Source organism: Anabrus simplex, chromosome 1 (genome assembly GCF_040414725.1).
Source record: "Anabrus simplex isolate iqAnaSimp1 chromosome 1, ASM4041472v1, whole genome shotgun sequence".
Classification (NCBI taxonomy): Eukaryota; Metazoa; Arthropoda; class Insecta; order Orthoptera; family Tettigoniidae; genus Anabrus; species Anabrus simplex.
In genome coordinates, this window is record NC_090265.1 from 1524530237 (window position 1) to 1524674415 (window position 144179).

At 39.1% G+C, this 144179-nt stretch overlaps 1 protein-coding gene across 1 annotated transcript; it reads left to right on the top strand.

Annotated features, from left to right (window-relative positions):
* The first annotated feature begins 38069 nt into the window (after positions 1-38069).
* On the top strand, positions 38070-99342 carry LOC136858478 (sialomucin core protein 24). The gene is made up of 3 exons (XM_067138046.2): positions 38070-38302; positions 60273-60695; positions 95265-99342. Exons 1-3 carry the CDS (start codon positions 38224-38226, stop codon positions 95357-95359), a joined length of 597 nt encoding a protein of 198 aa, XP_066994147.2. The 5' UTR covers positions 38070-38223; the 3' UTR covers positions 95360-99342.
* The last annotated feature ends 44837 nt before the right edge of the window (positions 99343-144179 follow it).

The following is a 144179-nucleotide window of genomic DNA, read 5'->3' on the forward strand; positions in this document are numbered from 1 at the left end:
CCACACCCGCATTCATCTTCTGAGACTTCCTGCCCGACGTCTATTTTCAAACTTAAGATCTTACCATCCAACGAAAGTAAATCTACGTTTCTCTTTCGCAGTAAAGAGAATAAGGTCCGCCTCTGTGGTGTAGTGGGTAGTATGATGAGGCCCGGGTTCTATTCCCGGCCTGCCGGGGTTTTTGAAAAGTGGTACGAGGTCTCGAACGGGGTTCACTCAGCCTCGGGAGGTCAACTGAGTAGAGGTGGATTCGATTCCCACCTCAACCATCCTGGAAGTGGTTTTCCGTCGTTTCCCTACTTCTCCTCCAGGCAAATGCCAGGATGGTACCTAACTTAAGGCCACGGCAGCTTCCTTCTCTCTTCCTTGTCTATCCCTTCCAATCTTCCAATCCCCACCAAGGCCACTGTTCAGCATAGCAGTTGAGGCCGCCTGGGCGAGGTATTGGTCATCCTTCCCAGTTTTATCCCCAACCCAATGTCTCACGCTCCAGGACACTGCCCTTGAGGCGGTAGAGGCGTGATCCCTCGCTGAGTCCGAGGGAAAAACCATCCCTGGAGGAAAGCAGATTAAGAAAGAAGTAAATAGAATAAAACCCGAACTTTTCTTCTTCTCACTTCTTGATTTAAATCCTTAAAATCTCTTCGTAGAATGTTCAATTGTCCGGTTGACGCCGTGTGTACAACCTTCCTTATCTTCAATGAAGTTTCCAATTCCTGCTCCATGTTGTAAACACAGGCTTCATTTCTTTCTTTCTTTCTTTCTTTCTTTCTTTCTTTCTTTCTTTCTTTCTTAATCTGCTTACCCTCCAGGGTTGGCTTTTCCCTCGGACTCAGCGACGGATCCCACCTCTACCGCCTCAAGGGCAGTGTCCTGGAGCGTGAGACATTGGGTATGTTGATACAACTGGGGAGGATGACCAGTACCTCGCCCAGGCGACCTAACCTGCTATGCTGAACAGGGGCCTTGCGGGGGGATGGTTAGGTAGGAAGGGATAGACAAGGAAGAGGGAGGGAAGCGGCCGTGGCCTTAAGTTAGGTACCATCCCGGCATTTGCCTGGAGGAGAAGTGGGAAACCACGCAAACCACTTCTAGGATGGGTGAGGTGGGAATCGAACCCACCTTTACTCAGTTGACCTCCCGAGGCTGAGTGGACCCCGTTCCGGCCCTCATACCACTTTTCAAATTTCGTGGCAGAGTCGGGAAAAGAACCCGGGCCTCCGGGGCTGGCAGCTAATCACACTAACCACTACACCACAGAGGCAGGCTTCTTTCCAGACAAAATATTTCATCAGAGCACCCGTCCTTTCAAGGTCGCCACTATGTTGCGGTATACGGTATTGCTTACGCTACTCGCGTATCTACAGTTCTAAAAGTGAATAAATTTCACCTCAGGAACGGATTACAATTTGTTAAAACGTTTAACATCATGTCCACAAACTATCAATACATAGGAAGCCATGTCTTCATTACTCTCCTGTGAAGCCTCTGTGGATCAGTGGTATAGTGTCGGCTTCCGGGTCGCAAGATAGTGGGTTCAAACTCGGCAGAGGTATTCGGTTTTTTGACTGGCGGGAAAGAGTCCATTCGACACTCCAAGTCGTACGGTGTCGGCATGTAAAAGATCTCTGGTGACACATTTTGTGTTTACCGAACAAAATTAATTAAATCTCAGCCATGGACGCCCAAGAGAGTTTCGGTTTACTTGGTATGCAATCTAGTGGGGGTAGAGTAAATCAGAATGTCGAAATGGACGATAAGACAGCCAGATGGTGTCAAATTGAAATGTCTGCACACGGTAGCTGAGGCCATACGATTATTATTATTATTATTATTATTATTATTATTATTATTATTATTATTATTATTATTATTATTATTATTATTCTGTTAAGCATCGAGTATACAAAAAAGAATATGGTTTATCGATAACCTCACAATCACCATGATGGAAATTTCGTATTTCTTAAATTATGATGATGATATTATATTATATTATATTATATTATATTATATTATATTATATTATATTATTCCTGGCCTTGTCCCAGTTATCTTTCTTTATGGGATCAGCCCAGCTTTAAGGCCGTAAGACTTTCCTGACCGTAAACCTATGTGGAGGAATGTATTTATTGTTGCGGTTTTCTATGGTGGTTCGTAGTGTGATGGGTTGTGTGTAGATGAAGATGGTTATTAAGAAAAACACAAACTCACAATCTGCGAACCAGAAGAATCAACTATAAACTATGCAATTAAAATCCCCGACCCGGTCGGGAATCGAACCCGGGGACCTATGAACCGAAGGGCAGCACGGATGATTTAGCAAAGGATCTGGATAATAATAATAATAATAATAATAATAATAATAATAATAATAATAATAATAATAATAATAATAATGCACTCACGGAAAATGAAATCCCAACATCAAGAAGACATTAGTTTAGATCAGGCCTTTCCAACTCGAGCACTTCTTCTTCTTCTTCTTCTTCTTCTTGGTTAGTTGTTGGACATCGTCATAAGACGCTACGTCCAGTCACTGGTTTACGGGTTAATTATTGACTCTGGGAGAGGTGCCAACGTTAGAAGAAATTAGTACACTACGAAAGAGTATGGTTAGCTATGTAATGAAACTAATTATAGCAGGTAATGATGAAACTTAGGAAAATACCAATTTTATTTAGGCTAATCTATCAGGGCATAACACAAAAACACTGGGACACAAGGTTCTAATTCTTCACGTCTGTGTGGTCTATCACGACGTCTTACTACAAACAAACAAGACCGGACCACAAATAAGGGTTGGGATGTGAAAATCCGTACCTAGAGGAAAGGAAAAGGTTACAACTGGATGTTACAGGTAACTAAAAATTGAGTATTAAGTCTACAACGCGAAAAGTCGGTTGGAACACTAAATACGAAACATTCAACGGCCGTTGGTAACCCGCGTTAAGAAGCTTAGCTATGAATTCGCGACGTTGATGTTCATATGTCTGACACTGAAAAAAGATGTGATTTACAGTACCGACTGCTCGTCCACATGGACATAAGTTACTTTCGAGAAGATTAAGGCGACAGAGATGTGCAGGCGTACAGACATGATTTAGACGGAGCCGTATGATTGTAGTAATATGACGCCGAGTGCAGTTACCAAAAGCGAACCACGGTTTATTAGGAATGTGAGGCATAAGCGTGAATAAATGCTTCCCTTTAATCTGTGATGTTCGGCGCCATTCTGCACTCCACTGATCGTGGGTGAACTGACGACAGTGTTCCCATAAGTCTGTGTGTGGAACTGCGATGTAGTAGTCTAATCCGGTACCCAGGGCTGCCTCTTTAGCTAGGTTATCTGCTGTAATGTTGCCTTGTATTCCAGAATGGCCCGGAATCCACGCGAATAATACATTAACATTACGGAGGGACAAGTCATAACTTAATTTGCGTAAATTTTGAATGTGCCAATTATTTGTATATTCGGGATTTGAGACAGTATTACTTATTTAATACCCCTTTCCCAAGGAACGGTTTCGAACTAGCTATTCAGCTGTGGAAATTCATATCGTTTAATTCTGTAACTGAAGTGTTTTCTCACATACTATCTGTAATTCTGGAATTATTCGTTCCTCAGTATGTGTTATTCCGACCTGTGGACAGGAAAGAACTAATTTAAAACTCCATACATTTATTTGCTACGAAAGTGAATTTATTTCTACGATTCTTGATGTGTACTGAACTCTTGCGGCCATGCGCTAAGTTGCACGCTCCTCCCACTGTTGTCTGATCCAATCAGCGTACTGCTAGGTCGAGGTAACAAAGCTGGAAGCCATTATGAGTGGAGTTCGTTGAAAGAGCTGATGGCGAGAGGACGCACTTGGAAATCGACTAACATGTTTGAACTTGGGAGCAAGTTTGACCCGGGCTAAAGCCTACTGTAGAGGGTTTTACACCCTTCTACCATCAATCTTCTATTCATTGACATCGTCCTCGTAATATTCTTATTTATTTATTTAGTTATGTGACCTGCGAGATAACTTCTGTGAGTATCTAGCTCTACTAAGCTCTTGGATGTACTCATGTATGTACTGGAAGCACCGTAAACTCCATCTTCTGTGATATTGAAAGTATTCTGCGTTTCTTAAGTTCTTCGTGCAACTGTAACCTGCTTATTGTACTTGGAAATTCACAACCTTATGACGCCTACTGTATGTTTAATCCGTTTGAATGAAACGATAATATGGACGAAAAAGTATCTCAGGAAATTCTAAAAATTGTACTTTAGTGTTGGTAAAAGCTGGGTGTAAATTTATGGAATTGTTTTCACCGGTGAAATAGACTTAATCTGTGTATCTGAAATACTACTAATCAGGGTAGGGTAGCTTTAATCTAAATGGGTTGAACATGAGCATGAAATTCTAATTCGCTTTAATCCTGTTGGGCCTTAAATTTTTCTCGGGATAATTCTTAATTTTCTGGTATTTCTTTCCTGTTTGGGTGGGTTGATTTTCTTTTGTTCTATTTGCCTAATCCTTTGTTGCAGCCGTATACCACCATTGGCTCTTTACTGTTTATTTATATTGTGGTTGCCATGGTAATGTGAAGCCCGATTATTATTATTATTATTATTATTATTATTATTATTATTATTATTATTATTATTATTATTATTATTATTATTATTATTATTATTATTATTATTATTATTATCTTCTTATCGTTATTAATATTATTATTATTATTATTATTATTATTATTATTATTATTATTATTATTATTATTATTATTATTATTATTTAATGTCATCTTCTTGAGTGTAGGCGTGGTTCGGTTGATGTAATGTTGGTCGTGTAATGAATTTTTCTCTCCTATTCTTGCTTCTGGAAAGTTTTCGTCGTGTGTTTTCACGCATATTTACTTAATTTGTGCTTATCTTGTGTTTCCTGTTCTGGGCTTTAATCTTCCGAAATTAATTTTTTGAAAAGGATTTTCATGCTGATGTGAGATCCTACTTGCACTTGACACCAACCTTATTGATGTTATCTCAAGGCTACGATTTAATTTAAATTTTGGAATCTTTGGTTCAATTAATTTTCAAAAGCGGATCCGCAATTTGTTATCATTCTCTTACTCTTATAACTTTTAACGTTTATTTTCTTGTTAATTTATTTTCTTTAAGGACGAAGTTGTTGGTTTTTCATTTAATGTCATGAATTAAATGTTAATATTTTCTTAAAGTAAGTGGTGTTCTTTCTTTCACTCTTTGTGTTCTCATGTCCAGTACAGTGGTTAATTTAATTATCCACGGTTTGTTGTGACACTACTCCACTTGTTAAGGTAAGTTTTTCTTGCTTTCTTGTTGTTTGTGTGGGGTGTATAGTGTCTGATTGTGCTTCCACTTATTTCTTATGAAATGGTGCAGTAGTGTAACTGCTAGTTCGTAATTTGGGCTGGCCGTTACGGTAGTAGTTGTGGTGTTTGATTATGTAACGGCACAGGATTGTCTAAAGCCATCAAAGTACTTAAGGAGTCAGTACAAATTAGAGCTTTTAATATTCCGGAATATTTTATGTACAATAAAGTCTGGCGTATTGCGAATATTTCGGCCGTGAAAGAAGAAGCTAGGTGTGGGAGAGTGTATTTTTTTGTTCACAGCCAGTTGGGGTGAATAAAATGCAGCACCTACACCAGTTGGAGATAGATTCTTCGAACCATCATTGTAGAAAGTGATATATTGCTCGTAGGTACCCAACGCAAATTGAAATAGACTGTTCGTGACATGACTATTTGTTCGTAGTATTGGAGGGCGATTTTCGAAGATAGTGTGAAGAATGTCGGGTTTAAATGTACTAGCACCAAAAGGTATAGAGTATTTTTGTTGGTTTAATGTTTGTACCATGCTAGTACGAAAGTGACCGAATTGGTTAAATGCCCGTAATAGAGCCGGTTGATGTTTTTCATTAACATTCCGGTTTTGATAATATTCGTGTAACAGCAGTAGTTTCGAGAGGATTGGGTGGCGATATTTATTTAATTTGTTTAGAAGATATTTGCTGGCGAGTAGTCGTCGTCGAAACTTTAATGACGGTTCCGATGCTTCAGCTAAAAGTGCGTTCGTTGGGGAGGAAGACATAGCCCCCATGATTAAGCGGAGCATTTTAAACTGAAAGGTATCAAGTTTGCGTAGGTGGCTAATAGATGCTATATCAAGAAAGTGGCAGCCATATTCGAATACTGACCGGATGATATCTTTAGATACCGTAAGAAGGACATATGGATCTGATCCCCAGGTGCGTTTAGTGAGAGATTTGATGATATGATATTTAGTTTCTAATTTGGAAAGAATATATTCTATATGTTGTTTTGTTATCAATTTGAATTCATAAATATTTGATCGAAGTTTTGATACTAATCGCATGGGAGCCAGAGGTGATTGGCGTATGATCATAATTTCGTTTCCTCGTAAAAATCATTGCAGAAGATTTTTGATATTCTATTTCTAAATTATGATGTAGAAGCCATCTATGGTGGATCGTTAATGTACGTTCAATGGTAGTACGGGATTCAATTACCGATTCTTTAATGGAATAAATAACTATATCGTCAGCATATTGTAGGATTCTAGCCTGTTGAGAAATCACCCGCTCCAAGTCAAAGGTATATAACAGATATAAGATAGGGCTCAAAATGTCACCTTGTGGGAGACCTTTGGAAGTGTACGTAGAATCGAGACTCTGGCCATTGTTCTTTATAAAAATGTGACGATTAGTGAATAATTGCCGTATGATATTAATAAAAGGAATATGAAATTGCCACGTATGTAATTTGGCAAGAAGTACTCCGATGTCCACATTATCATATGCTCCTTTTATATCGAGAAATATAGCCGTCAAAACGTCACCTCGACTTCGAGCGAGTAATAAGTCTGTGAAAAATATAATAAGAGCGTCTGCCGTACTTCGGTCTTTCAAAAACCCAAACTGATACACTGGAAGTATATTATAATATTCTAAACACCATAGAAGACGGTGCAAGAGGATTCGTTGGAAAGTTTTACGAAGGCAGGATCCCAAAGCGATCACTCTATACCCGTTTGCGTCTTGAGTATGTTTACCTTTTTTAATAGTGGTATAATTTGAAAATCGTTCTAATCGGCAGGAATTGCATGGCTATCGAGTATGGCGTTGAATTTATTTAGCAGCGTTTGCTTAGCGTGGGACGGTAGATATTTCAACATTTTATACGTTATAGAATCTCTGCCCGGACTAGTATCTTTTCGATGTTCGAGTGCCTTATTTAGTTCATGGAGGGAGATATTCTGTAATAGACTAGAAAATTTTGCGGAGGCAGGTATAAAACTATATTCATAAAAAGGTTCCACGTAATCTGGTGTTAGTTGGTGGTAAAATTGGGCAATTCCGTTAGGGTCCGATTGTGAAACAAAATTTGTGTGAGCATTACTTAAATGTTTGATGGCTGCCCATATATCTTTGATAGGAGTTTGTCGATTGAGAGATGTGACAAATACCTCCCACGCTGTTTGTCGTTTTCATTAAAAATAGTCTGTATAGAAGCGACTATTTTTTATATTGAATATAGTGATCATAGGTGCCATATGTTCTATAAGCTTTTAAGACAGCTTGTCTTCGACGAACTAAAGAAGCACATTCGGAATCCCACCAACGAATAGAATTGTTCTGCGTTTTAAAATGCTGCTTGTGTTCAATAGGGTGATAGGTATCTAAATAAGAATGAATAAAGGATAATAGTAGATCATAGTCAAGAATATGTGGATCTGGAATTGTAGAGCGTATTTTATCTGCGAGAAAGGTCGTGAATAAGGTAGAATCAAACGAGCGGAGGTTACGGGATGCAGTATAGTGAGAGACATTCCTGTGAACCTGTGGGCCTATATCTATTAGTATGGGGAAATGGTCGCTTTGATGGGTATCATAAATTACACTCCAATTTGTTTTGCGTGCCAAATCAACTGTGCAAACAGTGAAGTCTACTGCACTTTTATTAATGTTAGGAGCTGTTAGACGAGTAGGAGAGCCGTCGTTGAGGATAACCAGTTCCTGTTTTACGGTGATTTTTTCAATATTCCTCCCTTTGGGGCAGCTAGATATGCTCCCCAAAGAGGATTGTGGGCATTAAAATTACCAGCTATGAGGGTGTTTTTGTTCGAAAATTGCGAAAAAAGATGTCCCATTGGGCATAATTACCTTTGATCCACGCGGGCAGTAAATGGAAACCACGTACCAATCTTGAATTTTTACTGCAAGGGCTTGAGTTCCCGGTATAATATAGTTTAATGGGGCTTCCTGAAAGTAGATGTCTTGTTTGAGTAAAATGCATGTACCTCCAGAGATCATGCCGTAGGACAGTAAAACCTTTCATACGAAAATGAAAATGAGATTTCAACCAAGTTTCGCTCAATAAAATTACCTCAGGATCAAGAGAATTTAACAAACTCACTAATTCATGTTTCTTATTTAGAATGCTCCTACAATTCCATTGCAATAACCGCATATTTTACTTGGAAGGAGTGGAGGGTCCCAATAAAGGAAGAACCTCATCATGTAATGACTTTAACAGATGCTTCCATTGGACGTTTTGTCCCATGTGTTCCATTAAATCTTCAAATTTCTTAGAAACGTTTCGACATTTTTCATTAGAAGTAACATTTGAATTACAATGTAAAGCCGTGACAGAGGGAGATGCTGATAGTTGTGCGTGGGGATCCGAAGGTTGCCCTTGGTGACTTGACTTCCATGAGGTAGATCCAGTCCCGTTAGGAGAAGCAGGTATCAATCGCACTACTGGAGTGCCAGAATGTTCTGGAACCGTCTTCGGATTACTTATCAAATTCAGATATGCAGTCCTGTCATAACCTAGTTTAACGGGTGGGCGGGGAGGGTTACTAACCGCCATAGTAAATTTACGCTTTTGAGGAAGAGTTTCTTCCGATTGGGAAGGTCTATTGGGTAAAGGACTGAAATGTTGTGGCATCATAAGGGGGTTGGATATGGACTCTAATGGGGCAAAATAGTTTTTTATTTCTAAATAGGATTTGTTTTCAACACTCATAATTCGTTTGATTTCTTTCTGTTGTTTGTGGATTTCACAACGTTCAGCCCCCGCAGGATGATTTTCTGCACAGTTAGCGCATTTAACTAGTTGGTGAGTGCAATCTTCGGTAGTATGATTAAGGGAACATTTTCCACATCTCGGCCCCCTTGAACGACAATTAGTAGCGGTATGTCAATACCGCTGGCATCGTTTGCATAATAAGGGAGAGAATATACAGGCCTGAACCTCTAAAATGACCTTAAAAATGGACACACTTTTCGGAAGTTGTTGACTTTCAAATACAATCTTCACAGTGCCTGTAGGGATATATTCAGTTTTTACCTCTTTGGTTGATCGTCTATTTAGACGTTGTACTTTCACTACAGGATATGGGGATTCTAAATAGGTGAGAATGTCGGATTCGGAAATAGTAGTGTCTACTCCTCGTACGACCCCTACTCGATGAATATTCGAGGACGGAATAAAAACTTTCAATTTCTTTTCCTTAAGAATGGGATGAGAAAGAAAGGCATTTGCAGCCTTACTAGACATGAAAGTAATTTGGATCCTATTTCTTCCCTTCCTATGGATTGTCTTGTCTTCACCAACTTTCCTCTCATAGAAAATCCGATCCAGAGTCAGAGGGTGAATATGTCCTATTTTATTTTGAGATTCGGTCGATTCTACATATACTATGTACGGACAAAGATGAGTGTTAGAATATGTAGATACTTGAACATGCTGGCGATGATCCATGTCACGTATTGTATCTTGAGAACTGTCTCGTTGGGTATCAGTATTACTAGCGTCCATGTGTAAATCCTCACTCAGGGAATCATTGCTAATATCAGGAGGTCTTCCTAAAGGGCCACCTCCACTATGTACAGACATAGTACTCCGAAAGGTGATTACACTATACCATCATCGAAACAACTACAAGGGAAGAATTACTAGGATACAAATACAAAACACTCTACTTATCTACAGACGTGAAAAAGCCGCTGCACCAGTGACTGGAGAAAGACGTGTGGACTGCACAACAGCCGAACACCGAATGGTGAACTCGAGCACTTAGTGCTGGGGCGCACCAGAGCTGCACTCAGCAGCACCGTTCCCCTCCTTCCCCACCTAACCCAATCAGTGGTCGTGTACGTGTACGTAAGAGACAGTACATTCATTCTCATTCTTTGTGTGTCATTCTCAGTAGAATCTATTCGACAGAACAAACACCTGCGTTAAAAATGTCGTTTAATCCTTCATGGGTGGATTCATATTTTGTTCTCAATACCGGAGGGAAAGCTCAGTGTTGAATTTGTCATGTCATTTTAAGCGTAAGGTCTTCAACCGTGGGACGACACTGCCACAATAAACATGATTCCACCTATGATGACATTGTTGGCGCAGCAAGAACCGGACAAATTGCTAAGTTAAAATCGGAATGGCTAAGTTCTTCAGAGATACGTAATAACTTACTCATTAGGAATTTATTGTTTTACATGTAATTTAGGAGATTTGTTTTCGTTTGTGGTTTTGTATTATTAAGAACTGTTTAGAATTAGACTTAGATATGCTGCTAAGAAAACACACCAGGTGAGTTGGCGACGCGGTTAGGGGCGCTCAGCTGTGAGCTTGCACCCGGCAGATGGTGGGTTCGAACCCCACTGTCGGCAGCGCTGAAGATGGTTTTTCGTGGTTTCCCATTTTCAAACCAAGAAAATCCTGGAGCTGTTCCTTAATTAAGGCCACGGCCGCTTCCTTACCATTCCTAGCCTTTTCCTATCCCATCATCGCCATAAGACCTATTCCAAAAAAGAACCCACAAAGATAATTATTTTAATTATTTTATCTCCCTGTCCCATAGATACTTGAACCCAACACTTTAGAAGGTGCAGTTCAAGCACGTTATGGGCTATTATTGCTCTGACAATTGCATAAAACAAACCAGATATTCTCAATTCTGAATTTAAATAAATGGAGAACTAGGACTTCTCTGTCTGATGCGGACTTAGAGGCTGTACTTAGAATTTCTACTGCCAAATCGATTGTACCCATTATTGGTAAATTAGTTGCCGCAAAACGATGTCAGCAATCGACTTAAACGCTAAATGTAGATTAAGGCAAGTGCAAAAGTATGTACAGAATAAATAGTGTGTTTATGTGTTCACAGAACTGTCATAAATAATATTGTTTTCATAAACTGCGCGCTGACTTGGCGACCTGTGGTTCTGCCTCTGCCACTTCCCCTCCTTCCCCGCCACCACAACGGTGCTATAGCACAGCACCGGGGCTGCTGCCGGGGCCGGTCGGGCCGTGGGAGCACCTCAGTTGGAATCGCTTGGTTTAGATGAATGCAATTTAGGCTATGTAATTTTCTAGGTAACATAATTATTTATTTGATTAAAGTTTCCATGTCACAGGTTCATGTATGAGCGAGAAGATATGTGCCATGGTGGTACATGGTGACCTCTAAATTCGTCACAATTTTGAATGCAAGCATGCAATGTGTCGTACTAGTGCCGTTCGTCATTTTGTGAGATGGAGTTCCACGCCTGTTGCACTTGCTCAATGCTGCTATTGGATGATGCTGGATTTTTCGTCCCGTAATATTTCATACGTGCTTAACGGCGGAAAGGTCTGGTGCAGTCGCAGGCCAAGGCAACTGGTGGACAGTCCGTAGAGCATGTTGGATGCCAGCTGCAGTATGAAGACGAGCGTTATCCTGTTTGCAGAGCAATTCACTAGAAAAAATGCTCCTGCTGTCGAAAGAAATCGCTCCCCAGACCATAACTCCTGGTGTAGGTCCAATGTGTCGACGCTACAGACAGCTTGGTTCGAAGTGCTCACTTGGCCTCTTCACCAACGTATCGGCCAGCACTAGCACCAAGACAGAAAAGGCTCTCATATGAGAACATATCAGATCTCCACTCCGCCCTTCATTGAGTCCTAGTTTGACACCACTGAAGTCACAGATGATAGTGATTCGGAGTTAGTGGCATCAACGCTGGAGGACGTCTGAGTCATACTGCCCCCAAGTTATCGATGTGTTACAGTTCACTGTGTCACTCTGGTGGCAACTGGAGATCTAATGGCTGCTGCAGATGCCGTGCTATGCAGCACAGCCATGCGGCGAATACAGCGTTCTTCCTTCTCCGCAGTAGTCCGTGTGCAGCCGGAACTCTAGCTTCTTGAATCAGTGCCTTCCCGCGACCATAACAAATAGAAGAAGAAGTGATATCACTGGCGTAGTACGCCTGGTCCACCGTAGCCCAGCGCTGGCTCCGACTTTGGCTTCCAAGTTAGCACCAACGCGTAGGAGACTTGTTAACACTTGCGACCTGTTTTACACGTTAAAACAGCCCAAGAAATCCTCTTAGGCGCTTATAAGTTCGACTACTCCACTTACTTTATTGTGCCCAAGTATAATTTAATAAGACGTCTCCTGTAATAGTCCATTTTCGACAATGGCATCTTTGTCAGTCGCACATGGCAACATACATTCAAGATAAAATCGTCATTTAAATGTAGGCCTAAACACAAAATTTTTGGAACCGGTAAGCAAATATTACCATCCTGAAATATAATTATTACAACGTATCAACACACATATACACATAAGCAGTCACATGTATTAATTAATATAAGTTCATTAGGAAAAAATTATATCTTAATATAGTTCACTAATTCAGGAACAGCAGTAGGACAGGTCTCAACAAATAAGAGAACTGAGATGATGATGATGATGATGATGATGATGAGGATATCAACAGTTTCAAATGAATAGTAAACGATGTTCAACAAGTATCACCCTCTCGTGACCTGAAATCAAATTATCAAATCTGTAGGGTAAGTTTGTTCTTGACGCAACTGGCTACTAAGTATAAGTGCTGATGGAATTCGCTTGATAAATTAGAACAATAACACAGGCAAAAGCAACACTGTTAGAATAAGGATGATGTTTAAGCATGTAAGAAATTGCAGGAAAGTGGATGGAAATCAACAGGATACATCACGAAGTTATGTAGGCCAACTTTATCTTTAGTGCAGCATAAACTCACCATCATGCAAAAAAAGGAAAAAAATGAATAAACTTATGCGAGAATAACATGTGTAAGTCATATTCTCTCTTTTATTTCTTACCTTTAGTTCGATACTTTAGAAAATTTCCTGGTAGATTCTGACATTTTCCCTTATCCCAGTTCCTTCCGGAGTTCTTTCATCTTGAAGTAGAAACGACACATAATGCAGTGAAAAATCAGTTTTGGTAAAGTCTCCATGGCATGTTGTTCATTACAACCTCTTTACAGTCCCTATAGCCTGATCTGCATCCTGGTACAAAACAGCAAGGTATCTTCACTACTGACATGAAGCACTCAGGAAAATGTAAGGGCTAAACTTCTGTTTACTTGCATTAAATAACAAGAACATTATCACACGAAGATAACCTGATCACACGGCTAGAAATGTAATTCCTTTTCACTTAATGCTTCCTACAATATCATTTCAGGCATTAATACTCTGACGTAATAGTGTAAACACTTATATATCAATAAAAGTTTGCACAGAACACCACCAAAACATTCCAACCTATTAAAACTTCAGATATAGCACATAAACGCACGTGGACATTCTGTAACCAAAGTCGACTGAAGCACTGCGTAGCGGAGAATGCTAACCCGATCCGTGTTTAATACATGCTATTGAGGGAAAAGAGATAACACTTCTTCTTCTGTTCGTTATGCCGCGACAGTTATTGCCAATACGAATCCACTGTGGATACACATGTGTCTGGTTTGGGCAACAAATCACGAAACTTGATAAGACAGACCATCAGCAACGTTGTGTCGAAGGTGACGTTAAGAGGAGAAACCTCAGATTGCTTCATAATTTAGACTGGATTTCAGCAAGGGGATGGGTTATCATCAATGTTCTTCAACTGTGTACTGGAAAAGGTCATTAGAGAATGGGAAGAGCAACTAAGAGCCACAGGGAGAGAGAAGGAACAATTCAGGGTTGGAACACAGAATAAAGGGGCGAACCTAAATTGCCTTGCCTTTGCAGATGACCTGGCTATTTTTGCGAATATTGTCGAATCAGAAAGAATTTAAGAAGATGGGCTGCAGATCTATTTTGAAAAAAACCAACATACAACGAAACAAAATATGTAAAAAACATCAAATCACCTCCAAAAATCATGAACTCAATAAGAGAAAAGATATCCGATGTCAAGAGCTTCAAGTATCTTGATGAGATGGTCCAGTTCAAATGGCTTTGAACAGGAGGCAATCAAGGGAAGAATCAGGGAGATGGAATTAGCGTACCCGAAATCACTAAATCTGAGAACAGAACTGTAACACCTTGATCAAACCAGAAGGGTTAACTTATACGCCTTTGAGACCTTGGATTTAACAAGTAGAGGATTGCTGGCACCACTGGAGAAGAAGGAAAGGAAGATCATAAGGAAGATTCTTGGGCTTAGGTGTGTTCGTGGACAACGAATATTAAGACATGACAAAGAGTTGTACAAATAGACTAAGGGAACTACAGAGTCGATGAGGAAGTGACGAATACGAACAGTTTATGATCATTTCCTAGGTATGAATCAAAAAAGGCCAACTTGAAATTTCGTTACACATTTCGAAGGGAAATAGTTTGTTCCCAGGTAATTTGTGGAGAAAAATGAAATGGCGTATGGCTTTTTAGTACCGGGAGTGTCCGAGAACAGGTTCGGCTCGCTAGTTGTAGGTCTTTTCATTTGACTCCTGTAGACGACTTGCGGGTCGTGATGAGGATGAAATGATGACGAAGATGGCACATACACCCAGTTCCTGTGCCAGGGGAATTGACCAATTATGGTTAAAATTCCCGACCCTGACGGGAATCGAAACCAGGACCCCTGTGGCCAAACGCCAGCCAGAGCCGGACGGTTTGTGGAGATATATACCGATATGGGGAGAAAGGGAGTTCTCGGGAAGACACTCAAAACATGAACCACTTACAATAATTAGTTTCAAACTTCAGAGGCAGAAGATCAAAGCCATTGGGGGGGAAATATGATATAGGATACCGTAGTTGTTACTCCGTGGTCCATAGTGGACAAAATATATAATAATAATAATAATAATAATAATAATAATAATAATAATAATAATAATAATAATAATAATAATAATAATAATAATAATAATAATAATGAAAATGAAAATCTACAACCTGTTTTCCAGTCATTGACCGGGTCAGGGATGGAATGAATGAAGCAGATAGAGGCTATTAGTACGATGGGGTCGCCACTCCCAAAGTGATTCATTAATGAGTGATAGATGCTATGAAATGAGAATGGAGAGTGGTGCTGGAATGAAAGATGACAGGGAAAACCGGAGTACCCGGAGAAAAACCTGTCCCGCCTCCGCTTTGTCCAGCACAAATCTCATATGGAGGGACCGGGATTTGAACCACGGTATCCAGCGGTGAGAGACCGACGCGCTGCCGTCTGAGCCACGGAGGCTCTAATAATAATAATAATAATAATAATAATAATAATAATAATAATGATAATAATAATAATAATAATAGGGACAATTTGGTTCATGCCTTTAATTTTTTTTCATAGAATAATCTCTATAGAGACATAGGGAGAAGTCCCCGATATTAGTTTTATCTGCTACAGATTCAACAAAGACTAGGAAAGATTCAGAATGACGTTCCTTATAAAGGTTTACTCTGGGAGCAGTATGTTGGAGATGTAGTAGAAGCCTGGTTAGGGCTCAAGGAATCTTCCGATGGGTCATTTAGGATAATCATGTCCTCCAAAGAAACTTCTTTTAACTCTAGAATAGCATTATTCACTGTATCAGGAGGTTTCTTGGAAAACATCTCACCTCCAAACGCATCCTCCATTGTTTCCAGTAATAATGACCAATTACAGTATTATACAAACCCTCACCCTTAATAACGAAATAATACAAAGCCAGCAGGAGACCAACATTTATGCTGATTTACAAACCATTGCACTCGTATAAACTTGTCACTATGTAAAAAATAGAAGGGGGTTTCTTTAAAATACCCCATCCCGATATAGCCCACTGCCTCATATCTGACGCAGTGCATTATGCAAAATCTGAATTCGTTATAAAGAAAATAATTAGTTTAGCACAATTAAAAGACCCAATATGATTCGTTTCATAGCAAACGAAAACAGATCTCGCAAAAATCTGTAAGATATGGGTTATGAAATGCCTCGAGTAGTAGGGCAAGGCAGGTTCTAAAACAACGGGAGCTCAATCAGCATTTTCCCACAAGGTCATTAACACCTGGCAAGGCCATGCTATTGTTTACAAACAAGACCAAGTGCTCGTGATAGGTGTCAAGTTGACACCGGTCATCTTAACGGGTTCTAACCTCACTTTTTGAGCACGTGGGCGCGGCTAATCTCACTGCTGCCATCTTGACAGGTCCTAACCTCGTGCACTTATTTTGGCGCGGAATTTTGAACGACCCTGACCTCATTGCTGTCATCTTGACAGGTACAAACCACGTGCACTTGTTTGGCGAGGATTTTGAATAAGTGCGCATGGCTAACCTCACTGCTGCCATCTCGACAGGTTTCAACCACGTGCACTTCTTTGGCGCGGATTTTGAATAAGTGTGCATGGCTAACCACACTGCTCTCATCTTGACAGGTCCTAACCGCGTGCTCGTATTGGGCGCGGAATTTTGAACGACCCTAACCTCACAGCTGTTATTTTGACGGGACTTGGACATGTGCTTTTTGACAGGTATGGCCGTGGAATTTTGAAAAAGAGAACGATACTAATCTCACAACTGTCATCTTGACGGGACTTAGACACGTCGACTGGGGTTTAACTACACAGAGCCTAGTTTTACGACTAGACGTCCTTCATATCACCATCTTGCCAGTTCTCCTTCTCAAAACCAACTTGGAGGGGCGTAACCTCACAAGGTCCTAGTTTTATGGCTAGATGCCCTTCCCGACACTATCTTGGAGGGGCCTAACCTCAGAGGACTCTAGATTTAAGGCTAGCTGCCTTCTCGTTATCTCCCTTTCCGACACCATCTTAGAGGGACCTGACGTCAGAGGATCCTAGTGTTAAGGCTAGCTGCCCTTCTCCACTTGCCCCTTCATGACACCACCTTGGAGGGGCCTAACCTCAGAGGAATCTAGTTTTAAGGCTAGCTGCCCTTCTCGATGTACCCAATTCCGAAACTATCTTGGAGGGTCCCAAGGCCCCTAGTTTTAAGCCTAGCTGCCCTTCTCTACATGCCCCTTCCCGACATAACCTTGGAGGGGCCTATGTTCAGAGGACCCTAGTTTTAAGGCTAGCTGTCCTTCTCAACATACCGTTTCCCGACACCACCTTAGAGTGGCCTAACCTTACAGGACTCTAGTTTTTTGGCTAGCTGCTCTTCTCGACACTATCTTGCCGGATGCCCCTTCCCCGACACCATCTTGGTGGGACCTATCCTCGCAGGGTGGCCAGATGCCCCCTTTTCGGTTACTAACTTGCCAGTTCCCCTTCCCGACGCCTTCTTGGAGGGGTCTAACCTTACAGCGCATAGTTTTATAACGAGATGCCTTTCCCGACGCCATCTTGCGAGATGCCCCTTCCGAATGTCATCTTATTTGACTGATGTGTAAATGGAAAACCATGGAATGCTCTGTATCCGACAGCGTGACGTCACGGAGGTTAGCTCAATCCATCCTCCTCCTCTTCCTCCTCACAGTTTTACAGTTAGATGGCTATCCCTCTTTCTCCTTATCTGATACAGTTTTACGGACAGATGCCCTCCTTCTCTATCTCTTTTCTATATTGCGCTAGATGTCCTCCCTTTACTATTTTTGGAGGAAGCCTAACTACACCGTCACTAAGGTTTTACGTCACTATCCGATGCGTGACCTCCCCTCCTGAACAAGACAAAACATGTTGTTATTCTATACAGGTTTAATCCTGTTACAGAGGACCGAAAAATGCATTGTGCGCTGTGCCCTCTACCAAGAGCATCATTTTTTGTGTTTAGAACATATATAATCTGTTGTTATCTTACAGTAAAAATTTTGAAGAGTCAGCATACAGTACATTCATATCGTGTTCTGAACAGAAAAACTTACCTTGATTATAAATATATGTTAAGAAGAGGGCGCGGTATCTTGTTGATAAAACAGTAGAAATTAACACGCAGGCAGATGATGTTTGCATGGAATAATACTCAACGTGAAACTACCTCTTTCTGATTATTTCGCGAATATAAAATCAACTTTATGACGCAAACACAATAGTCACTGTAACAGAATCAAAATCATGGATTCGAACGCTGATCTCTCTCTGTTCAGGGTTAGAATAAATCCCTAATACATGCAACACATGGATTCGAACCCTGATCTCTCTTATTATTGCTAGAATATAAATACCTCACTCCTTACTTCGTACGGTGTTTACACATGATTCATGACACAAACACACGTTACCGTAAAAATTACATGCATGGAATCGATCACTGAAAATCTTTGATGTGTAACATAACAACAGACTATACATGATAACAAACGCAATACTTCTAATTTTCGCTAGTACACTTCTTTGGTGTTATATGCACACATCACTCTCTATCGTAAACCGAACATACACGCAGAATACGGAATTGACTGTTACATAGAAAAAGTAAGGCTTTACGTCTCCATCCGACGCGTGACTTTTCCTCCTGAACAAGACATAACATGTTGTTAATCTCTGCAGCTTTAATCCTGTTACAGAGGACTGGAAAAATTCATTGTGCGCTGTCCCCTCTACCAAGAGCAACAACTTTTTGTGTTTAGAATATATATATATATGTAGTCCGTTGTTACATTAAAGATTTTGAATTGTCAGCATACATTCCCACCGTGTTCTGAACAGAAAACTTACCTTGATTATAAATATATGTTAGGAGGTGGGCGCGATATCTTGTTGAAAAAAACAATAGAAATTAACACTCAGGCAGATGATGATTGCATGGAATAATACTCACCGGGAAATTACATCTCTCTCCTTATTTCACGGATGTAACATCAACTTTATGACGCAAGCACAATAGCCACCGTAACAGTATTAAAATTTATGGATTCGAAATCTGATCTCTCTCTGTTCAGCGTTCGAATAAAAAATCACTAATACAGCAGCACATGGATTCGAACCCTGATCTCTCTGATTATTTCTAGAATAAAAATACCTCACTTCTTACTTCGTATGCTGTTTACACATGATTTAAGACACAAACACACAGTTACCGTAAAAAATTACATGCATGGAATCGATCACTGAAACTCTTTGATATGTAAGATAATAACAGACTATACATGATAACAAACGCACTACTTCTCATTTTCGCTAGTACACTTCTTTGTTGTTATACGCACACAGCACTCTCTATCGTAAACCGAACACACGCACGTAAAATAAGGAACTGATGTTTATATAGAAAAAATATTTGTGGGACAAGCAAATGCTGTGAGCTCCCTTACACACGTAAATTTCATCACTACGCGCAAACACACACAAGTTTTAATTCTCTGCACACTTCATTCACAGATATAGCAATTACATATTTTAGTATTTAATTTTGAATGCCTGAGATACTTACATGTTAAAAGGGGGAAACGATTAAATCATATTTTAAGATTTTTTGAATGTGGGTGTGCTCTTCGTGAAGCCATAGAAAGAAATGAACGAGACACACTGCGAGATTCTGCCTGCATGTCGCTATAGTTCAGTTATTATGAGTTTCGACTTGACATTTGAGTGCTGCCTTTTGGCGGAGGGTAAGTGAATTAATCAACAGCCAATCATAGACAGCCGATCGCTCCGATAGAGCGCGTTAGACTCCAGTTGCGGTTAGCAGTGTTGTCGATTTTTTGTTACTGTAACCACGTGCTATCAGCTGTGTGTTGTATTGTGCTCAGTTCTTTTCGCGGTCTTTGTGTGTCTTTGTGCTAGGTTGTTGTTCGTTTATATTTCGCAGTGTAGAGTTTATAAATGTATTGTTTAGTATTTTAATAGTATAGCGCGTTATATTGTAGTAAATAGTGTGTGACAGGTGATCTATTTTATGTAGTAGCTTAGTTTAACATTTCGTTCGGTAGTTATATAGTAGGTTAATTTTAGACCCGTGTGTGAATTTGATGTTCTGTCGTGTCGACGCCTACGTTTAAGGATAAAGCTCCCAAGAGAAGAAAGCCCTTCGGACGAGATACTCCACTAAGGAGCCGGGCCCGGGAAATTGTTTGTAATGTTAGAGAGTCATTCTTGACAAAGCACCAACAATGGCGTCTAGAAAGAATGAGTTGATTAAGTGGTTGAAGGAGCACAATATTTCGGTTCGCGATGACATGGGGAAGGGGGATCTTATGCATCTCTTGAAACAAAACAAGCCCCAGTACCCAGTTTATGTGGTGGATAGCCAGAAGGAACGGGCATAAAGTAGTTCAGACGATTATGTTGAAGACTTTATTATCTCTTTAGGGTCAAGCGAGAGTGAAACCTCAACAGACGATGACAGTGCCGATAGTGACTGAGAAATGAGTGGTATATTCGCTTTGTAGGATAATTTCCTTCGTTACGGGAAACTGAATCTAACAGCAACGCGAGATCTTCTACATGGTGAGTAGAAATTTAATTTAATTTTCTCACGGTTTATCTGTTCGAGCATTGACATATTTTTATCTTGTAGCCTTATCCTAAATGTGTTGTGCATTATTGATCTTACGTGGATCATGTATGTTGCGAAAAAGAATAACCGATTATGGACATATATTCCAGTATTTACATTTCTGTTCGTGTTGTGTATCGTAAATCAGCTGTTTGTATTCGTGGCAATTTAGCACCACCGGCTGACTTCCGGCTAACTGTCAAGTCGAAACTCATAAAAACGGAACTATAGCATGACCGGATATATGACTCAGCGTACGCAGCACCTTTACTCTTACCACACAGTTCTATACAGTACTGAGAATTATAATAAAATATTTATCACATATAATATAAAAAATGATCTGACCTAGTGTAGGAGTGGAGCTAATAAAAAAATCTGAAAACCAACGATTTAGCTATAGAACTACACCCTTGAAACCTCGCCATGTTAGCATTATAAAGGTAGTTTTACGTGATTTCGCATTTTCTTAGTAGACAAATATGTTGAGACTGTACCTTAATTTAAGTCTACAGCCGCTTCCTTTCTACTCCTCGGTGTGCGTAAAGCAATTTTCTGAATAAAAATAGCATGTAGCCTCTGGAGAGGGCTGGTGCATGTCTTTTTGATTTGATGGTCGTAGGCGACCTGCGCATCGTGTTGAGGATGGCCTGGGACCTCTGTGTTTAAAGCCCACGTCGTACTCCACATTCGCAGCTGCTAATGTAAGGCTACGACTGTGCGACGTAAAGCAATTTTAAATAATACTAATAATAATAATAATAATAATAATAATAATAATAATAATAATAATAATAATAATAATAATACCATGTAGCCTCTGCAGATCGAACTCAGGATCCCTTGAACCGGTGGCCTCAACCCCGACCATTCAGCTACGAGTCGAATAATAATAATAATAATAATAATAATAATAATAATAATAATAATAATAATAATAATAATAATAATAATAATAATGGATGGCACTGACGGTGCCTTCCGTCCGCAATTTGTTTAGGTTCGATCATGGTTCAGTACCGTGGAATGTAAATGTGGTTAAATACATCAGCCTTGTTTCAATAGATTCACTGGTATATAAAAGAACTCCTGCGCGTCAACATTCTGACACCTCGGATAATAATAATAATAATAATAATAATAATAATAATAATAATAATAATAATAATAATAATAATAATAATAATAATAATAATAATAATAATATCTCAACAAGGTACTATCATCAAAACTGACAGCTAAACATCTTACCAAAGCAGTCAATACGTATGCCGTACCACTGCTCACATACTCCTTTGGTATCATAAAATGGACCCAAACAGAACTTCAGCAGTTACAAACGAAAACAGCAGTTTCACTCACCCGGTACCATATGCACCATCCTAAATCTGCAACCGAACGTCTTACACTCCCGAGATCAGAAGGTGGTAGGAGCTTTTTATCCATTGTCAATTTACATACCAATCAGATATCAAGTCTAAGAGAATATTTCCACTCGAGAGCTGATACATCGTGTCTTCATCACGCTGTTTGCAGAGCTGATATAAACTATACACCTCTCAATCTGTCGTCGCCAGAAATGCCTGTTTCTACCCCACCTACAAAAGAGATGAATATGGCCATGTGGAAGCAAAAACCTCTTCACGGGAAATACCCCCATGAACTGGATCAGCCTCATATCGACAAACCTGCGTCGCACGCTTGGCTGACCTACTCCGGTCTTTTCCCAGAAACAGAAGGATTTGTTCTGGCCATCCAAGATCAAGTAATTGCTACACGGAACTACCGTAGATTTATCATGAAGGATCCAACAATTGTCTCAGACAACTGCCGCCGCTGTTCCAGAACTACAGAGAGCATACAGCACGTCATCTCTGGTTGCCCACACTTGGCCAACACCGATTATAAGCACCGACATGATCAGGTAGCAAAAATCATTCACCTGAAACTTTCTGTAAAATGTGGTTTTCTTCAGTCATCAACTGCATATTGGAAATATACACCTCCACCCATTCTCGAAAACTCTTCATATAAACTACTATGGGACCGAGAAGTCATAACCGATGTCACGCTCAGCAACAATAGGCCAGATATTATTCTAATCGATAAATCGAAAAGATCCGCATCCCTTATAGAAATTGCTTGTCCAAATACCTCCAGTCTGCAAACAACAATAGCCACAAAGATATCAAAATACACAGAACTGGCAATAGAAATACAACGCCTGTGGAAACTAGAGTCAGTCACCACAGTTCCAATAGTAATATCATGTACCGGTGTTATTCCTAAATGCTTGCACAACTCTCTGGCAGCATTAAACCTGCATCATCACACATACGTAGAATTACAGAAAGCCACCCTCCTGAGCACTTGCCACATTGTGAGAAAGTTCCTAGGAACGACTTTTCCTCTGACTCACGCCAAACAGCATGAAGTTCCAGGCCGCAGTTCCAGTAATACTGAAGAACAGATTCCCAAAACGGGGACATAAGAAGTCTGAAGTTGTTTGTATTTATTGTATAAATGTATATGTTGTAATTATTTCTGTTGTAAATATTTGTACATATATGTACCTGTAGTTTCATAATCAAGAGGGTGACTCCTTGCTTTGGCCGAGTCAGCCCATTATGTTACCGGCACAAGCCGAGCCTTCCTAAATTGATAATAATAATAATAATAATAATAATAATAATAATAATAATAATAATAATAATAATAATAATAATAATAATAATAATAATAATAATAATAATAATAATAATAATAATAATAAATAATAAAGCCATGTAGCCTCTGCAGATCGAACGCGGGATCCTCTGAACCGGAGGCCTCAACGCCGAATTTTCTAAATAATAATAGCATGTACATCTGGAGAGGCCTGGTGCATATCTTTTTAATATGTCGGCCGTAGGCGACCTGCGCGTTGGTTTGAGGATGATCCGGGACCTCTGTGTCTAAAGGCCACGTCGTAGTCCACATTTGCTGCTGCTAATTGAAGGCTACGACGGTGCGACGTAAAGCAATTTAAAATAATAATGTGCGCCGTTCCCGCGTCCAGGTCGAGTCGCATGAGATCCAGGCTAGCTCGAATGTAACCATATTTCCTCGCTATTCAATATTTATGGCGTCCGACTCATTGACTGAATGGTCAGCGTACTAGCCTTCGGTTCAGAGAGTCCCGGGTTCGATTCCCGGCCGGGTCGGGGATTTTAACCTTCATTGGTTAATTCCAATGGCTCGAGGGCTGGGTGTTTGTGCTGTCCCCAACATCCCTGCAACTCACACACCACACATAACACTATCCTCCACCACAATAACACGCTGTTACCTACACATGGCATATGCAGCCATCCCTCACGGAGGGTCTGCCTTACAAGGGCGTAGCGAAGCACGGGTACATCAGCTAGTGGGAATAAATATCATCGTCAAAATAAACTATGACTTCACTTGCGATGAAACAAATAATCATCACCAACATTAATTACCATAACCTCTTATCATTATTATAAAACCATCACTTCACATCATTCAACTCATATAAAACTTTACGTTACAATAAATACATTATTGCATTCCAACTTGACGTATACTATACTGTCATCATTAATCATTCAACTAATTATTCCGTTGGAGTCTCAATCCTTCAATGATTCCATAAAATATCACCATTTTTACTATTAGGCCATACAAATCCTATATACGATCTCATTTCCACTTAATTTCGTGTTACAAGTTCTCACATAAGCCTAGTGTTTACCGCAACGTCTTATAGAATTCACTTAGAGAAAAAGTTAACCTCCTTACACTCAACATTGATAGCATTACGAACAGAATACCTAATTATCACTGGTTAGCTGCTTCCTATATATGGATTTGACGTTTATGTTTGATGATTACCTATCGACCTTTAACCTAACTATAGAAATTGTCTTCTCATATATCGTCACTTCACTGGTGTTAATTCAGATAGCACTTTCAAGAAAAACAAAATTTCATTTATAATAATGACTCAAAGGACTTATCTTTTCTCTGTATTCCCTCGCCGCCATCACATGTCCTGGTGGTTAGACATGCAGGCTTGGTTCACGGCATTTCCCTCATCTATTTGGGAACCTCGGGGATGGTCTCGGCCGGTTATCGGTCATCATGGGTTGGGCTCATCATCTTGTGGCCAGAATCTAGGTAGCTCCGCCTTCACTTCCTTAGTGCATGTTGACTTTGGTTTCTTGCGCACTCGGAACAGAACAATACGTCAGCATGGTTAATTTCGTCATCTTATGGATATATCCTCCTACAATCTGTATTTGATATGAGAATACTGCTCTTTAAAATTTGATCTTTGAATTACTCCAGAACTTGCAATCTGTCTATGAATATTTCAATTGAATTATGTTAGTACACGTTTCCTTCTCTTTCGTTCTGCTGATATTATTATTACGTAGCTTCTCGTAGTAAATTATATCGGCTAACACGTCGTCTTATGGAAGGTATCGTGACGTAATAGTGCGGAAGTTTTTATTCTGTACGGACAGTTTTAATTTTACGGAATGAAAGATTATTCAATATCGATATCTCACAAAATAGCTCGTGGAGGAAGGTTCTTATCCGTTTGATGACTAGAATTCAGTTTAGACGATGTTAAGTAGGTATGCGTGATGTCCTCCTTCTGAACCTTTAGTGCGAATAGAATGTTATTTTTTTAATAATAATTCTTAACAATCTTCTCGTGTCTTTCTTTACCACCGCCTTCTATGCTCCTTTCTCATCAAGTGACTGACGAAAATATTACTCCTTTAACTTATAGTAGTACTCTGAAACTTTACTGTTGACGTTCTCATGACTTAAACTCCATTTTCGTTCCAATTAGATCTCACTAGGAACAGTGAAATGGCACAAATGATAATAATACCATGTAGCCTCTGCAGATTGAACCCGAGATCCTCTGAACCGGAGGCCTCAAAACTGATGATATGCAGTAGAGGGTTAAAAATCTTCTCGCGTCTTTATTTACCACCGCCTTCTATGCTCCTTTCTTATCAAGTGACTGACGAAAATATTACTCCTTTAACTTATAATTTTATTTTGTATATGGTGGAGAGTGGTGGCTTAGGTTGGACTACGTTTATTAATTTTATTAGTTATTTATTTATTTATTTATTTATTTATTTATTTATTTATTTATTTATTTATTTATTTATTTATTTATTTATTTATTATTGTGAACATGTATTCGGGGCTGAACGCCTGTTATGTTCATTAATAAATACTAATACCTTTAACTTATAGTAGTACTCTGAAACTTTACTGTTGACGTTCTCATGACTTAAACTCCATTTTCGTTCCAATTAGATCTCACTAGGAACAGTGAAATGGCACAAATGATAATAATACCATGCAGCCTCTGCAGATTGAACCCGAGATCCTCTGAAACGGAGGCCTCAAAACTGATGATATGCAGTAGAGGGTTAACAATCTTCTCGCGTCTTTCTTTACCACCGCCTTCTATGCTCCTTTCTCATGAAGTGACTGACGAAAATATTACTCCTTTAACTTATAGTAAGTAGTACTCTGAAACTTTACTGTTGGCGTTCTCATGACTTAAACTCCATTTTCGTTCCAATTAGATCTCACTAGGAACAGTGAAATGGCACAAATGATAATAATACCATGTAGCCTCTGCAGATTGAACCCGAGATCCTCTGAACCGGAGGCCTCAAAACTGATCATTCAACTACGAGTCGAATAATAATAATAATAATAATAATAATAATAATAATAATAATAATAATAATAATAATAGCCTGACTGGATGGCACTGAAAGTACCTTCCGACCACAATTTATTAGGTTCGATCCTGGCTCAGTCCCGTGGAATGTAAATGTGGTCAAATGCATCAGCCTTGTGTCGTTAGATTAACTGGTATTTAACTTTTTCACTGCCAAGTTTTGATGACCAGCCGAGCCCTGTGAGCCGTTTTTTTTTAAGGAAGAAGCACTTTGACAGATACATATTTACTGATACTACTAATGGAATGCATATCGTCCCCTTAGCCCTGAAGCTCAATAAGATGTCGGGGATGAAGTGAGATTATATTTCATACCATATTTTATGACCGAATGCCCTTCCCGACGCAAACCTCTGTTGAGAAGGTAATTAATATGAAATTAATTATGATGATGATGATGGTGAATGAAACTGGGTACAGAAGTGGAAGGAATCGGCTGTGGCTTATGAATAGGAACTGTCCCGGCATTTACTTGGGAGTGCAAAAGGGAGACCACAAAGGAAAGAAAATAAATTCTCAAGACAGCTGACGGTGAGGTTCGAACCCACTCGCCTGTGCAGAGCTTGGCTCCATAGCCGTAGCGTGTGATTATTACGCGCGGCTATTCCGCTCGGTGATAATATTACTGAAGTATAATATAAAATTCTTTATCCAAAAACTGGTAATATCAAAATCATTTACATTTGGGGGAAAATAATGTGTCTGAGGAAGGGGTGACAATTCCGCATGAGACTCATCATTACTACTTAGTCTCGCACTTTCTTGTAGTTCAATGTCGCCACTTAGATATTTTCCACCTTCATTATCAAAATATAGCTCTCCAGAATCACCATTTATGAGGAAGCATTCCATTTCTTCGTCAACAAGAGATGAATGTACAGGTATACTTCAAGACGCGATGTTGGCTACACGTAAGCGGGAAAGATGTTCCACTCAAACGAAGCTGAAATAACAGCAGATCGTTTTCATAATACGCGAAATGGAGTGGTATATCTGCAGTACAGACCTTCTTTGAGCATTTCCACGGAATTTCAAAGCGTGACATTGGGTGGTGTGAATAAAAATGAGCACGCACTCTTTACTCGCGAATTTAGAGCAGGCACTTGCAATGAGGTGAATAAAAACCGCTATTCGGAAGCAGTCACTCACAGCAGACCTGTGACCTTGAGCACACACTCCAGTCGCTCGAGTAGCAGAGTGGGCGCTCCAGATTTCTGGTGAATAAAGATAAAGCAGGCACTCTTTCCGGTAAGCGCCTGCTCATGTTTCCTTGAGCTAACTCAGTAGGTGACTCCAAATTATAGTGTCAAGTCCAATAGCATGGCAGAGGTAATGCTGGTGGTTAATTGGAAAAGAAAATGATATAAACTTCGCAGAGAATCATCTCAACTTGATTACAGAGTGTTATAAAAGTCCAGTAAGGAGCATGCTGAAGAGCCTCCGTGGCTCAGACGGCAGAGCGCCGTCGTTTCACCTTTGGGTTCCGTGGTTCAAATTTCGGCCACTCCATGTGGGATTTGTTCTAGACAGAGAGGAGGCGGGACAGGTTTTTCTCTGGGTACTCTAGTTTTTCCTGTCATAGTTCATTCCAGCAGCACTCTCCATTATCATTCTATTTCATTTGTCAGTCATTAATCATTGCCCCAGAGGAGTGCGACAGGCTTTGGCAGCCGGCACGATTCCTATCCTCACCGCTTCATTCATTCCATTCCTAACCTGGTCAGATGACTGGAAGCAGGCTGTGGATTTTCAAGGACCATGCTGAATGGTTACCGGAGCATGTTGTGTTGGTGACGCTGGGTTTAAGAGTGGAGTTGGTGAAGACATCTCGGAGAGCTGTGTCAAAAACATTTTCGCAGATTTTGGAACAGAAATGAAAGCAGATTATTAGATAAAATTCCAACAAATGTTGCTTAGATGCAGGAAGCAAAGGGTAAGTGGCAAGAACGTTTGAGCTTCCCTTACGCTGTCGCAACTGTAGAGTGTACTAGTGTACAAATTCAGAAGCTACATGTTCATGGGAATGACTACATTTACAGAAAAGGCGTCCCTAGCGTTAACGTACAGGCCACTTGCAATGGAAAGGAAGAATTCAACCAGTGTAGATGTATCACGACCTGACTCTGTCTATGACTCCCGAATTTGGAGAAACTCCGATGTTTGCAGAGTTATGATGCCTCTGTAGGAAGTCGAAGGGATGACAACTTCTGCAGATCCGTGCTAACGTCACGCCGACACAGATAGGTCTTATGGCGACGATGGGATAGGAATGGCATAGGAGTAGGAAGGGAGCGGCCGCGGCCTTAATTAAGGTACAACCACAGCATTTGTCTAGTGTGAAAATGGGAAAGCAAGGAAAACCATCTTCAAGACTGCTGACAGTGGGGGATCAAACCCACTATCTCCCGGATGCAAGCTCACAGCTGCGCGCCCTTAACCGCACGGCCAACTCATCCGGTCCTGCAGATCTGGCTCCTTAAAAATTTCATTCAATTGTCAATATATTTTTTCAACATAATTGATGTTTGTTATTTACGTTATAGGCCTACCATTCTCCTCAATGTATTAATGTCCTAATATTCAGGCTATGATCTCCTGCCTTTCAGACGGCCGATGGTAGGGTTCTTCTCCCTTTGCATCAGATTCATCAGCCGCTTCTCCCATTATTTTAACGATATGCATTTGTTTCCCGTACGCTTTAATTCTACTTTATATTTCAGACTTGTTTTCATGTTTTGTAATTTTTTACCAACAGTTGGACGGAAAATCTTCTCCTTCTACCGCTTTTCCCACCTCTGTGGGTTCCTGGGTCGAATTGTCTCGCATATGTGGATTTGGCCCTGTTTTACGGCCGGAAGCTCTTCCTGACGCCAATCATAGATGGAGGGATGTAATCAATATTGCGTGTTTCTGTGATGGTTGGTAGCGTAGTGTGTTGTGCGAATATGAAGAGGAAAGTGTTGGTACAAACACAAACACCCAGTCTCCGGGCCAGAAGAATTAAACAGAGGCGATTAAAATCCCCGACCCAGCCCGGATCCTCTGAACCGAAGGCCTCAATGCTGACCATTCAGTCAATCAGACAGTTGTTGGACGGAAATGTTTTAGTTAAATTTAGCGAATAGTTCACACTGAACTGCATTTATTGCACTTATTTTCTTATGCTTCTTATCCGGTAACTGTGACTCTGAAAACATAATTGTGTATTCCTTTAAAATGGAGATAAAAGCGGACTGGAATTCCACACTGTCGTCGCCTGCCATGTTAAGTATTGAACTACCCGGAAGTCATCGAATTGTCATCACAGTCTAGGTGTTATATACATGGCACGTGCACGACCTTGATCGGTGACACTGAAAGGCTGCTCCATACACTCGAGTGTACGCTGTGCTTCCGCTCTATATTTTTATTCACCGCAAATGCGGAGTGGAAGGTCATCTGCAGGATGACACTCAGGCACTCAGCGATCACACGCTCACTCGCTTAAAAGGGCCGTTTTCCCCAAATGAGTTTAAACTAGGTTTATTTTAATCTGGTTTAAGCCTGAGTTTAAACTAACATTCATTTTCCTCATATTGGTTTAAACTTTATATCAAGTTTAAACTTGGTTCAAAGTTAAACCTTCTATATTGTTGGTTTAAACTGCTGTTTATATTCAACCTTCTTGACATTTTATTAACGTATCTGTGATTTTCATAATAGAAGGGTTAGTTTTGACTACCAGTACTGCAGCACTTTAATAGAAAAAGTACTAAAATTATTATCTAGTATTATCATTAGAGTCCGCCTCTGTGGTGTAGTGGTTAGCGTGATTAGCTGCCACCCCCGGAGGTCCGGGTTCGATTCCCGGCTCTGCCACGAGGGCTGGAACGGGGTCCACTCAGCCTCAGGAGGTCAACTGAGTAGAGGCGGGTTCGATTCCCACCTCAGCCATCCTGGAAGGGGTTTTCCGTGGTTTCCCACTTCTCCTCCAGGCAAATGCCGGGAAGGCCACGGCCGTTTCCTTCCCTCTTCCTTGCCTATCCCTTCCAATCTTCAATCCCTCCACAAGGCCCCTGTTCAGCATAGCAGGTGAGGCCGCCTGGGCGAGGTACTGGTCATTTTCCCCAGTTGTATCCCCCGACCAAGAGTCTGAAGCTCCGGGACACTGCCCTTGAGGCGGTAGAGATGGGATCCCTCGCTGAGTCCGAGGGAAAAACCGAACCTGGAGGGTAAACAGATGATGATGATGATGAAGCGAACAGCAAGGATTGTCTAGTATCGAAGAAGGATTCATTTAAAACGTCAATGCTATTTCGCTAGAAGCAATGATTCTGGTTGCTTGAAGACATGATGCAGCAGGCATTTTTCTTATTAACAACGGGGGCCATAGCCCTTAAATTGCAGTCTCCTTATAATATTATATACTGTAAAATACTGTTGGTGGTATGAATATTGTAATGTGAAATATAAAAGTATTCCTACATAAGTCGTGTAATACGTCCGCTCCTCGTGCGATGCGTGGTGGCTGTGGTCGCTAAAGCGTTGGGTCAGCACAAGTATCGTCCGATTCCGTGAATAGACGGTTCGAATCTGGTTTGTCGAAAATATTTTTACCATCAGAATGTTGACCGGCACGGTAGGAGAGGCGCTGGTATACAATTTCTAATCGCTAGATTATATATTTATAGGATCAGAAAAACAATACAGTGTTTCATGCTTGCTAGTAAACTTGTAATAGAATAAATTATACTTAAGAATGTTTCATCGTAACTTTTACCAGCATACCAGCAATATAAATATTAATGCTATAGGGAGAAGAGTATTATGCATACAGTACGACATATCGCGAACTTGGTTATGTTATAAACGAATAAGGAATCAAGTAATACATCTCCAAATAATACATCCTCAGTGGTCTGTCTGCAGGATCCAAGCTTTGTGAGATTGATCCCGGCCGAGGGCAATGGATTTTAATAGGAGATAGATCCCGAGCATGCTTGGAATTTGTTTACTTGAAATTCACATAAATGTTGATTTTCTGAGGAAAGGAATACCGTAGGGCTATTGCTGAAAGACCAGGATTTCAATATTTCAACGTTCCCGTGTGTTCCGTAAGACAATACGGACATCAAAAGACACGTATTAGGCCCACGGCACTTGTTTATGGTAAAGCATGACAGAAAAATAAGAAATAAAAGTGCGTTTCAAAAAATTGTAGGCAGCAATAGGTAAAATTATATGACACAACACTTCGCACAAATGTAAACAATTTATTTATCAGTAAAGCTAATATCCCGCCAAATTTGTTCTTTATTCACTACGTACGAAAGCATTCATTCGCCACAAACAGCTGTTATAATTACAAAAATGTCGGTCATTGAATTACTTGGCTCTGATTGGCCAATTCCAATCGACCATGGCCTTCGACTATTCCTTCATAATAATAATAATAATTTATTTAACGCACACAATGTGCAAAGAATTACTGTATAAAACATTAGTCTTCGTTGCAAAATTTCACCAGTGATTCTGATCGCTGTTTACAATTTAAAACATGGTACCTAGTACAGTGTGCACCACATCTTAAACATACACAGTTCAAACCTGGTTCATGATAACGCTTTATATTACACAGTTTATAATGGAACCCATGAACGGAGAACCTTGTCAGCAGGTGTCGCAGTTCATATCCACCTTGAACCCACTCGCGATTTAGCATGGCATCGGTAGAGTAGAAATCTTCCCAGATGTCAGCCTTCTTCGATCGTAGGTCTCGAAGCAGATGTATATAGGGTGTTGTTGCTGGAAGTAACAACTGTAACCTTAGCTCTTCCACATAAAATCCCTCTCTGGATAGCTCATACACGAGCCGGGAAGGAGAATATTTGGAGAGGCACAGAGCCCGTTTCAAGTAGATTGCCTTCAACTTCTCGATTTTATGTAACTGTTTCATACTCAAATGTTCCCAAATGTTTTCCAAGCCATATGTTGCTATAGGGCTGATTTTTAGATGAAAGAGTTTTATGGCCGTTTCTAAAGACAAGTTTCTCAGGTGCTTAATGTCAGATATTGCTTTCATAGATGCATTTAGACGGTCTATGAGATGGAGGGTGAAAACATTACCTTGGGTTTGAAAAATTACACCCAAGTATTTAAAATGCTTTACGGACTTAAGTTCTTGGTCTTCATAATAGAAGAGTCCATGAGGTCCCCCTCTTCTAAACGTCATGGACACTGTTTTTTCTACATTCAGTTTGAGCTCATTTTTCTTTATCCAGCCTACTATTTGGTTGAATGATTCCTGGAGTTCCTTCTCTGACGTTGATGTTAAGACCATATCATCAGCGTACATTAATAGTTTGACGCTTTCCTGGTTTACCAAATCTACTATGTCTGCTGTCGCAATGATGAATAATAATGGACTTAACGGGTCTCCCTGTAATACCCCGGTTGTTAGTTCCAAAATAATAGATTTGGTAATGCCATCATCTACTTCTATTGAATTGTTGAGCAGTAAGTTCCTAATCAGCGGTATAAGGTAGTTCGTACTACCAATAAAACTCTCCAGTTTTTCTAACAGTATGGTTCTGCTTATGGTGTCGAAAGCTTTCGAATAATCTATAAAGATGGCATGCAATTTACCCCCTGGTTTCTTTAAGGCTTCTTCTATGTCATTCTGGAGACAGCGGATAGCTAAAGTCGTTGATTTCCCTTTTCTAAATCCGAATTGCGACTCCGGTAGGTTATTTTCCACCAGTTTAATGAGACGTTTACCCACTAATGAAGTTAAAGTGTTTAGTAGAGTACACTCTAGCGCTATTCCTCTATATGAATTGGGATCTGCGGTATCATCTTTGCCTTTATATAGCATTTTAATAGTAGATTTTCTCCAGTTGTCTGGTATCCTACCTTGCCGCAAGCATTCATTCATTAGGCGAGTGATGGATTCACCCAATTTTGGGAGAGCAGCTTTAAGATGTTCATTAAAAATGTGATCTGGGCCACATGCCTTGTTATCTTTAGATGCTGTAATAGTTGATACAACCTCATTAATTGAAAATTCGTCAATTTCAGTGATTATTTGTAAAACTGGCACGAAATAATTAGAAGCACTGCACTCAAGTGCTTTTCCCAAACTTCCATTGGTATGTTCCTGGAGAACTTCGGTTGTCTAGGCTTCAGAGCCAGGTAAGGATCTAGACTGGCACGTTCTATAAGTTTCTTTTCTTCTTCCTCTCTATAATGATTTTTGGCTTCTTTTAGTAGTAGTTTGTATGCTCTCCTTTTACTGGCATATATTTCAAGGAATTCTTTTGTTTTCTCTCTTCGGTCTGTATTTAATGCTTCCAGCACATCTCTACGACATTTATAGCATTCATTGGTGAACCAGGGTTGAGATTTCCTGACCACAGGTATTGTTGGTAGAGTAGCATTCTGGAGCAGCACTTCTAGATATAATGCAGCCTCATTAAGATTACCCTTTCGTAATAGGTTAAGTATCGTTTGATTATCTTCACCACAGATAAGAGACGGATTACTTTTTCTACTTATTTTTGTACGATCTCTAACTGTATCAAGCGTACTAGGCCTATTCTCCAGCTGTAAGGAAGTTGCAACTGGTAGGTGTTTCCGTTGCGCCTCGAGAATAACCTCCTGCTTGATCGACACAAACTTAGAGTTTATAAACACCAGATCTATTGTGCTAGCACCATTATGAGACATGTAGGTATTCATGTCAGAGGCATTCACCAACCGAAGACCTTCCTCTTCTAAGAAGTCCAAAACTTCTGTTGATTTTCGATGTTCTGCATCGATGCGACAATTTAGGTCTCCGGCAAGGATAATGGCATCATCCCTAGTAGTCACAGTTAAAGCTTTACTAACTTCCTCAATAATCTCAGTTGATGAGAAATCTGGCTGGAAATATACACATACACAAACACACGGCTTGGTTCGAACTACTAAAACGTTCGTAGATCTGTATTGTACACTAAATTGTGAGAACTGATCAGTGAACAGACATGCAATGCCTCCTTTGGGCCTCCCTACTGGAGGTTTTTCTGCCATGACGAATAATGTCTACTAGTTTGCCACGCATGCGTTAAAAATGTTTCCACTAGGATTATTACATCAAATTCCTGTATCATCTCTTCTAGTGTGTTTGTCATGCTCAGCAGTCCTTCAATATTCCATAATAGTAGCTTAATCTTTGATGTAGGCAAAACGTTGTCGTCCTTATCGGGATTTGGTTGAGAGCATTGTACCCGAGTCGTTATGGGGTCGAAAATTATACCTCCTCACCAAAATCCTCCCTGGCCAGAATTCTGGGTTATTTACTTTTTCTAGGTGGTCAAATCCAATACCAATTCGGAACGCCTTCTTTGTACCTTTTGTGTCTAATTGGTCACAAATAATGTCATCAGATATATTGTTATCTCGAAGGAATTTAATAATATCCTCCCTCTCCGTGTTCTGATGAAGTTTGCCTATGTACAACCAGGCTGTTCTATTAGCCGCTCTTAGGTTGCTAGTTTCATCAGCCTTTCTCGAACCTATGATTACCTGTCTACGGTGCCGGGTTCGCTTCACAACCTCCGTCCAAGTCCCCTCTTCGGTGTTATCAGATGACGTTTCTTTGTCTTCAATTACTCGAATGGTCTGTTCGTGGCTATTTGACTCCACTTTTGGTGGTTTCGGGGCCATTCCTTTCTTGGCAGTGATTTGAGGATGCTGAACTATAACAGAAGTACTGGTTCCTTTAGAAATGTTCTTATGGTCTTCATTTTGTCTAGGCATCGCTTTATTTATCTCTTCCGCAACCGTTTGTTTGATGCTTTCCTTAAGACTTCTTATTTCTTCCCATATTGCTTTTAATTCTTCTTTTCCATGTCTTAACATAATTAAATCATCTTTGCATATCTTGCACATCCATAGCAATGTAGTGCTAGGCTTTTTGAGAGTCGCGAAGTCACCCGCATTAACTCCGGATCACTCCTTGTGAAACCACTTACGACAGTTTCCATCACAGCCCACAGCAGCACTGGTCTCTGTTATCTGTTTTCCACATTCTCCACACAGAGTGTTGTCTCCTGTGCTCTCGGTATCGTTCTTTGCTGGCATTAGGAACACACCCTCGAAGACGTTGCAGAGCAGAGCAATATGGCTACCACACTAAAATAATTTTGAAGTGCTCGTTTGGCTGATATTTACTCCACTACACAATAGACTCGAAGATAACACTTATTCAGATAGAAGTTCACTATAGAAAATAAACTTTACCGTATCTGGGTACACTGGATCAGTTTTGATATCTGGTACGCCGTGATTTCAAATAGTAAACCGTCACTATCGATATACTTGTTTAAATCAAAAACAGTAGAGACAATACACGACACTGAGCGAGATATCGAGGGACAGCTACTGGAACTCACTCTAGCGGATAGACCTGAACGGTACTGATTCTGTCATAAGAGCACGTGTATTTTTGTGTGAAGTTTTTGGTGTTATTTATGCGTTTTCAGTGAGTTGACATAATTAAATAGTAGCGTGTGTTATTCCTTGATATCTCCTCTCAACATGAGGGGAAAGGTATGTGCTGTGTTTGGCTGCAGTAATTACGAAGTAGAGAAAAATGCGCGCTCGTTCTTCAGGTTCCCTCGTGACAAGAACATGTATTAATACGTAATATTGTGTTTGCATATATATTCTTCCAGTGACAGAGATTTTTATAGTACTTCATAATCTTCTGACCTGCTCGACCCATGTTTTAACGGGCTTAAAATATAATACGCATATTTTATTGTATAGTGCAGCAGTTAACCTTCAATACCGATGTGTTGTTGTAGGTGTGATCTGTGGGTTTTGAAATGTCACAGAAGCGATTTGGATAAAGTGTACAAGAAAGAAGGGACGTTACGCTTGTATAAGAATTATAAGATCTGTTCAGATCATTTCCAGGCCAGCGACTTTAAAAATCCTCGACTATACAGCCAAGGGTATGTTACATTTTTACTCTAATTGTACGTAAATATTCCTCAAAGCATCACTATCGACAACATTTTCAAACTTTTCTTTCTTTTATCCCTCTTTTCAGATTAAAGCCAGGATTTTATAGATTTTCTTTCTGTTAGTAGGCTTCATGTTAAAAGGAAAATTGTCCAGCTTTTAAATGTTAATTCATTGCATCATATGTGTAAGGAATGTGCCGATATTTTTATTGACAAATGTCTTAATGTGATGATACATTGTTTTTAAATGAGGAAAAAAGACAAATCCAACCGCAAGATTTCAGGCAGGTATGCTAAAGCTAAAATAAGTAATGCATAAATGAAAGATCAAGCCATTTCACAGCAGTCCATTTCACACCTTGTTTATATGTCTAATTTCAGTCTTTGAATAATAACCTTTTAAATAATTCTTCATTCATTTATCCAGAATTGCTTTAGCAACTTCGAAGTTAATATCTCAATACCACTGTCTTTCTAGACGTAATTTATTTATCCATTTCCGTATATACATTTCAATTGATATTTCAATTTAGCGTGATTTGTTCAGGTCAAGTCACTAGGAGCGCCACCGTCGAATTGTCTCCCATTTTAGCAAAGCGAAATCCGTAAGTGTCGTGTATTGTCTCTACTGTATTTGTTTAAATCAACAATCGCGCTCGCTCACGCAGTCTTTAATGGAAGGATATTCGCACCAAGTCGTACACACTTATCACGAGTAAATAATATAATGCCTAAAATTAGTTTATCCTCATATCTACAAAACTGAAACACTCGAATAAGGTGTAATTCTCTTGTGGTTTCCAAATGTTCACTTTATCAGATGAAACACACACTCAGATCGATGGATAATCACAAGTCACATTAAATTTAAATTGATATAGGCCCTAGCCTATGTTTTCCAGAAAATCGAGTACGTCTCTATCACATACACCAGTCACAAATTTTACACTGCTCTTGCACAATTATATCCCCACATTATAATTAACAGACTATATACAACACTGAACACTATGATAACACGACGGGGTATTCAGTTCCAATACTTTAAGAATGAGACACTTTACGACACTATTAACTATATTTTATGATGGTTACTTAAGATGTTCGCGAAAATTTTATCTCACATTCACGACAGAACAGACAGCATTGATATTTCACACTCGCGAAGCATCCGACTATTCCTTCAGTGCAGCCAACGTTAGCGCCAACGACAGCTCGCCCGGTTAAACTAAACGAGTGTCAGAAATTGGTGGAGAAAATGGACGTAAGGTTAAACTAGGTACTAAAGTTAAACGGGTTTAATTTATACCAGGTTTAACTCAATTTGGAGAAACTGGCCGTAGACTCATTTTTATTCACACCACCCATTACCGGGCAAAATTAACAGACCCATTAAACATCGAGAAGAAGGCGAATGACTTCCAGTGGGGAGGATGAAATTTCATGTACCGTTGCAACTATGTTCTTTTACTCTTAGCGGAACGTGAGTTCGTACTCGTTGTGAATGGAACATTGTGTATGATGAGCAACGTTGGTATTGATGGCGTAATATTTCCGCCCTGTAGGGGAAATACTTTTGTATGATTTGAGACATTGAGGGGTCGTTTGGTCAGGGTAGGTGATCGTATACACATCTTGCTAAGTTGTCTTTTAAGTTGAGGAGTTGTAACGAAACTTTCTGTGATCATGGATACGCACATTATTTTGATATATTTTTCCTGCATCGTTGGAGTACTGGCGGGATCTGCGGAAATTTCATCTACAGGTTAGTAATATCCTTTTTATAATATTCGTGCTTTCGGTGGTGGTTTATTTTTCTGAATGACTATTAGTAGTAAGTTCTTGATATTATCTATAAATTCTTTACTGTCACGCTGTTTAGAATGAAGTCTGTAGTAATTCAGCCACCAGTGATACCGTACGTCAAACGGAAAATGCAGGACATGCAGGTCATATGATCAGGAACTTTAATTCAAGTGCGGTTCCTTTACGTTCTCGTGTTTTAAATTAAGTGTATATTGACACTTGAAATATTTTGATTTCTAGAGTATCTAACTCGATTTTCGATACGTACAGTTTGGTTTATCTATGAAAGTGTCTGCGGTTTTGGCACTTAAGTGAATACATTGTGTTTTTACAAATAGTTGAATTTCAGATAACTTAATGCTAATAATGCGTATCGTTCACTAACCTGGTTATGTAGAACGGTTTATTTTTCTCTCCGTAAGTTGTAAAGTAATTATTTTGACAAACTTTTCTTTCTCCTACCTGTTTATCACCGGGTGAGTTGGCCGTGCGGTTAGGGGCGCGTGGCTGTGAGCTTGCATGCGGGAGATAGTGGGTGCGAATCCCACTGTCGACAGCCCTGAAGATGGTTTTCTGTGGTTTCCCATTTTCACACCAGGCAAATGTGATACTGTACCTTAATTAAGGCCAGGGCCGCTTCCAGCTCCCAGGCCTTTCCTATCCCATCGTCGCCATAAGACTTATCTGTGTGTCGGTGCGACGTAAAGCCACTAGAAAAAAAAAGCAGTCTATCATGGCTTTGATTGTTGTGTGATTTGTTTCGACTAGTTCATCATAAATCTATAGGTACTGTGTAATATACCTATCTGTAGATGTGGTTATTTTGCAAGAAAACAAACACTATGGTCAGTTTTGTAAGAGTTTTGATGTTCTTAGAATATAACCTAAGCTGTGTGTACTTGCATTTTACTACCTGTGGAAATTTATACTAACACTTTTGTTTTTTCGATCAGTAAAACTGTCATTTGAAATTTAAAGCTTGAATGCGTATTTGATCAGTGCTGTGTACTAGTGTTGTCTCTAATAAACTCATCGTACTTGTGTTGACTCTAAAAATTTCTTTTTAATAACTCCCTGGTAATTTGTGCCACGTCAGTATTTGTGCCTGAATTAGAATAGCTGCCTTGGGAATAGATGTTTGAGTTTGGTTGATAACTGATGTTTGAAGAATTCTTACATTTGCTGGCTTCTTACACCCAATATGAAGTGAGATCTTGAGGTAGCTTTGTGCATGTGCAACATAGAAAGGTTGAGTGAAAGTTTGGTAATGAGCGGTAACATGTCAAACTGGTATCCTACCAATAAAGCCTGTTTGCTTGTTAACCCTTGGTGGAAAGATTGACACCGAATCAGTTTAAGTGATTCTTTTGAGAGAGCATTTTTGCACAAGTATTTGCTATAGTAACTGAAGTGCGAAGTGAAATTATTATGGGAGGAAGTGTGTTTTGTTGTAGAACGCTATCTGAGTCATTTCATTTTCTAGTCAAAGTTTTGGTTAGAAGGAAATATTGTTGGACAGACATTAAAAATATTTTCAATAGTAAATAGTTGTAGTTTCTGTTGTACTACTGTAAAGAGTTTTCATGTAGTGAAAAAGCAACATGAACTAACTGTAGACTATTTAGGCCTAACTGTAAAATAGCATTACACAATTTTCGAAATACAAGAATTGAAGAGACCCTGTGTGACTTTCTAAATTAATAGGGAGAAGCATGCTGATAGTTAAATCAAATGGGCGCTGTATATTATTAGCTGTCTATGTCCCAAATGTTTCTTGGCCAAGCAAGTATCTGCATTCAAGGGTAAAGAAGAAAATCCTTAAATAGGCAACATGTATTTCCAGGATGATGAGAGATTTAGGCATCATACGGAAACAGTAGAAATTCCGAAAGACATTACTTTTATATCATGATAATGATATAATATGTTGGAAATCTTAAGTGGAATACCTTGTAGCGGAGAGATGTGTTCACTGCGACAGTTAAGAACCAGCACGCGTCATAGTCCATCGCCTAACTACGTGCCAGCATTTCCATTGGGTGAGACAATGGGATATGACGTCACTCCCAGCAATGAAGTAAAATGAATTCTGTTACCAGCTTGCGCACAAGAAATACTCAACTGCACAATAAAACAAGTGAATGCAATCTGTAAAGGAAGAACTCTATTCAACTCACCTTAATGTAGGAGAGGGTACAGCACGCTTGCATCTTTAAAAAACTCATGCACCCTCGTGTCAACAGGAAAGTTCGTCTTAAACAGGAACTCTGCCAAATAGCTGACCAATAGCCTAACCAATCCAGACCAATGGAGGTGTCACGCGGAATACTAGAGGCCTAGGGCCGCTTACGCCCCCAGACCCCTTTTGCTTGATCCAGACCAATGGTCTAACCAATCCCGACCAGTGGCTTTGTCACTAACCAATCTAGACTGACGGAGGTGTCGCATGGGATACTAGAGGCCTAAGGCCGCTTTGCGGCTTGTAACTTGGGAGCTTATGCCTCCATACCCCCTTTGCTTGATCCAGACCAATGGAGGTGTTGCGTGGGATACTAGAAGCCTAGGGCCGCTTCGCAGCTTCTAACCTGGGGACGGGCAGACCCCAATTGCTTCATACAGACCAATGGCTTTGTCACGAGATTCGTAAATTCAGTAGTGCCGCTGCACTAGGACTAGTTCTTTATATGAACAGTTGGCAGCTCTGTCCACTGCACGATCAAGCCCTTTGCGAGATGCGAGTGAGAGAGAAATAAATTACAGTGCAATCGTGCCTAGATGCGTGCACTGGAAAATGTAAGTTGTTCTGAATTTTTGCCAGAAACTACTGCATTTGTTGACAGACCCCACAATGTTCAAAATTATGTATTAATCCTAGAGAAGTCATATTACGGTCTTTTTGACCAAGTTCAGAGAGAAATGTTTATAGTTCTTAACGTAGCGGTCCGCTAACTTCCATCCCCTCCGTACCTTTACATTGGACTCATCCACTACCAGTGTGCATAAACAATTTACCCCTCATGCTCCTCAGATTCAGCCTAAGTGCATTGCTTAATGGACCTGGTCTAAAACTCCTGGCGCGCCCCATGACATTTATGCTTATTTATGTGTTTAGTTTTTTTTATTTTTTCATTTAAAAAATACAAGAATGTGTCAGTTTTGTTTTATTTTCGTGTAAAATAGTGCCTCTGTATATAGTGAAGTCAAACGCATAATGGATAGAAACAGGAAAAAGAAATCAACAGACTTATTAAGAGCGTTACTTAGTTTCATGCACCAGCAATCGTTGGCCAATGATTTTGTTTTGTACTATCTTGAACACTACTCTAATTAATTCGTATATTATTTACAATCATGCAAAAGGTAACTTTAACATTCAAAGGCGTAATTATTTGAAAGAACTAAACCAACAGCTATACGTGAGATATTTGCAAGAACGGTATTCAGACTGTCCCAACGGTGCTAAAAAAATTGTTAGGATTGTCTGAACCTCAGTTGTTTAACATCCAGTTTTTGTATTGTCAGAATACCTTTGAACATTATTTACAAGTTCGTGCAAAATTATGTACTAGTTCTGTAACATTAAAAATAGTTTTTGCTTATGCGCGCCTCCTCGCGGGATTATTTTTGCATGTCCTCTCCAGGGTTAATTGATTCTGGTTATTCAGCAGTTCTGAGTATGGGTCATTTGAGCTTATTTCAGATGTTTATATCCCAAAAGTTAATGAACCTATGGTTTTATAATTGTTATACACTTTTGACCTAGACTATAGAGTGGATACGTGGGGAAACTGGGAGTGAGATTTCTAAATCCTATTGGGTGGGTAGGAGACAGGGATCTGTGCTCATATGGCCTTCACTTAAACCGCAGTGGTACATATAAGTTAGGAAACTTGTTTAGAAGGGTCATAGGCAGGTACATTCAGGGAAACGGGGTGGCCTAGGGAGTGGTGTTAAGTGAACAGGGAACTGGAAATCAAGTAGGGATGACAAAAATGTCAAAGGTATTCTGACAATACAAAACCTGGATGTTCAACAACTGATGTTCAATCAGTCCTAACATTTTTTTATAGCTGTTGGTTTAGTTCTTTCAAATAACTACGCCTTTGAATGTGTTGAATGGTTCATTGTATCCTTAATGAACAAGGGGAGTGTGTATGTGAGGATCTTCAAAAGGCAGAAGCATTCAGTCAGCAGTATGTAAAGGTTGTTGGTTACAAGGATAATCTCCAGATAGGGGAGGTGAGTAATACTAAAGAAGTATCAAAATTTACTTATGATAACATTTACAGTAAGATACAAAAGTTGAAAACTAGAAAAGCAGCTGGAATTGATCAGATTACCTATCTAAGGCATTTGATAGGGTAGATCATGGAAGACTACTGGAAAAAAATGAGAATTACCATAAGCGGTATGTTCCGAGCTGTCAGTGGAGAGATGGCGTGGGAGGACATCAGTAGATGAATAAGTTGAGTGGTGTCTTTAAAAGTAGGAAAGATCACAATATGAAGATAAAGTTGGAATTCAGGAGGACAAATTGGGGCAAATATTCGTTTGTAGGAAGGGGAGTTAGGGATTGGAATAACTTACCAAGGAAAATGTTCAATAATTGTCCATTTTCTTTGTGATCATTTAAGAAAAGGATAGGAAAACAAAAGATAGGGAATCTGCTACCTGGGCGACTGCCCTAAATGCAGATCAGTAGTGATTGATTGATTTTAGTGACATTATTCACGATTCCGATTTGAGGAGTGGAAATGGAAAACTACCTAAGTGCCAGGAGGTACGTAGTGGAGAAATACGGACAAAACGATTGCTGTCAAGAACATGGCACTTAAGTTGTTCTCCATTTCTCTCTTCTGGCACATGTGAAGTCTTCCAGGTCGTTACGCAACACAATAATGAATGACCTATCATTCTGTTTCGGAACGTATTCAGTGCATTCAGGAACATTGTATTGAGTGGTATATGTATGTGTTAATCACATTTTATCTTTCATACATTATGATGGAAGCCTACATACTAACGTGAAAAGGGTAAACAAATGACACATTTCTAGTTAAGTTTTGTGATTGTGCAAGTTTCGTAACTGAACGACACTTTCCTGTACAGCATAGAACATGTTAAAGAACTCTGTAATCATCATTATGAAACGAAACATACAATACGTGCAGGATGTATCATTAAGTGGATAATATCCGCATTTGAATGTTACACTGTACATGGTTATGAATACACGGTTTCTTCTCGACACAGCTGACGATAGTAATCTCTATACTTTACATCTAAGTAGTCACAGAGCGCCAGCAGATCCTTCTTTTCTGCACTGATGATGATTCTTCTGCACATGGGGAAGCTGTGATGGACGAAGCCCCCACATTTTCTTTGTTTTCTTAAATATCTTGTGTAATTTGTTGATGACTACTGATAAATAAAATCATAATAAAATATCATGAATAAAAATATGTAAATTAATAAAATTACTCAAAAACTTCATAAAAATAATTGAAATAAATAATCGAAATGTCTGTAGTGTAGAGTTCACCAGAATGGATCCCTCGAATTTTGATAGAGCATAATAAACTTTATATCCCAGGGCGTGTACATAATGCTGCGTACTGGTACATCTGCTGCAGGCCTTACCTAACCTTCTGAAAATGACTAGATAGGTAGGAACTGCACCTAGGTTCATCAATAACTCCACTGATTCTAAAATAGCTAACTATATTCTTAACAAAATCCGTGCATAAGCACCTCATCAGCACAAAATTATACATATAATACACACACAAAACATTGCTGGAAGACTCCATATTTACAACAATGAAAACCTTGGGAAAACTAAAGCGAGAACTAAGCTACCATTTGTAGATAGTCCGATGAACAATGTACATATATGTAGATAAATACCCTTCACTGTCTCTGTATCAATACTGCTTGCCAGTTCTCATAATCAGCACTTCTAACATCACACAGATACTGTACCTCGTAATACTGTGTTCACAGACTTTAACACTTGTTGTAAAGATATATACATTTAAGTAACACGCGTATCGATCCTGAACATAAATTATGGAAAGTCTGAGATAACTTTCACCAACATATAATGCCAGGCCGCCACAAGTACTACAATACTTAATGCGCAAGCACTCCACAATCCGTCGATCAGCCACTTTCCACGAACATAAGACTACGCTCCACGAACGTTTGAAGTCCAGTCCATTGCAGCCGTGTCACTCCAGTCAGTGTATCGGCACCACTTCCTTCCCATACAGTGTGTCAGTTGTGGTTCTCTTCCGTAGTGATTCCTTGGTTCCTATATAGACATCATCATTCCCCTTCCTCTCAGATAATACGTCTGGATTGGTCCTTGCCAGCCAATCATGAGTGATGCTCTCGTCAAGACCATGCCCTGAACTCATACTTGGTCTCAAGACATAAACAAACGCTCGGGTTTATTACATGAGTCATCGAACTTCCCTAGTACAATAACATCAACACACATCTCATCAGACACTGGGATGTCCGAATGAGTCATACGAGTTACCAGAGTCCAAGATAGCAATGTTTTCCCACTCATGCATAACAAATTACTCATGCTACATATATGGTTACCTTCCAGCTTACGATTAATGACAAAATATACAAATGAATTACTGATAATAATAATAATAATTATAATAATAATAATAAATCGAATACTGACAATGATATCTCTAACTTCTACATTTAATTTGGGGGTGTGATATATGTACTTATCACACTTGTAGGACACCCAATCACTATCGAATGACGTTCTGACATGTATTACTTTAGGGTGTTGGTTACTCACTCTGTGTGAGGCTTTACTGAGCTGCAGCTTGGTAGTATTGATGTACTCGTTGGCGAGAGCTCCAAAGTCAAACCAATCATCTTTACCTATTTTTATCTTGAATGATTTTTTGGTTTTGCGGACTTAATAACGGCCTCTAGCTCATCTGGGATCATGTCTTTAATTACTCGTTTCCATTTCTCAATGAGACCGAAGTTCCTATCACATCTCATGAAACAATGTCTGGACACTAAGAATTTTAAATCAATATTATCAAAATGGTCTTTAGCAACTAAAGAAATGAGTGTCATAAATATCCTGTTTTTGTTTTGTGATGTGCAGTTGTCACACCATATAATGTTTCGTTTGTTTGTATATCGAGACATCACTTTGAATAAACAAGATATTCCATTAGCCCCCTTGACCTCCACTCCCTTAATCCCACAAGCACGTGAAATTGTCATTGGTGCCTGAATCATGCCTATACATTGATTATAGCAAGCTAGTTGTCGTGAGTAAAACATACTGGAATGTGTGAGGGTTAGAACAAACAGAACCTGTTGCATATCCATACTCGCTGTGCAGGTACTAGCCTACTGGTGGGTAGCTGAGAATCACAGATTTTACTTTTCATAAGTGTTTGTGCTTTTCCTCTCGCTCTACATAATTACTTTTCATAAGTGTTTGTGTTTTTCCACTCGCTCTACATGTAGCTGTAGTTCACTGTTGGCCTTATGTTGTTCTGACTTCGAAGACATGACTTTCACAGTGGCCTACAGCTTGTCACAACGCTGGCAAGTGTCTGTTCTGGGTTTAGCAATGGAGAGTGTCTTAAAATCAGTCTTGAAGACACCGCAATAGTATTTGTATGTCATCTTATTGTCTGGATACTTTTCTTTGAACCCAGTAAACATCTGGTGGTAACTTAAATCCGGACCGAGATATTCTTTCTGCGATTTCCTCCTACTGTAATGACTACATTCTCGGGGAGAGGAATTTCTATGGTTTTTCACCAGATCCCTCTCATTTGTGGTGAACTTAACCTAACGAGGGAACGGTACGAAGTCGGACGGCGGATTTCGATTTGATTTTTACATATTCGTGAAGGTCTTTTTAAGCTGAAACACGTAGTGGAAGTCTAATTTTTCGCTGGTATTTTTAAGGGGGGCATTTGGAAGCTCAAAGTTGGTGGTGCGCGCCCTGAATTGTACAGTACATGCTGGCACACGTCAGCGCTCACGGCCAGCTGCTGCCCTGCCTCGCCTTCCCTCTCCACTCCTTCGCTTCTGTCCCCCAACAGATACGGCTGCCAACAGTTGTGTATATGAGACGGCGAGTCCTATTCTATTCGGTCAAGTTCTCCACGACTGATGGCTATTCCATATAGAGGAGATCGCATTGGACTCTTTACTTTGTCATGGCTGCTTGCAACATTATTTCAGCTCTTATTAATCCCTACGGTGTTAATATTCAGGAAGCTACAGAGCTTTCTGATGAAGAGCAAAGCATGTATATACAAATAAAGACAACGTTTGATGCAATTTTGGAGGGAAAATGCGAATTTATTCAGGAGGAAGAAGCCGTTTTCGTTGATTCAGAAGACGAAGATGGCGTTGAGGAGGAGACAACAACACCGAGGAAACGCAAAGATGGAGATGAGTTTAGCGAAGGTAACAGGTCTTGTGATGACTGAGGAAGACCCTGTAAGTCAGTGGAAGATTGATTCCGAATCATTGTTGGACATGTATCAAAAAATAAAGGAACGAGGACCTATGTACGCTGTACGGAAGTATAAGAAGACTTGGAGACAAATTTATGGAATCATCAACCACGTTGAACACAATGGAGAAATGAGGAAATGTGCAATGGTTTGAGCTAATGTGAAAGAAGAGTTCACCAAGGCAAGGATGCGTTATTTATATGTCACGAAAGTGGACATTGAGCGTTGGATTGGTGAGGGTAGAGAGTTGTATTGCCCGAAACACTCTCTCCAAAGCGCCTCATACATGACAAAATTAAAAGGCGTTTGAAAATTCGATTCCGAAAAGTAACCAAACTAGTCAGTAAAACGTTTAAAAACAGACGAAGAAGTACGACACGAAGTGGCTAAAAAGTTTGTAACATTCATTAATGAATTGCAAGGAAAGGAGATCCTGGATGCCAATATCTGGAATTCGGACCAGTCCCGATTTGAGTACGAAATAGCAACACAGAGAAGTTATGATTTTCGTGGTGTGAAAGACGTTCTTGCTACGCTTGTTTGCCGAAATAGTTTTACACACTCCCGCACAATGCAATATCACATTTCTAAAGCAGGAGAAATGGGACAGTTGTTCTTGATCGTTTTCCAAGAAATTAATGGAAAGTTTGGACCTAGAGTACAAGAAGGTATCAAAGCCTACATGGATGCCTTTAAATATGTCTTAATTGATTGTTCATCTTCCGGGAAAATGGGGAAAGGGCATGTACGTAACTGGTTTCAAAACGTTTTCCATCCGCAATTACAGGAAGACGGAAGAAATCTTATCATAGGTTCATTCAGTGGCCAGGGCAAAAATGCACAACTTTAATCCCTGACGAACAAACATGTACAAATTGAATACACACCGAAAGGAACTATGTATCTTTTCCAGCCGTGTGATCTTGGACTCTTCCCAACAACTAAAATGTTTAGTCCGTCGCATGGAAAACATTTACCGGTAAGGAATTTATACGGCCAATCAAAATTAAAACCCAAAACAGACTTTTCATTATAACTAGTCTAATACTAGCTCATAACCATTTACAAGCTGATTGTTTTGTACCAATGCTGAAATATGGTTGGAAAGCGGATAATTATTCCGTTAATGACAATATACTACAATTTCATATTGTCTCGCAAACGAATTTTCATGATTTGACTGATAGAAAGTGTGCTTGAAATGATTGTACCAATTTTTCGTTCATAAGGTGCGCACATTGTTGTCTTGTGTTTTGTTATTCACATTTTGTGTTAGATTTTCACTATCATGCCATGAACAATGGACCAATGCCAGACTGTGCTAGAATAAAGTTATTTCTTGAACACTTTGAATGTCATGATGATGCAGATGATATTTGATTATGTATTATTTGTATGTTAAGTAGTGATTTGTAAACAATTTTAATTGTTTATTTATTCCATAATAAATTCATCTTAGTAAATAAAATGTCCCAACTAACGTCAGTATTCACCCGCAATCTGTTGTACACAAATATAGGCAACCTTATGTGGTGGGGGACAGAGGAGAACCGAAGGAGTGGAGAGGGAAGGCGAGGCAAGACAGCCGCTGGCTGTAAGCGCCGACGTGTGCCGGCATGTAATTTCTACAATTCATTGCGCGCTCCGCCGACGTTGAGCTCCCAAATGGCCCCTTAAAAAGGACCAGCGAAAAATTAGACTTCCACTACCTGATTCAGCTTAAAAAGGCCTTCACGAATATGTAAAAATCAAGTCGAAATTCGCCGTCCGACTTCGTACCATTCCCTAGTAAGACTTACATTACTTTTATAGCATGATAAGGATGTCATGTGTTGGAAATCTTAAGTGGAATACCTTGTAGAGGAGAGATGTGTTCACTGCGACAGTTAAGAACCCACCCGCCGTCTCCCAGAAGTAATTTTGCTTTTATAACCCAATAGAATTCATCACGTGCCATAGTCCATCGCCTAACTACGTACCAGCATTTCCATTGGTTTAGGCACAATGGGATATGACATCACTTCCACCAATGAAGTAAAATGAATTCCGTTACCAACCCGCGCACAGAAATACACAACTGCCTAGACCAGTGGAGGTGTCACGCAGGATACTAGAGGCCTTCTAACCTGGGAGCCCCCAGGCCCCCTTTGCTTGATCCAGACCAATGGCTTTGTCACTAATCTACCCTAACCAATCCAGAACAATGCAGGCGTCACGCTGGATACTAGAGGCCTAGGGACGCATTGATCAAAAGCAATTACACGCTCTTAAAAAGATTATTTCTGATAATAATCTTATTGTCACTAAGGCTGACAAGGGCAATACCACTGTTATAATGAAAAGAAACGAATATATTAATAAGACTAAAGAATTCTTTTCTGACAGTTCATTCACTGTTGTTAAGAGACCCTACTCAAAAAATACAACGCTTTCTTAAACAAACTCTTAAAAATACTTAATTCCTTTTAACTGAACAAGAAAAAAACTAAATTTATTAGCATGAATCCAAATCTTCCGACCGCTAAAGCCCTTCCTAAGATACACAAACCCGGCATCCCTATCCGCCCGATCATCAATTACAGACCAAGTCCTGTTTATAATGCTTCTCAATTCATTCAGAAGTTTCTAAGAAGATATTATCATTTTTTGTCTAAAAAATCTATTAAAAATACTACAGAGTTGATCGAGAATCTTAATAAATTCCATATCCAACCTAACCATTCCCTTCACTCGTTCGACGTTGTTAATATGTATCCTAGTATTCAAACCTCTAAATTATACCCTATCATTGAAAACAATTTAGGCAAATACAGCCACCTAAGTGCTTTAGAAATACAAGACTTTATGTCTATCCTAAAATTGGTTTTAAATAATAACTATTTCACTCACGACGGTATTATCTATCAGCAGGAGGGTTTGGCCATGGGATCGCCGGCTTCGGGCATCTTTGCTGAAATCTACTTGGATTTTTTAGAACATACTAAAATTGATAATAATAATAACTTCATTAATATTCTTTTTTGGGCTAGATATGTTGATGACACTTTGGTAATCCTAGATGAAAGCACAACAGACGCAGCTTCCACTCTTATCAACCTTAATAATATTGACCCACACATAAAATTTACGCTCGAATCTGAATCTGAACGAAGAATAAATTTTTTAGACTTAACCATCATTAGGCAACTATATTCCTTAAAATTCAACATTTTCAGAAAACCTACCCAAACACCTTCCACTATTCAAGTTTCCTCTCATCCGTAAATCCATAAAAGAGCGGCTTATAATAGTATGGTTCATCGAGCCTATACGGTCCCAATGTCTGAAAGTGATCTTAAAAAAGAATTGAACAATATCCGTATGATTGCTAAACTCAATGGATACAATAGTTCTTTCATTGAAGGTATTATCAGTAAATACAAACATCGTCCTATAACCACTCTGAAAAAAGAAAAAAGAAAAATTCCTTTATTTTCTACCTTTACGTTCAATACAGATATTTATAAGGTCACTAACGTTTTTAAAAAACATGATGTTAAAATCTCCTTCAGAACCAACAATATTAACGCTAAAGTCTTACACAACTCATCATCTGTTTATAGAACTGATCGTTTTTCAAAATCTGGTATATATAGGGTCAAATGCAACAGCTGCAATTCTTCTTATATTGGACAAACAGGAAGAAGCTTTAAAATACGATACTTGGAACATGTCAATGCCCAAAAACACAATAAATTTTCTCCAGTTGGTCAACACATGAATGATTATAATCATAAATTTACTGACATTAAACAAGATATGGTAATTCTCAAAATTATGAATAAAGGACCCCTCCTTAACATAACAGAGAATTGCTTTATAAATCTAGACAAATATTTTAATCCTAATTTCAATCTTAATGACATATCCGAAACATCGAACATTCTTTTTGACCTGCTCATCCAACTTTTCAGATAATCAAAATTAATATTAAAGGTCCAATTTTTCATTCTATTTATAGCACTTTTAATCATTCTTCCATATTCCCACATCCCTCAGCCCCACCTTAAAAAAAATCTTTTTCTTCTCCTTCCTTTATTTTTCTCCCTTCACCTCCTCAAGATTTCCTTTGAACCTTACCTACCACCATTTCTCTCTTCAGCTTATCACAACACGCGTAAATTCCCTTATGACATATTTTATTTAAACATTTTCTTCCACCTGACCAAATTTATTTATTTCCTACTGTCATTTATTCAGAGTCAATTGTATGTCCGCATTGAACTGCGAATTCATATCCACCTTTATTTAACTCCATATATGTTATTCCGTCTCGTGAAACATCCATCATCCTTCAAGATTCCAGAAGCAGAAGAGCTTTCTTCTAGCATCTTACTTCGCATCGACAATTATTTCTAGTTTATAAACATCTTGAGAAGACAATGTTACGGTACTTTTAATTTCAATTGATCTCTGAATGAACAACATCATCACTTGAAAACCAACCTTTTTCGATTTCCACTTTCACAACTTGTCATTTTTATACGACGCACGGGACCTTTTTTATGGATCTCTATTTTTTAACATAATATAGCGCTTCTCTGGACTCCTTAGCCTCCACGCGCAACAATTACCGAGTTCCAAAAAACTGAAGAGCCTTTCCAACATCCATGTGTTTTGACGTCTATGAATACCTCAAATGACGTAACTTCTTCGAATATACAACAGCAAACTCAAGAAGCCAGCATTCAACTGATAATTCTTCTTTATAACATCTTTTAGTGCACACTGGACTTTTAATGCTATACAGCGCACTGAACTTTATTCATAAATAAACAACATAACTTCCGCTCAGTGCTTCGTCAATTGGAAGAGTTATTATTTTTAATATATTGCTGCTCAATATCCCACATGGTATGTACTTTTAAAAAAGACTGTACTTGTGTTTACATTGTTTATTTTTTCTTCGATATTTGCACTTTAATTTACTTCAGGCTGATGACCTATTACTAGGTTGAAACTAGTCCCTATGTAATTTAAACTATTTACATTTTGTATTGAAAAGGTGGACCCAAAATAATATATTAATTTACTCTATTGTAATCCTGAGTTTAGTCGCAGAGTTCTCCAGTCATTGTGGTTGACTGTGAAAGCTTTTTTCTCTTCCTACTCAGGAGATTTGAGTGATTGCGTGGCAACAGGAAAGTGACGATGTTCTCCTTCGACAGTTAGAAAAAACATGTATTTTCTTTTATCTTATGCTTTCTTCAGTGATAATTGAATGATAAAAATATCTGTTTTTAAACATAAAACTCCATATTGCTCTTCAATAATTTATTTAGATGAAAAAGTACCTTTAAATTTCCAAAATATGCTAATAAAGTTATTAAAAATAATGCAAAATTCTAAAAAAAAATAAATGCAAATTTCATAATAAAACAACCCCAAGTTCCACCAAAAACTAAAACTAAAAACGCAGGTCACTATATATATAGGGCTTGTGGAAGGTGCTTGGAAGTATGCACAGTTTATTCAAGAAAGTAGACAGGAGATGACTTAACACTGATGTATTGATGATGCGGTGAGCAGGTGATAGGAAGCTTGTAATGGCCAGCAATGCTTGATATTGGTGAATTGGAGCGATGTGAAGAGTCAACAAAAGGTAAATGACGTAGAATCTTGAATAAGCATTTGGAGGGAACGTTAGGCTATAGCCTCATCTCTCCAGCAAATGGGAGTTCTAGACACTATGGAGTGAATTTCAATAAACACAAGGCTCTCTTGAGGTGGCTGGCTTTGATCCTTTCCAGGTCCACCAGGTTTTTGTATTTGAGGTGTTGCCCTATGCTATCCAACCAATATGTAGTTACTGTGGTTATTTTTAACCACATGAAATGTGAATAGATATCTGAAATGGATCACAGGGGTAAGAGGTCTTATTTTATAGTATATCATTGCTGGTTTATACCCTTTCCTGAAGGGTATTCTTAAGTCTTTGCCTCTTTTATTTACAGTTCATTCTCTTCCACGCACTCTGCTACCCTGTTGGTAGCTAGTTGAAAGTCCTCTTGATCTAATGAAGCCAGTACCATGTCATCAGCATAGATGTAGATCTTTACAATCTTTGGTATGGTTCTTATGATGTCCGCTGGAGCAGTGTTGAAAAGTAATGAGCTTAGCCCCCGCTCCCCCCCCCCCTCCTTTAGGACTCCGTTTGTTTGCTGCACGATTGTCAACTTCGTTAAATTGTCACTTACTTTGGTGTGGTTAATCCTTAGCAGGTTCCTGACGAGTCTGGTCATATGGTTTCCTTCCTCTATCAGTCTTTGATCAAAATCGCTGCATTAGGGCCTACAGAAATTGCCAGGTTCTTCAAATTTCATTTCAAAAAGATTTCAGATGTTTAAAAATACATCTTTGAATCCGGTATGGCAGTTTGAATTAACGTGAATCCCTCAACAACACTTTAGCATGATGGTCACTAGGCAAACTGTTGTCTCTAAAATGTTATTTTACTTATTTGAGCTCATGGTGGTGGTAATTATTTTTGAATGACTTAGGAAAAATATGTCCCAAAATGACAGATCTTGGATGTAACACTCATTAACTCTATACCACACACATCCAGACATTGCCAGATTCTTCAGCTTTCATTTTTAAAACATTTAAAATTACACCCATTAGATATCCGCTGTTTTAGATAATTTAAATGAGAGTTGATTAGACCTAATTTATGAGAGTCCATTAGACCTACTGTACCTTGCTCCTCATATCAGCACATAATCTTCAAGAAAGAAGGGTGAGGTAATATTAAAACACTTGAATTTCTTAGTTGAGTGTATGCACCAGGGAAGTAAAAAATAGTGAAGATATCCACAGAAATATGTCTTGACTTACTGAGCTTATAAAAAACTTGAGTCTTTGAATGAGCAGCAATATCATGCACAGAAATTGTTGTAGATACCTTGACAATTGGAATGTCTGTGGTTTGAAGTTTGTAAAATAAAACCTTATTGACATCAATTTTGCTTGAAAATTCAATTATACATGCACTTGCTGTACCCTCAGAATTACTGCCTTCCATAGGAGAAACCAGCATGGCGAAGTTATTCCATTTAGTGTGAAAGATGGAGAAGTGCCATCTGGTTTTAGGCAGAATGTTGTTATACCTATTCCCAAGAAAACAGGTGTTGACAAGTGTGAAAACTACTGCACTATTAGTTTAGTATCTCATGCCTGCAAAATTTTAACATGTATCATATTACAGAAGAATGGAAAGAAAAGTTCCAACTGAAGTGGAAGAAGATTACTTTGGCTTCAGAAGAAATGTAGGAACACATGAAGCAATCCTGATATTGTTTGATCTTACAGGACTGAATTAACGACAAGCCCATGTACATGGCTTTTGTAGATCTAGAAAAGGCATTCAATAATGTTGGTCAGACAAAGCTATTTGAGATTTTGAAGGTGATCGGGATCCGGTAACCAGAAAGAATTATCTACAATCTGTACAAAAATCAGGTGTGCCATGATTAGAATTGAGGCCTTTGAAAAAGAAGCTGCAATCCAGAAAGAAGTGAGGCAAGGTTGCAGTTTGTCCTCCCTCCTTTTCAGTGTTTATATAGAATAGGCAGTAAAAGAAATCAGAGAGGAATTTGGAGAGGGAATTGCAATCCAATCAAAACCCTGAAATTGGCCAATGATAATATTTTATCTGAGTCTGCAGAAATTGCTTAATGGTATGGGCAGAGTCTTGGGGAAGGAGTACAAGATGAATGTAAATAAGTTCAAAACAAAACTAATAGCATGCAGTTGAACCAAGTGAGGTGATGCAGGAAATATTAGGAAATAAAGTCTTAAAAGGTAGTAGATGAATGTTGTTACTTGGGTAATAACTAATGATGGCAGAAGTAAGGAGAACATAAAAATGTAGACTAGCACAACCAAGGAAGGGCCTTTCTTAAGAAAAGAAATTTGCTTCAGACATTAATATAGGAATTGGAAGGATGATTTTGAAGACTTTGGCCTGGAGTATGACATTGTATGGAGGTCAAACATGGATGATAACTAGCTGAAAATGAATAGAAGCTTTTGAAATGTGGTGTTACAGAAGAATACTGAAGATGAGATGTTTAGTTCGAATCACAAATTAAGAGATACTGAATCAAATTGATGAGAGGAGTTCGATTTGGCTAAATTTGACGAGAATGATAGGACAAATCTTAAGCCACCTAGGGCTTGTTCAGTTGGTTCTTTGAGGGAAGTGTAGGTAGTAAAAACAGTAGGGGTAGACCAAGGTATGAAGATGAAAGGCTGATTAGATCAGATGTAGAATGTAGTAGTGTGCCACACCAAGCAGCCTTGGTGTTGCACCATACATAAACATCATATCTCTGTGGCTATGCTATTGACGTCATTGTTGGTATGTTCCCGAACATGTGTAACATACTACTCCTTGACAGATGGTGCTCTTGGCTGTTTTTGAGACTCCTTGTCTCTAGGTCACTTCCTTGGGAGGCGTCTGTCTGATAGGGAGGCCAATAATGTACGGCTTCGGGAAGATGGAAGTGGTCCTTAACTTCTCCTGTACCTGACTCTCATTCTAGAGTCGATGTTCCCGGTTACGTAAAGCCTCCGTGTTCTACCTGTGCATAAAGCAGGTATTTATTCGGTTCGTTTGCCATAGTTGCGCGGACGCTACATTGAGATTTTCGTTCTGCAGACCTTTTACTTTCTTTTAGTGCAGATCTTTTGCTTTGTGTTTTGTTTTCCTTTGTACTTTACATACGCGTGAGAACAGAGGGTAGTATTTATCCGTTTGCTTAGTTGATGTACCTGTTTGTGATTTTACATCGAGACCTACCATTGTTGTCGTCTCCGTTCATGGCGGAGCTTTTTGAAATATGGTATTATATCACGCAGTGTGCATATGGTGACTGTTACGATTGTAGTTTGGGCGAGTCTTATCTGTCTTTGTGGCTACCCTATATTACGATCTGTGGTGTCTGAATCAAGCTTGTGAGTCCATGAAATTACATGTCATGCTATGCGGATTGTTTCTGTAATGTGCCTTGACGCTCTGACCTATCGTGGGTCCTTATCATTTCAGTTCTCTATTCTCTGTGTGTGTTTGTGCTGTCCACTTGTGTGATTTATGGTATTCTCCACATCTCACGGGTGTTATTTTCATTTAACTTTCATTTCTCTTTTATTTTTGCTTTTGACTATTTTTGGGCCTTACTAGTTATTTTATGATTTTCCTTTAGTTTTATTTGTTTGATTGTTTACCCGTCTCGTAACTATGGCAACCATTCTTTTAAGTTTTCTTTTGTTCCTTGAGATGCTGCTTTTGGTAGAGATGGTGAATATTGTGTGTTCGCATCTCGGGTGATGCTCGCTTGGAGCTCGGGTGATATGTTATCGATCGGGATATGCGAATCCCTGTGCAGTTTATTTTGATTTTCTCCCGCACCTGTCCAGCTTCTTAATTTTGTTTGAAGTATTTCACGTCATGAAATTACGTATTTTCGAGGCGAGTTGATATTCTGAGATGTGGTTATTATTTTGGAAGAGACGATTGTGGCTACTCTCGTCGATACTTATTGAGCCTCTTGGTGTTGCTTACACCTGTCTACGTGTAACATACTCTATACATCTTTATATTTAAGTAACTATACAATGCTTTACCATTTTTTGTTCATCAGTTTATTCATCTAATTTTCCTGTGTGTTAATAAATCCCTCATGATTGTACCCATTCTTTCATTTGGGGAGGGGCACAGGTTTTACGTTCTCCCTGTTTCCTGTCATTATTTGCCTACGTACGAGTCCAGCTCCAGACTGTTTTAGTCTGTTCCGACCAGTCCATGAGGTGAGTATCGACATGTGGATGTTGATATATCCTTGGTAGGAGGAGGTCCTCGGTGGCGAGTATTGCATGTCGTGTGTGGGTTTTGGAGTAGTAATGTAGAAATGAAAAGATTAGCACAGGATAGGGTGACATGGAGAACTGCATCAAACCAGTCTATGGACTGATGACTCAAAAAAACATAATCATTCAAAAAGTATAGACAGAATGTACAAAACATTTAAAACTTTGCTGGGATAATCTCCATGGAGTTACAGAGCTGTAATTACCAGCTCTTGGATTAGTGAGTTTTGTTGTTTTGGAGTTATGATAAAAGAAAATAACATGTCAGTTTTTTAACAGATCTAGAAGTTTTATGGTCTAAATTGGGATCTTCATTTTTCTCATCACCTTCTGTGTATATGCATCTTGAGTGAAAAAATAATAGTCTTTCTCTTTCATTGTCAAACCTTTCCCCTGTTATGGTTTGTTCATATGGTCACCTTATTTTCAAGTCTGACAAGGAGGTTGGTAGAACAGGTCTGTCTGTATTCTGTGCCCTGTTAGCTGCTTTCAGTATTGTATTTCATCCATGCAACTCTCATCACTGTCTTGTTTTGTATGTTGGTAATTTCTTTCCAGATTATTGCAGTTGGGGGTTCATTTGTGGGTGTTCTGTTACCCTGTTGCCTTAACCTTGTTTTGAACCTGTGATTGGTGCCTTCTTTCCTATCTATATATTTGTATTCGTACATTTCTTGTACGTGTAGCATTACAAATCTCACATTTTGCACATCTCCAACACATTTTGTTGTGTTGTGTTCAAGTTAATGAAAGTGGTAGCCAGTAATTATGAGCACCAGAATTCTTTACCTCTTGATCAACTAATAATTGTGCCATGTTGAAAAACTGTAAAAATTTGTATGGCCATTAAAACTTTGTTTGGAAATTGTAATGCCATCGATACAACAAAGAATGAGCAATGCATAAGAATATTATCACGGTGGAAATGTTCTTGGATGTAAGGTTGTGGACGAATAGTAGTACTGGACCAGAAATTATTGTACGTCCTGGAAGTATCGTAGTGCTTCAAAGTGTTCTGCAGCATTGTAGGCGTAACATTTGCGATAGCTGCATGAATGCGATGACGCAGATCTGGTAGATCACGAACTGGTGTCTGGTACACTTGATTATTGACAAACCCCCACAGGTAAAAATCAAGTGGCGTAATGTTGGGGCTTCTAGGGGCCAAGCAATTGATGGACTACCTCTCCCAATCCAGCGATCTGGGAACTCACAATTCAAGAAATCCCTCACAATTTCCGCATAATGGCATGGTGCACCATCTTGCTTAATGATCACGTTACGAGGAAGTTGTGGCACAACATACTGCTCCAACATGTCTAGGTAAAGTGTTCCATTAACTGTAGGCTCCACGAAGAAGAATGGGCCAATAACCCTGTCCTTCAACAATCCACACCACACAGTCACTTTCAGAGAGTCCTGTTCCAACTCTTATCACCACATGGGGGGGGGGGGGAGGGGATTCAGATCTCCATATGCGGCAATTGTGCTTGTTTACCGTGCTGGAAATATAAAATGTAGCCTCGTCCGAGCAGTGTTGCCAACGTATATTTTCAAGATCCGCTAAATACTACTAAAAAATCTGCTAAAATTCTGCCAAGAAATCCAATCTCAAATAATGAGCAATAATAATAATATAATAATAATAATAATAATAATAATAATAATAGTAAATGTCTGCACTCACCTGATCCTGGAGTTTCACTGGGATTAACCTGCGAGCCGGCGAGCTAAAACTTGTAGGCGTTTTACTGCCAGGTGCAAACTAGGTGAATCCCTTACCTCCAGGGCCACGCACAGAATAGGCCCGTTCATTAAATGGTCTTCCTTCATAGCATAAATGCTACTCTGTCACAGTTTTATTATCTGTTGTCATTCTTCGACTAAGAGATAAGTACCCTTTCCCAGCGCATGACAAAATTATGATAGGTACCATGATCTCATAACATCAAATCCAAATAACATGCTTTCCTCATATGACTACTAGCTCCTGACAAGAAATACGGAATAGCTCGGAGAGAGACTGGAGTACAAATTAAAAAAAAAAGTAAAAAGGATAAAACACTAAATTCCGCTGTAATACATCTAAAATTCCGCCAAAACATCCGCTAAATGATATATTTCTCCGCCAACAGTCTTCTAATTCTGCCAAACTTAGCGGAAAATCCGCTAAGTTGGCAACCCTGCGTCCAAGAAACAGACCAAATCAAGGAATGCCTCGATTCGATCAATTTTTGCCAGAATTGTCTCGTCTCCGAGAATGCCTTCTGTAGCGGCCTGTCCTGGGGTTTGATTTTCTGACGAAGCTGCAGTTTGTACACCCGTAGGCGCAACCTTTTGTGGACAATATCGTGTACTGTCAAACAAGGTAACTGTAACTGCCTACTTGCTTGTCGAATTGACTTACGAGGGCTCCGCTTGAAGGACACGCGGATTAAATCAACAGTAGCCTCTGAAACTGTGTGCTTGGCGTGGTGGCCCGACATTGACGGCAAGGTCCCAGATTCTCGACGGCACCTGTCCCATTTCATTATTGTTACGTAAGTGGGAACATCATCAGTTGGTAACAGTCCATACTCACACCAAAATCTACGTTGTACTAGTGTAACGGATTTTATCTCCGTGAGCGAAAGCACACAGAACACCTTCTGCTGCTGTGGAGTCCACATGGTTACTGGCACACTTCTCGTGAATAATGCAGTTATGCACATGTGGCACGACCGCAAGCGAACACAGAAAACATTGAGTTACCTAGTTGTAGAAACAAACCGCCAATAAATATCTCCATTATTTCTCAAGTTATTCAATTTTATATTATTATACCTTTAACCTGGACACCTTGTATAACAGGTACATTCAAGCTGGCATGTTTTTTAAAATGCTTGCTTGTGGAGAAGATAACTGGCATATAGCATTGCCTTCAAATTTTAGACTGTCGGTTAAAGAGTTGAATGTGTTGATCTCCACGTCGAACACCTTGGCGATCGCCCACCCCACGTCTATATCACTGCTGGGTTACTCAATTGATTGCTGGTCATCGAATTTCATAAATAAGTTTCCAAGTGCTGCATCTTTGAAATAAAATGTAAATATTATTCAAACAATTTAGTACAAGATAAATTGGGAAATCTAAAACGCAGATATTTCAATAATTAAAATAAAGGGAGAGCTGGGCAATCCTTGGGAAGCACAAGCTTTCTCTAGCATCCTTCAGTCACTGCTGCTGTTCGTGATACAACATGTTGTTGGGAGGTTTACTTCATTGATGCATCTAAGTTTAATTCTGGTGTATTAAAAAAAATGTGTATGGTAACAAATTAAAAAGCTTGAGGGAAGGACTTGAACATTAGAGGAGCACTTTAATACTGTAATTTAAATAAAAGTTACACATTTAATATACTTCAGGTGTGTATTAGTTTGAGCAACATATTTCCTGTTGTACAGCTAAAGTGCATTAATCTCACATTTACACACTGATTTTTTTCTTCTCAGGTGGAGCTCCTGCTAACAATTCTGAAAACCAACCACAGCCTCTTACATCCTCCTCTACTACTCCTGTCACTACCCCTGCCCCCACCACCACCACTGCTACTTCCCCCACCACCACCACTGCTACTTCCCCCACCACCACCACCACCACTACCACTGCTACTTCCCCCACCACCACTACCACCTCTGCTACTTCCCCCACCACCACCACCTCTGCTACTTCCCCCCCCACCACCACCACCTCTGCTACTTCCCCCACCACCACGACGGCAACAACATCATCATCTACTGTTACTACTCCAACTGCTTCTACCACACCTACTCCAGTTCCAACTGCAGGGCCAACTCTGAAACCTGCTACAACGACTCTCACGCCAACTGATGAACCCTCGAAGGACCGTAGATTTGATGGACCTAGCTTCATAGGTAAGTTTTCTGTCTTTATTACAGTTCTGTAATTTGTTGTTCTATCCCTTTGCGATGAGTTTCTCATTTCCATTTTTTGTGTTTGTATTTCATTTTCTTTGAATTAGTTAACTAACTGAAATTGTAATGTCTGGTTTCTAATTTGCTACACATGTCCTTTGGATTCTTATTGTTTGTAGTTTCATGATTGAAAGTGTGATCATCACGGAATGTAGGAGTTGACACCGTAGAAAATAACTCCTTTCCAAAGAACTGGATTTCTAAAGGAGGCTATGAAAAAAAATGGATGGAACTGAAAATACAATTTAAGGGACCTTTGTAAGTGGCTTTAGAGCTACAGGAACATTTCCTCTAAATGTAGAAATGTTTCAAATTTACTGTATTGCGTATGAAGCATAACTGTGAACACCAACATAAGCATGTGACTGTCGTGACTATGATGTGACAGCAGCCTGTTTTATTAGTAACCCTGTCTCAGTTACATGTTGTTGTTTGGGTCATCAGTCCATAGGCTGGTTTGATGCAGCTCTTCATGCCACCCTATTGTGCTAACCTTCTCATTTATACTTAACTACTACATCCTACATCTACTCTAATCTGTTTGTCGTATCCATACCTTGCTCTGCCCCTGCCATTTTTACTGCTTATACTTCCCTCAAAATCTAACTGAACAGAACCTGCCAAATTGTTTTCCTCTCACCAATTCGATTCATTATCTCCTCATTTGTGATTTGATCTGCCCTTCTCATCGTCAGCATTCTTCTGTAACACCACCTTTCAAAAGCTTCTATTCTTTCTTTCTGAGCTAGTTACTGTCCATGTTTCACTTCCATACAATGCCACGCTCCAAACAAAAGTTTTCAAAAACGTCTTCCTGATTCCTATATCAATGTTTGAAGTGAACACATTTCTTTTCTTAAGAAAGGTCTTCCTTGCTTGTGTTAGTCTGCATTTTATGTCCCCCTTACTTCTGTCATCATTATTCTCCTACCCAAGTAATAATATTCATATACTTCCTTAAAGATTTCTCCTAATCTAATTTTTCCTGCATTACCAGATTTCATTTGACGGCATTTCATTACCTTTGTTTTGGATATATTTATTTTCATCTCCAAGACTGTATCCATATCATTCAGCAGTTCTCCAGATCTTTGGTAGACTCGGATAAAATAATGATATCATTGGCAAATTTCAGAGTTTTGATTTCCTCTCCTTGGATTGCGAGTCCTTTTTCGAACTGCTCTTTGATTTCCTTTATCACCTATTCTATGTAAATATTGAAAAGGAGTGGGGGAGACAAACTGCAGCCTTGCCTCACTCCTTTTTTGATTACTGCTGCTTTTTCATAGCCTTGGGCTCTTACCACTGCAAATTGATTTTTGTACAGATTGTAGATCATTCTTATTTCTCAGTATCTGATCCCGATCACCTTCAGAATCTCCAATAGCCTTCGTCCAATCAACCTTATTGATCTGACATGTTATAAATTCCAGGTGCCTTGTTGCTATGTAGGTCTCTCAAGTCTCTGTCGAATTCTGACCTCAAAATTTGGTCTCCCATTTCTGTTGTTAGACATGTGAGGAAAGTGTGTGGAGGAAAGGGAACCAGGATAGAGTGTTATCCAGGAATTAGGTTGAGGCAGGTGTTGAAGAAAATAGAGATGGAGGAGGGAAAGGAGAAGGTGGTAGTGTTTCACGTTGGTATCAACAACGTAAAGCAAGCAGGTATAAGTACCAACATAGTTGGGGATGTGTGATATCTGGTAAATGCAGCATGGATGAAGTTTAAGTAAGCGGATATTATCGGTGGAATACTGTATAGGAGGGGTACTGACTGGTAGGTGATTGGGGATTTAAATGAAACTATGGAGTGGGTATGTGGGGAAGGGAGTAAGATTTCTAGATCCAAATGGGTGGGTAGGAGATAGGGATCTGCGCTCACGTGGCCTTCATTTAAACCAAAGTGGTGTGCATAAGTTAGGAAATTTGTTTAGAGGGTTATAGGGAAACGGGGTGGTCTAGAGAGCAGTGATTAGGATACAGGGATCTGGAAGTCAAGTAGGGATGACATAAAAATGTTAATGTTGAACTGTAGAAGTATCGTAAAGAAAGGAATAGAATTAAGGAATTTAATAGATATATACCGTATTTACCCAAATAATTCCCGCACTCTCATTTTGAAAACAAAAGTAAATAAATGAAATGAACTAAAATTCCTTCCATCGAAAGAGTAACGTAGCCACAAACAAACATTTCGTATCACTCTGCAAGGTACACGTGGTCTTTATGCAAATATGAACTTGTAAATTTACGGATATAGCTGCTTTGCCCAAGATGATAACAATACATTATCACTGCTATAAAATATATTTTCATGCAAATGAGGAAGTAGGCCTACGTTTTTTCATCCAGTTATCTTTAATTCCAAAGCGATGACCTATATTTTTCGTGGGCTTAAAAGTTTCCTGAAAGTCCAAATTAATTTTTAACACCAAACCCCGAAAAATATTTCCAAGATATTAAGGAAGGTAAATGGACGGGCCAGTTTCAATGCCGTAGGATATTCGCAGTTTTAATACATAACTATTGTTATACGCAGAACATTTTTTGATATTTACAAATAAAACTTGAAACATTCACTCGTGACCCGCACAAACAGGCACTTCTTACTGAAATGATTTTATTGGCCCTGCGGAAAACACGTCATACTACAAAGCGCGCAAATGTTACTGTGCAACCCTCTTTAAACCACCTTCCCGGCTGCGTTCTACTCTAGAATCCTCTCCTAAATTACTTACAGGTTCGTCACACTCCACGTCTAAAACACTTCTCACACGTGGTCCCTTTTTACTGGACAGTAACACGACCAGTGGTGGATAATTCCTTTCGTGCAATGTAAAAACTTGAAATGGACACACCGGCGAAATCTGATGTTAGTTTTGGAATACAGTGAAACCTCTCGTGAATTCAAAATCTTTGTAATGCAGAAATCGGACTTCCAATTACATGATTTCGAATTGACAACTATCTCATCTTGTAATGTAGAAATGCCAATTTTCGCAGATTCTGCTTTTCTGTGTACTGCCTGCTACGTGATATTGTGGCATTCCTTAAAACGCTGAATACGAAAGAATTAGGATTTCACTCTATATTAAACTATGAAACACACTATAGACACTTAGGTTATAAACCATGGTTCTGATCTGTATTGAATTGTAAGTACAATATAATTATTAAATTAATGTAGTAATGGTCCACCTTTCAATACTATAATATGTAACATTCTAAATTACATTAATTAGGGACTAGTTTCGACCGGGGCTGGCCATCTTCAGCCTTAATGTAAAATATCGTAATAACTAAACAAATGTACATGCAAACAATTGACATAAAACAAATGAAACAAATATATACAAATTGACATTAAAAACTGGGATGGAATTATGAATAAATTTGAAAATAAACTAGGTTCTAACATCTTGAGTATGCTCATCATTGAGACTGATTTCAAGTATTAATTTATATACACAGAACTGTTGGTTCTAATACTGCTGATTTTTAAATTTTGATCCCGTAGTTCATCACCAAATCTATTTGTGTGGTGTTAGCTATATGCAATCCATTGGACACCGCTGTAAATAACCACTAGCTGACGGGGAACTGTTAGATGTTGTTTCATCCTCAATCAAGGTGATAAAATGAGATGCTCTCGTGGTGCTTGTTAAATCATGCTGAAATGTTGTTGGACATTGTCAGGACGGCTGTATTTTTGTTCGTTCTGATACCTACAGAGTAGTAGTTCCACCAAGAACCCAGCTGGAGGCAGTAGTGGTACGAGTTTCATTGCCTTTCATAGCAACAGTTTATTTCCCACTAGGCCAGCCTCTTAATATCAATGATGTAATTGATTTTAAAGAACAGCTCCCAACTCCTTTTGTCTTATTGGGTGATTTTAATACCAATCACCCGTTGCGGGGCTCTAAATGCCTTGCCCTGGAGGAAGGGAGTTGGTACAGTTAATAGAAGAGCTGGATTTGTGTGTTTTAAATACAGGGGATCAAATACAGTTCAGTGTAGCACATGGTGCCTTCTCATGCATTGATGTTAGTCTGTGCAGCCGTGTGCATGTTCCCATGTAGTAGGGATGTACACGGTGACGTCTGTGACAGTGACCCCTTCCCCATTATTTTTACTTTGTTGAAACAGAAATCCATTCAAGCTCCTCCCTGATAGATTCGTAAATGTACTGATTGGCCAAAGTTCTCATCGCTAGCTATGTCCTTAACGATTCAAATAGCTATAGCGTAGATGGCGATATAACCTATATTATACAAGTGATCCTTGCTGCTGCTGAGGAGTCCATTCTATCTTTTTATGAGAATTCTCGACAAAAACTCGTTCCTTGGTGGAACAAAGATATTGCAGCAGCTATAAGAAATGCTGTCGTGCTCATAAACACTATTGCAGCCAACCTACTGTGGCCAACTTGGTAACATTCTAAAAACTTCACGCTAAGGCTTCATGGGAAAGATGTGTCTGTGACATCATACACACAGTCTTCTCAAGTTTTGACTAAACTTCGATTTATTTCTGGAGTACATTCCATTTCCATTGCAGGCGGTATTGTCACCGATACACCAACGGTCACTAACTGCCTAGAAGTTGTTTCTCAGATGTGTCTAGTTCTGGGGATTACCATCATGATTTCCTGGCTCTGAAGCAGGAGGCAGAACGTTGTCATCTTACTTTTCAGAGGACTATAATGTGCCTTTTATGGAGTGGAAACTCTGCAGCGCCGTGGCGCTTTGCAGGGACATGGCTCCTGGACGAGATAATGTCCATAACTAGATGTTGAAACACCTCAGCGAGGATAGCTTCTTATCTCCTTGGGGTGTTCAACCGTATCTGGGTAGAGGGAGGGTTTCAGTCACAGTGGAAATAATTTAATGCATACTCCAGACATTAGTCAGATTCATGACTGCTCTCTGAAAGGAACATCTGTTAATTGCCTGATACAGAAAGGTCAAGGTAACGTGCTTGCTTCATCTGATCACCAGGGCTGTCCATGGTCAGCCATATGCTAACGCTTGCTTATTAGACATTTCCATGTCTATTTCACGACCTTACAGCTCAAAATGGCAGCTACATTTTTATACATTGCTTTCTTACGGTCCTTTCATCCTCTGCAAAATTCCATTGTCGATTTGTATATGAACTTGTCGATAGCTCCCTTGTGAGTACATTATCAAGAACTTTTTTCTTACGACCTGGAGTATATATATATATATATATATATATAAAATAACTTGTCCTGACTGACTGACTGACTGACTGATTCATCATCGCAGAGCCAAAACTACTGGACGTAAAGAAATGAAATTTTGGGGATATATTCATATTAAGATGTAGGTGCTCGCTAAGAGAGGATTTTTGGATATTCCTTCGCTAAGGGGGTGAAAAAAGGGGTGAAATTTTAAAATGAGTGTGTCTATATCTTGAAAGTTTAAAAGTTTACAGATGTAGAAATTGGTATTTAGAATCTTCTTTAAACATAAAGAAACACGTATTTTTTTGTTTTCGGAAAATCGCAATAGGAGGGGTGAAAAAGTGGTCGAATGCCTTTGATGAGGCAACTTATATTTCAGAAACTGAAGATATTACAGACCTGAAAATTGGTGTTTGGGATCTCCTTTAAATATAAAGAAACACGTATTTTTTTGTTTTTGGAAAATCCAATTAATGGGGGGTGAAAAGGGGGTGATTTTTTAAAATGAGTGTATCTATATCTCAAAACTGTTATAGTTTATAGATGTAAAAATTGGAATTTAGAATCTCCTTTAAAAATAAAGAAACGCGTATTCTTTTGTTTTCGGAAAATCCCAATAGGAAAGGTGTAAAAGGGTGAATAATGGGTTGAATGCCTTTAATGAGGCTACTTATAACCTGAAGATATTACAGACCTGAAAATTGGTATTTGGGATCTACTTTAAATGTAAAGAAACACGTATTTTTTCGTTTTTGGAAAATCCAAATATTGAGGGGTGAAAAGGGGGGTGAATTTTTAAAAATGAATGTGTCTACATCTTAAAACTTTAAAATTTACAGATGTAAAAATTGGTAGTTAGAATCTCCTCTAAAAATAAAGGAGCACGTATTGTTTGTTTCCTGTAAATCCCAATAGGAGGGGTGTAAAAGGGTAAAAAATGGGTTGAATGCCTTTAATGAGGATACATATATCTCAGAAACAGAAGATATTACAGAACTGAAAATTTGTATATGGGATCTCCTTTAAAAATAAAGAAACACGTATTTTTTTTTTTAGTTTTTGGAAAATCCTATTAATGGCGGTTAAACAGAAGTGACAAATTGGGGTGAAATTTTTGAAAGATTATCTTGGAAACGTAAAATGTTACAGACGTAAAAAGTGGGTGTTTGGAATCTCCTGTAAATGTAAAGAAACATAGGTGATTTGTTTTTGGAAACTCCACTTAAGGGGAACCCAAAAGGGGTGAAATTTTAAAATGAGAATTTTTACAGTATATCTAAAAAAACTTAACATGTTACAGAAGTGAAAAATGGTATTTTTATCTCTATTAAACATAAAGAAATGTGTATTTTTAATTTTCGGAAATACCACTTGGGTGGATTGGGGGTGAAAGTGACTGAAAATGGTGTTGAATTCTTGTAATTAGGCTACTGATATCTTAAAAATGAAGATGTTACAGTTGTGAAATTTGATATTTGCAATCTGCTTTAAAAGTAAAGAAACACGTATTCTCGGAAAATCCAATGAAGCGGGGGGAGGGGGTGAAAGAATTGAAAAATTAATTGACTTTAATTGTATGAGAATATATACATCTAATAAAAACTAAAGTTGTTACAGACGTGAAAATTTGTATTTGGATCTCCTTTAAAAAAAAAGAAAAACGCGTTTTGGGGGGGAAACCATCTTGGGGGGCGGGAGTGTAAAGGAGTTGAATTCCTTTCATCAGGACACATAAATCAAAAACTGAAGAAGTTAGTCGTGATAGTTGGTATTTAGAAGATCCTTCACTATTAAAGAAACAAGTATTTTTTTTGCGGGAAAATTCACTTGGGGGGGGGGGGAGTAGTTTGAAATGAAGTGACAAAAGTAAATTATATTTATGGGGATACTTATATCTCAAAACTGAAGGTAAGACGTGAACATTGGTGTTTGGAATCTCCGTTATACATAAAGAAACATGCCGCCTTTTAATTTTTTTTGGGGGAGGGGGGTTGGCAGTAAAAACTAACGGCGGTGGGGTGTAAAAGGAGATGAGACCAATTGATTTTACTGTTCTTAATGTACTTATAAGGATCCTCTGTTGCTCAGGCGGCAGCGCGCCGGCCTCTCACAGCTGGGTTCCGTGGTTCAAATCCCGGTCACTCCATGTGACATTCGTGCTGGACAAAACGGAGGCGGGACAGGTTTTTCTCCGGATACTCCGGTTTTCCCTGTCATCATTCATCCCAGCAACACATAATAGTAATAATAAGAATAACATTAATAATAATAATAATAATAATAATAATATTAATAATAATGTTCCGGACCGTCGTCAAATATGCGAACCGCGCTGGAAACGGCTCCTGGACGGGTAATGACTAAGAATGCAGTCCGACTGCGGGTTCAGTGCCGCCAAGGCACCCAATATGACACCACGCCGGATCTCCTGAAGGATTTTATCCAGATTAAAAATGATTATAGGAAAATACGGTATGGCAAAGATTTACAGACCCAACTGACCGGGAAGAATACCTGAGCCTAGCCCGGGAAGTACGAAATCGATTGCTGGAAAGGAAGATTGAAAAATGGGAGGAAACGTGCCGTAATCTAATAGAAAACGAGTCAGATCGGGAATTTTTGTGGATTCTCGCTGAAAACGTGTCAGATCGCGAATTTCGGCGGATTATATATCTAAAACAATAAGCATTCAATTATAAATTTCAGTATAATACCGTAGCGAAGCACGGGTACCTTGCTAGTATATATATATATACAGTAAATATTTTTTAAATGCTATTTGTTCGGGGCATCAACCTATAGAGATCTTTTGCCCCTAGAGTATGTTACTCATGTTTATCTTTACCACCCAATGGACTGGCAAATATAACGGTACTCTTGATGCCAAAGAAAATGGCATTGACTATCTGGCTATTGTCTTAACCACAAGCTCATTTCTCCTCACCGGTAATAACCCTGAAAAAGAACATTCTACCATCGCAGTCGATCTGACTAAGCTGGTTAACATAATTGTGCTCCTACTTCTCCCAGGTGTCACAATCCAGGGTATAGGTTAGGTGATAATGCAGTGTATGCTAAACTACCTAGTATAAGTCTTGAAATGATTTATATGTAATTCTAATATCTGAAGCAATAGTTATCTATTCATCCTAGGAATCTGTTTTTGAGTGTGCAGCTGTCGGGCTTCCCTGTTCATGTTCTCAGATATCTTAGCAGTCTGTAAACCTCGCATGCCATTGAAACACCCTATTAGAAGCTACTTCTCTCGACCAGCGGTAGAATGCCTGCCTCTGGATCCTAAGGTCATCTGTTCAAGGTAGTTGAATTTTTTATGGTACTCTGCCCGTACAACCAGTGTTGCCAGCTCACAAACACAAAAAGTAGGTGAACTGTATTAAAAATATTGCTAAAAATGGTTAAAATTACAGACTTTAATAGCTTAAAAAAGGCCAGATGAACTCTCCTAATTATTGAAAAACATGGTCTCATCCTGCTCGTCATCTTCAATAGCATTACTAAAGGTAGCAGAAGATACGTTAGTGGTATTAAAAGCACAGCATAAGAGTATGCTGCTGTGGTGATAATTGGTTTAAACTCGCTTGTAGGGGATTTATATGAATGGCAGCAGTTTATTGGTTCCTCTGGGGCCAAAATGTACAAGCAGAATGGCATCTAATGTTTGTGTCGTCATTCTGTTTTTTTATTCTGATTTTACAATATTAATTTGACCAAAGACACGTTCTGCATCAGCATTTGAATATGGTACCCGTAGTATAGAAAATGCCAAGAATATAAGTTCTTGATAGAGATTTTCATCACAATAATCTACCTTAATCCAAAACTCTATTGAATTAAAGTATTTTCGTATTTGGTGTCAGTAATATTTTTCCACTGGGATACCAATAAGTATGTTATGAGAAACACAAAGATCACATGCGCTATCAAGTGAAGGTTTCGGTACTTACAGGTTTTCCTCAGCAGAAAACATGTTTGTCATTTTATTTTATTTATATTATGTGGAAGGCATGACTGTAGTTCATCTGTGCCAAATGTTAATCTCAATGTCAATTATGAAACTGTGCCTATGTTCATTTAGAGCTGAATCAAAATCAGAAACAAGGTATCGTTTTGGTTCCAAATAACTTTCAACTGAGGTGACTAATGGGAAAATTACCGTAGAAATTGAGACGCACTTACTCAATGACTGTAGTGATTTAGTTGGTCATTAATTAACTTAGTTGAGTCAGTATTCTCTTCCTCAAAGGCTTTATTGGTTTTCTGAATTTCCACCAAAATTGGTTTCAAGTAAGAAAATCACAATACATTTTGTGGGTCACTGTACATGCCAGAAAGTGTTTTTTTTTTCTTTTCACATTTTGAGTCATGGCCCTCCTTATGCTCAGGCAGCTAGGGCTATACAATCCACTAAGGGTCCCTAACCAGTTAGAGTAGAGATCCTCACTTGGACTATGTGTAAGTAGGGTAGGTTCCTGTTTTATGAATTTACCGAGCTCAGAACATTTTAAGCAAGCCTCAGACCTATGGGAGTAACAGAGTAACAATCCCATTTCACGGGTGAGGGACTCCTTGGAAACAACTTGGTGAACGAAATGGAATTTGTTGGGGAGCTATCAATATTAATGGGACTTATGGAAGAAAGAAAGTAGAATTGGCTAAGTCAGCGAAGAGGATGCATCTCGATGTACTAGGAGTAAGTGATATTCAGGTAAGGGGAGATAATGAGATATTATAGAGTGTACTTGATGGGTGTTAGAAAGGGAAGGGCAGAGTCTGGAGTAGGGCTGTTCTTCAGGAATACTATTGCACGCAACATAGTTTTAGTTACACGTAAACGAGCGAATGATGTGGGTAGATTTGGCAGTTGGAGGAATTAGGACGAGAATTGTCTATGTATTCACCATGTGAGGGTGCAGATGAGGATGAAATTGACAAGTTCTATGAAGCATTGAGTGACATCGTGGTCAGGGTCAACAGCAAGGATAGAATAGTGCTAATGGGTGATTTCAATGCGAGAGTTGGTAATAGAACTGAAGGATACGAAAGGGTGATTGGTAAATGTGGGGAAGATGTGGAAGCTAATGGGAATGGAAAGCGTTTGCTGGACTTCTGTGCTAGTATGTGTTTAGCTGTTACGAATACATTCTTCAAGCATAAGGCTATTCACCGCTACACATGGGAGGCTAGGGGTACCAGATCCATAATAGACTATATCTTAACAGACTTTGAATTCAGGAAATCTGTTAGGAATGTGCGAGTTTTTCGCGGATTTTTCGATGATACAGACCACTATCTGATCTGTAGTGAACTAAGTATCTCTAGGCCTAGGGTAAAGAAAGTGAAATCTGTCTGCAAACGAATAAGGGTAGAAAATCTCCAGGATGAGGAAATTAGACAGAAGTACATGGATATGATTAGTGAGAAGTTTCGAACAGTAGACAGTAAGCAGGTTCAGGATATAGAAAGTGAATGGGTGACATACAGGGATGCTGTAGTAGAAACAGCAAGGGAATGCCTAGGAACAACTGTGTGTAAAGATGGGAAAAGGCGAACATCTTGGTGGAATGATGAAGTGAGAGCAACCTGTAAACGTAAAAAGAAGGCTTATCAGAAATGGCTCCAAACAAGGGCCGAGGCAGACAGGGATTGGTACGTAGATGAAAGAAACAGAACGAAGTTGAATCCAAAAAGAAGTCATGGGAAGATTTTGGTAATAACCTGGAAAAGCTAGGTCAAGCAGCAGGGAAACCTTTCTGCACAGCAATAAAGAATCTTAGGGAGGGAGAAAGGAAATGAACAGTGTTTTGGGTAATTCAGGTGAACTCATAATAGATAGCAGGGAATCACTGAGCAGAGAATCACTGGACAGCTGGAGGGAATATTTTAAAACTCTTCTCAGCGTAAAAGGAAATCTTCATGGTGGTGTCGCAAACAACCAAGCTCATGGGGAGGAAGAAAATTATGTTGGTGAAATTACACTTGAGGAAGTGGAAAGAATGGTAAATAAACTCCATTGTCAAAAAGCAGCAGGAATAGATGTAATTAGATTTGAAATAGTGTATTATAGTGGGAAGGCAGGGATAAATAATGGCTTCAAAGAATAATAAGATTGGCGTGGAGTGTTGTAAGGTACCTTCAGATTGGACAAAAGCAGTAATTATACCTACCTATAATCAAGGGAACAGGAAGGATTGCAACAACTATTGAGGTATCTCATTGATTAGTATACCAGGCAAAGTATTCACTGGCACCTTGGAAGGGAGGGTGCGATCAGTGGTTTTGAGGATGTTGGATAAAACCAGTATGGTTTCAGACCCCAAAGGGGCTGTCAGGATCAGATTTTCAGTATATACCAGGTAATTGAAAAATGTGTTTGTTTCATAGATCTAGAGAAAGCATATGACAGGGTACCGAGGGAAAAGGTGTTCACCATACTTGAGGACTATGGGATCAAGGGTAGATTATTAAAATCAGTCAAAGGAATTTATGTTGACAATTGGGCTGCAGTGAGAATTGATGGTAGAATGACTTCTTGGTTCAGAGTAATTACACAGGTTAGACATGGCTGTAATCTTGCACCTTTGTTGTTCATAGTTTACATGGACAGAGATGGCAACTTTCAAGAAAGGCAATTAGTAATGCAGCTGTTAGGGCATCGGGTGCACATAATTTTTTTTCCCCCAAAAAAATCTTTCTAACTTAAACATCATTCAAAAATCAATGAACATCATACAGTTCAACCAGATGTAACATATTCAAAGACTGACATATAAACAATGTATGATTCTTACCTGCTAGAGTAACAGGTGATCTGCAGTACATACCTGAGCAGAGATTGAAGGATCATTTCTTTTGTTGAGTACTGTAGTTGCCCCGTAGCAGCTAGTTGTTCCTGTTTTGTGAAGGTACACTGGTGAGATACTTTTTCTTTTGATATCATGTGTATCCTCTGCACTAACAGAGCACTTAACAGTTCGGTGTTCATATTAGTACAGAATTGTTTTGTTGTTGTTCCTCACCAAACTAAAACCTCTTTCCATTGGAGCATTGTTATGGGATACTAGAATAGCAATCATTAGCTTACTCAGTGAAGGATACTTCCGTATACCTGATGCATCAGTGATCTTCGATATTTCGAACCAAAGTATGTCGGCCCTTTCATCCTTTCAAGGGAATCCATCAAATTGGAAATGACTAAACTCGGTTTCTAAAGAATCAATTTCTTCTGATGGCAGAATTTTGGGAAACCAGTCAATCATAAATTCTGCTGAGAACCTCTTGGATTTCCTTTGGAAAACATCAGGAACTTCAGCATGCTCAAGAAACTTATCCCTAATTGGCAATTTGCTGACAATGTACTTGTATGTTTTTGTATAGAACAGTCTCATATCGGCATAAATGTAGTTTCATGTAGAGAAACTGCCTTTATGTAAGCCCTTGTGTTTGCCCCAATGACCAACTCTGTCACTTTTCTGTAACTTAATAGAACTAAATTTTACATCAAGCAAATTAGTATCGGGACTCTGGAACAGAGGATGCTCTTGCAAAGCGAACAATAAGGTCACTGAAAAATTCATTTATCTTTGAATGAAGTTTATGAATAAGTGGTGTCTTGTTGGAGGAATACTTTTAAGGAGTTGAAAAGTGGAAGAACAGAGCTGAGAAACAAAAGCTAAAGCTTAGTAGATGGATTTTCAAATTGTTCCTTAACTTTCAGAAATTTTGAGTTGGCCCTGTCAGAATCTGATTCACAGAAGAGCATTTTTAAAGGGTTCCACTTATGAGATCCTTCATACACACTGTAGAAGAGATAACCACCTGGTAGAAACATACTTCAAAATTTTGTGAGGTTTTTCATCGAGCTTTAAAGCATTTTGCCTCTTTGAACTCTTCGGCAAATAGTGATAAACATAAATTAAAAACTGCTCAATATTAACATTTACAAGAGCACTGCACCCCTTTTGAGCAGCTAAGTGCACAAAATGACAAGCACAGCCTTACACACGAATATTAGGATTTTGTTTACAAATAAAGGAGCTCACACCTTGGTAAATAATAATTATTAATGTCGTATGGTCCACATTTTTCAATACTGTAGTATGCAGTATTATTGAATTACATTACTAAAGTAGGGACTAGTTTTGGCCTTGGCTGGCCATCTTCAGCCTTGATGTAATACATCTGATAACTAAAATGTAAAAACACACAATTGACATGAAAACTAATGTTCAAACACACAATTAACATTAAAATCTGGGATGAACTAAGTGTAAAATCTGAAAAATAAATTACGCTCTAAATTCTTAGCATCTGGAGTATGTTCATCGAGATTTTTTCTTGTATTGATATTCATAGAATTGTTAATCATTACAATTTCAATTGCAAGACGGGAACTGGTAAATATTGATTCTGTAGTCAGATCATCAATCACCAAATCTACTTGAGTGATGCAAGCCACTGGATGCCACTGTAAATAACCATCAGCTGACTCAGAACTGCCAGATTGCGTTTCCACATCGACCAACGTAAATGAAATGAAATGAAATGTTCCCATAGTGCTTGTTAAAAACATGCTGAAATGCTGTTGGACAGTGTCAGGACGGCACATGAAGATATGGTTAAAACTGACACATTCTTAATTTGTGGCTGGTATAAATTTGCAATTCATTGTGGTGTCCATGAAGTTAACCTGAATAAATGAGAGATAAAATTAACCAATAGAAGGGGGGGGACTAAGGATGTGGGAAAAGAGATGGCTGCTGAGGAAAGGTGCTGTGAATATTATGAACTACTGAATTATGACTTGTTGGTTTGACATTTCTAAAAATGAGAATTAGGTCAAATAGGATATTTGGCTCTTCTGAAATTTTGTTAAGATTATGATTTGGCTTAAAATATTGATCTATATGTATGAAGCAGCTTTCAGTAATGTTAAGGAGGGGTCCTTTGTTGATGATTTTGAGAATTTCCATATCTTGTTTTATGTCTGTGAATTTGTGATTATAGTCATTCATATGCTGTCCTACAGCTGAAAATTTATTGTACTTCAGGGCATTGACGTGTTCCGAGTACCTTATATTAAAATTCCTCCCGATCTGTCAGACGCAAGAAGAATTACTACTGTTGCAAATAATCCTGTATACTCCTGATTTTGAAAAGCTATTGAACTTGTTTATGGATGTGGCATTATGTAAGACTTGTGCATTCCTATTGATTTTGAAAACTACTTTTACATCATGCTTTTTAAAGATGTTGGTGACTTTGTAAATTTGTTCGTTGAACGTAAAGATAGAGAGGGAGGAGTTGTTTTGTTCCACATTTTTCAAAGTGGTAGAGGGGCGATATTTATATTTGACTGTTTTTTTTTTTTTTTTTTCAATAAAGCAACTGTTGTATCCATTAGATTTAGTTATATCACGACTGGTGTTCAACTCATTTTTGAGGTTTCTTTTAGACATTGGAACATTGAAGGCTCGGTACACAATGCTGTTGTACGCTGCTCGTTTGTGAATTTGGGGGTGTAAAGAATCTTGACGGATTGAATCCATCTAGCAGTTCTGCGTCAGCTGGTGGTTATTTACTGGCATCCAGTGGCTTGCATACTGCTAACACCACTCAAGTCGATTTGGTGATTGATGATCTGACTACAGAATCAACATTTACCAGTTCCCATTTTGCAATTGAAATTGTAATGATTAGCAGTGATGGAACTAACAATTCTATGAATATCAATACATGAAAGAGCCTGGTTGATGAGCATACTCCAGATGCTAAGAATTTAGTCTAATTTCTTTTTCAGATTTTACACGTAGTTTATCCCAGGTTTTAATGTTAATTGTGTGTTTGTACATTAGTTTTCATGTCAATTGCATGTTTTTTACATTTGTTTAGTTATTAGATGTATTACATTAAGGCTGAAGATGGCCAGCCAAGGCCGAAAAGTAGTCCCTAGTTTAGTAATGTAATTCATTAATATTGCATAATATAATATTGAAAAATGTGGACCATACAACATTAATTTAATAATTATTATTGTGATCACAATTCAATACAGATCAAAACCATGAAGTTTATATCCTATTACCTTCGGAAACACCAGTCATAGTACTTGCATTATCACGTGCATAACCTATGCAGTTATCCCACGGAATCCCACTCTTCTTCAGTTCATCATCCAAAATATTGAACATCCCTTTGCCTGTATTGTCGTTGGATTCCCGAATTGTAAGAATTATAGTTGAAATTTGCGTAGATTCCCCGTCGAAAAGCGTCTCAGCTACTGGGTAGAGCTTTTTGTCATTAATATCATTATTTCTGTCTGTTGCCAGGGCAAAGGGCTGGAACTTAATTAACTCTGTTACCTTTCCCTCAACTGTAAAAGCCAAAGTTTTAACTAGCGCTGCCATTTTTGTTTTCACACAACCGTACTTCGAAGCCGTTTTCAAATCGGGAAACATTTTCTTGAACAAACATCCTGCATGGTCACTGCAGGCTAAAGGAAAGTTGTGTTCAACAAGAAAAGTCGTAAACAACAGCTCCGCGTTTGTTACTGAGTTTTCATCTTCCGAGGATGTAGCAAAAATGGTTAAATTCTTGTTTGTGTCCCTCAGCTTAACTGTATCCGTATGAATTTTGCTAGCCACGTGTTTACGACAGTCGTCTCGCCCACCAAGCGCAACTGAAAAATCACGGCTACTCACACTACAAAACACGTGTGAAGGAGATTTTGAGGAACGCAGTAAACAGGGCCATTCTTTTGAGTATTCCTCCCTAAATTTTTGAACTATTTTTAGTTTCTTACTAGCGTCACTAGTCACGGTAACGTCACTAATATAATTTCCTGCACAAGAAATCGCTTCATTGTTTATTTCAAACTTTGCATTTCATAACACGCGATTAGTATACATCCCAGAAGAGCAATATATATATAAATTTGGCAACCAAAATCGCAATAATTAATTCAACAGTCACGCACACAGTATTCACAATGAATCGGAGTTTGTTACCACCGCCACCACTTTGCCGCTAAATCAAAAAGACAAAAGAATTCAGATACTTGCATGGAAGTCTGATCATGTGACGAACAAAGACAACTCAACAAGATATACCACTTCACATGTGGCTGTTTTTCCAATACTGGAAGCACACACTGCGTTCGGCGTGTGAAAACTCGAAATATTCTTAAACAAGAGACAGGAAAGCGCAGGGTATAAATTATTATTGAGAAATCCAAGCATAATATTCTGAGAATTCAAGCTTAAATGGCATTCCTTGTGCATCTTTTTAAATACTTCATGCACTTACATTTAAAAATTGACAAAAAATCTTAATTTGCGCTGTGTCATTCGTAAAGGCGTAATTATGATGGGTAATTCGTAATTATTACGATTCAATCGTAATAGTTGGCATCTCTGCATGGATCATCTGCTGAAAGGTACAGCGGCAGGGAGGGATTCAGTTAGGTGGAAATGTAGTAAGCTGTCTGACCTATGCTGACGGCTTGGTCTTAATAGTAGATTGTGCCGAAAGCCTGTACTCTAATATCTTGCAAATTGAAAATAGGTGCAGTGAGTATGGTATGAAAATTGTCCTTTCGTAGACTAAATTGATATCAGTAGGTAAGAAATTCAACAGAATTGAATGTTGGAGTGGTGATAAAGCTGGAACGGGTAGATAATTTCAAGTATTTAAGGATGTGTTTTCTTTCACGATGGTAATATAGTGAGATTGAATCAAAGCGCAGTAAAGCTAATGCAGTGAACTTACAGTTGCAATCAACAGTATTCTGTAAGAAGGAAGTCAGCTCTCGGACAAAACTATCTTGACATCGCTCTGTTTTCAGACCAACTTTGCTTTACGGAAGCAAACGCTGGGTGGACTCAGGATATCTTATTCGTAAGTTAGAAGTAAGACATGAAAATAGCGAGAATAATTGCTGGTACAAAGAGGTGGGAACAATGGCAGGAGGGTGCTCTGAATAAGGAGATAAAGACTAAGTTTGGAATTAACTCTATGGATGAAGCTGTACGCATAAACTGGCTTCGGTGGTGGGGTCATGTGAGGTGAATGGAGGAGGATAGGTTACCTAGGAGAATAATGGACTCTGTTATGGAGGGTAATAGAAGTTAAGGGATACAAAGATGATGTTTAGACTCAGTTTCTAACGATTTAAGAGGTATAGAACTAAAAGAGGCCACAGCACTAGTTGCACATAGAGGATTATGGCGACATTTAGTAAATTCACAGAGGCTTGCAGACTGAGCGCTGAAAGGCATAACGGTCTATAATGATGTATGTATGTAGTACTTTTTTCTGTCAGTATCTCTTCCTCAAAGGCTTTATTTTCTGAGTTTCCACCAAAATTGGTTTCAAATAAGAAAAAAACAACACATTTTGTAGGTCATTGTACATGGCAGAAAGCTTTTGAGAAGTTTAGTGATTTTCTCCTTGTTTTGGCAAGTTAAAATGTAATTAATATGTTGTACCGATTTAAAATGCGATGAACAGCAGGCTCTATAGAAATCCAGTGAGTATTGCTCATTGCTTACTGCAAGCTGGAGGGATTGGCGTACACATACAAACAAAACTATGCACGGATTTTGTAACTTTTCTCCATTATTTTCTCCCGTCATAACCTTAGCATTTTCTGTCCTTAGACCAACTGAGTTATTAGGGCTCAAATTTCTTTCAGAGATCAGATGTACTCGTATGCTTTTCACTATTTTATCAGTACACCTACGTTATCAGACTATATTTCCCTTGTAATGTGAAAGTCTATTGTTTGCTGACGCAGACAAGTAAAGGGATTGGCCTCTTATGATTATTGTGTTGTGCATGTGATCTTAAATCAAACAACTTCGATTTTATTTCACACTTACAATATAATGAAATCAATCAATCAATCCTGATCTGCATTTAGGGCAGTCGCCCAGGTGGCAGATTCCCTATCTGTTGTTTTCCTAGCCTTTTCCTAAATGATTTCAAAGAAATTTGAAATTTTTAAACGTCTCCCTTAGTAAGTTATTCCAATCCCTAACTCCCCTTCCTATAAATGAATATTTGCCCCAGTTTGTCCTCTTGAATTCCAACTTTATCTTCATATTGTGATCTTTCCTACTTTTATAAACGCCACTCAAACTTATTCATCTACTAATGTCATTCCACGCCATCTCTCCACTGACAGCTCAGAACATACCACTTAGTCGAGCAGCTCTTCTTCTTTCTCTCAATTCTTCTCAACCCAAACTTTGCAACATTTTTGTTAACGCTACTCTTTTGTCGGAAATCACCCAGAACAAATCGAGCTGCTTTTCTTTGGATTTTTTCCAATTCTTGAATCGGGTAATCATGGTGAGGGTCCCATACACTGGAACCATACTCTAGTCGGGGTCTTACCAGAGACTTATATGCCCTCTCTTTTACATCCTTACTACAACCCCTAAACACCCTCATAACCATGTGCAGAGATCTGTACCCTTTATTTACAATTCTATTTATTTGATTACCCCAATGAAGGTCTTTCCTTATGTTAACACCTAGATACTTACAATGATCCCCAACGGGAATTTTTACCCCATCAACGCAGTAATTTAAAACTGAGAGGACTTTTCCTATTTGTGAAACTTACAACCTGACTTTTAACCCCGTTTATCAACATACCATTGCCTGCTGTCCATCTCACAACATTATCGAGGTCACGTTGCAGTTGCTCAGAATCTTGTAAATTATTTATTACTCTATACAGAATAAAATCATCTGCAAAAAGCCTTACCTCCAATTCCACTCCTTTACTCTTATCATTTATATATATAAGAAAACATAAAGGTCTGATAATAGTGCCTTGAGGAATTCCCCTCTTAATTATTCAGGACCGAGCTCGATAGCTGCAGTCTCTTAAGTGAGTCCGGTATTCGGGAGATAGTAGGTTCGAACCCCACTGTCGGCAGCCCTGAAAATGGTTTTCCGTGGTTTCCCATTTTCACACCAGGCAAATGTTGGGGCTGTACCTTAATTAAGGCCACGGCCGCTTCCTTCCCACTCCTAGCCCTTTCCTGTCCCATCGTCGCCATAAGACCTGTCTGTGTAGGTGCGACGTAAAACAACGAACAAAAAAAAAAATTATTACAGGGTCAGATAAAGCTTCATAATTCTCTGAGATCTATTTTCTAGAAATATAGCAACCCATTCAGTCACTTTTGTTTAGTCCAATTGCACTCCCATGATCCACCCTATCAAATGCTTTAGACAGGTCAATTGCGATACAGTCCATTTGACCTCCAGAATCCATGATATCTGCTATATCTTGCTGGAATCCTACAAGTTGAGCTTCAGTGGAATGACCTTTCCTAAAACCGAACTGCCTTCTATCGAACCAGTTATTAATTTCACAAACATGTCTAATATAATCAGAAAGAATGCCTTCCCAAAGCTTACATACAACAAATGTCAAACTTACTGGCCTGTAATTTTCAGCTTTATGTCTATCACCATTTCCTTTATACACAGGGGCTACAATAGCAACTCTCCATTCATCTGGTATAGCTCCTCTGACCAAACAATAATCAAATAAGTACCTCAGATATGGTACTATATCCCAACCCATTGTCTTTAGTATGTATTTATGTTCAGTCTTCAGCCCTAAGGCTGGTTGGATCCTCAACAGCTCTGCCATCAGCTGTCATAGATGGCCTAGGCATCACTGAAGAGGCGTACTGGGGAAACGAGGAGTGAGGTAGTTTCCCGTTGCTTTCCTCACCGAGCCAGAAGTTGCTATTACGTATCAGTCTGCCAAGCCCATTGAAATGCATGCATCAACCGACCCTATGAGCAACGTTTTCACACCATTCATTGCAGGGACTGGCTGCACAAGGAATAGCACCTCACACCTCAGTCACTTTCATATTGTCAAAGCCAAGGATAAGTCAGAGACAGATCAATGAAAGTAACAAAATTGCTCTAGCCCATACCAGAAGACATAGTGCACTGTAAACACTAGGTCCTGCCAGCAAAGGCATGTCTTTAGTATAGTATATCCCCAGAAATCTGATCAATTCCAGCTGCTTTTCTAGCTTTCAACTTTTGTATCTTATTGTAAATGTCATTGTTATCATATGTAAATTTTAATACTTCATTGGCCTTAGTCTCCTCCTCTCTCGACATTTTCCTTGTAACCAACAATCTTTATATATTGCTGACTGAATACTTATGCCTTTTGAAGATCCTCACATACACACTCCCCTTGTTCATTAATTATTCCTGGAATGTCCTTCTTGGAACCTGTTTCTGCCTTAAAATACCTATACATACCCTTCCATTTTTCACTAAATTTGTATGACTGCCAATTATGCTTGCCATCATGTTATCCTTAGCTGCCTTCTTTGCTAGATTCAATTTTGTATAAGTTCCTTCAATTTCTCCTTACTTCCACAGCCATTTCTAACTATTTCTTTCCAGTCTGCACCTCCTTCTTAGTATCTTTATTTCTCTATTATAATAAGGTGGGTCTTTACCATTCCTTACCTCCCTTAAAGGTACAAACCTGTTTTCGCATTCCTCAACAATTTCTTTAAACCCATCCCAGAGTCTGTTTACATTTTTATTTACCGTTTTCCACCGATCGTAGTTACTTTTTAGAAACTGCCTCATGCCTGCTTTATCAGCCATATGGTACTGCCTAATAGTCGTACTTTTAAGACCCTCCTTTCTATCACATTTATTTTTGACTACGACAAAAAAAGCTTCGTGATCACTAATACCATCTATTACTTCAGTTTCCCTATAGAGCTCATCTGGTTTTATCAGCAAGACATCCAGGATATTTTTCCCTCTGGTTGGGTCCATCACTTTCTGAATCAGCTGGCCTTCCCATATTAATTTGCCATTTGTTGGTCATGCTTCCTGTCGTTCGCATTTCCTTCCCAATTGACATCTGGCAAATTCAGATCTCCCACTACAATCACATTTCTTTCCATGTCGTTTCCCACATAGCCGACTATCCTATCAAATAATTCCGAATCCGCGTCAGTGCTACCCTTTCCCGGTCTGTACACTCCAAATATATCAAGTTGCCTATTTTCTTTTAGAAATGAGCCTTAGACCTAGAATTTCATGTATCTCAGCTTTAACTTTTTTCGTAGCTTACAATTTCTTCTTTCACCAGAATGAATACTCCCCGTCCCACCATTCCTATCCTATCTCTACGATACACACTCCAATGATAAAAATCATTGTTATCCGTATTGAATAGGTGACAAAACAAACCTTTTAGCATCCTACACACTCCAATGCCGTGAGAAAATTTCTGCATCCATTATATCATTTCTCAGCCATGATTCAACTCCTATTACAATATCTGGTAAATATATATCTATTAAACTACTTAATTCTATTCCTTGCTTTACAATACTTCAACAGTTCAACAATTTTGTCATTGTACCGTACCCAAGGGTAAATACCCTCTAGGACGTTGCCTCCATTCCTGTATGAACATCCGACTAACTCAGGGTTGGGCAGAGTGTGGGTCGGTTGTCGGTTGGGTCAGGATAAAAAGTCGAAGTTCTACACTAAAATATCAGTCAATGACAGGAAATGGCGGTATAACACGAATGAGAAACAATCATAGGGGGTAAGATGGATTTATTGATAAATATCCCCGATCATATTACGAGAAAACAATAAAATCAAGGAATAATAATATGTCAAAATGAACTCAAAAAATATAGAAAATAAATGGAAATTAAAATGTTACTTGAATGATAATACCAAAATTTGAAATAAAAAATAAAGTTCAACAAAGAACATTTATATACATCAAGACTGAGCTGCTTCTTATAGTCCATTGTTTATATTGTATGGCAACAAGTGTACGCAAACACTGACATGTGGTATTTTCGTATGGAGTTACACACTATCGCATCACAACGATATGGTTTCCAAAGTTAAAATCCGAGAGTCGCCGAAATGTTACCGTTAAATAAAAGTTACATTATAATGAAAAGTTACGACGAAAAGAAAAATAATTAAGACGCAATGGACGCTATGTAAGTTACGCAAAATACTAGGGGCATATCCTATACTATATTTACAACAATTCAAATAATCAAGCTAAACGCATATATATACATTGGATATCGAGTAAAATCTTAAATGCTACACAGATTCTAATGTGAATCCCGGTTCATTGCAAAAGATCTAGACAGAACTAGATAAACCACCAATACTTCAGCACTCGGGCTGTTCCCTTTTAAAACGAGACAAGGTATACAACCACAAATAACAATGTAAAACATCATCCTGTAAGGGAAAAGCATATAAATAACCCTTGATATCGTGAAGAAAGCAATGGGCAACATTGCCTCCTTCTGCTGCATTTGAGCGCTCAACGGCGCGGTCATCCGTCATGTACTTCCGGGTAGATTACGAGCTGAAAAGAAATGTTGAACTCAACACTATGCTAAAGTTTGGATTCTGTCTCCCGAGGCTGTCACAGGGAAATATCGTCTCATTCTCGCCTACAGATAAACACAGGCCAGAAATCAGCTTGCCATGAGATAACTTCTTTCGCCGGCTACACGGAAACTCACGTATATTCATTCCTTCTTAGCATGCTTGTGCCATTTAACATCAGACTCAATAGTCTGGAATTAACACTGTCCATTCTGATCACAATATACACTCAGAAGACACTTGGCAGGCATACACATCTGCACAATATTCTTTCTCTTGTCAGGCATACAATCTGCCTGCACCAATACATTATTATTCAGCATGCAATCTTTATCTCTTATTTCTCATAAATCCCATTGGCCTTCCACATTATGAGGCTCAGTTCGTGTCCTTTGCAGACCATCAGGCAAAACAGAATCCAACTTAACTTCGAAGATCTTATTTTGACGACGACGTTCTGCAACTCCTTCAGTCAGCTTCCCTAAAATCATGCATCATGCAGAACATCTACACCTGTCTCTCTGAATAACCGAAATAAAATGAAATAATACGTATTTAATGTTGTATTAAGATGAACCTGTCAATCTAGTCCTAGCTTATATATAAGGAAAACTCGGAATATCCTACACTAAGTAACATGCATAAATAAACAACTAATCCTATCAATCCCTCATTTTCCCAATCATCTAATCATAAAGCAAAATGAAAATAAAATAATCATGCATTATTCTCGTATCCGAATCTATCATAGTAACAGAATTAAACACATGCTGTCAGGCTTACTTTACATAAAATTAAAAATCCTATCTACACTGCCCTAGTACCTTAACATAATTTACATATCATGCCATAAATGATACATGTGTCTTAACTGAATTCCATCCGACGACTCTCGAGTTACCAGGCTAGCAGCTTACATCCCCACTGATTGAGGGATTTACATCATGTTAATCACAGCATTAACATGTGGAAATGCACTTTCTTCTACTGCATGCATAGCCATCATCTTGCTGGAAAATAATTCACTGGAACACAGACTTTGGTTGACAATATCTTCGCTGCTCAATGCTACGAGCCGAAATACCCTTTCTCTTTACAAGATCGGCTAAACACACTGATACATTTATAATACACACTTCACTTAAAGGGTGAGAATACAGTTTGAAAAGCAGCACACGGTTCGCTACGAAAGTTCCTCGCGAAACGCGCCCGTCGTGAAGTAGTGAAACAATAGCACGTCTCCTCTACACTTGCTACACAGCGGTCACTAAGCACCGTCTTTATATATTGAAAGTAAACTCTGCTAAAATATACTATTCCATTTACTCAAGAACAGTAAAATCTTCCAACTGCAAAATTTAAAATAGCATTTAGAACCAGTTACTGTTACTGGAATAACACTACGTTAATCACGATCACCAATCAGAGTTTGTGCTTCCGCACTATCCAAGCATTTAACACAGAGTGACGCTCTCCACAGCTTGGGTTACTGAGGAGGCTTGGGTGACGCCATTTCAATACTGGGGTTCCCGGGTGTCTGAACCAACCACCAATCAGAAAATTTGTCGTATATGATGACACAATATTTATTGTGATATATTTACAAAACACAGCTCAAACACTAGCAAATTGCTTCCACCAATTTTTATATTACATTTCCAAATATATCTGACTTCTGAAACTGTGGAAAACCGATTACCGACAGAAACTGACTTTAGCAACTGAGCACGTTGGTCATTCTGGAATTAAGATTTGGCGCGGTGTAGCCTCCATGTTTGCCAAATCCTGAATTTCCCATTGGCTGAAATATCTTGCTTGGTCAGCATCTAATACACGTGTCGATCCTTGCCAACGCTTGGTTACGCCACCCTTTCTCACGGTCATACGGAAATATGAAGCAATGTCCAGCGACTTACTGTCTTGCTCAACATCCGGTATCAACTATCTTGGGATACGATGCTTTAACATGTTAGACTGTAACTTTTATGAATAAATTTTACATATTGTGTCAAATAATACTCTAATTATTATTATGGGCTGGCAGGATACTGCTCATCATCCCCACTTGATTTCCAGTTCCCTGTTCCCTTATCACGGCTCCCTAGGCCACCCTGTTTCCCTGAATGTACCTCTCTATTACCTTTCCAAACAAATTTCCTAACTTATACGTACCACTGCGGTTTAAATGAAGGCCATCTGAGCGCAGATCCCTATCTCCTACCCACCCATTAGGATCTAGAAATTTCACTCCCAGTTTCCCATATACCCACTCCATAGTCTCATTTAAATCGCCAATCACCCTCCAGTCAGTATCCCTCCTACGCAGTATAACAATCTCCGCTTTCTTAAACTCCACCCGTGCTGCATTTACCAGATCCCACACATCTCCAACTATGTTGGTACCTATATCAGCTTGCCTTACATTGTTGGTACCAACGTGAAACACTACCACCTTCTCCTTCCCCTCCTCCCTCTCTTCTACTTTCTTCAACATTTGCCTCAACCTAATTCCTGGATAACATTCTACCCTGGTTCCCTTTCCTCCACACACTTTCCCCACGTGTCTAACGATGGAATCCCCCATGACCAGAGCCTCAACCCTACCCACCTCACCGGGCGAGTTGGCGACGTAAAGCCCCTAGCAAAAAAAAAACCTACCCACCTCATTTGATCCCCTCCCCTCCTGGTCAGCCCTATCTTTCCTGATAGCTGCAGAAGCTACTTCCTCCTCCTTTTTCTCCTTCCCATGACGCTGTTCCACCTGTCTTTTCCTATCCTCTACTCTACCTTTCCCTTTCCTACCTTTTCCCTTCCTCCTACTTCCACACATCTCAGCAACAGTTCCCTGTCCCTCATCTTCCCTCTGTTGTTCTACCTGGAGTGACTCGTACCGATTTTGCACAGACACCTGTCCTGAATTCTGATCCTGAATAGAGCCCTTAGCCTGCAATCTCCTTCCCCTTAGAACATTAGACCACCTGTCTTCTACAACTCCCCCCTTTCCTTCCCTTCCCTCTTTTACACCTACTGTAACCTGTACATTGTTTGAGGGAGTCCTCGCGCTCCTTAGCCATTCTTCTGGAAAAAATGAAAATAAAAATAAAATAACTTATTTGCAAAAAATAAAAGAATGGAGGTATATATTGTCTGGGATAGTACTCAAAGATCACCCAACAATACGGTAATTAATATAAGACTACACTACAATACTACTTAGTCGTACTCTATTTTTTATCCTACAACCCCTAACAGGATAAAAACTGATGTTAATTACTGAATATCGAAAGTAATACACAAGAACTACACAATTCCAAACTGCAATTAAGCCTATCCTAATTACAACAACAGAATTTTAGTAAGAGTTTCTACGGATACCTCTACTACACCAATACTACACAAATATTTTACAATAATAAAATAAGCACGCTAAATTCTAAATTACTCGTATACTACTGTACAGTACACTACAGTAATTTTTAAACTACTTTCAGACGTATCCTAATTACGATACCGGTACCGTATGTCACTACTAAGCACAAACAGAAATGAAATTTGCGTGAATCATAAAGGTATTAATGTGGGTGAAGGCTAAAATTGCTCACATAATGGAAAAATTTATAGCTAAAAGAAGTACCTGATAGGTAAACTCAAAAGTTTTATAGCAAATGGCTAGAACTAGCTATAAAATGGCTAAATTGGCAACACTGTGTACAATGTTGGCTCTTGTGACACATTCTGTGTTTACCCGCCAAAATTAATTAAAACTCAGTCGCATATCGTGCTAAGACGCATACATCTCCAGAACAATTGTATAGTCAAGGTTCCTTGTTTTCTTTTTCAGGATGTTTGTCCAACCCGTCTCTCTTTTCTCTACGGGGTCTGGTATGAAGTGAGATGAAACTAGTGTGTCGGGGGTTTTTAATGACAGGATGCCCTTCCAGACTTCAGCCTCATCGGAGGAGTTAACAAGATGAAATGAATTATGTGATATGATAATAGGAAGGGAGAGGGCCAGCACATAATCTGCTCCTGTTTGAATAGCGCAAAGGGGTCTGCTCAAGGTTTAACTTCCTTATCTGATGGATGAATCACCATCAACAGCGTCATATGCTCTCACTCCAAATAAGCACTGCAGAGTGGTTTGGTATTTAATCCAGGCTTTTGGCACGCTATCTAGTGGTTAGAAATTGTATACCACCACCTCCCCTACCCTGCTGGCCAACATTTTGATGGCGTAAATTTCTTTAACCAAGGGGACTCGAACTGGTTAACCACGGTGTCAGACTGTTTAGACTTAACGCCTTAACGAGCATGGCCACCAAGCAGGCTCCGCCCCCTCGGATATTGGGCAGAATTTGATAATATTCATTGCTTCTTTCTCAGACTTGTCATGAAAATGACCATAGGCTATATACATAACTCCATATACATATATATAAATGTCATTGTATGTATCTTCGCATGTATCACATCTCTAAACCACTGGTGCAATTTCAGCCAAACTTGGTACACTTTTGACTTAATAGCAGGAGACAAACCTTGTGGGGGTAAGATACCCCTGGCACCCTTAGGGTTGAGAGGCAGTGAAGTATAAAAATAATCAAAAATAGTGTCGAATGCACAGTTTTTGGGGTTGCACAGATGAATAGTGACACTCCCGAGTTGTTTTTAATAGTCCAAGTTCAGCCACCTTTGACATAATGGGTGAGAAAGTGTGAAAAAGAAAATGTCCAAAATGACAAAATGAATGGAGTTTGTGTATGTTTCAGCATAGCTCTCAACCAAAATTAATACAAGTATGAATTACTATCTGGAAAATATATTGTAGGGGTTAGTGACCCCTAGCACCCGTAGAGTAGGAGGTGAACTATAAAAATAATCGAAAAAGATGCCTTTGCTGGCGAGATGTAGTGTTTACAGTGCACTATGTCTTTTGGTATGGGCTATATCAAATTTGTTACTTTCATTGACCTGTCTCAGTCTCAACCTTGGCTTTGACAATATTTTAGTGACTGAGGTATGAGTGATGCTAGTAATACCATTGCTTATGCAGCCAGTCCCTGTTATGAATGGTATGAAGATATCGCTCATAGGGTTGGTTGGTGCATGCATTTCAGTGGGCTTGGCAGACTGATATGTAATAGCAGCGGCTGGCTTGGTGAGGAAAGCAACGGGAAACTACCTCACTCCTCATTTCCCTAGTACGCCTCTTCAGTGACGCCTAGGCTATTTATGACCGCTGTTGGCGGAGCTGCAGAGGATCAAACCAGCCTTCGGGCTGAATACCCAACATACATACAATCGAAGAAGGCATATTCGTCTCTAATCAACAGTTTTTGGGGTTACTGAAATGAACTGTGACACTCTGGATGCTGTTTAGTGAAAGTACAGCCTCCAAGGTCATGGGGGATGAGAAGGGGTGAAAGAAGAAACATCCTAAATTAATAAGATTATGGATGTAAAATTACAGAGATTATGGATGTATGTGTGTGTTCCAGCACAGCTCTCAGCCAGAGTTGGTACACATATGACTTACTATCTGGGTGGCAGCATCAAACTGATGTTAAAGTTCAGCCCCAGTCGGAATGGGGGTTAGAAGAGGCGAGAAAGAATGTCCAAAATAACAAAGAACAAGGATGGGTGTGTTGTGGGTTTTTTTTTCCTAGCATAGGTCTCAGCCAAACTCGGTACACATATGACTTCGCATTGGATAAAAATACTGGGGCGTTAAAACACTCCTAGGGTGATATATAAAAGTAATAGAAAACATCAAATATTAATGTAGAATCCATAGTTGTTGGGATTTCTAAGATACACACTTGTTACGGTTGACAATACGGGCTTAAAAATGAAGTTCTTTTTATGTGAAGATGAATTAAGGCACTCCGGATGTACACTGAAGAAAATGGAAATTGCAACACCCAGAAGGAGTGGTGCTACATTGCTGCAATTGAACATGCAGGATGAGTGTTCGGTTGTGATTCGATGATTACATTTCAGGTCCTTCTGGCCGCAAGTTTGGACAACAATCAATACAGGATGTGCCCACCACGAGCTGCAATACATTGATGAATTCGTCGAGGCATGGAGTCAGTAAGGCCCTGGATTGTTTCCTGAGGAATTGTGGCCCATGCTTGCTGCACTGCACGGGTCAGTTGTTCCAGAGTTGTGAGTGGCTGAGGACGGTTGGCCAATTGTCGACCTATCATGTCCCACACATGCTCAATAGGACTGAGGTCCGGGGACCTGGCGGGCCAATCTAAGGTTGTGATGTCGTGGAGAGCTTCCCTGGAGATGCATGCAATGTTGTCCTGCAGAAACATCCCATTAGCAATGTTCACTATCATAGGGACAACCTCTGGATTGAGTACCCTATCAACGTACTGTACTGTCGAGCAGTCATAGTGCCCTCAACAAGCACTAATTGTGATTTCACATTAAAGACAATAGCTCGCCAGACCATAATGCTTGGTGTTGCCCTTGTGTGCCTCTTGATAATAAGATCTGAGCAGCCCCTCTCCCCGGTATGTCGGCGCACACGATTCCGGCGATCACTGTGGGCAAGACAGAAGCGTGATTCATCACTAAAGACGACCCTATGCCATTCGTCGACCCACGTCGATCTTTCTCGACGCCAGGCCAGCCTTACACGTCGCTGTTGTGGGGTCAATGGAACACCTTCTGTAGGGACACGGGCTCGTAAGCCAGCTGCACGCAGGTGATTACCAACTGTTTGTAATGTGGGGTGCCACAGCTGCTCGAATTTGCGCTGCTGTTGCATGGGGTTCCATCCGGGCCATCCGAATGAGGCGGCGATCCTCTCTCACAGTTGTGTGTCGCGCTGGGCCCGTGCCAGGTCTACGAGTGTGGGTACCTTCATTTGACCACTGTGCCATACACATTGTACCGTAGATGCCTGTCGGCCAACACGTGCAGCGACAGTCCTTAGCGATAATCCAGCCTCACACAGCCCAATTATCCGAGCCCTCTCAAACAGCGACAGTTGTTGATAGCATGCTCTGTCGTCGAGGCATGTTTGACAGGGAACACTTCACTGCACAGACTGCAAGTCAACTACGCTACACCAGAGTCCATATACTGGAGTTGATTCCTTCGTGACCAATCACGTTGGTAGACCTGTAGCAACAATCTGATGGGTCTGAAACTTTGATTGTTTACATACCTACATGGCATCATTCCATATCTTGAAAATCAACACAAACGACCAATGCCTTCATGGTGTTGCAATTTCCATTTTCTTAAGTGTATTTTAAGTTCAATTTCAGCCTCCACTGGCATTGGAGGGTGAGGAGTGGAAAAGAAACTGTCCAAAATGATCCGAGATTATAGATGTGTGTGTGTGTGTGTGTGTATTCCAGCATAGCTCTCAAGCGAACTTGATACATAAGAAGACACCACTAGCTCCCCTAGGGGAGGGGGTGAAATGTAAAAATAATTGGAAACTACCATTCAGTCGAATCCACAGTTTTGGGGGCTTGCTGAGAATAACTGTGGTGCTCTGGATGGAGTTTAAACCCTACCTCAGCCCCAGTTGGAATGGGGGTTGAAAAGGCTGAAAAAGGATGTCCAAAATGACAGTTTATGAATGTATGTGTGTATATCCCAGCACAGTTCTCAACCAGATTTGGTACACGAGTTATTATCTGGAAAAAATACTATGAGGGTAAGACACCCTTAGCGGATGGGGTGAAATATAAAAATAATAGAGAACGATCAGTATGGGTATACATACTTTTCGGAATCACGAGATAAACTTTAAACAAAATGCAGTGTTTATATAGGATTTCGACGGGACAGTTAGATTTTGTCATATCAAATACATCTTGAAAAGCGATGTCGCAGTAAACTGTTTCAGCTATAATTTGTTGATATAGATGTTGGTTCCCATAGGGAATCTGAAATATTTGTCCTGAATAGTATATTTATAATACCAATATAAATGGTCCGTTATTGGACATTATAAATTTTCCAGCTAACTCATTCTTGGTTGCCAGCGTTTCGCCCTCGTGTGCTAGGGTGGGCTCATCAGTTGGTACCTAGCACACCTACCAATACGCTGGCTAGTGCATACCGTGGAGGCCACTGCGTAGGCTAACTGGAGCCACCGGCAGTGCCAATGCACTAAGAGACTTTGTCTCATCACCAAAAATTGATGCCTGCTTGGCCATCAGATGATATAGATGTTGGTTCCCATAAGGAATCTGAAATATTTGTCCTGAATGAGTAAATTTATAATACCAGTATAAATGGTCCGTTATTGGACATTATAAATTTTCCAGCTAACTCATTCTTGGTTGCCAGCATTTCGCCCTCATGTGCTAGGGTGGGCTCATCAGTTGGTACCTAGCACACCTACCAGTACACTGGCTAGTGCATACCGTGGAGGCCACTGCCACTGCCTTCGTGATGTCCAGGCCGTAGTGTAACGAGCGCGGGAAAGCAATCAGCTGATCATTAGGGGGGAAGTTTAGCACTTGAGTTAGTAGAGTTAAACATAGATTTTCGCAGTTTTATTGAAATTTTTAACGATGGCCGCGTGTTCACTCAGATATATGTGAGAATGAGTCGTCATCGACTGCATTATTAAGTGGAAAGTCGTTAATTAGTGAAGAAAACTTAGTGTCAGCGTGCATTTATGTGAAGCTATAGGTTAAGAAGATCGTTCTTCAGTGTTTTAATTTTGTCGTTTATTAGCGTAAAGTTATATTCATAGTGTAAAATTAATTGAGTTAGTGCATTCTGTGGTTTATTATTAACCACGAATTGTATATACTTAAATTAAGATGATCAGTGAGGGAAATCACCATGCCTAAGCGTTGCTGTGTGTCTGGCTGCAAAGCCAATTATAAACAAGGAGAGTACACTCCGGTATTAGTATTTCCTTCTGATGAAGAACGAGTTAAGTTATAGAAGAAGGCTATTCCCAGGGAGAATGTAATAGTTAATCACAACACAGTTGTGTGAAAACACATCCTGAGAGAAATAAGAGTGTCCCGTCCAGATGGTGAGTTAATTTTTTTTATTATGTCATAAACATGGGTAACATTAGGTAGGCCCTATATTTTTATGTACTCAGACCTACGGCTTATCTGAATTTGGTGTATTTGAAAATGCAAGTCTTATTTATGAGTATCACCGAGCTCGATAGCTGCAGTCGCTTAACTGCGGCCAGTATCCAGTATTCGGGAGACAGTGGGTTCGAACCCCACTGTCGGCAGCCCTGAAGATGGTTTTCCGTGGTTTCCCATTTTCACGCCAGGCAAATGCCGGAGATCTACCTTAATAAGGCCAAGGCCGCTTCCTTCCCATTCCTAGACCTTTCCTGTCCCATCTTCACCGTAAGACCTATCTGTGTCGGTGCGACGAAAAGCAAATAGAAAAAAAAATGAGTATCAAACAGCAGTGTGATTTATGTAAATCGTATCTTCTGACAGATTCAGATCTTATTTATGAATTGCCTCCAGAAGTAAGATATCTGAATTTCCTAAATCGAGGGAGCTTAAAGTATCCATCAGACATGTCAATAGAACTTGGAATTGAGGTGTACAAAGTATTTTGTGTGTTGGTGTCAGATATAATAAGATGGTATTTCTAAATTCAGACAATCCTAAGTGTGTCAAAAAATCCCTGGCTTTGGAGTCAATGCAGTTGGCTGATTCCCTAGTCATTTGTGACTGCGGGAAGAAATTGGAAGACCTGGCCGAACAGTGTAGGCATATAAATATTTGGGTGAATATATTTTTAAGTAACTTTTCCAAAATTCACACCGACTTGTGTATTCAACAAAGTGCTTCAAAGAGAGCAGACCTACTCCATACTGGTGTAACTTCCTGTAAGAGATCCAGGAAAGCTGCAGTGTTCATGGAGTGGAAACAGTGAGGTACAGAAATAATTTATATTTGTAATAAATAGTAATGGTAATTGGCTGCATGTTTTCTGTCAGTGTGTATGATGTGAATGTTCCAGTTGACCAGAAAATGAATAAAATCGCAAGAATATGTCTCAAAGTGTTAGGCTGTACTCACGCGAACGAACGTATATACGCGAGAAATGAACGTTACGGAGAAGGATATGCATTGTATGTCAGAATTAACAAATGTTTGAGGATAGATTTTGGTTTTATAAGGTGTTAACAGTTCTTTAAGTAATTTAAACGAGTGTGTTATTCAAGCGGAGCGTATGCATATCGCCTTCAAGTTCCCCCCAAAGCGTGACGTCATCAGAGGTACAATACGGCCTGGACATTACGAAGGCAGTGCCACTGCGTAGGCTAACTGGAGCCACCGGCAGTGCCAATGCACTAAGAGACTTTGTCTCATCACCAAAAATTGATGCCTGTTTGGCCATCAGATGATATAGATGTTGGTTCCCATAGGGAATCTGAAATATTTGTCCTGAATGAGTAAATTTATAATACCAATATAAATGGCCTGTTATTGGACATTATAAATTTTCCATCTAACTCATTCTTGGTTGCCAGCGTTTTGCCCTCGTGTGCTAGGGTGGGCTCATCAGTTGGTACCTAGCACACCTACCAATACGCTGGCTAGTGCATACCGTGGAGGCCACTGCGTAGGCTAACTGGAGCCACCGGCAGTGCCAATGCACTAAGAGACTTTGTCTCATCACCAAAAATTGATGCCTGCTTGGCCATCAGATGATATAGATGTTGGTTCCCATAGGGAATCTGAAATATTTGTCCTGAATGAGTAAATTTATAATACCAATATAAATGGTCCGTTATTGGACATTATAAATTTTCCAGCTAACTCATTCTTGGTTGCCATACAATTGGTAGTAACTCACCAGAGAAAGAAACTACGCCAAACACCATCTTCCATTGCATGCGACATATGTACCTGCATGTTTTACGCAAGAATTGGTTTGATAAGCTATCAGCTCCACCTCAATCAAGAGGACCAATCAACTATGGAACTGCAGGCGAGAAACGTAAACTCTAAAAGTATCGGCTGCCGCAGACAATTGGCCATTCCATTCTGTAACTTTGCAGCTGGTTACATTATTCATTGAAATATATGGAAATATAAGCAGTGATGCAAAGTTACCAGTTTGTATGGGTTACTTTGCATCAGTATTCAGATCAAAATAAAACTTGTATTAGAATTGTTAGGTCATTGAATTATACACACGTGCATTGCTACCAACCCACACACTGCCTTTAAAAGAATTTCATGTATTTTCCAGCAGTATGACATCTCTGAAATATAAATAAATATAAATAACTATAAATAAGTGATTCAAAAGTGAATTTTACAGTAATTACCTTGTTGAAGAACCATCTGACTATGATAGGGCAAGTAAAACACAATTGCAAGAATTTAAAGTCTCCCACCCAAGAAGTGTAAGGCAAATATAAAATAACATACATCCTGTATGAAGTTCATAAGCAATCAAGACATCAGATTTCTGAATAACACATGAACTACCTAATGTGAGTATTGGAAAGGAATAAACAAGTGTCATATAGTCCTATATATAGAAATAGGAACAAGAAAAGAAACACAAAACAGGACCAACATAATGGCTGGTCAGTGTAGGAAGAGGGAGCAAAGATCAGCCTGGTTTGTCTATCATAGTTAGTGACATCAGTTTGAAGCTGCTGACCAGACGTTGTAAAACTTGTTGAAATTCAGTTTTTCATATGTATCTTCATACTTCTGTTTCTTTGTCCACTTATTTTTGTTTTTCTGCTTATTTGATTTCTTCTGTTGCTTTCTGAAATTATCCCACCAATGTAATAATATACTCTACTGATAGTAATATTGTTTCATGTTCTAAGATTACTTTTTTTTTTTACAGGTGGCATTGTCTTGTCTTTGGGTATCATGGCAATTGCATTTGTTGCATGGAAATTCTACAAGGCTCGCACTGAACGAAACTATCACACACTGTAAGAAAGAAAGAAAAAGTGCATTAATTACTGAAAGTGAATAGAACACCAAGATATCTAGTACCAGTGCATGTACTCGCTTAGTGAACCGTTGTGTGGCCTCTCCGGCATGTTCTCACCTTCTCACATACAACATGTACTGTTATAGAAAGTGTTTTTTCATGGTGTGTTGGATGTTTCTTAAAGAATAGTTCGATTCTGGCTGAATGTCTTAGTCCTGTCTGGTGGAGAGGCCAAGCAGTGTTCAGCTTGTACAGTAAGTATCTTCGTTGATTGGCAGGATACGAGAAATGATCTGTCCATTGATGGAAAGGAGGTTGTGATTAAAGTTCCAATTAAAATCATAAAAAATATTTCTATGTTGAGTTTTGTAGGTTTGAAATTGTGCATTAATTGCTGTGTTTTTAAGGAGCCCATTTACTAATTGAAACGGGCCAAGAACTGTCATAGAATTGTTGCTATTTCCTGTGACTAGGATTTTCTAGAGTATTCAACAATATTTGAAATTAGGGCACGTTCTCAACTGCATCTGTAGTTTTTCGACTGCACACCTCCTTTCATCTGATGCAACATATTAATCAGTAAATATTATAAAACATTTTAATTTCATTATAATGTTTGGGATATTAGTCTGTTATATTTCTGCTGTGATGAAAGCCTAACTGTCCTTATAGCCATTTGTATATATACTAAAAGGATCTGTTAGAGTAAGTCTTAGTTTTTAAGTGGTATGAATCTCAGCAATACAAGTGATTTTCTTCATGTATTCATTTTTATTACATAGAAGTAAATGGTTTTGAGGTATGTAGCACATTAAAATTATATTTTGAAGAAGTTACTTTATTACAATATATCCTTGGGCTTCTTTTGTTTAGACTCACAAATGGTGAACTTCCTTGGAAAAGAAATGTTTAGAATGCTGGTTATAATTCTTGATCATAATATGAGAGGATAAGTTTTAAGTTAAGATGATGTAATTGTATCTTGCCGTTTTGCTCTCAAAATTAATGTTGGGTTAATTTGAATAATGCAATTGTGTTACTTGTTACCTATATATTAGACTCTCCAAAGTTGGAGAGGTGGTATTTTGTAATGTTTCCTTTTTTGTATCAGGACCAACTTGCTTGTATTTTATGCAGGTATAGAATCCAGTATAAGTATCCATTTGTATCCATTTTAAAAAGCCATATGTCATTATAGTTACAAGGTACAAAAAGTGGACTGTATTAGCTTGAAAGTTTGCAAAAGCTGATTTTTACATGTTTGTGTTAGTATAGAAGTTCTCCAGTTCATAGCTTTTATTGCTACCAATCCTAAACTACAGGAATACAATGAAAAAAATTGAGATCTCTAACCAACATGCCTAGGATGTTATATTATTCTCAAATGTTTTGTTTTTATTGATGTTGCCCATTTTTATAGAAGTTTTCATTGTATAATTTTCAGTCTTTTCTTTCATTTCCATGTACTATCTGGTACTTGGCTGGATACACACAGACATTCATAAGAGAGGCTATGTAGTTTTCAGGCTGCATCATTCATTGTAAATATATGCTTAGTGTTCATGTTACCGTATTGTAGCTTCCTAAATTAAATGTAGAAATTGTAGGCAAATCGTATTTAATACCATTTGTAGCATATTTACATTTCTCACTATAGTCCATTGAATCTGATTACACAATTATAGGCATTTTGCTAGTATTTTGGGTGTTATTCCAGTGTATTGATTATGCCTAAGCTTGTCGCCAGTTCTATGGATGGGGTCCTGAATTGAAGCTAATAATAAAATGGCCTTATTAAGAAATTACTTTGCAGTTTTGTAACATAATGTGTGAATCATATTCTGCTAAGTAAATTTAGTATGTACTGTGTGGGTGCTCTTTCATGATCTGAACTGAGAATTTTGGGTGCTACCAGCTGCTGCTCTGTGATAAGACATTGAAGGTGCCATTGTGAGTCTATGTAGTTTCCTGCCATTGATAATCCCATGTTCACCTTCCGTTAATCTTTTGTAATTGTTAATCATAAGTTTCCTAATTTCAAATGAATATTTTATATTTATATTGATAGCTGTCTTTTTTTCTTTAATAATAATAATTAAAAAATTGTTCTGTGAAACACAATGTATGCCACGAATTAAGCTCTGTTATATGTTTTGGTTTTCAAAAGTAACACACTGAATTGTGTAGAAGTCAACTTTGAGGGTGGCTGTTAAACAAGTTCTGCAGTTTCTTATTTTATAATGTTTGAAACATTCTAAATGAAGGTAAAATCTTGACCACACATTTGTTTTCCTTTTATTATTGAAAATATTGTAGAGACAAACTATGCCCCAATGTTTTTCTTTTCAATCTCCTATTTTAATCCATAGGTCACTGGAGTAATTCCAGTCAATTAAGAAAATGTTCATTAAATGAGGGTATGGAGTTAACAAAGTGCTCTTAGTGTGATGAGAGGAATGTGTGTGCATGAAAAGCAGGTGGAATACTTGTGTTAATCATAGTTGCCTTGTTAGTATTTTTTAATAAATAAATGTTTGTAGTTGAATAAAGGAACATGGGGTTATTATAATTAATACACTATTAATACGGAAGAATCCATATTTTATTTATATAAGAAGCAAAAGTCAAATGTTCTTGTGTATTCCTAAAGCTGTATTTAAAAAGAAAAAAAATTCACAATGTTTAAGGATTTATTAAAAAAACTTCATATTTCATAGTGCACCTCACTTGAATACCAATGATTTGTGTGTTAGGAAGACTATTACAAGTTATTTAGAACAGTTTGTTATTTTTATTAAGAAATGATGAGCTGAGGTGACCAAAGAAGCATTTAACTTCAGGCACATTATTGCTATTTTCCATAAGATTCCAATTGTTTGTTACTTTCATTGTTCTGCTTTTCTTTAAGATTGACCAAGAACTTTGTTCCCTCATTGGATTCAATTGTTCAGAATAACATATTCCATAAACATGTGTAAATGATGCATTGCAAGTTAAATGAGAAAGATTCTTAGCTTCTTTGTATGGGACTAGTTTTCTGGCTGTAGTGCCATGGGGTTAGTTTTGTTAGTAATATCTTCTTATCTTGGAATTGTGTAAGAATAAAGTCGTAATTTCTTTCATAATTGACCTTTATAGCTTGTAAGATGAGAGATCAGCGTTTCTTCTCCGTTGATCACCTGGATTGTATTTGCAAGAGTAGGCCTGGGAGATGAAAGGACCTATCTAAAGTGCATATTTAGTTTTTAAAAACTGGAACTGTGGTAATAGTACTTTTTCCAGTTATTTTCTATGTTGAAAATATGCGCAAGTGCTCATTGATTCGACTAGCTTATGGAAAATGTATTTGGCATTGTGAATCAAAATTTGCACACCTGCCAATACTGAAATAGCTCTTGGTATATTCTTATTTTACTTGTAATGCACTATCTTATTGTAAATTTGAAACTGGATTTGTTTTTCTTATTGTACCCTTTTAAAATAGTTCCAAATATTGTAAATGGGTTTTGTTACGATTTCTCGCTTGAGTCGAAGTATGAAGTATATTGCTTGTGTGTTGCACTCTTATAAGTATATTCAGATGTGTGTTGTCTAAGGTTTGTTATTTTGAAACAGTTAAGATAAAGTTTTTATTTTGTTATTATAATGTGATAGATGTGCAAATATCTTTGACGGAAGTGGTGTTAGTATTTTTTTTATTCTTCTGCAAGGTCTTTTTGAGAATCTTGCTGATTGTACTGATTCATGGTGTTTAATATTACAGCACTTAAAGAATCCATCCAATTGATACACATAGACAACTCTGAAGTCAGTATGTTTGTGCATCACATTCCTATGTTTGTCAACTATTTTGCAGCTAGTTATATTGTAACCAGCTAGAAATGTAATTTGATATATTTTCATGATAATATAGACTTGCTCTCGATAAAACAAAAGTTTGTAACATTTGTGTATAAATCTATAATAAATGTTTTCTTTTCTCTTAGGATTGTTTTGGCTTACTTTCCATTTCTCTGTTATCTTTCCTTTTATTTTGAAATAGTCCCAAGATATTCATTAGTTATTCAAGTGAACATCAGAAGTAATAAAGAATGATTTTACATAAGATATTTCTTTTGTGAATCGGGCCATATTTTCTTTTTATACAGGAAAAACGGGTCGTAGTTGTATTCAGGCCGTTCATTCTCTTAAATATTTACTATGTTTACATGAAGTATTGAAATAGATTTGAATACGGTTACCGTACTCAATATACCACATGTAAACGGTCATTCAGGTCTTATTGTGGTTTAGTTGTGTTCTAGAAAACATCGATTTTTCCTCAATATGGTTACAGTGGCATGTAAACACGAAATGTAAGGTAATGAAATACAGTAAATCAAAGAATATGAGGTAAATATGAAAGCTGCTGCTGCGGATGCTCGATCATCATTTATTTCACACGTGTTGCTGGCATGCTGGGTGCGCTAATAGCTGATCTTGCGAGATATCGTACTTTGTGAGAGTCGAGACTGTTGGTTATGGAAGTCTACCTTGCTCACATTTGAGTTCCGTATCTGTCCCGTGAAAGTGCTGTCTCGATAGTAAGCGATGGATTCAAAACAGCGTCTGCGGTCATTTACTGTGCATGAGAAACTTAAAGTTGTAAGCGAAGGTGATATATATGGAAATCGTGCTGTTGGCAGAAAGTACGATATTGATGAATCGAGTATTCGAGATTGGTGGAAGAAGGAAAAAGTTCTAAAAAAGTAACAGCGATCACAGAGCGTTCCGCAGGTGGAGTGCAGTGTTTCCGGAAATTGAAGGACGATTCCACAAATTTGTGATAGGAAAACGTGAGTTAGGATATGGTGTTTCTAGTGAAATGTGTCAATTGAAAGCACTAGAGATCTCTAAAGAACTCAAAACACAGGGTTTTACTGCAAGTATTAAGACATAACAAATATTCTGCGACGAGTTCCCACGTGAAAGAGACAGGACATAAATTTACCACGATAGAGCAAGATCTAAAAATCATAAAACAAATCGATAAAGGCAGTTTAATGACAAGAGTTCGAAAATTTATCTTTATTTAGATCTATATTTTAATGGTAATCAAAATCTAAATGATGTAATAGAAATAAAAAGTCCGTTAATAGAACAAATTCTGAAATTACAACTTTTAATATAAATAATACGAACTTTACGAAAATACTTAATTATAAATTCATCAACATGTCCACTACACTGGCGGTAGCTGCTTCCACAGTTCCCGGTCATGCCTATTCCCCTCCGCATACCACCAGCAATCCTAATGTCCCTCCTTCCTCGACTCACTCACAGTTACAACAGGCACACCCCTATAACACGAGTAGCAACCAACCTACTGTCAGTCTCGCTCGTGCAGCCAATGCTGCAAGTCATTTCTACAGCAGTCAAAGGGGTAAGCGTTAATAAGTTCAATTACTTTAAAAAAATTTAGAATCCCTTCATAGTTGATACTTGCACATACTTCCCTTTTATTTGCAGAGTTCAACACGCATCTCATAGTGGTCTCTTAATTACATCTAATGCCCAAGTTGAATGTTCCCTTTAGACTTGCTCAGTTTACAAGATTACAAGTTCTTCCAACAAATGATCATCATTTCTTCGCTCCAGGAAGCCGGGTGCGGTTGTGTACGAGCCTCCTCCAGTTTGTTCTATCCATCCACAGATGCTGCTCGTATATGTGACACCAGTTCGCATCTCTAATTTCAAGGTCCTTCATTATCCGTTTTTCCCAAACATCACAAGGTCTTCCTCTTGGTCTCTTCTGGATTGATTGATTTGATTCTTCTATATTTTTATAATAGTATGAAGAGAGTCAACACTGGCTTTAGTAAAACAATTCATCTTAGTGAAGCTCATTATTTGTAACGACTGGTCACAAACCTGAATACATGTTGTTCAACCAGTTATTTCATTTCAGTTTACTACTGATACTATTTATATCTTACATTCTGAGTGATATTAAGAAGTCATTCAGCACTAAGTGTTTTTAATTAATCCACGCATCACAATCTAAATGTGGAATACATAAACAATAAGTAGTAATCGCACGGAACAATTGTATATATCAGTAAGCTTTTAAGTAATATGTTTTTTAACACTTACATTACAGCTGTGTTTTCACGGCGCTAAGTTGACAACTTGATCGTGATCTTCTAATCTAGATATAGGCCTATTAATGGAAATACATTCATGACAGATGTTAGGATAAAGTAGTGTAAGTAGTACCTAATTCATTGACTTCATCTTCGGGTGACTGCTTAAAATCTTTTTCAATCATTTAGCAGAAATCACTTGTCAATTAATATCGCTGCAGAGGGCGATCTCATATTTTTAGGGGATACTTTTTTAGAAGAAATAACTTCATTCTAAAACTTAAAATTCTTACAGGTACTGATTTGATATTTGCCACAAACTTGAAGAGAAATCAAGATTATTATGGTGCTATGAACAGTAAGAAATTTCAGGTGTAGGTGAAAACAATCGTAGGATTAAGAAATATAGGACCCTGTGTTATTGTAATGGATAATGCAGCATATCACTGTAAGCTTGTGGAGTATCAACCAACAACGAAATGGAGGAAGGATCAATTAGTGGTAATTATACTACATTGCATATTTTCTTCTACTGAATGATATTTAATGATGTTACAGAATTTAATTTTTATTTTTATTTTAATTTATAGTCATGGTTGAGGCAAAATTGGGTCGCCACCAGAAAATGCAACAAAAGATGAGCTGCAAAAGTTGTCATATGAATAACAAAACAGAGGCTTCAAGATGTGGCCATCGATTGGTCCGAGCTAGAGCTGTATGGAAAGAATCTCTTGATCAGGTAGGGCAAGTGGAACTGTTATTTGTGAGCTTGCATCCGGGAGATAGTAGGTTCGAATCCCACTATCGGCAGCCCTGAAGATGGTTTTCCGTGGTTTCCCGTTTTCACACCAGGCAAATGCTGGGGCTGTACCTTAATTAAGGCCACGGCCGTTTCCTTCCAACTCCTAGGCCTTTCCTATCCCATCGTCGCCATAAGACCTGTCTGTGTCGGTGCGACGTAAAGCCCCTAGCAAAAAAAAAAAAAAAAAAAAAGGAACTGTTATTTATTGGATATAGGCAAGTGGAGTTTTATCATATACATGTCAGGTTGATACTTCAATATATCCTACAGGTGACAGCAGAGATGTGGGGAAATGAAGTGAAACACACTGAGAAGAAGATTGTTGAGTTCTATAATAATGAGGTGAGAGGTGTTCCTGAAGTGTAGAAACTAGTCATTCATCATGGAAGCAGTGTATCAGAGGAGGAAGAAGAAGAGAAGCTGAGGAGTTTGCTGGGAAATAATAAATTTCCAATTGCCCTGTCTTTTCGGATATAACGAAGTTGCATTGGAAAATTGAGGAGAAATGCTACCTTTTTGCTAAACATAGCTATTTTATGCTGGTACCGCAGTCTAGGTGTACTAACAAGGGACCATCAATCAATGTTAAGAAAACTTGAAACCAATTTATACACCATCCTAAAGAGCACACTGAAATATGTAAAACCCTCGAATATTACATCCTATTCTGCATGTATCTATGAGTTACAGGGCATTATAAATGTGCATGTGGGGGTTGTCAGTGTCCAATCAGAGTGAAGTTATTTTGAACTGCTGTGGCGCGATGTAAGGAGAAGCAGGCGTGGCAGAGAGAGGGAGACAGCAATGCACCATGTAAACATTGTACGCCTGTTAAGTATGTATGCATTTCTTTTAAATCATAATGCAGTAATAACAAAACTTGGAATTAATTTATACATGTTTTAAATACACTATTAAATACTAACCTGTGGTTGTGTTGTAATTGCATGAGGGATAAAAATTTTCAAGGTAAACATTTAAACACTGTATGTCTCAGTATGTACTGATTAAACAGTTACACCGGGCGAGTTGGCCATGCAGTTAGGGGCATGCAGCTGTGAGCTTGCATCTGGGAGATAATGAGTTCGAACCCCACTGTCGGTAGCCCTAAAGATTGTTTTTCCATGGTTTCCCATTTTCACACCAAGCAAATGCTGGGGCTGTACCTTCACCGCTTCCTTCCCAGTCCTAGAGCTTTCCTATCCCATTGTCGCCGTAAGACCTATCTGTGTCGGTGCGACGTAAAGCAAGTAGCAAAAAAAAATACCAATGACGTGGCAGTCGTGTTTAATCCCCTTCAACATATTCAATCTCCTGTGAATTATAATGGAAATAAAGAAAAAAATGTTCAAAACACAATAGTTGCTTGCACCAGCTACATTTGAGTAAAGAAAGCTGACCACAAATATTGTTATCCATATGGAATTCACAAGTACCAGTTCCTTTCCTAATACAGCAGTCTTTTCAAAAGTTTCATTCGTGCTAATTAGGCCTGCTAATTTACATCCATGTCTAGTGTATGTGACAAACAGAAGCGCAGTGAACATTCTTGATTGTGCATCAATGACATGCGTTTGATAATATTGTTACACTGTTGCAAGTTCATATCGACATTATTTAACTCAACGAAATCACAGATATGTCGGTCCATTGTTTTGAACATTCGAAAAAAAATGCCTGTCGAGCGGTTGTAATTCAGAAGTTGTTTTGTTACAATGATTTGCACTTTTAACTTTTCAAATTCATAGTTACCTAATGAAAGTAGGAAGTATTTCATGTATTAAATTATCTTTGCAAGGCGCCCAGGAATCCAACAGTAAACAGTTTGATGGTCCAGGGTAAGGTAAAAATTTCAACTCCAGATTTTGACCACTGAACAGTGAAATTAGAGGCTTTAAGCAGACTTGGGGCTTTGATTCCTACAGTACGATAAACAGACAGGGAAGGAGACGTCCCATGCATGATACAGTTGGCATCATTGTGAATGAATGTGCCTGTGCGCTTTGTGATTGTGTAACACCACGTACTACCTTCTTACCACGGTGATCAAGTGTTCTCCCGGAATGCGATTCTTTATTGATGCCAGATTGATCTGCATTATACACATTATTAGCACCATACTGCTCTTTAAGCAATATTGTCTCTTCTCTCCAGGAATGCAGTATGTTAATAGGAGTTTCATTTTCTTCTTTTTGTGTGACAAACTGCATGATGTTTTGTGAAAATGCTGCTTGAAATTTTTATGCCCATGTTGCACTAGCTGACAAGGGTAAATCAAGTGATTTGGCTTCTTCACAGGCCCATTTTTGTAAGTTCATATCGTGCACTATCAAGTTGTTTGTGCGAGCTTCCATAAATGAATCGGTTATTTATGAAAGGGCTCATGTCACTTTTTGTAAAAAAAAAGAGTTTATCATGAAAATGGATTGTCCCAACATCCACGCATCGTTTACTTATGGTCTCTTGTCGCACTAATACTTTTCAAGATACAGCCATTGCAAATCTGTGTTTAGTTATGAAACGGCTCATGTCAATGACGAGCCCTTTCTTAAATAAAGCATGATTTGGCAGCAGTGGTCTGGTAACCAGCTGTTTCTGCTCACTTGTCTGTGTAGTGTACAGTTGTATTCCTCTCTGTTCATTGTGATTCTTATTGTTGTAGGTTAGTTTCAAGTGATACCTTTAACCTAAAATTAATTTAAGAGTTGTTAAGATGATTTCATGTGCTCCTAAAAAAATGTCAGTGATAATGAAGTCGTGGAAGGTAATAAACCTAAAAAAGGATTTCGCAAGATCGAGAACTACAAAGTAAATCGTATTTTTAAAAAGGCAACAATCCGTGGTGATGAGTATATTAATTACAAAGGGAATGTTTCTCAAGCACGAAAAACGGGGACACTATGCTCGTAAGTTGATTTATTTATTTTGAAATACCTTAGATCTAGACAGTTCTGTAGGTTTGTGTTGTAGGTTAGGCGTCAATTTATTGCGTAGTGTTGTTCTACGTGAGCCCTAAATTAGCCTATTACTTCAAGTCTTACATGTTTAAACTGATTTTAAAAGAAATGTGACTAACTTATTCTGCATTTTTTTAGGTGCAGAATGAAATGTTTTAACACGTTTTCTGAGGAGGACCAAATTGACATTCTTAGCAGAGGCGGAAGCTTTGCAAGCAAAGATGAACAAGACTTATTTTATCAATCATTAATAGAAGCCCATCCAGTGAAAAGTAGAAGGTCTAGGTTGAAACCTAACCCCACAGATGACAAAGAAGAGGAGTTTGCTTAGCCTACGCATTGTTGTACATGTGAGCTCATTCACGTTTCATGTTATGGCTGGTGAACAATGAGTTATGGTTTGCAAAAAAACGTTTTGAGTTTGTATGCCATAGGGGATAAAAAAGTTAGAAGACTGAAAGAGCTACTTTTAAAAGGTGAGTCACCTAGAGATTTGAGAGGAAAACAGAAGAACCGTAAGACTTTTCCACAAGATTATACTGACCAAATCAAAGACCACATTAAGTCATTCCCCCTAAAAACTAGTCACTACTCGTCAAAAGAAATACAATATTTGGACGCAAGGCTTGACATAAAATAAATGTACAAAATGTTTTTAGAAAAATATCATGGTAGTGATGTATGTTAAGTCATCAGCCCGAAGGCTGGTTGGATCCTCAACAGTTCCACCATGAGCTGCCATAGATGGCCTAGGCATCACTGTAGAGGCGTACTAAGGAAATGAGGAGTGAGGTAGTTTCCCGTTGCTTTCCTCACCGAGCAAGAAGTTGCTATTACATATCAGTCTGCCAAGCCTACTGAAATGCATGCACCAACCGACCCTATGAGCAACAGTTTCACACCATTCATAGCAGGGACTGGCTGCAGAAGGAATGGCATTACTAGCATTGCTCATACCTCAGTCACTTTCATATTGTCAAAGCCAAGGATAAGACAGAGACAGATTTATGAAAGTAACAAAATTGCTCTAGCCCATACCAGAAGACTCAGTGCAGTGTAAACACTAGGTCCTGCCAGCAAAGGCATTACTGATGTAAAATAGTTTTTATTATAAGGTATTCAAAGAACATTTTAACTACCGGTTTAGAAGGCCCCAAATTGACACTTGCTGTGAGTGTGAGATGCTTAATACGCAAATCAAAAACCCTCAGCTTAATGATACAGCAAAACGAGTAGCTGTTGCACAGTTACTCGTGCACAAAAGGCGGAGTAACAAATTTTATAGTTCGTTACGTGAAACAAAACTGTGCAGAACATGATAATGCTGTGCTTTGGTGTTTTGACTACATGGCAAACATTTCTTTGCCCACAATTTCAGTTCAGGATGTCTATTACCTTAGGCAGCTGTCAGTTTATCTATGTTGTACCCACAACAGCAGTACTGACAGCATCCTTTTATTTGTACCACCAAGGGGTTGCAGTAAAGGGCAGCAATGACGTTTGCTCTTTTATAATGAAGTACTGTATATCAATGATAATATACCAGAAAATGTTGATGAATTGTACCTGTACAGTTATCACTGTACAGGTCAAAACAAAAATCACACAATTATTAGGTTCCTACTTTCTCTTGCAGACAGTGGAAGATTCAAAAAGATTGTGTACAGGCTGCCCATAAGGGGCGACTCGTATCCGCCCTGTGACAGGAAATGTGACCAAAATTACACAATATAAGATGTATGTGAAATGTCTTCAGTACAGGAAATGTTTACTGTTGATTTAATAGAAACAGGAAATATTTTGGATTTTCAAAAATGGTGGCCTCAGTTCTATAAAAGATGTACTGTTTCAGAAGAAACCAAATCTGAAAGGAAGGAAAAAAGAGAATATTTTATATTTCTAACTACCATGAATTCTTGTTCCAGCAGTCAAGTAAAGGAAAAGTAACAGTATCAGCTTTTATTAGTGGAATCCTCTACAAAACATTCAAACTAGCTATCCCGACACAATCATACATTTCTCTACCCATACACAAAGCATACACAGAAAAAGTACCTATTCCTAAAAATAAAATGGATGATATAAAGAAGCTTGTTCAGTTCGTCCCTGAGGAACATGGTTTCTTTTATAATAAAGTGATTCAGTGGCCTACAGTTGATAAAGAACTGTGAAATGTAATGATATGAGACTTTAATGTAAATTGTGTGTTTGTTAAAAACCCCTTCTCAGTACTCGGGAGATAGTAGGTTCAAACCCCACTGTCGGCAGCCCTGAAAATGGTTTTCCGTGGTTTCCCATTTTCACACCAGGCAAATGCTGGGGCTGTACCGTAATAAAGGCCATGGCCGATTCCTTCCCACTCCTAGCCCTTTCCTGTCCCGTCGTCGCCATAAGACCTATCTGTGTCGGTGCGGCGTAAAGCAACTAGCAAAAAAAAAAAATCTGTTATGGCCAATCTCATTTGTGTAAACAATGTTTAGTGTAATGTAATGTAATGTAACGTCTCAGTCAATTGTAGCATTTTTTTTTTTTTTACTTTTGTCTCTATGAATGGGCTTTTGTCAACCCTTTGTTTATGAAAAGACTCTTGTCAGATAACTTTGATATGCACTATCATGCAACATAAACAACATAAATTTTTAATCATCGTTATTATTAGCGGTTAGTAGACTCAAAATAACTAGAATAACAAAATCTGTCGTAGTTATTGATAGTAGGGAAATAAACAGGTTTTTTTAAAATTTCCCAACAGGTTACTTTTTGTGACAAGAGCCGTTTCATAAATAACCGATTCAAATTTCGTAAACACTAACTCGTACTACTGCATATATTTGCCTGTGACTGTAAAACTATAAGATGGCTTGCCAATAGACTCAGCTTTTGCAATATCTTCCTTAAAACAGTACAACTGCATCTCGTACTTCGATTGAGGATATCTGTTTTTCATACAGTTCCATGATAAGTGAGGAAATGTTTGCTATGGCTTCCGCTTCTTTGCACTCAACCATGTGCTTATAATCCTTTTTTCTTCCAATGACCATTCTACTCTTATGTTTTTCTGAGCTCTGTGGACCTTCTGATGTTGATTCCTGTTTTGATGAAGGTGAAGTAGATTCTTCTGATGGAAATTCATATTTGTCGGGCACTAACACTGTTTCAGATACTGGTCCATATTCATTAATATCTAAAGCCTGCTTATATTATTTCTGTAACCTTAACTACGGTGGTTACACAAAACAAGTAATAAACACAATAAAGGAGGGAAGTAAGAGCACTTACACACTATCAGAAAACACTATACACTTGGAGAAACATCAGCTGGCCTACGCGGATCTCAGCCAACAAAAACATAATACGAAATATCAGTGGGGCCAACTAGTGGATAATAAACCAGGAAAGTGGAAACAGGCAGGACCTACCGAGGGCATGGACATGGCTTGGATTTCAGATTCTGAAATGAATTGCCGTGATCCTTAAACTTGAAAAATATTATTTACAAGTAAAATTTTACAAATACATTCCAAACAAAATCCACCAAATTACAACTTACGAAACTATAATCTCCGTGATACACATATCTTAGAAGTTCTTTGCTAATTGGCTTCACAACGAGTTTCAAACTTCAAACCAAACTATACAACTAGTTACAGATCCAGTAGTACAATGCAAGTTAGTAGTTACAATACAGGGTGAATTGAACGTATTCTCCTAAACTCGTACATCAAGTGACACTGAACTACCAGAGGCAAACCCCAAGGTAAATGTATTAATTTACAATCTATACATTTTGTGAAATAAGAAAAGGGAATGCCTCGAAAACAAACAGGCAAGCCCAGCTGAAAAGCTAGGGCGTCCTAAATAATTAATTTGGCAAATCTAGGTTAGGCTAGGGCAGACTCCTATACGAAATTGCAAACGAACATTACGGAAATTTTAACCGGAACGGAAAGTAAGAGGGCTTATCCGAGGATGCGCCATTTCGGAAGCGAAGCGTTGCACATGACGCAGACCAACACAGACTAAAGGCAGATCAGGCCAAGACAAGGCCGAATAATCATGATCGCTGCCTCGCTTACTATATATAGGAAAACTCTGGCTTGGAGTAGCCAATCAGAATGTATGAGTCTGCCCATCCTCTCCTAGGTTCACCAATCACAATTCCTACTCCCGTCGCGAACTTTAACTAACATTCTCGAAGACACACGTTTGCGAATCTTCCATTTCCAGAATAGTAAGAAATTCCAGAATAGTAAGAAAATTCCTTCTAGAAAACATAACCCACAAAAGGCACACACCCTGTTCAACAATTTTCTAGATACTTCCAGTAAGTACAGAATAGAAAGCTACCATTTACAATTACATATGTTACAAATATTACACAGTACAGGTTAGGTCATTACAAATAAAACGTTATATTATACTTTACAAATAAAGTCTTCAAAAACACTTTCCACTTCCACAATATTGTTCACCTGTGACAGTTTCTGTATCAGACTCTAATATATCTACTAAATACTGTAATATTATCTCATCTTCTTTGGTTAAAACAGAGAGCTGGAAATTATTACCTTTAAAGTGATTATATAATGCATTCACTACGTTAAGTGGGTTGATTTTTATAGGTGGAAGCTTACTTTGGAATGACCCGTATACAACTCGCGATGCCTCGCTGCACTCCCATTGCTGTCTCCCTCCTCTCTCTCGCTCGCTTCTCCTTACATCGTGCCAGCTGTTCAAAATAACTTCACTCTGATTGGACGCTGGCAATCTCCACCCGTATATCTTTACCGCCCTGTAAGTCAGATGCATGCACGATAGGATGTAATATGTTTTATATATTTCAATGTACTCTTTCTGATGGTGTATAAATCGGTTTCAAATTTTCTTAACATTGGTTGATGGTCCCTTGTAAGTCTGGTTCTTGAAGGCAGTCATAAAGATGCTATATAAAGGACACGGGGGCATGAGCAAACCAGAATCTTACAGAGAGATAGCCCTGGAGTCGGTGGCATTTAAAATACTCACCAAACTATTAGCACAGAAAATAAGTAACCTGATGGAACCACTGTTACCTGATGGACAATTTGGATTCCAGAAAGCGAGATCCACCCTGATTTCTATAAAATAATTTTCCGCCTTGTCAATAAAGTATTGAAATTTATAGAAATTTGTATATAAGTCAATACGGACCAAAATGGTGAAAATAGTCAATCCACCCTGATAGCGGCGAGCTGTCTGCTAAAGGACGTACAAGAAAGAACACAAGCCCACGGGAAGAAGTATGTAATCTTCATTGATTGCACCAAAGCCTTTGACACTGTCAATAGAAGGAAATTAATCGAGTAACTGGAAAGCCTTGTCAGACGATCGGATATGACGAATTTAATAGCTAACATACTAGCGGCAAACCAAGTGCAAATCAGTGACGGGGTATCCCAATATGACTGGATAGATCAGACCATTGGAGTGCTACAAGGGGACCCTTTGAGCCCTTTATTGTTCAATGCGCTGACCCAGGATCTCACTACAAAAATCAAAGAGGGAGCACAAAAGGTAAGCATATACATATATGCGGATGATATGGCACTAGCCGCTGATAACATAAAAGATTTGCAAAACGGAATGGAGCTTGTCACACAATGGGCGGATGACAACGAGCTAAGGATGAATCTAAAGAAGACAGAATTAATGGTATTCAGGAGAGGAGGACGCTTATCGAAAGGTGACTACATTGTATGTGGGGGACACACATTAACACCGAAAAACCAGTTCACGTATCTAGGGATCACACTACAAGTCTCCGGAACAACCTTCTCAGTACACATAAAGAAGAGATTAGCTGCTGCACTTAGAAGCATAAGTGAAATCAAACATCTGCAAAGAATGTCACTGGAGACGGCCATGAAACTTTTCCAAGTCAAAGTGCTAATACGCTCACGTACGGATTAGAAGTAATATGGGAGTACCTATCATGTAAACAACTACGAGAACTGGAAAGCATGAAACCGAGATACCTTAAGAGGGTCCTAGGGGTATCTAAATTCACCCGATCCCGGTACGTATATGTTTTAGCACGGGAAACCTTCTTGATAGAGGATTTAAGACTGCAAATGCCTCTACAGCAAACTCTGGCATACGAGGAGCTGTTACGAGAACTACGAGTGAAAAGGGACTCAATCAAGGAAAGCTTTTACAGTACAGACGCACTGGTAAATAAGGATTGGATGAAAGAGGAATATGAGTTGAGACATTTGGTGACACGCTTTGCAATACACGGCTTTCATCACCGTATCTGTGCCAAGAAATCCTACCACCGGGCCAGCTAGGAGAGTGTATGTGTATTGTGCAATGAACAGTGTGATGCATATCACATAATGAATTGCAAGAAGAGAACAGTCTCTCCAAATCAATTTTGGTCTGAACAAAGTGCTCCTTGAGTGAATTGTAATTTACTTGATGTAATATGTAAATTTTGCACATTGTGCGCAATAAAATTTATTATTATTAAGTGTTATGGTACTTTTAGGAGATTTCCACCGTTACAGTACAAATGAACTTTATTCCTTTCTGAATAACATTAAATCATGGTACATGTTTCGTCCTCATTGTAGAATATTTTCAGCCATCAAAGAAAAAGTAAACAAGGATATTCTTGGTATCTGGTCCTGTCTATATGCTCTGATCAAACTTTATCACATTATTACGCATGTAACTTTTTTTTTTTTGTACAAGCTGCTTTACGTCACACTGACATAGATAGGTCTTATAGTACGATGGGACAGGAAAGGGGTAGGAGTGGGAAGGAAGTAACCGTGGTCTTAATTAAGGCCTGGTGTGAAAATGGGAAACCACGGAAAGCCACCTTCAGGGCTGCCGACAGTGGGGTTCGAACTCACCATCTCCCAAATACTGGATGCTGGCCGCACTTAAGCGAGTGTAACTATCGATTTCGGTGCATCTAAAAATTAAAACAGTAGAGTCTTGTAAAAAAAGCACCATTATCAAAATATACGATGACCACAACAAACATTTTTCATGTATGAAAATACATTGTGATGTTAAATTCAGATCTGTCATTAATGGACTATAGTTGAAAAATCTTATTGTTGTATGTAGTAACTATTAAAGTATAGGTTAATGTTCGTTAAAATTTTAAGGTGTTTTTATACAATTATCTGAAAACAAGCCTTAAAAAAATATGTTCAACACTTTCGATGAAGGCTGTGGTTCCTATTGGATTGGACTATTTTCTTACAGGTTTTGCAAACTAAATGCCGGGCTTGGCTTCATAAAGACATTAAAAATGAAGAAGTATCCTCGCTGGTCTCACATCAGCCTCATCAGCCTGTGTGCCACCTTGAGTTGAACTGCATGTTGAACAAAACATGTAACATGTGCGTGTACCGTGATTTAATGTTATTCTGAAAGGAATAAATTTAATTAGTATTGTAAAACTGGAATTCTCTTAAAAAAACCATAACACTTCTTAAGGTCAGCAATATTCGCAAAAATCAATTTCATTTCTTGTGAAGTCTTGCTCTTACCAGGAGGATCTGGGCTCAGTTCCCATACAGGTTGGTGATGTTAACCCTGATTTCCGGACAGAGCCTTCGTGAGAACAACAACGAGCGAAGAAGCCAGAATGTGCTAGCACATCTGTGATGTCATACTTGCAGGACATGCCTGGGTAGTAGGGGTTTTTAGATGGGGAGAAACTAAAATTAGTGACTAACCCTTTTACCTTTCTTTTATCTCTTCTCTCTTATTCTCCTGCGTAGGCTTCAATTCATTTATCTTCTCTTATTTTGTCTTACATTTATTTACACCATACACAGGGTGTTTCAAAAATTGGGGGCATAATTTCAGGTATGTATTTGTTATATATAGACAACCAAAATAGTTCATTACAACATGTGTCCGGAAATGCTTTATTTCCAAGTTATGGCCTTCACAACACTGAACTTCACCGGAACGTTTTTCTTTCCGCAGGTCATTGCCATGAAAGGAGACATTGAAAGGAAACTCTGACGGTTAATTCCGAGGCACAGGTTACATTCAGTGTTGTGTTTGGCGTTCGTCTGTGCGTCATGTACTCAACTCAGCATCTGGCAGAGATGCACTTCATGTACGGTAAGGCGGACGGCAATGCTGCGCTGGCTTGTCGTTAGTACCAGGAGAGGTACCCACAGCGACAGTGTCCAGATCGGAAGACATTTGTACGTCTCTATCTCCGTCTGTGCGAGCATGGAAAATTTCATTCTGCTGGTTTGGGGAGGGGACGACCACAGTCTACAACTCTAGCTGTAGAGGAGGAGATTCTGGGCGTTGTGGACACGACACCTTCTATCAGCACACGAAGGATAGCGTTGCAAGTGAATGTTCCTCATACGACAGTCTGGAGACTGTTGAAAGAGTAGCAGTTGTATCCTTATCATTCGCAACGCGTACAGGCCGTCACCAGCAGATTATCCTGCACGAGTTAGGTTCTGTTAGTGGTTCTTGCAGCAGTGTGGAACAAATCCGAACTTTCCTGCCTTAGTATTATTTACAGATGAAGCACAGTTCACACGACATGGCATTACTAATTTCCACAATCAGCAGGTATGGGCACATGAAAACCCACATGCAGCTGTCCAATCTCATCACCAGGTGCGATTCTCCCTCAACATGTGGGCCATTATCATTGGTGACCGATTAGTTGGACTCCATGCACTTGTAAACAGACTTAAGAGGCAGGCGTACACAAACTTCCTTGAAAACAGCATACCTCATGTTTATGATGGCAGTTCACTGATCCGTCATCAACACGCTCGCTTCATGTATGATGGCGCTCCTGCACACTTCAGTCGTACGGCTCGCCGGTACTTGGATCGCATTATTCCTGATTGGTGGATAGGTAGAGCTGGCCCGATTGCTTGGCCTCCATGCTCACTTGATCTGAACCCTCTCGATTTCTACTTGTGGGGCCTTTTAAAATCTTGGTGTATTCGTCTCCGGTGCCTGATGTGGAAACCCTTCGGAATCGATTTGTGGCATTGTGTGAGGACATACGCAATACCCCTGGAGTTTGGGATCGTGTTTGCAGGTCAGTGAGGCATCGATATGGGGTCTGTATTCAAGCAGGAGGTGCGCATTTTGAACATCTTCTGTAATGACAATAACCTGCGGAAGAAAAACATTCCGGTGAAGTTCAGTGTTGTGAAGGCCATCACTCGGAAATGATTGTCTACATATACATACGTGAAATTATGCCCCCTATTTTTGAAACACCCTGTATGTTTGCATCTTATGTAAATTTAACTTACCGGTTATAAAATCCTGGCGACGGGTCGACTTGAACCACCAATCTTGAAGTCCATTGTCTTTTTAGCATTTGTCACTCAGCTAAAATGTCACTTGAGAGGTAATTGTAAAAAGTCTTATATACAGGGCTGTACATGGTTCATGGTGTGGGTTACTGTAGTCACGTCCTAGTTCGTGAACCATAGGCAACGGCTGAGTGGCCTAGTAAATGGTCCTGAGAGTCGGGATACCAATTGCTGTGGAATGGGAGTGGGCATCTCGAACATATTCTGAGTCTTGGCCCTCCTTGTGCTCAGGCGGCTAGGACTATACAATTCACCGGTGGTCCATAACCCGTTAAGGAGAGATCCTCACATGGACTATGTGCAAGTAGGGCAGCATCCTGCTTCATGAATTTACCGAGCTCAGAACACTTTAAGCAAGCCTCGGACCTATGGGAGTAATGGAGTCCCACTCCCATTTGACAGGCGAGGGACTCCTTGGAAACAACTTGGCGAACGAAATGGAATTCGATGTGGAGCTATCAATATTAATGTGGCTTATGGAAGAAAGAAGGTAGAACTGGCTGAGTCAGCAAAGACGATGCATCTGGATGTGCTAGGAGTAAGTGATATTCGGGTAAGGGGAGATAATGAGGAAGAGAGAGGAGATTATAAAGTGAACTTGACGGGTGTTAGAAAGGGAAGGGCAGAGTCCGGGGTAGGGCTCTTTATCAGGAATACCATTGCACGCAACATAGTTTCTGTTAGGCACGTAAATGAGCGAATGATGTGGGTAGATTTGTCAGTTGGAGGAATTAGGACAAGAATTGTTTCAGTGTATTCACCATGTAAGGGTGCAGATGAGGATGAAATTGACAAGTTTTATGAAGCATTGAGTGACATCGTTGTCAGGGTCAACAGCATGGATAGAATAGTGCTAATGGGCGATTTCAATGCGAGAGTTGGGAATAGAACTGAAGGATACGAAAGGGTGATTTTTAAATGTGGGGAAGATACGGAAGCTAATGGGAATGGGAAGCGTTTGCTGGACTTCTGTGCTAGTATGGGTTTAGCTGTTACGAATACATTCTTCAAGCATAAGGCTATTCACCGCTACACATGGCAGGCTAGGGGTACCAGATCCATAATAGACTATATCTTAACAGACTTTGAATTCAGGAAATCTGTTAGGAATGTACGAGTTTTTCGTGGATTTTTCGATGATACAGACCACTATCTGATCTGTAGTGAACTAAGTATCTCTAGGCCTAGGGTAGAGAAAGTGAAATCTGTCTGCAAACGAATAAGGGTAGAAAATCTCCAGGACGAGGAAATTAGACAGAAGTACATGGATATGATTAGTGAGAAGTTTCGAACAGTAGACAGTAAGCAGGTTCAGGATATAGAAAGTGAATGGGTGGCATACAGGGATGCTGTAGTAGAAACAGCAAGGGAATGCCTAGGAACAACTGTGTGTAAAGATGGGAAAAGGCGAACATCTTGGTGGAATGATGAAGTGAGAGCAGCCTGTAAACGTAAAAAGAAGGCTTATCAGAAATGGCTCCAAACAAGGGCCGAGGCTGAGAGGGATTTGTACGTAGATGAAAGAAACGGAGCGAAACAAATAGTTGTTGAATCCAAAAAGAAGTCATGGGAAGATTTTGGTAATAACCTGGAAAGGCTAGGTCAAGCAGCAGGGAAACCTTTCTGGACAGTAATAAAGAATCTTAGGAAGGGAGGGAAAAAGGAAATGTACAGCGTTTTGAGTAATTCAGGTGAACTCATAATAGATCCCAGGGAATCACTGGAGAGGTGGAGGGAATATTTTGAACATCTTCTCAATGTAAAAGGAAATCATCATGGTGGTGTTGCAAACAGCCAAGCTCATGAGGAGGAGGAAAATGATGTTGGTGAAATTATGCTTGAGGAAGTGGAAAGGATAGTAAATAAACTCCATTGTCATAAGGCAGCAGGAATATATGAAATTAGACCTGAAATGGTGAAGTATAGTGGGAAGGCAGGGATGAAATGGCTTCATAGAGTAGTAAAATTAGCGTGGAGTGTTGGTAAGGTACCTTCAGATTGGACAAAAGCAGTAATTGCACCTATCTATAAGCAAGGGAACAGGAAGGATTGCAACAACTATCGAGGTATCTCATTGATTAGTATACCAGGCAAAGTATTCACTGGCATCTTGGAAGGGAGGGTGCAATCAGTTGTTGAGAGGAAATTGGATGAAAACCAGTGTGCTTTCAGACCACAGAGAGGCTGTCAGGATCAGATTTTCAGTATGAGTCAGGTAATTGAAAAATGCTACGAGAGGAATAGGCAGTTGTGTTTATGTTTCATAGATCTAGAGAAAGCATATGACAGGGTACCGAGGGAAAAGATGTTCGCCATACTGGGGGACTATGGAATTAAAGGTAGATTATTAAAATCAATCAAAGGCATTTAAGTTGACAATTGGGCTTCAGTGAGAATTGATGGTAGAATGAGTTCTTGGTTCAGGGTACTTACAGGAGTTAGACAAGGCTGTAATCTTTCACCTTTGCTGTTCGTAGTTTACATGGATCATCTGCTGAAAGGTATAAAATGGCAGGGAGGGATTCAGTTATATGGAAATGTAGTAAGCAGTTTGGCCTATGCTGACGACTTGGTTTTAATGGCAGACTGTGCCGAAAGCCTGCAGTCTAATATCTTGGAACTTGAAAATAGGTGCAATGAGTATGGTATGAAAATTAGCCTCTCGAAGACTAAATTAATGTCAGTAGGTAAGAAATTCAACAGAATTGAATGTCAGATTGGTGAAACAAAGCTAGAACAGGTCGATAATTTCAAGTATTTAGGTTGTGTGTTCTCCCAGGATGGTAATATAGTAAGTGAGATTGAATCAAGATGTAGTAAAGCTAATGCAGTGAACTCGCAGTTGCGATCAGCAGTATTCTGTAAGAAGGAAGTCAGCTCCCAGACGAAACTGTCTTTACATCGGTTTGTTTTCAGACCAACGTTGCTTTACGGGAGCAAAAGCTGGGTGGACTCAGGTTATCTTATTAATAAGTTAGAAGTAACAGACATCAAAGTAGCAAGAATGATTGTTGGTACAAACAGGTGGGAACAATGGCAGGAGGGTACTCGGAATGAGGAGATAAAGGCTAATTTAGGAATGAACTTGATGGGTGAAGCTGTATGCATAAACCCGTCTTCGGTGGTGGGGTCATGTGAGGCGATTGGAGGTGGATAGGTTACCTAGGAGAATAATGGACTCTGTTATGGAGGGTAAGAGAAGTAGAGAGAGACCAAGACGACGATGGTTAGACTCGGTTTCTTACGATTTAAAGATAAGAGGTATAAAACTAAATGAGGCCACAACACTGGTTGCAAATTGAGGATTGTGGCGACGTTTAGTAAATTCTCAGAGCCTTGCAGACTGAATGCTGAAAGGCATAACAGTCTATAATGATAATGTATGTACGTATGTATGTATGTTGATATAGTTATGTTTTTTTTTCGCACTGATACAAGTTTTAAATCAATCTGTGAAAATGGGAAAGTGCAGAAAACCAGGAATGTCAATCTCGAAGTCCATAGTCTTTTTAGTGTTGTCACTCAGCTGGAATTTCACTTGAGAGGTAATTGTAAAATGTCTTATATATAGGCTCTATAGGCACACTGCGTAGCTGTCTCGCTCTATAGATAAATCTTATTATAGTGAAGAAATCTGTTTTCAAACAAAACATCTGTCCTGCATGAACATCCAGAAGGAAAATACTTTCATTGGCATTCTTCTTTAGGTGTTCACCATCCTAGTAGGCTGAACATGAGTGACAGGGGTTTAACGTACTTTAGAAGGAATGTTCTGCGTATGATAAATGAGTACCAGGTTAACTCCTGGGGGCAAAGGCGGTCATATGTAGAGCTAACCACTCTACCCCACCAAGTGCCAACGTTATGGATAGTGGAAGCCTTTACCTTCCACCCTTCCAATGGGCTTCATGGTTTGTACGGCGATGACTTTGCCTTTTGCTTTTTAAATACTAGTACTCATGTTTATTATGTTTGTTCATTCATACCCCTGCTTTGTAATTCAGTGACCATGGAATGGCTCTTGGTGTTGTAAATCTATCTATATATATAAAATAAGAGTTTTGTCTGTACATTGCTCAGAATTAGAAAAAGATGGTATTTCTGTATCGGTCATATCCACAGTAACAAGGAAATGCACTTTTTTCTTTTCCGTAATTTCTGTCTGTTTGTCTGTCTGTATGTATGTATGTATGTATGTATGTATGTATGTATGTACACGCATCACGAGAAAACGGCTGAAGAGAATTTCATGAAAATCGATATGTAAAGTCGGGGAATTTGTCGCTACAATCTAGGCCATAAATAATTTTATTCGCGCTGAGTGAAATGGTAGTTTAGGGGAAGGCCTAAAATGTAATTTTCAAATATTTATGTTATTAGTGGTCGTATCTTAATTAAAATCAGTAGGCAAAGTCAGGGAACAAGTCTCTATAATCTAGACTGTAAATAATTGTATTGACGCTGAGAAAAACCGTAGTTTAGGGGAAGGCCTAAAATTTTAGTCTCAAATATTTATGTTATTAGCAATCCTATATTAATGAAAATCGGTATACAATATCGGGGAATAGTTCGCTATAATCTAGCCCATAAATAATTTTATTTACGCTGATTGAAATGGTAGTTTAGGGGAAAGCCTACAATGTTATTCTCAAATATTTATGTTACTAATGGTCGTATCGATAAATACTACATAACTAAAGTTATATAGAATTAAATTTTTGATCATTTATCTCTTATACATTGTTACCGTTCCGGCTATGATCACAGAGATATTCATGAATTTGGATTTTTGTTACTAAGTCCATATCAGCGCCGAGTCACGAGAAAATAGGTAAACTGAACTTAATAAAAATCGGTATGTAAAGTCGGAGAATGAGGAACTACAGTCTACGCTAAAAAATCATTTTATAAAACGCCCTAATATCGCAGACTCGAAAGAAAATTAAATGTGAAAGGCTACAATAAAGAAAGTTCATAAAATTGATCAACAATAACATTTCATCGACCATTGTTTGTTGTGATGTGCTTTGTGTCTTCTGTTGACACTTATCTCCGATAGATAGGATTACTGCTGCGTACAGAATTTTTAAAGATTTGCTTAACGTCGCACCGAAACAGATTGGTCTTATGGTGACGATAGGATAGAAAAGGGCTAGGACTGTGAAGGAAGCGACCTTGGCCTTAATTAAGGATCAGCCCCAACATTTTTCTGGTGTGAAAATGGGAAACCACAGAATACCATCTAAAGGGGTGCCCACAGTGGGGTTCGAATCCACTATCTTCCGGATGCAAGTCCACAGCTGTGCGCCCCTAACCACACGGCCAATTCGCCCGGTCGTACTGAGTGTAACAGCCTACCTGAATATTTGCGGGAAGTAGCTGGGGAGTTAGATAACTTTCTTCTTTAGGATGCCATTCCTCCGGTTCATATTTATTTATTAAATAAATCTCTGGTTCATAAATTTTCTGATACTACTGGTACGTAACACATTGGTTCATGATAGTATTCCAGCTATTCAATTCTTAATCTGAGGCTTGATTGGAATTATCAGTGTGCATATTTCACGGAATAATGGCAGAGGAGTATTCACTGCTGTCTGCGGCCTGGTCATTCCAGCTGTGGAACTTTGGATTGTTAGATCGGCACCGTACCACTGTTCGTTAAAAGTGAGAAAATGTTCAGTTTTTTATTCGATCGAGTATTTTATATGATAACATTGCATTTAGTCGCTATATTCCTACTGGCGTTTTTTTAATGACGTATGTTGCCTGGCCGAGGCGGTAAAGGCGTACTCGGTTCGCCCGGAAGTACGTGGGTTCGAATCCCCGTCAGGAAGTCATAAAATTTAAGAAACTACGTTTCCACTTCCGAAGGTGCACATGGTCCTGAAGGTCACTTAGCCTACATCAAAAATGAGTACCAGGTTAATTTCTGGGGAGTGGCGGCAAAGAAGGCCGGCCGTAGAGCTAACCACTCTACCCCACCAAGTGCCGAGGTTATGGATAGTGGAAGCCTTTACCTTCCACCCCTCCAAGGGCCTTCATTGCCTGTACGGAGATGACTCTCTCTCTGATGTTGACTTCAGTTAGGAAAACCACAAAGTCAGTCTTTCTGAGAATCCCGTAGCGAAGCACGGGTAAATCAGCTAGTTATATTTATAAATACCGGTAATTATACTTATTTCCTTTTTCCTTATTGCATACTTTTGCTGTTGTTATTACTACATATCCCTTAAAATGTAAGTAAACTAATATTTAATGTAGTAAATTATGCTTATCTTTTTGGATTCATTTATTTCATTGCATATTGTTATTGCTATGACAGCATGACTTCTTTGATGCAAATAAATATAAAATAAAAGTATTTCTTCCCAAATATATTTGTTATACCTTTACCAATCAGACAACTGACTAGGGAAGTATCCTTTATTAGATACATAATGTTCTTGCATACATGTATAATTGAAGAACTGAAAATCCATATACAGATAAGTGGATCGCCCTATGGTAGAAGGTCCAAACTGTGTAATTTGGGAGAGGTCAAGCACATGTGCTAGGCCTATAACGCGTCATAAGAAACTGAGTTAACTGGCTGTGCAGTTCGATCACATTGCTGTGAGCTTGTTTTCAGGGGATGGTGGATTCGAACCCCACAGTCGGCAGGTCTGAGGGTTGTTTTTTTTTCTTTTTTTTTTCTTTTCATACCAGTCTAATGCTGTGGCTGTACTTTTATTAAGGCAATGACCACTTATTTTCATTTTAAGCCCTAGCCCTCTTTCCTATCCCATTTTTGCCTTAAAACCTGTCTTCATATGATTTAAGCCAATATATATATAAAAATCTGGTAATGTTGTTTGACTCATTAGTACCGCTGTACATTTCTTGGGTTTCCCTAATGTTGTACTGGTTATTGAAGAAAGAAGGAAGCGTTCGCGTAAAAGAAAGGAAAGGCATTAAGTAATGTCTGGAACTTTTGAAAATCCCCCTTTTCAAGAATATGGTTATAGTACTGTATATCAAAATAAAGACAGCAATATGTAACATTAATTTGAATGAGAAAGTGTTTTTTTTTTTTTCCTTATTTCCTCATTGAACGTGGAAATTGACTTAATTATGAATATCTTGATTTATTTCATAACTTTTATCATTTACTAGGGTAGGGGAACATTCATTATCGATGCTTACATTGAAGTTAGTTTGGTATGGTTATGTATGGTGATTTTAATATGTAACAAGTTAGGTTGGCTTGCTCCATGTGTCAGGGGAACACGCACGGAAGGCGATAACACGGCCGGGTGTCTCATTTGCCGAGAGATATATTGCTTAATGACTGGCTAGGATGATCTAATGCACTCTTTCTTCTTCTTTTCCCACACCTGTGGATTCGTGGGTGCAAACTGTGTCGCACATGTGGATTTGGCCCTGTTTTACGGCTGGATGCCCTTCCTGATGCCAACCCTATATGGAGGGATGTAATCACTATTGCGTGTTTCTATGGTGGTTGGTAGTGTAGTGTGTTGTGTGAATATAAAGAGGAAAGTGTTGGGACAAACACAAACACCCAGTCCCCGGGCCAGAAGAATTAATCAGAGGTGATTAAAATTCCTGATCCATCTGGGAATCGAACCTGAGACCCTCTGAACCGAAGGCCTCAATGCTGACCATTCAGCCAATGAGTCGGACTAAGATGATCTAATGCAGTACGGTAGCAATAACCATTGCTTCACAGCAATAGTTTAGTTTAACATATGTGGTATTGGTAGCGTGTTCAATGTATTCGCTGAAATAGTGTCGTTTCTGTAGGAATACAAAAGTTATCATGTGTTTAACGAGTGATGTATACAGTAGAACAGCGTGTATTCATTGTGTTGTGCTATGTGAAGCATTCTTCTTATACAGAGTGCCGCTTTCAATTCATTTGCAAATTTCCTGGCATCCACCCTCCCCATAGGAGTATGGTACATAAATTAGTAAATCAGTCCCGCACCACCGGGTCCATTCTTAACAAGAAATCACGCAGGAGATGAACTGTTTTAACACAGAAAAAGCTTGACGAAATATGAATTCTCTTGCAAAGAACTCCTACAAAATCCCTGTCGCGTCTCGCCGTACAAGCTTATGTGTCATTATTTTCTGCCCACAAAGCAACACAACTGTTAAAAACCAAACTGTACAAACCCACCACTGCCCAACATTTAAGAGGACCTGACAGTTTTGCTAGAGTTTGGTGTTGTAACTGGTTACTTCAGTCAGATCACGATGGATATGTTGACCCAGCACTTCTATTTTATAGTGATGAGGCATGGCTACACTTACGTGGCTATGTAAAAAGTCAAAACAGTCGCTACTGGTGTGCAGAATATCCCCACCAGCTGCATGTCCGTTCACTTAATGATGTAAAGATAGGAGTTTGGTGCGCAATAAGTGCTTGCAGAATTATAGGGCCTATATTTTTCTGTGAAACAAAAATGCAGATTGATATATAGACCTCATTCTCAGCCCATTCTTTCAAGAGCTGACGGAAGAAGAAAGGAGTAATTGTTACTTCATGCGAGATAATGCGACAGCACACACTGCTAATCGGTCTGTGGAGGTAAGTTTTCAAAGATCGTGTGGTTTAGTATCCCCCTAGATCTCCTGATTTAAATCCCTGTGGTTATTATCTGTGGAGGATGCTGTAGGGAAAAGTGTATGTGAACAACCCTCACACAAGAGAACATTACACGAGTTATTTCAAACATCACACGGGCTGAGATTCGTCTAGTGTCTGCATACCTGTTTATGAGGTATCAGGCGTGTTTGACAGCTGAGGGACAATATTTTGAACATCAAATGTAATGCCAGGTAGGTTTTAGACTAATAGTTTCACTAAAAATGGCTTTCTATAAGTGTGAGTTGCCACAATGTAGTGGGGAGGAAAAGCGCGCATTATACTGGCTAGCGACGGAATGTCATTTTGCCAGCGGTGCTGTGCCCTGAGTGGTGCTGCGGAGCGAGCTAAAATGAAAGACCCTGTTTACGAAGGGAAAAATAAAAGTACTGAAAGGTGAAAACTCTCTCAATCAAAGTTGAACAAAGGCAGCAGAGCAGGTAACTGGCTGAAAGGAAGATAAGCAAATTTCCTAATTTTCTAGTACTACCCATCCACACAGTGGCACTATTGCGGTAATTAAGTAATGACGTGTGGCACCCAAAGAGGCTTGGTGCAGGTCTTTCGAGTTGATGCCGTATAGGCGACCTGCGTGTCTGTGAGGATGGGGCCCCACCTATGATGATGGCACACACACTCAGCCCCCGAGTCATCGGAATTAACCATTGAAATTAAAATAGTTGAACCAAAGGTCAGCACGCTAACCATTTAACTATGGAGCCAGACACTATCGCCCAGGTGAGTTACGTCAGCTGATATCCGTAGCAACCCTAGTCTGTCTACAGGAATCTCATTTGAGACCTGGACACGACACGAGAGGATATCATCTTTATACCAAAGACAGTAGCTGTGGATGGCAGGGTGACTGGGGGCATTTGCACCCTAGTATGCTCAGACATCTTCATTGACAATGTGCTGTTCCATACTCAGCTGGACACAGTTTCATTTCACGCTCTATTGCCAGTAACAATGGTGTGCAACGTGCACTTCCCACTGAACTACGATCTTCTAGTGCATGAACTCTAAGATATGTTATTACATGAAATACAAATCAGTTACCACCTCTTCCCTTGCTGGGAGATGTGAATGCCTGTAACACCCTCTGGATCTTCATGCATTAGTGGGAGGGCTTTTGAGTTATTGATCAACCAGTTCGAGCTTTGCGTGCTTAACACGGGGAACCAACACACTTCAGCAGCACAAATGGCACATTCTTCCACCTGGATGACACCTTGTTCAGCCGTCTGCTAGTTCTCCTGTTGCAGTGGACAGTATGCAATGATCTTTGCGGTAGTAACCACTTCTCATGCTCTTGAATCAAAGAGAGTCTGAAGATCAAAAGCGCTGGTTACTTCAGCAAGCAAATTGGGCAGGTTTTCAAAACGCGCATTTATGGCCAGTGAGGTGCTGGGGTCTGTTGACAATCATGTTTGTTCAATTACCGCTGGCATTCTGGCTGCTGCACAGGAAACAATACCTTCCTCATCCGGCAATCCTCGCCAGAAACAGGTGCCATGGTGGACAGACTAAATTGCAATAGCCATCTTTGATCATTGGCAGGGTTGCAGAGATTAACGTCAGTAACCTACGAAGTGTGTTGAAAAAAAGACCGAACTTTGTAAATTGCGCGCAAACCGCAACATTGAGCGAGTTGTGACTGTGGTGGCGCCTAGCGGCAACTTCTGACAACAGACCGCTGCTTTCCGCATTCCATTGCCTGCATTATCAGTTGAGTTAGAGCCTCTGAAGTGATTGCGTGTGTCACATGTTCTTCGCATTCTATAATGAAACAGCTTGAGGAACAACGCGTGTGCGTGAAGTTCTGCTTCAAAGTTGGGAAAACGTTTGTGGAAACATTTGAAATGTTGAAGCTAGCATACGGGGAGGAATGCATGAGTCGTACACAATGCTACGAGTGGTTTAAACGTTTCAAAGACGGTAGAACGTCTGTCACTGAAGACCCTAGGCCTGGGCGACCTTCCACATCAACAGACGACCGCCATGTCGGGAGAGTTCGTGAAGTGATTCGTGGAAATCGTCGTTTGACAGTCCGAGAGGTTGCTGATCAGGTGTGCATCAGCGTAGGATCATGTCATGCAATTTTAACCGAAAAACTTCAGATGCGGCGCGTCAGTGCTAAATTTGTCCCTCGTTTGCTGACTGACGATCAAAAAGAGAACCGAGTCAGCATCAGTCAGGAAATGCTTGCTAACGCAGATGCTGATGACAACTTCCTGAAGAACATCATCACTGGGGATGAGACGTGGGTGTACGGTTACGATGTCGAAACCAAAAGGCAATCATCACAGTGGGTGGGGAAAGGTTCTCCTCGACCGAAAAAAGCACGAATGAGTCGTTCAAACATCAAGGTGATGCTGATTGTGTTTTTTGATTGGAAAGGCATTGTCCATCACGAGTTTGTACCCCGAGGCCAGACAATGAACAAAGAACTGTACCAGAATGTTTTAACGCATTTGAGAGATGCTGTGCGCAGGAAGAGGCCTGAACTGTGGGAAAACAAATCCTGGATGTTGCACCATGACAATGCGCCAGCACATGCCTCTCTCTCGGTCCGCAGTTATCTGGCAAAACACCAAATTCCTGTTGTGCCCCATCCGCCCTATTCTCCCGACTTGGCTCCAGCAGACTTTTTCTTATTCCCCAAATTGAAAACCACCTTGAAAGGACATCGTTTCTAAGACATTGAAGAGATAAAGGAGAATGCGACGAGGCAACTTCGCGCCATCAAAGAAAGTGCATTCCAGGAAGCATTCCAAAAGTGGAAGAAACGTTGGCAACACGCTGTTGATAGTGCAGGGGACTATTTTGAAGGGGGCAGTCTGTGAAATGATGTAAGCTACATAATAAAGTTTTTCTAGCCACAGTTCGGTCTTTTTTTTGAACACACCTCGTATGTTGGCCATTTGTGTTACATTTAAGTGTCTGCGCACTAAGGCCCGTTTTTTTTATTTGAGAAAGTAAGAAAGTTACTTGGGAAAGGTATGAGTCTTCCATGATGGCACATACTCCTTTATCGCAAGTGTGGACAAAACTCTTCTGTATTGTTGGAGTCCAGAACTATCCATCAGTACCCAGAATCTCCCTTTCTTTTTTTTCTATTAAGGGCAAGCGTGCCTTTCACAGAGTGGGAATTGTGGAGTGCACTCGCGCTGTGCTCCTGGACCAGACAAAATCCACAATCAAATGCGTAAACATTTGAGTGACCGATATTTGGATATCCTCACTCTATTCAACAGAAAATGGAGTGAGGGAGTGTTTCCATCTGAATGGCATTCAGGGAATTGTAATACTAATTCGAAGCCAGGTAAAGATCCAATGCTTCTTCTTCTTCTTCGTGAACTGTTTTTGGGCTCCTTGTTTAATAATTTTTGCCCAATCAATATTCTTATGTAGTTAGGAAGAACTTGATAAATAAATAAATAACCATGAGGAGCACTGAATGAGACACACGACAGTAAACACAATATACACTTGATGAGCGCATATAGCGGGAGCACTATCTAAGTCAAGGGCTAAACTTCATGTAGAAGGTAGTATGTTAGGTTCAGGGGGAAGGCAGGAGAAGAATAACCGGATGTGAAGAAAGCACCACAAATACAATCGATCATGCTATGTACACGAAGGAAGCCAGGAACGTACTAACCCAATAAACAACAAACGACAATAAAACCAGGATGTGGCAGCTAGTTATAAGGTTAGGTTAGTATCATCAAGAAACGTGGTAATTAATGAAATGGCAGTAGGTGTCAAATTATAAAGTAAGCAAGAAATACTAGTAGGCAAGGGAAATTTATGCTGAACAAGTCGAAGGAAAAAGTCTAGCTGGACGATATAACGCACAATGGAAAAAGATATGGTTAGCATCTCCGTCGGGATAACCACATGCACACAGTGGGTGAGTTGACAGATGAAATTTATATTTATAAAGGGGTGTGAGAGCATGATTAAACCTAAGACGGATAATAGTAATGATGTGTCGTCTAGAATACTGACCCGATAGAAACCACGGTTGTAGGGGAATGCGAGGTTGTAGTTTGTAATACGATCGACCTTTGTAGCGTGCAGTATTTTGCCATTGTAATTGCCAATCTGAGCGAGCCTTATTTTTAACATATATAAAATAATCAGTGGGGGGGGGGGGGTAGCTATAGGGGCGGCGGGGAGTGGAAGACGTGACGCTTGTTTAGCAGCATTATCAGCTCCTTCATTACCATAAATTCCAATATGAACTGGCACCCAAAACAAACGTAATGTAGACGTTTGAACGTTCAAGGGTATAAGATAAATGTTTTACGTTATGTAAATACCAATTAGATGAAAAGAAGATGGAGGAGAGTGATTGTAATACACTCATAGAATCAGTGTAGATAGTTGCTTTGGCATAATGATGTTGTATAACATAAAGGAGGGCTTGGCGTATGGCAAAAAGTTCAGCAGAATAAATAGAGAAATAATTAGGTAGTCTAAATTGTTGGACAAACTGTAGTTGTACAGCAAAAAAGGACGCTCCAACGCCGGTTGTTGTCTTCGAGTCATCTGTGTAGATGTCTACAGAACTAGGAGAGGGTGAAATACGTAATTTTTGGTGAATCCGTACTTGTGTACTGTGCGGAGTGACATCGTGGCTATAATTAGAAGCAGGAGGTAAAATAATATAAGGGCGATGAATGAAACATTCATAAGAAAATGCATAATACGGCAGATTGGGCATGCGTAAAATAGTATCTCGTTCAAGTAAATAACTATATGCATAATATAAGGCCGGCATTTTAATAAGACGCTGACGAAAAGCGTTAGAAAGTTCAAACAATAGTTGTAATTTGGGAATGAAAGGAGTAGCAATTACGGCAAATTTCTTAAGGAAGTATTTTGTGGTTAACATAAGACGTCGAATTTGTAGAGGGGGATCACCAGCTTCCACAAGTAAAGCATTAGTAGGCGTAGTACGAAGAGCACCGATACAAATGCGTAGTGCGCTAAATTGTATTGTATTTAACTGTGCTAAAGATGTGGTAGAAGCCATGTCTAGTACGTGTGCACCATAATCCAATTGAGATCGGAGAGTAGCCTTATATAAAGAAAGAGCGACGACCGGATGTACACCCCAGTTTCTACGTGTAACAGTGCGAAGGAGATTTAAATAGGAAGTAGCTTTATGCCACAAATGTTTTATATGCTGAGTCCAGTTTGGTTTATGGTCTAAGTATATTCCTAAATATTTATGATGTGTACAGAGCGGGATAGAATACATGTCAAATAGCAGAGGGGTCCGATCATATTTACGGTGATGTGAAAAAATCATCGTCGAACATTTAGAGATTGCAAGTTGAAGACCATGAGATTCCAACCACGAAATAGCTTCAGTGAGGAGTTGCGACATTCGTGCACGGCATGTATCAACGTTGGTGTGAGAAAAATAAAGGACGATGTCGTCAGCATAAGCTATTATGCGTGCAGAACGCGTTATTAAGCTTACAAAATTGCTCATGTAAAGTGCAAAAAGTATCCCACTGAAAATGTCCCCTTGCGCCAAACCATAGGACGACTGTCGACTAGAAATATGGTGTTGATACGGTTGTAAAATAAGAGTACAGTAGGTACATAATTGTTGTAAAAGGGAAATAAAATCAGGAGGGAAATTCTAGGCTAAAAGACAGTCCCATAACATATGTAATGGAATTGAATCAAAGGCGCTTTGAATATCCAGGAACGTAGCAATAGTACTATGACGACGTGCTTTGGCCAAAAGGAGGTCAATTACGAAGGTATTGATAGCATCCTGAGTGCTACGTCCTTTAAGAAACGCATATTGGTTTTTTGGAGTCAGGTTATAATATTCGAGTACCCAAAGAAATCTCTGAAGTAATATTTTAAGAAATGTATTTCGCATACTTGAACTAAGAACAATTCCATGGTAGCTATGAAAATCAGAAGGTAATTTATTCGGTTTGAGGATGGGCACAAGAAAAAATCATTCCATTGAAGATCTAATGCTTCTGGATAGTTATAGGCCAATATGCCTTACAAATGACATAATGGCTAGCTAAGTTCAAAGAGTAACTGGTGAAAGTTAGCACAATAAAAACTGTTGCTCTGAAAATGAGTAGGGAAGATACTGGCTGCTACATAAAGCTTGAAGGTGAAAACATTCAATGTGTACAGTTATTCAAATGCCTAAGCAGCATGATGTCTAGCAGGAGTACTGCAGATAAGGAAATAGTAAACAGAGTGGCTAGCAGTTCCAACTTTTAAAACCTTGTAAGATATCTACTTTGGGATAACAAGGTGCCCATGAGAACCAAAATGACTGTATGTCATACTTTGTGCCCATTCTCACATACAGTCTAGAAACACGTACACTGAAAGAGAGGCATGTAAAATGAAGTTTCTATGAACTACCCTGCAAAAAACACGCCAGGACCGTGTAAGGTACAATGACAGAATGGAATTGGAAGTGGATTCGATAGAAGAGAAACTAAGGACTTTGAGGCTGACATGGTATAGTACCGGTTACGACCTGTACATAAGTATTTTTGGAGCATAAGTTACGTTTATGTACCACGCGTAATGTTCCGAGCGCGTCTGGTTTGTTTCCCAGCAGCGAGGACCAGCTAGCGAAGTGTATGACGACTGTGAGCTGTGACGTAGCCACAGGGGCTAGCTAGGCCGCCCGCTCGTCTCAACACGTGTTGCCAGCCTTGACTGGTATTTTCTGGATTCCACGTCACTTGTTCTAGTGAGTTCGATGGAGAAAATTTGGAAATTTCTATAATAATTGTGCTAGCGAGTCGAGCGATATGTCATCTTGTTTGGGATCACCTAAACGTCCCAATGCTCGAGTTTCAAGCAAATCCATCGAGGGATTCGGGAGATATTCAATCAAACCGTATTATGACGTAGACATCCCGGATTGAATAAAAAGGGAACCTACTGTAGCCTATTCACACAGTCTCAGCTGAGTAGTCAGCGAGGACACTCTTGCTGCTACTATCATCGTGGAACTCTGTCATTATACAAGTGTGGGAAGACGATTCTTCAAAGTTTTATTAAGTGGACTCATAAGACTTCGAGTGTTGTAGAAATTTTTCCAAGTCTTCGTAATTACAAGTGTTCATTGAATGGACTTGTATTATTTACGTGCCATCGAAGTCGGAATTTTTCTAAGTGTTAATTGAATGGACTTGTATTATTTCCATGGGTTCGAGACCCGAATTCTTCTAAGTGTTCACTGAACATTATTTACGTGTCTTCGAAGTTGGAATTTTTCTAAGTGTTAACTGAATGGACTTGTATTATTTACGCGTCTTCGAAGCTGGAATTTTCTAAGTGTTCACTGAACGGACTTGTATTATTTACGCGTAAACGAGATTGGAACTTTTCTAAGTGTTCGTAAAATGGACTTGTGTTTTTTACGTGGAATATTTGCAACTGTTGAGAAACTCATTCTTCTAATAGACAGTGATTGATTAACATTGCTAGTGATGAACTTCAACTTTCCAACGGCTTTGAACAAAGTTAGGATTTCACTTGCATTTATTCAAAGACTTGTACATTTGCCAGTATTGGTTTAAAGGACTTATAAATTTCCTCAGCGAATTTATTTATGCGAATGGACTTGTGTTTTCGTCAGTGGTCACTCAAAGACTTTATGAATTTCACCAGTGATTAAATATATTCAGACTTCCAAGTGAATGGACTTGTGTTTTTTCGTTCGAGTTTAGGCAAAGACTTGCACCTTCGCCAGTAATGAACTTTGAGTTTAATTATAATTTCACAAGAAGGGACTTGTGTTTTTTCGTTGCCAAAAGTTATACAGGGAAGGGGATCTTCCTAGTGATGGACTCTACAATTATTAATACCACTCATCATTTTAGGAGTGTTGGAAGTCTTGATGTACAATTATCAAGATCTCTGCTTATAAGTTGAGTCTTCTGGAACGTGCTTCAACCAGCTTGGCTCGGTGAGCTGGGGAACCCAAGCCATACTATTGGAATACGAGGAAGACCGTCCATTTCTACTTAGAGGTGATGTGCCAATTCATGACTTATTTGAATAAACTCTTATACAATCAGAGTCAAAGTTTTTCTGTAGATAGGACCCTACCTCCTGTACCGAGCCCTAGCTACAATTAACCCAGTTTTTCACCCTGAGAACTCTATTTCATGCCCCTATCAAATTTAATCTGAGAGTCGGGCTCTTTTACTGGTACAGAGAGGGGGTAGTATACGTGGCACCCTCCACGTAGGGGCTCGATATCTAGGTCAACAGTGCTATCAATTAAGAGACAATTATAACACCCTGGACGTGGTGTTCTTTCTTTCTTTCTTTCTTTCTTTCTTTCTTTCTTTCTTTCTTTCTTTCTTTCTTTATTTGCAAAGTGAAACTTATGCCCTGGAAGTGGCAAATAATTTGTGTTTTATGTGTTCTGTGGTTGATTTCTATGTGCTGATATATGATGAACTGAGTGCTTTTGAACTTTAAAGCCATTGATATTTCAATTTATATTTGAAATTTTCTAACTGTCACATAATGAAATATTTTCATTACTCTCAACATGGAAAATATATTAGCAGCAATTGAAGCCTTTAGGCTTAATATGAATGAAGTTAACACCAATTTAGAGAATAGGCTTACTGCAACATGTGCTAACCTAGAGCGTAATATGAATGAGGCTAACGCCAATTTAGAGACGAGGCTTACTGCAACATGTGCTAGCTTAGAGCGACGCCTCACTGAAACTAATACTAATCTTTCTAGCTTGGCTGAGGCTAACGTTCAAACTAATGCTAATCTTGCCAATGTAGACCAACGTTTAAGTAACTTAGCCCAGGCAAAGGTTGAAGCTAACACTGAAACTAAAGCCACTCTTGCCAACCTAGATAAGCGAGTGACGGAATCTAATATCAACTTAGATAGGCGCTTAAATAATATAGCTGAATCTAATGCCAACCTAGATAAGCGGTTAGTTGAAGCTGACGCCAGGTTAGATAAGCGTCTACATGACGTAGTTCAATCCCAATTTACGGAAATGAACACAAAATTAGAATCTCGTTTTGAGCAAGCAAGTGTTCGAATAGAAGAAAGATTCACTGAGATTCATTCACAATTTACTCGCAATATCGAAGAAATTAAAACCACTATTAAAGACCAAGTCTTAGAAGCTGTTAAGGAAGATTTAAAGAAGGTTGCTCCTTCCGATCAACAACTTTCAGAGGGTATTGAGGAATTCAAGGCCGAATTTCAGGAGTCTCATGGTCAGCTTTCGCAAATGCAGGCCAAAATTGTTTCCGTCCAAGATACCTTAAGAGAGACAGTTAAGAATGACATTTCCAGAGTTGGAAACGAAGTTGCTCTATTAAAATCTAAACAGGGCGAGTTTGACAAACGATTCACTCAGCAAGCAGATAATCCGACCACACAAATTAGTCGTATTTGCAAAGCTGTGGGTGAACTTAAAACCGAATTGAAGAACGATGTCAAACAAGTCGAAGGAGTAGTCCAACTCCAATTAGGAGATGTCAAAAGTAATCTCGAACAATTAGCTACTAAGGTCGTTATTCTTGAATCTCGAGATACTTCCAGACCTATCTCTAGTTCGATAGAAGGAGTCGAAGGAACATCGTACCAGACGACTATTGTCAAAACCCAAGAGGAAAAACCTCCTAAATTTTCCGGTAAAGAAGGCTATACTGCTAAGGAATTTCTGATTAATGTAGCAGAATATTTTCAAGAACATAAGATTGGCGAAGATAGAAAGCTAAGGACAGTTTCCCCGACTACTAGAAGGCAAAGCTCTTTCTTGGTTTTCTGTATTCAAGTCCAATTTCAAGGCATATTCTGATTTTGAGAAGGCGTTAATTGATCGCTTTTGGAATGCAGAAACGCAACACCTTATCAAACTTCAACTGTAGTAGAGAAGGTATAACACCTCTGTCAATACTTCTCGATACGCAGATTTTCTACTATCCCAGTTGAAGAAAATGCAATACTTAGATCCTCCCTTGCCTGAGAAGGAACTTATTCAGGTTATTACTTTACAATACCCTTCTCACGTCCAAGAAATTTTAGTAGCTGCTAACATCCAAAACTTGGATCAATTCGATGCTGTATTGCGACGTCTGGATACTGCTCATGCGCAGGGTACTTTAAAACCGAGCAAGAATAAAGACATAGCTGCTCACCCAGTGCAGGTTAATGCTTCTGAGCAACCACGTCAAAGTCCAGAACGAATGGATAACAAGGAAGAGAGGGATACTCAATCATCACCTCCGCGGTATAGAGGGTATAGAAAACGCCCATACCGTAGCCAGATGCCATACCCAACCAAACCGACTTGGTTGAAACAAGAAAGAAAGCAAGAGAGTAGAGACTCAAATAATCCGGACTTACACAAACGATGGAAGGAAACACAGGACTACCTCCATCAGTTGAAACAAGAGGGTCATCAACCTGGAGCGACTTCTCTTGAATATCAAGAATATAATAAGAGAAACAACACCTTTGGACAAAATCCTGAATCCACGGGTGCTGTTACCAAAAAAACTTAAATTTTTCCAAAAGAAGATTGCCTGAAAATGAGGAGGCCGGGTCATTTCACGTCGATATAATAAATTATTGGCACATCGATGATGACTTACTGTTTGAGGACAAGTCACCTATTCGTCAACAAGTCCAACGAGGTTTACCTATAATTAATATTACCATTGGGGGAGTCCAAGTATCATCATTAGTGGACGCGGGAGCGCAAGTGTCCCTGATTGCGGACAAACTGGTAACATTGATTAAGGATAAATGTGATCTGATTTTGCCAGTTGCACAAGTGAAGATCAAGGGCATTATTCCTGACCGGAATATTAAGTGCAAGCAGCAAGTATTCCTTGAGTTTACCATTAATGAGGAAGTGTGTGAACATGTCTTTTTGATAGTTTCGCCAATGAAATTCAACCTTATCTTAGGTTCAGACTTTTTGTCTAAGTATAAGGCTACTATTGACTACTTTGCCAACACCATTCATCTATGTAGGATTGGGTCTGTAAAGTTGCAGCTGGTGGATGGTGAAGACTTTAGGCTTCAAGGGATTGATTTACCCTATACCCAAGTCGATGGTGTGATTGGCGCAGCCGCCCCAGTCGACCAGGTATTGAGAAAAGAGGGTGATCCCGAGGAAGAAGAGGGACCCGTGTCAGAAGAAGGAGATCCCGATGAAGAGGGACCCATTGAGGAAATTTTACATGACAAAGGGCCCGATTTCCTCACTTATATCTCCAGTGTAGCTGAAGCGCCAGATCACCACCCGGACATAGCAGCGGCAGAGAAAGAAATCTATCAGACTTATTCGGACGTTTTTGATGAAAAGCCCGGAGAAATTAGGAATTTTCAGCACCACTTCAACGTCAAGGATACTTCACCTTATAAGCGCAAACCATATCCAGTGCCCGAGAAGTCATGGAAGAAACCAGGACACTGATTCGCCAGATGGAGGCTGATGGAATTATTTCCAAGTGCGTCACGCCTTATATCATCCGCTCACCATAGTAAGGAAACCCGATGGTAAGCTTCGTTCGTGTTTGAACGCTCGTGCCTTAAATGACCGACTGATCCTTGAGTATGACCACCCTCCTCCGCCTAAAGATGTCATTAAGCGATTTTATGGAAAGAAATATTTTTCAAGATTTCTAGATCTTTGGACAACGGTGCTCACGAGATCACAAGATTAGATGGCAACCTTGAAGGCATTTACAATGCTTCTAATCTCAAAAAATACTTTGAATAAGGTTCATTAAAGAAAATCCTCATCGTATTTTCTTTTTCCCTGAGAGGGAGGGATATGTACCGGTTACGACCTGTACATAAGTATTTTTGGAGCATAAGTTACGTTTATGTACCACGCGTAATGTTCCGTTCGCGTCTGGTTTGTTTCCCAGCAGCGAGGACCAGCTAGCGAAGTGTATGACGACTGTGAGCTGTGACGTAGCCACAGGGGCTAGCTAGGCCACCCGCTCGTCTCAACACGTGTTGCCAGCCTTGACTGGTATTTTCTGGATTCCACGTCACTTGTTCTAGTGAGTTCGATGGAGAAAATTTGGAAATTTCTATAATAATTGTGCTAGCGAGTCGAGCGATATGTCATCTTGTTTGGGATCACCTAAACGTCCCAATGCTCGAGTTTCAAGCAAATCCATCGAGGGATTCGGGAGATATTCAATCAAACCGTATTATGACGTAGACATCCCGGATTGAATAAAAAGGGAACCTACTGTAGCCTATTCACACAGTCTCAGCTGAGTAGTCAGCGAGGACACTCTTGCTGCTACTATCATCGTGGAACTCTGTCATTATACAAGTGTGGGAAGACGATTCTTCAAAGTTTTATTAAGTGGACTCATAAGACTTCGAGTGTTGTAGAAATTTTTCCAAGTCTTCGTAATTACAAGTGTTCATTGAATGGACTTGTATTATTTACGTGCCATCGAAGTCGGAATTTTTCTAAGTGTTAATTGAATGGACTTGTATTATTTCCATGGGTTCGAGACCCGAATTCTTCTAAGTGTTCACTGAACATTATTTACGTGTCTTCGAAGTTGGAATTTTTCTAAGTGTTAACTGAATGGACTTGTATTATTTACGCGTCTTCGAAGCTGGAATTTTCTAAGTGTTCACTGAACGGACTTGTATTATTTACGCGTAAACGAGATTGGAACTTTTCTAAGTGTTCGTAAAATGGACTTGTGTTTTTTACGTGGAATATTTGCAACTGTTGAGAAACTCATTCTTCTAATAGACAGTGATTGATTAACATTGCTAGTGATGAACTTCAACTTTCCAACGGCTTTGAACAAAGTTAGGATTTCACTTGCATTTACTCAAAGACTTGTACATTTGCCAGTATTGGTTTAAAGGACTTATAAATTTCCTCAGCGAATTTATTTATGCGAATGGACTTGTGTTTTCGTCAGTGGTCACTCAAAGACTTTATGAATTTCACCAGTGATTAAATATATTCAGACTTCCAAGTGAATGGACTTGTGTTTTTTCGTTCGAGTTTAGGCAAAGACTTGCACCTTCGCCAGTAATGAACTTTGAGTTTAATTATAATTTCACAAGAAGGGACTTGTGTTTTTTCGTTGCCAAAAGTTATACAGGGAAGGGGATCTTCCTAGTGATGGACTCTACAATTATTAATACCACTCATCATTTTAGGAGTGTTGGAAGTCTTGATGTACAATTATCAAGATCTCTGCTTATAAGTTGAGTCTTCTGGAACGTGCTTCAACCAGCTTGGCTTGGTGAGCTGGGGAACCCAAGCCATACTATTGGAATACGAGGAAGACCGTCCATTTCTACTTAGAGGTGATGTGCCAATTCATGACTTATTTGAATAAACTCTTATACAATCAGAGTCAAAGTTTTTCTGTAGATAGGACCCTACCTCCTGTACCGAGCCCTAGCTCCAATTAACCCAGTTTTTCACCCTGAGAACTCTATTTCATGCCCCTATCAAATTTAATCTGAGAGTCGGGCTCTTTTACTGGTACAGTATAGATGTAAAGCAAATGCCTGGCACAAGAACACCCCATGTATTCCTAGAAAGAAGGGTTGAAGGAAGAAGACCTGGGAGAATGTGGAGAGAAGAGGAGGGAATTTGGAGTCATTGGTGTGACAGGAGGTATTTCTGGACAATGGTGGTGATGATGCCTTACAAATGGCCTATGCAACCTATTTCAAGGGATGCTGAACCAATGGCTTGTGTGGGACATGGAAGAGAGTGGTCTCATGACTAACCAATTCATTAGTGTTTTTAATGGAATTCCCAGATAAATAATGGTAATTTCTTTCGGGGAATTAATTGGTTGAAAAACTAAATCATGTTACTATTCAACCCAACTATTCTCTCAATTCCTTCGATATTGTTAATATGTACCCAAGCATCCCAATGTCAAAAAATTATTCCAGTCACAACAGTTTAAATAAGCACAGTGGTCTAAGCCCAGTGGAAATTCAAGATTTCATCTCTATTCTTTTTTTGCTAGGGGCTTTACGTCGCGCCGACACAGATATGTCTTATGGCGACGATGGGATAGGAAAGGCCTAGGAGTTGGAAGGAAGCGGCCGTGGCCTTAATTAAGGTACAGCCCCAGAATTTGCCTGGCGTGAAAATGGGAAACCACGGAAAACCATTTACAGGGCTGCCGATAGTGGGATTCGAACCTACTATCTCCCGGATGCAAGCTCACAGCCGCGCATCTCTTTTCTAAAAATGGTTTTAAATAACTAGCATTTCACATTTGACAATACCATTTATCAGCAAAATCGGTTAGCTATGGGATCGCTGGCCTCAGGCATCCTGGCTGAAATCTATCTGGATCATTTGGAACACACCAAAATTAATAAAACAACATCTTTAGTAATATTATTCTTTGGACATGATATGTGGATGACACTATTGTGCTCATGAACAAAAGTGTAACTGATGCCATCACCACTCTATCCAACCTTAATCACATTGACCCACATATCAAGTTTACACTAGAATCAGAAAACGATTAAAAACTCAGTTATTTAGATCTAACGATCATCAGACAACCTGGTTTATTGAGCTATAAGATTTTTAGAAAACCAACGCAAACCGCTAACTCAATTCGTCAAGATTCCATACACCCACATGTCCATAAATGTGCAGCCTACCATAGTATGGTACACCGCGCTTTTAGTATCTCGCTGTTTGAAAAAGAAGTTAAAAACGAATTAAACACCATTCGCAGTATAGCTAAATTTAATGGCTACAACAACTCCTAATATAGAGAAAATTATTGATAAACATAAACACCAAACTTCAACCACCTTAATAAAAGAAAAACTCTCAACAATTTTCTATCTACTTTTATGTTTAATAATAAACAAGTCTACAAAATCACAAAAATATTTAAAAAGAATGATGTCAAAATAGCCTTCAAAACTTGTAACAGAAACACAGATAGTTTACACAATACCAATTCTATTAATCATAGCAATAGGTTCACCAAGTCACGTGTTTATAGACTCAATTGTAATAATTGTAACATATCGTATGTCGGTCAAACAGGTAGGAGCTTCCATACAAGATACTTGGAGCATGTTAACGCCCTGAAATATAACAGATTTTCGGCCATGGGACAGCACATGCGTGATACTAATCATAAGTTCACTAACATCAACCAAGACATGAAAATTCTTTAAGTTATACAAAAAGGACCCCTGCTCAATATTACGGAAAATTGTTTTATCCATCTGGAACAGTTTTTCAATCCTAACTTCAATCTAAATTAAATTTCAGAGAAATCAAACATATTTGACCTTGTAATTCCTATCTTTAGTAATCATGCCTCAGATAAAAATAATTCTTTCTTTTATAATCTCTTTTAAATTCCCCTCTCAGCAGTAGTCTTTCTTTCCTCGTCCTTCAGCCCAACCTTAGACACCACTTATCTCCTTCTCCCCTCCCTCTCCCTTCCCCTCCCTTGTTTACCCCCTCCCCTCCTCTCCCTATCTACTCCTTTGTTCACACTGCCTAAAGCAAGTCAGTGCTTGTTCCCTATCCACTCCTTTGTTTACATGGCCTACCTGTTTACTCCACCAAGTCAGTGCTTGTTCTACATCAGACATTAGAGATTTACTTCTTTGCCTGCAGTCCTCAGTAGACTTATAGACATCATATTGTGACAAGAAGATCATAACCTTAATTTTATTATATATATTTTAATGTTATAATTATTCCTACAATATTGTCTTTGTCTGGTATACATATGTTTTAGTTATCACATAATTTATTTAATTTCTATTTGGCTGAAGATGGCTACTGAGGGGCTGAAACCAGTCCCAAGGCTTATGTAATATCATTTACTTGATATATTGTATTGAAAAGGTCAATATATTCTTATAATTGCACTTCAATATGGAACAAAAATGAAATTTATAGCTTACTAGCTGTAGTACCCGGCCTTGCCCGATTGGTTTTTGAATGTTTACTTTTAAGATTAGTATTAATAGTTAGTTATGTGCGAAGTGAATTTTTATAGAATTCCTTTTTGGGATATTGATTTCTAACATCTATTATGAAGCTTTAAAGTTATTTAGATGTGTTTGATTTCAAGTTTTCGATTATTTAATCATCAAGTAAAATATCCTTGTGGAAGCTCGAATTGACTGGGAAGTATTTGATCCTTTCAAAAAATTAGTAAGTGGGAACTACATGTATGTATTAGTCGTGCTATAGATATGATCCACACGATTTCAACTCTCTTTGAGACTGTCACCAATCAGCCTTGTGACTCCAAAAGCAGTGGATTCAACACTAATCTCGGTCATTTTAGACTATTTACTATCAAACCCCATTCTTCCTCCCGTCTAAATGGAGGCTGAACGTGGACTTCAGCAGCTGCAAAAGCTATGGATTCAACACTATTTTCTATTATTTTCATATCACCCCCTTCGACCTCCACCCGTAAGACAGTGATAAAAAGTCCGGAGTGACACTATTCATCTCAGCGACCTCAGGAACAATGGATTCGACACTATTTTCGATTATTTTTATATCTCACTCACCCTCATCCCCAGCCCAAAGGGGACTGAAATAGGACTTTAATAAATCCGCAGTGTTACTATTCATCCCTGCGACCCCGAAAACTATGGATTCGATGCTCCTTTCGATTATTTTATATCTCACTTCCACTCCCCCACAGCAAAGGGGGCTGAACTTGGACTTTCAAATATCCGGAGTGTCACTATTAATCGCAGCGACCCCGAATATGGATTTGATGCTATTATACAGTCAAATAAATATGAAAGTTTATTTGTTCCACCTTTTCAATACATAAAAAGAATTAAAACTGTAGGGACATGTTTCGCTCTTTAATTAAGAGCATCATCAGCCTATATCTCAAATAATCAGGTACCTGATTGTAATTAAATTAAATATAAATGTGAAGATGATGTTACAAATGGTGAGCGAAATGGTTGACAATAGTTTAAAGATTAAAATATGGATAGTTTTAAAATGTATACACCCTCCTGAAAGTCCTTGTTTAAATATAGCAAATAGGTGTCCTGTGGAGGTTGAGGGTGTAATGGAAAACTAATATATCCTAAACAGATTGATTAACACATTAACCCCTTCAGTCCTGAATTTTTCTGTTTAGAAAGAAAAATCATTTATGACTGGATTTTGATTTTAGGTCATACTGGGGATGTACTTACAAAATTTGGTTGATGAGAGACCTCCCGTTACAAAAATATATCATGTACAGTATACTGTACATTTGGTCTCAAGTGTTGCTGAATCCTAAACTCTTACCTTGGGATGGCAACCTTCTTAGGACAGGATTTGGAGGTATACAATGTTTCTACTGTACTAAATAGTAAGCCATACATTCCTATAGAACTGAAATTATCTATTTTTGAGATATTTTCATTGTTTACAGATAATTACTTACAAATATTCATATTTTGTTCACATATTACCGACAAAGAAATGCTTCATAACAATTCACATTCATTTCATTGCTTATGAAATGCTGCAAAGCACTTCCTGTTCCTATTTATACAAAGATGTACTCCACATTTTCTGCAGATAATGTGTGATCGCTGGGTGCAATTAATTTTTTTGCATCGAGTAGGTTCTTTATTGCCATCATGCTCTGGTAAGTGATCAACATATCTTGCACTTCCCTCTATGGTCTCCTCTCAGTTGTTTGTTTTTTATTAGTTGAAGGTGATATTACAGGGCTTGTAGATAGCCTTCCTCTTTTGATACACTTGAATTGGTTATCAACCTTCAGAAAAGCTTCAGCTATCCTAAGCCTGAAATCTAACAAATCCATTATCTCCTTCTGTGCCAACCCAGCATTTCTAGCATTTTGACTGTACTCCATCACTCAGAGAAAACAAATATGTATGCACTTCAGAAAAACGTGACATACAAGCCAATCAAACATGAGGAAAGTAATTAAAGTGTTGTTTGGTTTGCACATTGTCATGGGAGCAGAATATCAGGCCTCTGTGTCAGGAAAATATCTTCAAGAGAAAGTTCAGCATCTCCAGAAGTACCAATAGTATATCCATTGCCACTTGCCTCGGTTGGGCTGCTTACAGATATCATCTCAACATCAGCTCCTGAAATATATCGCAGAATAAAGCTGTATTTTAATAATTATTAGCTAAAAATTTGGGCAACTCAGTTTGCCATAACAGTACTGGAGTTTCATAATGTGTAATAATATTGAATGTGATAACGTACCAATGCGCTGTATTTGTGGCTGGTTTGTGGTTCATCCTCACCATCACTGGCTAGTTCCTCCACATCAGACACATCTCCATTCTCCAACAACTTCAATATCATATCAAAGTTGCTTGGGTTTATTTTCATTCTTGATGTGCCTGAATTTCAACAAAAATATATTTTTAGGGAACTCAGAGAACAAAAACGTAGTTGCTTTTTACATTTCTAAGAGACAATCTAGAGTATACAACACTTAATCTTCTCCTATATTACTAGAAACTACCAGGTATATAAATAAAACTTTGTGAAAGATAATGAACTCAGTCACACTATTTGCAACACTTGAGACCCCATGTACAGTATACTGTACATGCTAATATACATGGATGTTATGAGTCAAGGGATATGAAAGACCAACTATAATTAGTATGCATAATCTATTCAAACCTTTATCTTTAACCCCCAAACATAACTTTACCCTAAACAGAATAAAATGTTAAAAATAAAGAATAAAATTTTCCCACTTACCTCCACTAACAGCATGCTTGTCTGCCATGTTTGTTGTTTATCTTCATAATTCACTAATGTGTTGGTAGATGTAACTTCAACCAATTGAGAAACAAAGACAAAGCATAGAAGTCTCTAGCAAGATAGAGAACTCCCCTATTCACTAATAATTCTTGGTGCTATAAGCTAATGAATTTGATGTACAGTATACTGTACACCTGGACTGAAAGGGTTAATGAATAAAATGTAGCTGACAATTCCAAATGGTGCATTATTACATTGCTCACTTCAAGTGTGGTCTAAGGTAAATTGCTAAGTTGAAACAAGAAGAGTAGTAGAGAAAATTTATCAGTGTTAAATATTTTGAATGTTGGGAATAAATCAGAGTGGAGTTCAGATCCAATTCTTAAAATTTATTGCATAGAGACGCTTCTGTGGTCCATTTTAAGTGAGGTTTATAATATTACGTGAAGAAATAAAATTGTAGTCCTCCAGAAGTCCAAGAGAAGAAGGGTGCTTGATGGTAAGTGGCTTGTCAAATGGTAGTTGGAAGGAGTAACTAGTGTAGAATTGAAAGAGAAATTAGGATTGAAGTCTGAAACAAAAGGAGAATTGTGTGGTAAAGAAAGGAGAGTTTAAAGAGAAAATGAAATGTGTAGAACGCTTACCGTTTTATTATGTGGAAATAGGTTGGCTTAAAGAAGAGTTGAAGAGAAAATGTTGTTTGTAATTTCATTTATTTTCAATTGTAATAGTATTAAATGGTTGCTGAGGTAGCGATGAAATGACTGATATTTAAGTAGCTAGTGTTGTAGAATGAAGTGAGATTAAAGGAGGAGAGGGTTGAAGCAGTGCTAAGTTTATGTGCTGTTGGCTGTGGCGGGTAGCGGGAAAATGAGTTTAAATCTCTATATATATATAAAATGAGAGTTTTGTCTGTACATTGCTCATAATTTGAAAAGAATGGTATTTCTGTATCGGTCATGTCCACAGTAACAAGAAAATGCCTTTTTTGCTTTTCCGTAATTTCTGTCTGTCTGTCTGTCTGTCTGTCTGTCTGTCTGTCTGTCTGTCTGTCTGTCTGTCTGTCTGTCTGTCTGTATGTATGTATGTATGTATGTATGTATGTATGTATGTATGTATGTATGTATGTATGTATGTATGTATGTATGTATGTACACGCATCACGAGAAAACGGATGAAGAGAATTTAATGAAAATCGGAATGTAAAGTCGGGTGATGAACCGCTACAATATAGGCTATAACTTATTTTAATCACGCTGCGTGAAATGGTAGTTTAGGGGAAGTCCTGAAATTTATTTCTCAAATACACTGACTGACAGAGCAAATGCAACACCAAGAAGGAGTGGTTCGAAAAGGATGAAAGTTGGGGAAAAACAGAGACGGCACGGACGAATAATTGATGTTTATTTCAAACCGATATGCAGGTTACACAATGCGCACGGCATCGACTCAGTAGGATGGAGGACCACCGCGAGCGGCGATGCACGCAGAAACACGTCGAGGTACAGAGTCAATAAGAGTGCGGATGGTGTCCTGAGGGATGGTTCTCCATTCTCTGTCAACCATTTGCCACAGTTGGTCGTCCGTACGAGGCTGGGGCAGAGTTTGCAAACGGCGTCCAATGAGATCCCACACGTGTTCGATTGGTGAGAGATCCGGAGAGTACGCTGGCCACGGAAGCATCTGTACACCTCGTAGAGCCTGTTGGGAGATGCGAACAGTCTGTGGGCGGGCATTATCCTGCTGAAACAGAGCATTGGGCAGCCCCTGAAGGTACGGGAGTGCCACCGGCCGCAGCACATGCTGCACGTAGCGGTGGGCATTTAACGTGCCTTGAATACGCACTAGAGGTGACGTGGAATCATACGCAATAGCGCCCCAAACCATGATGCCGCGTTGTCTAGCGGTAGGGCGCTCCACAGTTACTGCCGGATTTGACTTTTCTCCACGTCGACGCCACACTCGTCTGCGGTGACTATCACTGACAGAACAGAAGCGTGACTCATCGGAGAACACGACGTTCCGCCATTCCCTCATCCAAGTCGCTCTAGCCCGGCACCATGCCAGGCGTGCACGTCTATGCTGTGGAGTCAATGGTAGTCTTCTGAGCGGACGCCG

Coding starts and splice junctions, on each gene's coding strand:
- LOC136858478 (XM_067138046.2), top strand. CDS start 38,224: ATGGATACGCACATTATTTTGATATATTTTTCCTGCATCGTTGGAGTA. Junction 38,303..60,272: donor TGCGGAAATTTCATCTACAG/GTTAGTAATATC, acceptor TTTTCTTCTCAG/GTGGAGCTCCTGCTAACAAT. Junction 60,696..95,264: donor TGATGGACCTAGCTTCATAG/GTAAGTTTTCTG, acceptor TTTTTTTTACAG/GTGGCATTGTCTTGTCTTTG.